Source organism: Trachypithecus francoisi, unplaced genomic scaffold (assembly GCF_009764315.1).
Source record: "Trachypithecus francoisi isolate TF-2019V2 unplaced genomic scaffold, Tfra_2.0 Lachesis_group12, whole genome shotgun sequence".
NCBI classification, from domain to species: Eukaryota; Metazoa; Chordata; class Mammalia; order Primates; family Cercopithecidae; genus Trachypithecus; species Trachypithecus francoisi.
Window position 1 is genome coordinate 98,402,268 of NW_022681457.1, and position 127,228 is coordinate 98,529,495.

The 127,228-nt window shown below is 46.9% G+C and overlaps 2 protein-coding genes and 1 pseudogene across 7 annotated transcripts; 1 reads left to right on the top strand and 2 right to left on the bottom strand.

The window, feature by feature from the left end:
• Positions 1–10,559: 10,559 nt before the first annotated feature.
• DHDDS (dehydrodolichyl diphosphate synthase subunit) lies at positions 10,560–59,780 on the bottom strand. Of its 6 annotated transcripts, none has more exons than XM_033227639.1 (13): positions 59,582–59,780; positions 59,074–59,191; positions 53,191–53,307; positions 47,868–48,010; positions 44,002–44,118; positions 42,782–42,883; positions 29,255–29,369; positions 27,009–27,116; positions 13,908–17,624; positions 13,010–13,054; positions 12,386–12,839; positions 11,855–11,950; positions 10,560–11,416 (listed from the first exon to the last, which is right to left on the bottom strand). In XM_033227639.1, the coding sequence occupies exons 2-9, from the start codon at positions 59,134–59,136 to the stop codon at positions 17,385–17,387; spliced, it is 1,005 nt and encodes a 334-aa protein (XP_033083530.1). In that variant the 5' UTR covers positions 59,137–59,191; positions 59,582–59,780; the 3' UTR covers positions 10,560–11,416; positions 11,855–11,950; positions 12,386–12,839; positions 13,010–13,054; positions 13,908–17,384. The 6 variants fall into 6 exon arrangements, with proteins under 6 accessions (XP_033083530.1, XP_033083532.1, XP_033083531.1 ...); XM_033227641.1 differs by having other exon boundaries at positions 12,386–12,436; positions 12,810–13,054; positions 59,565–59,780; XM_033227640.1 differs by having other exon boundaries at positions 59,564–59,780.
• LOC117091339 lies at positions 32,301–32,847 on the top strand (annotated as a pseudogene).
• A 2,435-nt stretch (positions 59,781–62,215) lies between the features above and the next one.
• On the bottom strand, positions 62,216–82,471 carry LIN28A (lin-28 homolog A). The gene is made up of 4 exons (XM_033227646.1): positions 82,282–82,471; positions 81,623–81,819; positions 66,374–66,558; positions 62,216–65,624 (listed from the first exon to the last, which is right to left on the bottom strand). The coding sequence occupies exons 1-4, from the start codon at positions 82,310–82,312 to the stop codon at positions 65,408–65,410; spliced, it is 630 nt and encodes a 209-aa protein (XP_033083537.1). The 5' UTR covers positions 82,313–82,471; the 3' UTR covers positions 62,216–65,407.
• Positions 82,472–127,228: the final 44,757 nt, after the last annotated feature.

Consider the following 127,228-nt stretch of genomic DNA (forward strand, 5'->3'; position numbering starts at 1 on the left):
CCTGTATCTTGTGCTGTCCTGTTATCTCATCCTGTGACTTAGAATGCCTTAACCATCTGGGAATGAAGTCCAGCAGGACTCAGCCTCATTTTACCTAGTTCCCATTTAAGATGGAGTTGCTCTGGTTCACATGCCCATAACAAAAGCACCACCACCCATTCCACCCCTCAAGCTAGAAACCTGAAAGTTATCCCAGATTCATCTCTCACTCCCCATCATCACATATTTCCAGTGAGTGTGTTCAGTCATGGTGACTTGACTTTGAAAAAAACGTCTTTTTTTTGTCCTGGAGAATTTTAAATATGTGCAAAAGTAAGATAATACAATGAGCCTCATGCTCCCACCACACAACTTCAACACTTATTAACTTTTTGCGGTTCTTGTTTATACCATTGTCCCCATTAATTTCTTAATATTACGAAATACTCAAATTTTAAAATTTCTTTTTTTTTTTGAGACGGAGTCTCGCTCTGTCGACCAGGCTGCAGTGCAGTGGCCGGATCTCAGCTCACTGCAAGCTCTGCCTCCCGGGTTTACGCCATTCTCCTGTCTCAGCCTCCTGAGTAGCTGGGACTACAGGCGCCCGCCATCTCGCCCGGCTAGTTTTTTGTATTTTTTTTTTTTAGTAGAGACGGGGTTTCACCGGATTAGCCAGGATGGTCTCGATCTCCTGACCTTGTGATCCGCCCATCTCAGCCTCCCAAAGTGCTGGGATTACAGGCTTGAGCCACCTCGCCCGGCCCAAATTTTAAAATTTCTAACTGTCCAAGTATCTTCTTTTGAAAATGCATTTGTTTGCCGGGTGCGGTGGCTCATGCCTATAATCCCAGCACTTTCGGAGGCCGAGGCAGGTGGATCACAAGGACAAGTTCAGGAGTTCCAGACCAGCCTGGCTAACATGGTGAAACCCCGTCTCTACTAAAAATACAAAAAAAATTATCCGGGCGTGGTGGCCTGTAGTCCCAGCTACTCAGGAGGCTGAGGCAGGAGAATGGCGTGAACCTGGGAGGCGGAGCTTGCAGTGAGCTGAGATCGTGCCACTGCACTCCAGCCTGGGTGACAGAGTGAGACTCTGTCTCAAAATAATAATAATAATAATAAAATAAAATAAGAATGCACTTGTTTGAATTAGAATCCAATCCAGGTCCTTGGCTGGGCACAGTGGCTCACAGCTATAATCCCAGCACTTCTGGAGGCCAAGGTGGGAGGATCATTTGAGGTCAGGAGTTCGAGACCAGCCTGGCCAATATGGTGAAACCGTCTCTACTAAAACTACAAAAACGCTCTGGGCATGGTAGTGCCCGCCTGGAGTCCCAGCTACCTGGGAGACTGAGGCAGAGAATTGCTTGGACCCAGGAGGTGGAGGTTGCAGTGAGCCAGAATGCACCATTGCAATCCAGCCTGGGTGACAAAGAGAGTCTCCGTCTCAAAAAAGAAAAAACAAACAAGAAAGTCCAATCCGGGTCCATACATTGCCTTTGGTTGGCATATCTCCTACATCTCTTTGAGCCTGTAGATTCTGTCTCCATCCCTGTTTCTCCCACTCTGGGCTTTACTGATTATCTCTCTATATGTAATTTCTAACCATTTTCTCTATTGTTTATATATCCTGTTAATTAGGAATGGATCTGGAGGTGTGATTGGATTCAGATTTCGTGGCAAGAAAACCTCACAAAAAGTGTGTGTTGTCATGATGTCTGGTTGGCTTTCTTTTTGTATGTTACAGCCATTAAAAACATCTGCCTTCATTAATTCATCAAGGGTTGTAAAATGGTGATGTTCTAATTATTCCTTATTTATGGTACCTGAAATACCTACAAAGATAAATGTTCACTCATCTGTTGTTTGGTTACCCAGAGTTACAGTTCGTATTGGAAAAAGAAAATAAATATCCAGATATTCTCTTTCTGCCATTTCCAAAATAAGAGTTGGTTTACTAGTAGCCTCCTTAGGTGACTAGTAAGTTGTCTAGTATTTTTAGTATCATGATCACTAAATTGAATATATTTCATGTGTTTCAGTTCACTGCAATTATTAAACTTACTGATGCTCAAATTGTCCTTATTTTTGGCCAGTGGGATCTGTGTAAGTTGGCTCCTGAGTCCTTTTGATACAACCTTAGTAGTATTTGACAACGTCCTTGCTATCTAATATGATAGAAGTTCCAGACTTATCTTGTATATTTCTTGCTCCAAACCTGGAATCAGCTATTTCTAGGAACAAACAAACCCTGGTTCCTTTTAGTGGTGATTGGCATTACAAGACCAAAATCTAACTTCTAGAATGCCTTGTTGCCACTGTGTTTTGGGGGACAGAGCATAAGGCACATGTTTTGTTTTTTTGTTTTGCTTTTTTGAGACCGAGTTTCACTCTTGTTGCCCAGGCTGGAGTGCCCAGGCGCGATCTCAGCTCACTGCAACCTCCGCCTCCCAGGTTTAAGCGATTCTCCTGCCTCAGCCTCATGAGTGGCTGGGATTACAGGCATGCGCCACCATGCCTGGCTAATTTTGTATTTTTAGAAGAGACAGGGTTTCTTCATGTTGGTCAGGCTGGTCTCGAACTCCTGACCTCAGGTGATCTGCCTACCTCAGCTTCCCAAAGTGCTGGGATTACAGGCATGAGCTATCATGCCCTGCCAAAGCCCCTTTTTTTTGAGATGGAGTCTTGCTCTGTCACCCAGGCTGGAGTGCAGTGGCGTGATCTCAGCTCACTGCCAGCTCTGCCTCCCGGGTTCATGCCATTCTCCTGCCTCAGTCTCCCAAGTAGCTGGGACTACAGGTGCCCACCACCGTGCCTGGGTAATTTTTTGTATTTTTAGTAGAGACGGGGTTTCACCGTGGTCTCGATCTCCTGACCTCATGATCTGCCCACCTCGGCCTCCCAAAGTGCTGGAATTACAGGCATGAGCCACCGTGCCCGGCCAAGGCACGTTTTAAGATAAAATACATCTTCTCCTCTACAGATATTTCCAATTCAAATCAAGACCTAAGAATTTATCTCACATCTGTATACCTTTTTTCAACACTCTGAGAATCCGTTTTCAGTGATACCCTGAATTATAAAATTAAGAGTATCATAATTCCTCAGTTCTTTTATCCCATATTACACAAGAGTATTAGAATAACAAAAGGCAGGCTGGCACAGTGGCTCACACCTGTAATCCTAGCACTTTGGGAAGCTGAGGTGGGCAGATCACCTGAGGCTGGGAGTTCAAGACCAGCCTGACTAACCTGGAGAAACCCCATCTCTACTAAAAATACAAAATTAGCCGGGTGTAGTGGCACATGCCTGTAATTCCAGCTACTCAGGAGGCTGAGGCAGGAGAATTGCTTGAACCCAGGAGGCAGAGGTTGCAGTGAGCCAAGATTGCGCCACTGCACTCCAGCCTGGGTGACAGAGCAAGACTCCGTCTCAAAAAAAAAAAAAAGTTTTATTTGTTTACTTTTTTTTTTTTTTTGAGAAGGAGTCTTGCTCTGTCGCCCAGGCTGGAGTGCAGTGGCGGGATCTCCGCTCACTGCAAGCCCTGCCTCCCAGGTTCACGCCATTGTCCTGGCTCAGCCTCTGGAGTAGCTGGGACTACAGGCGCCTGCCACCATGCCCGGCTAATTTTTTGTATTTTTTTAGTAGAGATGGGGTTTCACTGTGTTAGCCAGGATGGTCTCGATCTCCTGACCTCATGATCTGCCCGTCTTGGCCTCCCAAAGTGCTGGGATTACAGGCTTGAGCCACCACGCCCGGCCTGTTTACTTATTTTTTGAGACAAGGTCTCTCTCAGTCACCTAGTCTGAATTGCAGTGGCACAATCTTGGCTCACTTCAATCTCTGCCTCCCAGTCTCAAGCGATCCTCCCACCTCAGCCTCTGGAGTAGCTAGGACTACAGGCACACACCACCATGCCCAGCTAATTTTTTTTTTTTTTTTTTGAGATCGAGTCTTGCTCTATTGCCCAGGTTGGAGTGCAGTGGCACCATCTCAGCTCACTGCAAGCTCCGCCTCCCGGGTTCATGCCATTCTCCTGCCTCAGTCTCCCAAGTAGCTGGGACTACAGGCGCCCGTCACCACGCCTGGCTAATTTTTTATATTTTTAATAGAGACGGGTTTCACCGTGTTAGCCAGGATGGTCTCGATCTCCTGATCTTGTGATCCGCCCGCCTTGGCCTCCTAAAGTGCTGGGATTACAGGCGTGAGCCACCATGCCCAGCCATGACCTGCTAATTTTTAAAACAATTTTTGGTAGAGATGGGTTTTCGCCATGTTGTCCAAGCTGGTGTTGAACTCCTGGGCTCAGAAGATCCACTGGCCTTGGCCTCCCAAAGTGCTTGGATTACAAGCATGAGCCTTCGTGTTCAGCCCACTTAAAATATAGTTCTTTTCTTTTTTAAAAAAAATAGATGCTGGGCGCGGTGGCTCACGCCTGTAATCCCAGCACTTTGGGAGGCCGAGGCGGGCGGATCACAAGGTCAGGAGATCGAGACCACGGTGAAACCCCGTCTCTACTAAAAAAAAATACAAAAAATTAGCCGGGCATGGTGGCCGGTGCCTGTAGTCCCAGCTACTCGGGAGGCTGAGGCAGGAGAATGGCGGGAACTCGGGAGGCGGAGCTTGCAGTGAGCCGAGATTGCGCACTGCACTCCAGCCTGGGCGACAGAGCGAGACTCCGTCTCAAAATAAATAAATAAATAAATAAATAGAGACAGGACTGGGTGCGGTGGCTCACAGGGCAGATCACATGAGGTCAGGAGTTCGAGACCAGCCCGGCCAACGTGGCAAAACCTCCCCTCTACTGAAAATACAGAAATTCGCCAGGAGTGGTGCTGCGTGCCTGTAGTCCCAGCTACTCAGGAGTCTGAAGCAGGAGAATCACTTGAACCCAGGAGGCAGAGGTTGCAGTGAGCCGAGATCGTGCCACTGCACTCCAGCCTGGGTGACAGAGTGACACTCCGTCTCAAATAAATAAATAAGTAGAGACGGGGTCTCACTATCTTGCCCAGCCTGGTCTCTCACTTCTGTGCTTAAACAATCAATTCTGCCTCAGCTTCCAAAGTGCTGGAATTATAAGTGTGAACCACCACGCCTGGCCTATAGTTCTTCATATGTAGTCTTTTTCTTACTTAAAAAAATTTTTTTTGTTATTTAGGAATGTTTATGTTTTTAGGAAAGTTTTTGTTATTTAGGAAAATTTAATAAGATTATTAATATAAATATGTAATAATCTTAGTCTTTTCCAGCCTGAGACTTCTAATCCATTGACACATTTTTTTTTTTTTTAATAGAGACAGGGTCTCACTATGTTGGCCATACTGGTCTCGAACTCCTGGCCTCGGTGACCCTCTTGCCTTTGTTGATCCTCTTGCCTATGTTGGCCAGGCTGGTCTTGAACTCCTGGCCTCAGTCATCCTCTTGCCTTGGCCTCCTGAAGTCCAAGGATTACAGGCGTGAGCCACCACACCCAGCCCATTAACCTCTCACCTTTTCTTTTTTTTTTTTTTTTTTTTGAGACGGAGTCTTGCTCTGTCTCCCAGGCTGGAGTGCAGTGGCCGGATCTCAGCTCACTGCAAGCTCCGCCTCCCGGGTTTACACCATTCTCCTGCCTCAGCCTCCTGAGTAGCTGGGACTACAGGCGCCCGCCTCGTCGCCCGGCTAGTTTTTTGTATTTTTAGTAGAGATGGGGTTTCACCGTGTTAGCCAGGATGGTCTCGATCTCCTGACCTCGTGATCCGCCCGTCTCAGCCTCCCAAAGTGCTGGGATTACAGGCTTGAGCCACCGCTCCCGGCTAACCTCTCACCTTTTCTCCACCAGTCACCTCCTGTCTTCACATACCTTGTCAGCTTAGATTCTATGGTCCAGCAGGGAGTTAGACACTGAATTCCCTTCTCTATCACACTTAACCCAGTACTTAGCTGGCACCTGTACCCAAACAGCTGGATGTTGCATAAGAGTACTACAACATGGTGCGAACTAGACGCACCTCATAGTTACAACCGCAGATTTCAAATGGGCCCTCAACACTGCAAAACTCTCTAATTACACTTCCCTAATATAGGCACCTTTCCTGTCTTGGATAGACTATTTCACACCTTCACCTCATCTCCCATCTCCAACCTCCTGCTTTCTTCACCCTCATCAGCAATTTCCCTTCATACTTCATGGTGATAGAAGATGTGGTGAGAAAAGAGCGACCTCGTCTTCCCACCATCTCCTCTACTACCTACCTGCAGCACAGTGCACACGCCCCTTGGGTCCCCTCCTATTATGGGGGAAATCTCTAAAGCCGAACTTTCAACTTGTGATCAGGACCTATCCCTCTGCTCCTCTAAGATGAAGCCCACACAGGTACCTCCTCACTTGCCTTATCCATTTCTTCTATTGGATCATTCTTGCATCTCCCAAATAAAGTATCAGCTTTTAAATTGATTAAATATATTTTTAGGGGGCATACATGAAGTTGCATTACATGGATACTTTGGTTAGTGCTGAAGTCTGGGCTTTTAGTGCAACCATCACCTGAAGAGTGTGCATGTGTGCACTGTATCCATCAGGTAATTTCTTTTGTTTTCCCCCCTGAGATGGAGTTTTACTCCTGTTGCCCAGGCTAGAGTGCCCAGGCATAATCTCGGCTCCCTGCAACCTCTGCCTTGCAGGTTCAAGCGATTCTCCTGCCTCAGCCTCCCGAGTAGCTGGGATTAGACGCATGCACCACCACACTCGGCTAATTTTTTAATTTTAGTAGAGATGGGATTTCTCCATGTTGGTCAGGCTGGTCTCAAACTGCTGACCTTAGGTGATCCACCCACCTTGGCCTCCCAAAGTGCTGGGATTACAGGCATGAGCCACAACGCCCAGCCTACATCAGGTAATTTCTCATCCCTCACCACCCTCCCACCTTTCCAAGTCTAGTATTGGCATTTTAATCCTTTCCTCAGTCACCTCTTTCCCAACGGCCAAGGTTAACACCAGGATGAGACACAACCTAGTCCACACCACCATTCTCTTGGGGACCAGTGCATCAGCATACCTGTGAACTTAGCAATGCAGTTTTTGGGCCCTGCTTCAGAACCAGAGTCAGAATCCCTGGAGATGTGGCCTAGGACCATGGCTTTAAAAACTGTTTAGGGCCAGGCACGGCGGCTCACGCCTGTAATCCTAGCACTTTGGAGGCTGAGGCAGGTGGATCACAAGGTCAGGAGTTTGAGCCCAACCAGTTCGAGACCAGCCTGGCCAACATGGTGAAACCCCATCTCTACTAAAAATACAAAAATTAGCTGGGCATGGTGGCACACGTCTGTAATCTCAGCTACTTGGGAGGCTGAGGCAGGAGAATTGCTTGAACCCAGGAGCAGAGGTTGCAGTGAGCCGAGATCATGCTATTGCACTCCAGCCTGGACAACAGAGTGAGAGTCTTGTCTCAGAAAAACAAAAAACAAAAACTGTTTATGTGGCTGGGCATGGTGGCTCATGCCTATAATCCCAGCTCTTTGGGAGGCCGAGGCAGGAGGATCACTTGAGCTCAGGAGTTTTAGACCAGCCTGGGCAACATAGTGGGACCTTGTCTCTACGAAATTTTTATTTTTATTTATTTTTTTGAGACGGAGTCTCCCACAATGGAATGTTATTTAGTAGTACAAGTTATCAAATACATACAACATGGAAGAACCTCGAAAACATGCTAAGTGAAAGAAGTCAGTCGAGAAAAACCACAGACTGATTCCATTTAGATGAAATATCCAGAAAAGGTCTAGAGAGACAGAAATTTGTGATTGTCTAGGGATAGGGGGAGGAAGAAATGGGGAGTTAACTGCTAATGGGCATGGAGCTTTTTTAGGGTGATGAAAACATTCAGAGGCTGGGCAGGGTGGCTCATGCCTATAATCCCAGCACTTTGGGAGGCGAAGGCAGGCAGATTACTTGAGGTCAGGAGTTCAAAACTTGCCTGGGCAACACGGTGAAAGCCTGTCTCCACCAAAAACAGAAAAAATTAGCCAGGCATGGTTTGTGCCTGTGGTCCTAGCTATTTGGGAGGCTGAGGTGGGAGCTTGAGCCTGGGAGGCAGATGCTGCAGTGAGCAATGAGCTGAGATCATACCACTGCAATTCACCCTGGGTGACACAGTGAGACCACCTCATCTCAAAAAAAAAAAAAAAAATATATATATATATATATATATAAAATATATATACATTTATGTATGTATATATATACACTTGTATATACACACACATATATATTCCAGAATTAGTGGCAATAGTTATATACACACACACATACACACATATATATTCCAGAATTAGATAGTGGCAATAGTTGCACAATGTTGTGAATGTACTAAAACCACTGTAGTATATGCTTTAAAATGGCGAATTTTGGCTGGGTGTGGTGGCCAGCACTTTGGGAGGCCAGGGTGGGAGGACTGCTTTGTGCCCAGGAGTTGAATACCAGCCTGGGCAACACATCAAGACTCCATCTCTTGAAATAATAATAAAGTGGTGACTTTTAATGGTATATGATTATTTCTCAATTTCAAGAAGGGGAAGAGTAATTCTCAGCAGTGTTAAGTGCTGCAATCAATCAGGCCAGGCCTGAAGAGACCATGCAGCAGGCTGTCCACACAACAGCCATTTTCCTCTATCATGATCCCTCCTCTATTGAATTCCAACAATCCTGACTGGTCTAAGCAGATTCTGTGGTTTCACTCCTCTTGCTATGATTGGTCTAGGAGTGGAAAGGTAATCCAGATCTGCCCAATGAAACACAGGCTGCTGTGGTACTTGAAGGAAATATTTCATTATTCTTAAATACAGAGAAAAAAGCAGCAGTCCTCTAGCCTCTTGCCATTCGTATGGCAAGCTACGATGCCTGGAACAGCTGCCTTGAAGGTGAGGTGGCTGGAGAACATGTTGAGGGCAGCAGAGCAGAAAAATGGGAAGCCCACCTGGGTCCTCACAACTGCCTAACCTCGGGACTTGTATCAGATGAATCCTCTTGTTTGTGCCACTTATTTTACCTTTTTTTTTTATACTTAGAGCCCAAGCATCTGGTGACTTTTCCTGAGATCATAAGAATGGGCCTGGAGACAGGGCTGGCACTGAGCATGCTACTATGGCTATCTTAGTGAATGGTCCTTACCATATTTTGATGTCTGGAAAGCCCAGCTACTTTCATGGTCCAAAGCCAGTCAAATCAGTATTTTCCAGGAAGGGGGAAAAAAAAAAAACTCCAAAAAGTTCAAGCTCACCCTACTCATCATAATTATTTGGCAACAAGAAGAGGGCCAGAAAATAAGTAAAAACAGACTACCAAGTTTAACCTCAGCCAGTTGCTTCACATCTGAGCCTCACTCTCAACTACAAAATGGGGCTACACCTGTATCTCACAGGACTGACTCAAAGATTAAAGCGCATGAGGCAGAGATGCTAGCATAGCCCAGGGCTCAGCAGACTTGCTAACAACAAAGAACCCCAGCTATAGCTTTCTCAAATTCTGCAACCTCTGCTCAAATAGCAGCTTACTACCCCTGACCACTCTAAGACGTCTCTAAGTTTCCTATGGAAGAGGATACCACTTTTAGAGAGAAAATTACCCATCTACAACCTGGAATGACTTCAGCAACAATGAAAATATATGGCTAGTAATTGGCTACATGGACAAATGGTATTTTAACCTGAATGTCTGTCAGATGACTTTTTCTAGTTGAGGGTCTGAATCCTGATTCTGCTGCTCATGAGATGTACACATAATCTTCAACAAGTTTCTTCATCTGTGCCTGCTTCCTCATCTATGAGTGTGGTACTTATATTACACAAACATCTCAACACTTGAGAGATAATACACAAAAAACCTCATGAGCTTAACCGATACTTTTTTGACCAAGGGAATGGACAAGGCAATTGTAGTCTCCAACTTTCTTTATTCCTGTCCAATACAGCCAGGAGGTCTGTGAAAGCAAATTTAAGGTGCAAACATCAATTTGTTACAAGTTCCATATTCTAACAAATAACTTTTTGCCATTTCACTTAGAGAAACATGGGGTTCTCTGCATCTCCACACTCAAGAATCAGGCAAGACCCCATTCTGTCTTTGCCCGCAGGTCTACTTAAAGCGAAGTGTCATCTACCTTACAAATGGACAATTGTGTACAAGTTCACAGGGGCACAGGCCTCTCTGACATTAGTCTATTAATTTACTAATTTTATAGAGGTTGCAAATGCAGATGGAAGTAGAGAGGCTCCTGTCAGCTACCAAGACAAAACCTCAGATCTACCAAAAATCTGCATTTAATACATTTCATGTATTCAGAGTCATGCAAAAAACAAACACTGCAGGGAATGCTGCATAACCAAGTACAGAAATCACTCCATACTCCCAGCCTTTCACCACTAGCTAAATCTACTCCTGGAATCCTTCCTAACTCCACCTAGCACTGTGTGTTTTGGAAACTGACACTGTATCAGTGAAAGATCATTAGACTGTACACGGAATACCTCAAAACAGAATGCACCCTGTTCCAAGAGACTTGGATAAACCAGGTTACCCTACTTGTGGGAAAAGATCAGAGGCAGCATTCCAAGCCAAACTGTATCCAGCTTTATTAAAGATACTTTCCATAAACAATCATGGTATTTCAGGCAGGACATGGGCAGACAATCGTTAACAGTATACAACAACTTTCAAACTCCCTTCTTCAATGGACTACCAAAAATCAGAAAGCCACTATAAAACCCAATGAAGTCTTCATCTGATGCTCTGAACAGGGAAAGTTTAGAGTGAGGGTTGACATTTCACATTTAGCATGTTGTTTAACAACTTTTCACAAGCCGACCCTGACTTTCAGGAAGTGAAATGAAAATGGCAGAATTTATCTGAAGATCCACAATCTAGAAATGGAACCATGCTGTTTTGACAGGTGCCATCTCAGTGGCATCACTGGAAAGTCCAGATTGCCTGACACACTGGTAACCACTGACTAGGGGTCAGGTCCCAACAGATGTCTGGGCTTAAGGGAGTTAAGTCTATGCTGAAAGATGGAAAGGGAGAAGAGAACATAAAAACAAATTTGTTTTTCCATACCACAAGGCTTTTGTGCCAAGGTGGCCATGTGTGTCAAAGTAGGGAATCCCTCCTCCTGGGAACCAAGAGGAAGTCTCTCAAAACTAGAAGGGAAAGGTGTTTTCCCCACATCAATCCAGCTTTGGAGACATTCTATTAGTGACATATGCCCCTTCCCCCAAAAACAATGAAGTGTTCTGTGTGCTAACAACATAGCTTAAAAAAAAAAAAAAAAAAAAGTAAAACAAAATTCTGCATTTTTATAAAACTTGATAAAAAATAGTATTTCAAACTGTACAGTCACCAGAGTACACAGTTATCAAAAATGCACACACTTCACTTGGCGTCTCCAGCACCTTCAGCTTTCTGTGCCTAAAAGAAAACAGACAAATTAATGAATGTGTAGATTTCAAAACTATCTTTGTTCACATTCCACCTACAGCATCATTTTGCTCCCAGGCCAAAGTTCAGGTTTCAGGTTCTGAGACTCAGTATTTCTTCTGAGAATGACTTACTAGGTAACTGTGCTAAGTCACCTCTCCTCTGGGCCTTATATAACTGAAGTAGGAGGAACACCAGAATTAGAGACCTGAGGTTACTCCTAGCTTGAAAACTTTATGTAGTATAAAACACAGTGCCCTTCAGCTGACAGGAGAGATTTCAAGAATCCAGGACTTAACAGGAAAGCCACAAGCAGATTCTGGACCAAATGGTACATTTGGAGTGATATAAAAAAAGGGCAATTAAGTTTTTGAGATCCGCAACTAACCGAATGAGCAAACCTAACAAAGGGTGAAACAGCAGTTATACCTGGTCTGTTTTGGCATCTCCGTTTTCTGCAGGGTTATTCCCCTCCTTGCCAGCATCAGCTTTTCCCTTTTTCCCTTTGGGTACCTTCTCTCCCTTCTGAAAAAGGGGAAAAAAAAAAGTATTTCTCCCCATTTCATATTCCCAAGGTATGGTCTGCAAAGTTCTGCACAAGGTAGGATTGTTTACTGAAGATAAAACACAAACCCTTGATCAGTTAACAAGAACAACTGATCAAAACTAGGCTAAATTATATGTAATTTGCTATAATCTTTACTACTAAAAATTTCCTATCTAAGTAACAGAAGAATAAATCAGTTTAAACCCTGGGGTATTTAATATTTAAATACATATTTTCCTACAAACTAACGAAACAACTCTTGATCACGAAACCAACGGTATGAATGACAGGGATGAGGCAAACTATCCAGTTTATAACCTCCATTAATGGAGGCACCATTATGCTAATTAAGCTAAGGTACTAAGAACAGTCCTCATTCTGTGAAAATGATCAGTTCCAATGTTAGCACTTACCTTTGCAGGGGCCTTTTTAGGCTTGGGCTCTGGCTTTGGAGGAGCAGGTTTCTTTTTTTGGCAGGAAGAGAGGAAAAATGGAACATCAGTACAATGGACAGAAGAAAACCACCCACGACCGACCAACCAACCAACCAAAAGTACCAAAGGCAGAGAAGTTTCTCCTCCTCCTCAGAAAAGTTTTTGTGGCTGGTTTTCTTCTAGAATGCTGGATCTCCAGAAGCCCACTCAAATGTCCCACTTTGGCTACAGGCATCAGAATTTCAGAACCAGCAAAACCCAAAACCCAAAGGGGCAAGAGTCCCAAGTGGAGGCAATCATTCAAAACCAGGCACTAACCATAACTCATGGGAAGCAAAGGGAATTGCTTTTTGATGTTTTTTGGTTCAGGGACAAATACGAAAATTCAAAAGCATACACTTACAGCAGACAACCTCGCGGATCTTCTCTGTGGCTATTAAAGACAACGAGAAAGTTAGAAATAGGACAGGTAAGTCGCTTTAAAAAGTTTCGTATCAATTGGCTCTAGATTATAGGAGTGTAAATTCAGGACACAGGTTAATCACCGAGTCCAGTGGCCTCTGCTAGTCCAAAGCTTTGACCCTTGAAGAGAGAATGACTTACTTCGTCCTTCACCTTGGCTTTATCTCCTTTAGCATCCCCTTCAGCCTATAAGAAACAAGAACAAAAAACTGCAGCTTCTGAGGTGGTTCTTAGTTCTTTCCTAAACTTTAGAGTGCTAACAAAGAAAATTAAAGCAGTTGTCCACACAACTTTTTTAGGACATAAACAAATGAGTGAGCCCGACGTCCGTATAAGAACGAAGCGCGCGCAGGAGCCCCAACTCGCCGACCCAAAGAAGCCAGGGCTGAGCCGAAGCGCAGCCGGGAGGGCAGCCGAGCCCGCACCACCGCGCCAGGCAGGAGCAACAGCTGCAGATGGCGCAAACAAACCCCCTCCGGAGGCGGAGCCCAGCGCCGTTACCATGGCAGCCGTCGAGGGCGGGAGAGGGAGGCGCGCGCAGCCCGGGGAACTCGTGGGCGGCGGCAGCGCGCGTCTCGTGCGCGGGGAACGTGGGCGAGGGGGCGGGGCCATACCACACAAGCCCCGCCCCCTCACGGCGGCGGTTTTTTGGCGGCAGCGCGTTCCCCCGCCCGCCAACCCCGAGCGCCGCCTTCCCGCCCTTTCGGGTTTGAATTGCCCGCCCGCAGGGAGGGGAGGGAAGGGGCCCTGGCGATGGGGGAGGGGGCACGAGGCGGGGGCGGCGAGCCCGAGGAGAGCGGGATAAACAGCCGCCAACATGGCTCCTCCCGCCGCGGCCGCCGCTCCTCCAATATGGCCTCTGGCGCCCGCGGGCAGCCAAGCCACTCAGGGTTAGCCCCGAGACGCCCGAAACCGCCTCGAGCCCCCGCGCGGGGAGGCCACGCTAGCTCCTGCCCGGCGCCGATTCTCGCGCCCTGCACCAGGGAGGCGGCGACGGCGGTGGTGGCGGCCCAGCGCCTGCGGCCCTCGCGCCACGTACCTTTCTCTTGGGCATGGTGGCGACGGCGGCGGGACGTAGGTGCTGGACGCGGGATGCAGCGCGCGCGGGCTTTGGTCGGTCCGGGGGTCGTTCTCGCCTCTTCTTCTTCACACTGCTCGGGCTCCGGGGGGTTTATAAAGTTTTTATAGCGCTGGGAGCCCCGGACCGGTTAGAACCGGATTTCACCTCCCGCCGCCGTTCATTGGCCCAGCTGGGGTCACGTGGGCGGGGTTTAAACTCACCTCCTCTGGAGGGAGTGAGGAGGGGGGTGTGTGTGGGGGGGTAGTGCGCGCAAGACGGCGGCGCGCCGAGGGGGTGGGGGCGCAGTCGGGGAGGCGCGCGTCGAAGGCAGTAAATGAGGAGGGGTGCGCGAGTCGGCGGGCTCGGGGTTCCGGCTCCCGCCAAGAGCTGTCTTTTGCAAACTAGCAAGTTCCTTCCACCTTATGCAACCCAGCCACCCACTTCTCCAAGCCATGCGACACTCAGGGCGCATCTCAGCCGCTTTCCTTCCTGCTCCCGCTGGGGGCCCCAGAAGAGGGGTTTGCGAGGCCTGGCTGCACTGCCCTGCTCCACTGGAGGCAGAAGGAAGCGCGCGGCTGGAGGTACAGGCTGCAGTTCCCAGGGCCCAGGCTGACGCCGAAGTGGGAAAAAGGCGGGGAAGTCAGCTTGGCGCAGCCGGACGTTCATCCTTCCGAGCTGCCACTTCGGGAAAGCCTTTCGTGCACCTCACCTGAAAGACGGTCCCACTCGAGGTGGGCTAGGGGTTTCAGGGGGAGACTTTCCATGCAGAGGTGCCTTTTGGGTGCCGTGGGGCAGGTAGGAGCTGTCCTTTCAGCACCCGTTGCGCAGCCGCCTCCCCAAATACTATCGAAGCCCCCACCCCCAACGCCTGTCGGGTGGCTCCCTTAAGGCCCCTATATTCCCAAACCTCCAGACCCTGTCACAGTATGGTGGAGAGCGGCCGCCGAGGTCTACCAGCACTCCCCTCCCCCTACAACTCTACCCCCCTCGGAGATATCTAGCCCAGCTGCCCCCACCCGACACGGCCACCAAGCCTGGGCACTGCAGCCGCAGCTGGCGAAATCCTTCCTTCCACACTGTCAAGCTGGCTGCCTTTCACTTGCGCGAGGAAAAGGAGGGTGGAGGAAAGCGCCCGGGAATTAGGAAACAAGTAGAGGAACAGGTGGTGTGATGGCAAAAGGGCTCTTCCAGTGCCTCCTAGTCCAAAGCCAGGGTCTTGGAGCTAGCTAAGTGCACCTGAGGGAGGGTAGGCAATTGCAGCAGCAAAACAAGGTGTTCTTCCGTTGCAGTTAGCAAACAAATTTTACATCTAAGAATCTTTAAAAATTCTATTTGAAACCCAGAACACAATACGATAGATGTCCTCAAATGGGGGCTTGGCTTACAGGTGGAAGGACACTAAATTGGTCCCATCTGATTTCTTGAGGCAACGGTTGAACCTGGCTTGTACAAATCATATATGTCCAAAGCAACCAGGAGTTCAACTGTTTTGCAGCCCTTGCTGCTGGGCGACGACGATGACCTCTCTGCCTCTTCTTTCCAGCCCTACCACCGCCTCCTGGGGCAGCTTCTCCCTACTCCACCCTCTGTACCTTTCCCAGAATAGAGAACCTCAGGCCAAAGAGAGATGCCAGCCCCATTAATCACCTCTACTGTACCCCAATCATATTACGGAAAGTCAGACCCAGGAGACAGGATTCAACAGCCACGCTCATAGGGCAGATTCCGTTTGCTGCCTCCAGCTCCTCATTCCCGCCTTAATTGTAGGGCTCTGCATTATAGCCGCATAATTCATGCCTTCCTAATTATGGCTGTCAACAGCCCCACTGTAAAGCTGGAAAATGTACAGCACCTGCTCTCCAGGAACCCTGTGCCAGGGATTGGTAGAGGGGAGTGCCAGGTGTGGATGGGGGCTTGCCAAAGGGTGCATTGATTGGCTTCTCAATCGCCTTGTCTGGCATTTATGCTTGATTCTGGGAGCAAGGACAATAGCCAAGAGGTCTCTTGCCGCCAGGTATTCGGGGACAGAAAGGGGAAGAGAGGGTTGGGGTATAGGAAAGTTAGAGGTTTCCTGTGTGCTCTTGCTACTGCTTGCAAGATCTCACCTCTCCCCTAGAGGGAGCTGCTAGGGAAACAGCTTGCAGAAAGTAAAAATGGGAAGTCTGGCACAGTGGCTCATGCCTGTAATTCCAGCACTTTGGGAGGGTGAGGCCAGCGGATCACCTGAGGTCATGAGTTCGAGACCAGCCAGGATAGGGTGAGGCTCTGTCTCAAAAAAAGAAAGTAAAAGTAAAATGGACTTTACTAAAGAGAGTAGCATTTGGTTGGTGTTGCTGGCTGGTACTTGCCCGTGTGGGGCACCTGAAATGGAGTTGCTCAGGCAGACAGCTCTTCAAAGGCACTAATCCTCTCAGCAGCTCTGCAGCAAGTCCTGGCAGAGGGAGGTAAGGAAAAGGACACAGCTTTGACCCTCACAAGCAGAGGACCTAGAACAAGCTTTGCCATGCCAAGAATAAATCGGGAGCCAGATCAAAAAGCTGAGAGAAACCTCGAAGAGTGGAGTGGGAATCAGAGTTTGAGATGGTGAGGGCAGGGAGCAGAGTCAGCAGAGAAGTGTTTGGTTCTGCTCAGTCCTGTCGTCTTACAGGGGAGAAGGCCTGTGCTGGATTCGATTCACCAGGGCCTACAGGCCCTTGTTACCCTATACCATGGAAGGGGCCAGTCTCACTTGGGAGTGGAGCCTGGCCCCATGCCCTGCAAGAGGAGGAGAAAAGCTTGTGTGGGCTGAGTCGACAATAGGTAATTGGATTGTAATCGCCCGCCTGGCTTCCGCACACCATTGGGGGTGCTGAGTCTTTCAGTGAGCAATCAGTACTGCATGGTGGGAGGGGGGTAGAGATTCAATAGCAAATCCCAGGTGGAGAGCCAAGGGGGAGGAGCAGCAGATGGGCAAATTTTCTTTCTGTCTCTCCCGCCCCTTTTTTCCTTACCCAAATAACTGGCTGCCTATTAGTTATTTACTAGCAGATCCAAGGTAGAGCCAAATCTTTTGTGGAAGCTGGGTGGAAGGCTAAAATGGATGGGTAAAGAGCTAGGGTTTTGGGGAGAACTCTTCCCTGAAATTCTGTGTTGAAGGATGTGCTGGTGGAAAAGGAAAGTGCATCTAAGAGACAGGCAGCTGATGAGTTGGGGTCCTTTGTCTCCAAACCCTATTGGTGACCAGACCTGGGTTTAGTGTACTCGTGGGAGACTTTCACCCTCAATCCTCCCCAGGAGCCTGTCCCAGGCATCCCCAAGGTATCTATGGCCAGCAGACCTGGCCTGGGGGCGCTCCCCAGCCAAGCAAAGGGAACACAATTCATTATCAGGAAAGGAGATGCCTTTCACCAAGAAAAGGAAGGGGAGTGGGGCCCTGGAGGCAGAGGGCAGGGCAAAGTGGCAGGTGACCAGCCCCACTCAGGCTGATGCAGTGCCCAGACGGGCCAGCCAGTCAGCTCGCTTGAGTTCCAAGGCCTGCAGGAAGCCTTGGACTCGCTCTTCCCGTCTGGCCGAGAGTTTGTGCAAGCGTGTCCTTCGGAGCTGGGCGTCCCCACTGGCTTGGAGCCCCTCTCGCAGCAGCTGCTCTGTCACTGTAGCCTGGTCCCTCTCCAGCTGCTGCCTCTTCCGCTCCTCTGCATACATGTCTCGGGCCTTCTGCTAGAGAAAAGTGGGGATTGGGGTGGGGAGATCATTTTTAGGAGTGGGTGAAACTGGGATGGAGGAGGTAGGGGGTGGGGCATAGGGTGGGCCAAGTGAAGTGGAACAGAAAGTAGGTACCAGATTTGAAAAGGCTTGGGAGTAGGTATGCAGTGGGTGGTGCTCATGTTGTACAGGCAGGGCAGTGGTAGTTCTGAGTCCATCTTGGTTTGTTTTGTATGGAAGCATCTGTACTTCTTGAAGTTTTTTTCATGCACTTGGAAGGGAACCAAGCAAATGTGGGTCTGACTTCTGATTCCCCCATCAACTGGCTTTGTGGCTTTGGGCAAATCCTGTCCTAACCTCATTTCTTCATCTGTAAAGTGGAGGTTGTGCCTACCTTGAAGAGTGGTTTTAAGGATTAGAGATAATATATGCAAAATCCTCTCTAGGATATTAGCAGGCTCTTAGACAGAAACAGCGTTTTTACAAGTTGTTATTGCCTATTCTCTGCTGCAAGAAAGGTCCTATTCTTGTTGGGGACATGTCCATTGGGTCACTTCCTTTGATCTCCCCAGGTTTTCCTCTGAGGGCACCATCCTCCCAACTCCCTAGGCTATTTTTCAGAGCTCCACACTTGCCTCCTGTATGAAGACCAGCCTGATCCTTCCAGCAAATTACCCTCCTATGAACATTCTGAGAAGCAGGTTCAACTCTCTTAAGCCACTTATTGCATTCTGCATAGTAGAATAAGTGTTAGTGTTCATAGTCTACTCTTTCTCTTAGAAAATAAGCCCTTGGAGGTTTGAGAGCCTCCAGGCCTCTTGGAACCAGCTCTGACACCAGGTGATGATCATAATCCCTGGCAGTAGTTATCATCCCAAGTACTAGAGGGCAGAGACTGGGCTTCTTCCTCTCTAGCACTTGGGGTGCCCTGTACATGTGAAACACTCAGCTAACTGACCACGTGATCCCAGGAGAGCAGTGAGGATGCTCCTGATACAGGAGAGCGGAAAATCCCTTTGGAGCAGAACCAAGGCTTTCCTGTGCCTCACTGATCTTCTCTGTTCCTGCCAGTCTAACTGACCTGCAAAGCCTTTGCACCAGAGCTCCTCCTGCCAAACATATTCCATGTGTGAGAAACTCTTCTTTTCCTATGGTATCCTATACCCTGATGACCCTTCCCACATTCTACCTTGTATTACAGTAAACTTGTATACATGTTTTTGTCCTAATCAGCCTGTAAGCACCTTGACTGCTCTGTCTTCATAAAGAATATCTTACATGTGCACAACCACTTCATCTGTTGCCTCACTTGACCCTCACAATGGAGCTGTGAGGGAGGTACTTTCTGCTGGAGACAGACATGAAGCAGGGAACTGATTTGCTGTCTCTCAGCAATAAAGGTTTACTGCATGGATAAGGATGACAAATGAGAATTCTGGACTATCCCCCTCGGCTCCTGAATAATTCCAGGCATTCAAGGGTACTTCTCTTCTGCTATTATAATGAATTACATGTGAAGCTATGAAGACTTCGGGCTTGAACAGCTGCCGCTAGAGCTCTCCATCTTGCTGGAAGGGCTTCTTGCAGGCCTGGGTCAGGAGGCTCCCTGGGTGCTACATACAGGATTTTTTTGAGGATATGGAGATGCGCAAGACACAATCCCAGCAATCCAGGTGCTTACAGGCTGATTATACAGCCATGCACACAGAGTGCCATAATACAAAATAGGATGTGCTAAGGTTCATGCAAGTTCAGAGGGGAAAGCAAGTGTGGCTGATGAACATCAAGGAGCAGTGACCTTCATGGACAGAATTTGAGCTGGCCCTTTAACCAATGAGGAGGATTCAAACAGAGGTGAGGTGTATGGGGGGCAGGGAGAATATTCTGGCAGTGGGAGTAATGAGCAAAGATGCATGGAACTGAAGAGCCTGTTCAGGCCAGAGTAAGTCCACGTGGAGCAGTGGGGTTTGAGAATTTCCTGTCTAAGGCCTCCCTTATCTCTCTAAGGCTATTTCTTATTCTGCAAAACTGGGATAAGAGTACCCACCTCACTGGGTTGTTTGAGGAAAAATGAGATAATGAATTTCCAGCCTACTGCTTGGCTATTAACTGTTAGGTGTTCTATCACCACCACTTGTGCACTGGGTTAAGTAGTCTAAGTTCTGGCAGAACAGAAAGGATGGGGGGCACTCAGCAACAGAGGGAGGAAATACGGAGCTAGCTAAAGCCACTTCATGAGGCGCAAGCAAGGATGGGGGGCACTCAACAACAGAGGGAGGAAATACAGAGCTAGCTAAAGCCACTTCATGAGGCGCAAGCTTCTTCCAGATGGCGTCAGAGTGTGTGCCAGCAATGGGGGCTGTAGCCCAGGGGGCGGTAGCTAATTCCTGTCTGAGAGGAATTAGCAGTTCATTGTTCAGATAGCAGAGTTGGGAGGGTGCCTGCTCATCATTTTACAGAAAATGACAGCAAGGCTGAGATGGCTGAAGTTCCCTTGGCTTTTCCACTAAGGTAACTTCTTTTTTTTTTTTTTTTTTTTTTTTTTTTGAGACGGAGTCTCGCTGTGTTGCCCAGGCTGGAGTACAGTGGCCGGATCTCAGCTCACTGCAAGCTCCGCCTCCCGGGTTTATGCCATTCTCCTGCCTCAGCCTCCCGAGTAGCTGGGACTACAGGCGCCCGCCACCTCGCCCGGCTAGTTTTTTGTATTTTTTAGTAGAGACGGGGTTTCTCCGTGTTAGCCAGGATGGTCTCGATCTCCTGACCTCGTGATCCGCCCGTCTCGGCCTCCCAAAGTGCTGGGATTACAGGCTTGAGCCACCGCGCCCGGCCAGGTAACTTCTTGAGAGTACAGTGTGAAGTCTATCTTGTGCCTGTGTATAAGCTTTACTTTCTAGGGGTGGAAAAGCTGGTGACCTGTATCTGGATACCTGTCTATCCAGCTTCCACATGGTCTGGATCTACCCTTTCAATCTCAGAGATGTTTCCGGTTCTTCTCAAGTACTTACCCTTGGGAAATCCAAGCTAACAGAAGTCCTAGAGGTCAACTTTTCTCTCCTTGACCATTTGTCTACTCTCTTTGTATAATGACCAATCGGGGTAAGTGAGGGCATTAACTCTTTCCTTAGAGACTTTTTGTACAGACCTTATCCAGTCTTGATGCAAGGGCTCCAAGAAGCTCACTTTGAGAAATATGATTCTAACCTATGAATCTAAATTCCTCCTGGGCATTATCCCTCTCTGCTCTTATTCTCTCCTTGGTAGAATCAGAGACCAAGACGTAATAGTCCCTCCAGTACTTAAATCTAAAAGTCCTCCACCACTCTGCGGGCACCTGGAGAGAGGCTGCAGGTCCTTGGCTTCAAAACATTAGCCAGTGAAAAGTCCTTCCCCAAGCTGCAACCAGCTAGCCCAGGTCAGCAGCATGAGGAATACATTTCTGAGGGCTGCCCTCAGGCAGAGAAGGACACCTCCTACCAGAAACATGATGTTCTGAAGCACCCTCAGAGTCTCCTTGCCTGGGGAGTTGTACTGGGGACAGGATGCGCAGGGTGCTTCTTCAGAGACAGGAGTCTGAGGAAAGGCCCAGAGACACACATGTGGGGAACAATATTGGCCACTATTCTTGGAAAATGAACTCTGTTCTAGGCACTGCACTCAGCACTTGATATGTGTTAGCTTACTGAATCCCTATCATAAACCTCCAAGGTATGTATTACTGTAAACACTACTTCTCTCATTTTACAGGTGAGGAAAATGATGCACTGAGGGGTTAAGTAACTGTACAGTCACATAGCTATGTAGGCAGTGCCAATATTCAAAGTCATGAACATCTGAGACATTAACTCAAGCTTTTAGGCCAAGGCAGGAGGCTCGCTTGAGCCCAGGTGCTCAAGACCAGCCTGGGCAACATGGTGAGACCCCATTTCCACATACATGCATATATACATACATACATAACTCAAGCTTTTATCATGAGAAGACAGTGACAACCTGAAGAGCACAAGAACTATAATGTTCAGTCCAGCCTGTTTAAATTGTGACAAATGTACTACAGGATGCTTCATGGGAACATGTGTCTTTTCCCTCTCTAATATCATCCTTGGGGATGAGGTGAACAAACACTTTTTACTCATCTCCATCAATGACCTCTCAAGGACCTACCATCCATGCAACTTGTGATTGAGGATCAGCTGCTCTGCACTGCCACACACCCCCTCCCTGGCCTGATTCCCTATTTGTCCCTGCCTCCTTGCTGACAAGTCCTACTGCATCATAGTCAAGATCTCCCTTTGCCAGCCTTTAAGACTGGTTAGGTGGCCGGGCGTGGTGGCTCACACCTGTAATCCCAGCACTTTGGGAGGCTGAGGCGGGCAGATCACCTGAAGTCAGGAGTTTGAGACCAGACTGGCCAACATGGCAAAACCCCGTCTCTACTAAAAATATAAAAATTAGCCGGGAGTGGTGGCATGTGCCTGTAATCCCAGCTACTTGGGAGGCTGAGGCAGGAGAATTGCTTGAACCTGGGAGGTGGAGGTTGCAGTGAGCTGAGATCATGCTACTGCACTCCAGCCCCATTTCAAAAAAGAAAAAGAAAAAAAAAAGAAAAAAAAGACTGGCTAGGTGACCACCTGGAGACTGTCATGGTCCATTCAGATACCAAGGTCTGGCTCCCAACAACTTGTAGCCAAGTCCCTGCTTCCCTTAGGATCCACCAGCTGCCTTCCTCCTACTAAGCTACTCCAGGTCCAGAGCCTAGCCCCTTGCCCTAGCTTCCTGCAGAGAATAGGGACACATTGGGCAGGGCCTAGAGACAGAGCAGCTCAGATTTTGACAATGGGAATTTGGGTGATAGGGCAAGAGCACAGACGTACAGGTAGGAAACTGGAGGGCATGGAACAAGTAACTGGGAAGAGTCCAGTTTGGTCACAATACAGCATCTGTAAAAGGGAGACATGAGAAAAGCCTGGAAAGACCTTTCTGGTCTGAAAACAAACTGGTGAGGATGCCATTAGTCTGGATTCTCCCCTTAGTATGTCTGCCGAGATGATACAATTTCTAGAAACAGAGCTTTGAAGCCTCTGGGGTAGAGAAAGCCTAGCCAGGACATCCAAGGGCTCCTGCTGGAGAAGCCTTCAAGATAATCAATATCTCTATTATAACTTTGGTTTCCTTGCTCTAAAAACAGGGAATAATCATAGTATCTGCCTTAAAGCAGTTCATAGAATTTACTGAAAGGATGCCTGACGTGTAGTTAAGAGTTCAATAAAAGTGTGCAAATATAGGACAGGCGCAGTGGCTCATGCCTGTAATCCTAGTACTTTCGGAGGCCAAGGCGGGTGGATCACCTGAGGTCAGGATTTTGAGACCAGCCTGGCCAACATGGTGAAACCCTGTTTCTACTAAAAGTACAAAAATTAGCTGAGCGTGGCAGCATGTGCCTGTAGTCCCAGCTACATGGGAGGCAGAGGTTGCAGCGAGCCAAGATTGTGCCACTGTGCTCCAGCGACAGAGTGAGATTCCGTCTCAAAAAAAAAAGTTTGCAAATATGATCCATAGGTAAAAATGGAACACTTAATAGTTGACCTCAAACACCTCCCACCCCATGCCAGGAAACAGCAGAACTATACAACCAATCGCTATGGCCACAGCCTATGTGTCTTGGTTCCTAATAACATTATTATTTGTACTTATTTGTTTTAGCCTACAAGAAACAAGAGTTTCAGGCTGGGTGCGGTGGTTCACGCCTGTAATCCCAGCACTTTGGGAGGTCGAGGCTGGCGGATCACCTGAGGTCAGGGGTTTGAGACCAGCCTGACCAACATGGAGAAACCCCATCTCTACTAAAAATATAAAATTAGCCAGGTGTGGTGGCGCATGCCTGTAATCCCGGCCACTCGGGAGGCTGAGGCAGGAGAATCGCTTGAACCCGGGAGGCGGAGGTTGCAGTGAGCCGAGATCGCGCCATTGCATTCCAGCCTGGGCAACAAGAGCGAAACTCCGTTTCTAAAATAAAGAAAGAAACAAAAGTTTCATAATTACATTATCAACATTGCCACTAACAATAAACCTCTTAAGTAATGTTTAAGTTTGTGTTGCAGTTTGTATTATCCTGAGAAGAAATTCCACTAAAGATGAATAGCAGAGAACTGTGTTCAGGTAAGCTGAATTAATTCCTTTCTCTGGGGAGTTATGTTATCACCTTGATATAGTTAGTTTCACTTGTTTCTATTTCAACGTTTGTTTTTATCCCATCTTCACTCCTCCCCTTCCTTACTGCTACCACCCTACCTCGAGGCACATCCTCTCTCACCTGGACTACTGCAGGAGTTCTGTCTCTTGGCTTTAACTCCAGCCCGTTGAAAATTCTGAATGATTTTTACAAAATGCAACTCAGATGCTGTCATCCCCTGATTAAAGTCCTTCAGCTTTGTTACCATGACCTACAAGGCTCTGTATTAGCCAAGGTCTGACTCTAGCCTCATTTCATGCCCTTCTCCCTTGGCACACTGACCTCCTTTTTGTTCTTCCAAGACCCGAACTTTAACCTCAGTCTCTTTGCATTCTCTTCATTACTTTCTAGCACATCTCTCTGTATTCTTCACTGCCTTATTACAATCGGAACTTATATATTTGTTTACTTGTTTATTTCTGTCTCCTCAAGAATACAGGTTCCACAAAGGTAGAGATCTTGTCCGTCTGGCTAACTATTGACTCTCCTTGTGCCTAACACAGTGCCTGATTCATACTACTCAATAAATACTTATGGAATGAATGAAACTTGAGTTAACTCCTCTGACAACCATGTGCAAAGTATCTGAGAAATGTGAAATTACTATAAAAGACATCTGAGCAGCCCAAGTAGAGATAAAAACACAAAAACTCATGCACCAAGCTCCTCTGGGCTTCATGCAGAGCCAATTCACTCTCATTTTATATACAAAATTCCAACAAGCTTGACTAACTGGTTTCCTTGTCTATAGCCAATTTAAAACAGTAAATACTACGGAAGAGGAGAGATACTGTCAAAATTAACTGTTGACAGCAGTAGGAAATTAAAGAGGGAGGACACAGAAAAATATACATGAAATCTCAAACCCAGGTATTCTGGGACCATCTAACTTAGAGCAAACAGCCCTACCCCTCAAGGGTATTGTTGTACAGTGAAATATTTAAAGATAATTATTATTATCATAATCATTAGAATATGACAGCCAGGCATGGTGGCTCATGTCTATAATCCTAGCACTTGGGGAGGCCGAAGCAGGAGGATCACTTGAGCTTAAGTGTTCATGACCAGCCTGGGCAACACAGTGAGAACTCTACAAAAAATACAAAAATTAGCCAGGCATGGTGGTGTGTGCCCATAGTCCTAGCTACTCGGGAGGCTGCAGTAAACAAAAGTTGCACAACTGCACTCCAGCCTGGGCAAGAGAGTGACCCTGTTTCTAAAACAAAATAAAAAATAGAATGTGATTATCCTAATCATCATCATTATTAGCAAGTGCCTGGTATATAGATGTCAATGAATTATGTACAAGATACATTTTAGAAATTTTTCCATCAAAAAAGGAGAAAGTTTTAGTTTTTAGAGGGATCTTTGGTCATATGAAAAATCTGATATTCATTCCCCACTGGCAGTAGATAATTGTGCTTTTGCTCTTTTTCTTTTCACTAATTCTAAACTTCTTTCAATTTCCTCATATTCTGAGACTAAGTAATGAAATACATGATCAAGTCTCTGTGATTTGATTGACTTATACTAGGAGTTATGGACTTGGGATTCAGGGGCAGATTTCAGCAGTTGTGTGAACCCCTTTGTATTCTATGTGTGGCCAGGCATGGCGGCTCATGCCTGTAATCCCATCACTTTGGGAAGCCAAGGTAGGCAGAGCACCTGAGGTAAGGAGTTTGAGACCAGCGTGACTAACATGGAGAAACCCCATCTCTACTAAAAATACATCTCTACTAAAAATACGGGAGTGGTGGCACATGCCTGTAATCCCAGCTACTCGGGAAGCTGAGGCAGGAGAATCACTTGAACCTGGGAGGTGGAGGTTGCGTTGAGCCAAGACTGCACCACTGCACTCTAGCCTTGGCCACAAGAGTGAAATTCCATCTCAAAAAAAAAAAAAAAAGAAAAAGTATTCTATGTATTTCCATGATAAGTTTACAATTCTATACAAATTTCCACATTTGAGTGATCTGCAGTTTTTCTAAGGAGATGGTCTGTGGCTTTCATTAGACTCTCCAAAGGGACCCCAATCCCAAGGAGATTAAGAATCCCTGACTCACATCATTATTTCCTCCCGGCATTATCTCTCCAGACTCAAGAAGCAGCACCAGCTTTGATTTTAAAATTCAGTTCCTTAGAATGGACGCGGTGGCTCACGCCTGTAATCCCAGCACTTTGGGAGGCTGAGGTGGGCAGATCACCTTGAAGTCAGGAGTTTGAGACCAGCCTGGCCAACATGGTGAAACACTGTCTCTACTGAAAATACAAAAATTAGCCAGGCATGGTGACACGCGCCTGTAATACCAGCTAGTTGGGAGGCTGAGACAGGAGAATTGTTCGAGCCTGGGAGGGGGAGGTTGCAGTGAGCACAGATCACGCCACTATACTCCAGCCTGGGCAACAAGAGCAAAACTCCATCTCAAAATAAATAAATAAGATAAAATAAAATTCAGATTCCTTGGGACAGTTACTTAAGTCTCTCTGTCCCTCTGGTTCCATATATGAAAAATGAGGACACCAAACCTGCTGGGTTGTTAGGTTAAATAAGAAAACTTACACCTAAGTGCCCTTGTAGATCCTCAATATGTTAGCTACCACTACTATTATTATAAAGAGACCTAAGCATATACAGGTGACTCTACCTGCTAATAAAACCTGTTTCAACATTTGGTGATGAAAACTGAAAGTCAAACTTCAAGTCTTGACTCAACATAGTTTTACACAATGGAAAGACAATGCTATTTAGTTCTTAATCCCTACTGCTACAATCTTTTATTAGGGTAATACTTTAAAGGAATAATGGCCAATTTCTCTGAGAAGCCTTTTCCTCCTAAGTCTTTAAAAGATAAAAGACCTGTAGCTTAAATCCTATTCCAACCTCTTACTGATTATGTGTCCTTAACTAAATCATTTCTATTTGCTTACTTACATAAGGGAGGGGCTAATAAGACTTCTCTCATTGGGTTCTTGGGAACATTAAATGAGACGCAGCATGTAAAATGTTCACAGTGCCTGACAAGTAGTAGATATTAAGTAGGTGGTAGCTACTACCATCATTATCATCTTATTAGGAAGTACCTGGTATATAGTAAGGTGGTTGTCAATCAGTGCTAACTAATCTTTTCTTCCATCCCATCCCATCTGGCCAGCCCTGAACTCTTTCTTACCTGAAGCACGCTATGGTTCATCTGGAACTGCAGGATGGCCTCGAAGAGGTTCCAAAATGTATACTCTGGCCACAGAACAGGTTGGAACACCAGGCAGGAGTGAGAGGTCTGGGAAAGGAAGGGAGGAGAGTATGATTTAGTAACATGTTGCTGGGCCGCACCCCTGGTCAGTCCTCCAAGGAAAAAGCAGGCTAAGCAGGACCCAGAAGCCCTGAGATGAGAATGGTACAGGCATCCTGAGCTGTAGCTGCAGCTGCTGCTGGCCCTGATTCACTCACTAGTAGGGGGAGGAGTCACTTGAGGCAGCCAGATCACCTGCCTGTGGCAAAGCAGAACTAAAACGAGACTAGATCAACATTTCCACCAGGATTTTTCTAAGAGCCAATTTTAGGACTATGAAATAACATCTGGATTATGTTATTGGCTCTTGGCCCTTAGAGGGCATCTGGAAGACATACTGTCTGATAAAGGTCAGCAAGGAATAAATGGTAGCTGCCACTGTTATTTTTAAGTAGCAGCAGCAGGGCACAGTGGTTGAGAGCATAGGCTCTGGAGCCAGACTGCCTGGCTTTGAATTTTGGCTCCAACCATTTACCATTTATTTGAGCAGGGGTAATTTCACCTGGGCCTGAGATTCCTCAAATGTAAAACTGGATAATAGAAATACCTAATTTTTGGGTACTGTTTAGATTAAATGAGATAACATATGTATAGCAAAGAGCCAGGTGTACTTTAATAATAATCACTGATGAAGAATCCCTTTTGGAACACTCTTGACAGCCACTGCCTGCTATCTCTAGTGGTGAGGAATTCAGTACATCATGGGGGATTACTAGTTGTCAGATAGCCTGTTTGGCTTTTTATGCTAAACCAATGTCACCTTCCCTACAACTTCTACCAAGGTCCCAGGTATTTTTTCTGGAACAGGTTTGTTTCTTCTTCAAAGTGACATTCTTTCAAATATTTCAAGGCTAGATTAGAGCTGCCTGTTATCAGTTCCCAAGGTTGTAATGATTTGTTCAGAGTTTGTCTTTGCTAGCAAACGGTAAGTTTCAAGACAGTAGGGATCATTTCTGACTCGGTCACTGCTATATTTCCAGCATATAGAAGGAACTCAACATTTTTTTCCAAGGGAATACATTGTCACTTACTTCCCTTTTCCAGACCACTATCCTTTCCTCATTTTTTATAAGACATGAGATTCCTTGCTTTCCAGTTTGGCCTCTTCCAGTAAGTCCTCAAGTTTTTCAGTGTAACTAATCTGTACACTGAGTAACTGACTCTGTAGTCTCTTAAAATTCAGCCTATCTGTAAACTTCCCAAACGTGATCTGAGCAGCACAGTGGGCCACAGAACCAATAGGTCCACATTGCACTTTTTTTTTCCAGACAGAGTCTCACTGTGTTGCCCAGGCTGGAGTGCAGTGGCACGATCTCGCCTCACTGTAACCTCTGCCTCCTGGATTCAAGTGATTCTCCCACCTCAGTCACCTAAGTAGCTGGGACTACAGGCACCTACCACCATGCCAGGCTAATTTTTGTATTTTTAGTAGAGACAGGGGTGTTCACCATGTTGGCTGGACTGGTGTCAAACTCCTGACCTCAAGTGATCTGCCTGCCTCAGCCTCCCAAAGTGCTGGGATTACAGGCGTGAGCCACCATGCCCCGCGTTAGCTCATTTTTAAGATTGTGGTCCATCAAAATTTCTGGAGCTTTATCATGTGAGCTGCTTCCAAATGGAGTCTCTCCCTCCAACCTCTCCTAGAACAAGGACTTCCCCTAGTTATGTGCTATCCAGGGACCAAGTTAACAGGGGATGGAAACTTGAGTGTTTGCATATTGTTTATATCCCTCATGGACCATGTTTGCATAGCTATGGCCCTTTATCCTGAAGAGGAGGGACTAGTAACTGCAAGGCAAGCTTCTAACCCAGAGGGGCTAGGGTCCCTGGCAGGTTACCAAGGCAAGAGCTTATGCTCAGGGATGCAAGACAGAAGTCCCATTCCTTGAATAGGGGCACAATGAAGTTTTCACTACAGTTGGATTCGCAAAGCCAGTGACAGATGAGGAATGGACATCAAATATTATCAGACACAGCCTAGAGATGCTTCTCCAGATTTTAGCTTTCCCCTGAAGTACTCTGGCCCCAGCCTGTCTGGGAGTGGGGATGGACCACTCTAATCCATTCTGTGGATACAGCTGGTTTTCCCCATGACACAAACATAACAGTACTTGGAAATGACCAACCTGCCATAGCAAGAAGTCACTCAGCCGCACTTCTCCAGAAGTCCGTATCAAGATGTCAGGGTGAGGAGAGCGGTTGGTATAGAGGCACTTATCGAGCAGAGACTCAGAGACATCACTAAGGTAAGCAAGAGGAGACAAAGAGAGGCACACATCCTGTAGTATTCTTTCTGTAGTATTCTCATGGTGAACTTCCATACATAGGCTTCCCAGTTTATACAATACCACCAAACACACTAGCCAATACTATGTGATACACTGAAGGCCCTCAACAAATGTTTGCTAAATTAATGAATGAATTTAAATCTTTACAACTACATAAGGTATTTCATTTTTTTAAGAGAATACAATGTAAAATTCTTTCTTTTCTTTTTTTATTTTCTGCCTTTTTCCACCTGTTCTGATACATAAGGTATTTCTTTTTTCTTTTGAGACAGAATCTCACACTGTTCCCCAGACTGAAGTGCAGTGGCACGATCTTGGCTCACTGCAAGCTCCGCCTCCTGGGTTCATGCCATTATCCTGCCTCAGCCTCCCGAGTAGCTGGGACTATAGGCACCCAGTTAGTTTTTTTTTTTTTTTTTTTTTTGTATTTTTAGTAGAGACAAGGTTTCACCGTGTTAGCCAGGATGGTCTCGATCTCCTGACCTAGTGATCCGCCTGCCTCGGCCTCCAAAAGTGCTGGGATTACAGGCGTGAGCCACCACGCTCAGCAGATACATAAGGTATTTCTATCCTCATTTTATAGATAAGGAAACTGAGGCTCAAAGATGAATAATTTGCTGAAAGTCATTTAGCCTCAGGCCCAAAACCAGATGCACCCACAAGAATATCTGTTGTCTTTTGCTTAAAACATCTTGTTTTTTAAAATACATATATCCTATGACCCAGTATGTGATGAAATACTATGCAACTGCATTCTAAAAATAAAGATAATCGAAATGCACTGATTTGGAAAGATGTTCAAAATCTAATGTTAAATGTAAAAGGCAAGTTTCAGAAAATATATAGTATAAAACACACATACACACACATTCAAACATTCACACATGCATATAAGTACACATAAACAAAGTCTAAAAAGACACATCATACTATTAACAGTGGATTGGATAAGGAAGAAAAGACTCTCTTTTTACTTTATGCACTTCTGTTATTGTTTGAATTTGTGTAAATACCTTTTTTGGCCAGGCATGGTGACTCATGCCTGTAATCCCGGTACTTTGGGAGGCTGAGGCAGGCAGATCACCTGCAATCAGGAGTTCAAGACCAGCCTGGCCAACAAGGTGAAACCCCATCTCTACCAAAAGTACAAAAATTAGCCAGGTGTGGTGGCATATGCCTGTAGTCCCAGCTACTCGGGAGGCTGAAGCAGGAGAATCACTGGAACCCGGGAGGTGGAGGTTGCAGTAAGCCCAGATTACGCCACTGAACTCCAGTCTGAGTGACAGAGCAAGGCTCTGTCTCAAAACACAAAAACACAAAACATTTTTTTTTTCCAGACAGGGTCTCCCTCTGTTGCCCAGACTGGAGTGCAGTGGTGTGATCTCAGCTCACTGCTACCTCCACCTTCCATGCTCAAGCAATCCTCCCACCTCAGCTTCCCAGGTAGCTGGGACCACAGGTGTGCAACACCATGCTCAGCTAATTTTTTTTTTTTTTTTTTTTTTTGGGACGGAGTCTTGCTCTGCCACCCAGGCTGGAGTGCAGTGGCCGGATCTCAGCTCACTGCAAGCTCCGCCTCCCGGGTTTATGCCATTCTCCTGCCTCAGCCTCCCAAGTAGCTGGGACTACAGGCGCCCGCCTCGTCGCCCGGCTAGTTTTTTGTATTTTTAAGTAGAGACGGGGTTTCACCGTATTAGCCAGGATGGTCTCGATCTCCTGACCTCGTGATCCGCCCGTCTCGGCCTCCCAAAGTGCTGGGATTACAGGCTTGAGCCACCGCGCCGGCCTAGCTAATTTATTTTTAAAACCTTAGTTAAGTCATATGGACCCCAAAACATTGCAAAAATTCCACATTACTCAGGATTTTAAATAAATAGCAATATGATCAATTCTCCTGTGTTTGATAAGAGCTACTTTCCCAAGCACACAGATGGTCAGAAAGGAGACAGAATTGAAGAAAACTGGTTACTGGAAGCATTTATCTGAAGTAAAACTATCCTGTCCACAGAAAGTGTCTGTGGCTCCACGAATGCTGTTTACCTGTCCTACCAACTACCCAGAAGCAGAATTCAGAATGTCCAGGTAGTTAAGAGTTGCATCTTGGAAAGGGTCCAGAAGACAAAATTTCTTGGTGGGAACATGCTTCTGGATGCATGGTCAGGAAAGCAGAAAGATCTGGACTGAGTGTTCAAAACCAGACTCTACGCTTACTAGTTGTGTGTCTTTAGGCAAGTTATTCATCTCTTTTTTTTTTTTGGAGATAGAGTCTTGCTCTGTCACCCAGGCTGGAGTGCAGTGGCACAATCTCGACTCACTGCAACCTCCACCTCTCGGGTTCAAGCGATTCTCTTGCCTCAGCCTCCCAAGTAGCTGGGACTACAGGCAGCCACCACCATGTCCAGCTAATTTTTGTACTTTTAGTAAAGACAGGGTTTCACCATGTTGGCCAGGCTGGTCTTGAACTCCTGACCTCAAGTGATCTGCCTGCTTCGGCCTCCCAAAGTGCTGGGATTACAGGTGTGAGCCACTGCACCCGGCCAAGTTACTCGTCTCTCTCAGTCCTCTTAAGGCAAACCACAGAGAGAGCTTTATTTTCCTTATCATCATCACAGAGGAAACAGTATTCATTTATAATTGAACAGTAAGAAGGGCTCTGGTTCAGATTTCTCTGGTAATCTGAGAGTCTAGTCTTGTCTTGGCAGCATGGTCTTAATTCTCCAAGTTACGTGAGACCGTGTACAATCCATATAATTTCTCATTCTCTTATCTTTAAAATGGGCCCATTTGCTCTTTCCCTAAGCGGCCTGAGGTAATCTGTGAAAATGGTTCACTTAACCCGGAGAAACCCACGATATCATGCAAATCAAGAGGTTCCAATCTTCGTGTTCACTTTAAGAACACTTGTGAAACTGCAGGCCATCAAGGGTATGCATATACAAAAAGCCACAAAGTATCTCAAAGATGTCACTTTACAAAAACTGTGTGTACTATTCCGACGTTACAATGGTGGAGTTGGCAGGTGTGCCCAGACCAAGCAGTGGGGCTGGACACAAGGTCGGTGGCCCAAAAAGAGTGCTGACTTTTTGCTGCACATGCTTAAAAATGCAGAGAGTAATGCTGAACTTAAGGGTTTAGATGTAGATTCTCTGGTCAATGAGCATATCCAAGTGAACAAAGCACCTAAGATGTGCCGCTGGACCTACAGAGCTCATGGTTGGATTAACCAATAAGTGAGCTCTTGTTGCCACATTGAGATGATCCTTACTGAAAAGGAACAGATTGTTCCTAAACCAGAAGAGGTTGCCCAGAAGAAAAAGATATCCCAGAAGAAACTGAAGAAACAAAACTTATGGCAGGGGAGTAAATTCAGCATTAAAATAAATGTAATTAAAAGGAAAAAAAAGGGCCCATTTGTCCTATCCACCTTATAGGTTATCATGAGGGTCAAATCAAATGAAATAATAGATTTGAGCGCACTTTGGGAACTATAAAGTGCTATACAAATAATAATAATAATTAATTATTTTCAGTCCCACCAACCTGCAGTGTGACTTCAGAGACTCAGTATCTCTGAGTTTACAATTTATCTGCAAAGAGTTTCTTCTACCTAGTTTAGGCAGTGGGCAGAATTCTCATGGAAAAAGCTGAGATTGTGCCAGTGCATTCCAGCCTGGGTGATATAGTAGACTCTGTCTCAAAAAAAAAAAAGGGGGAAGCTCTAAGGTGGATGAAAAGATGAAACTGACAAAATCAAAATGGAACATCTGTAGACTTTGGCCAACAAAAATCCATCACTAAATGGAATGGCAAGTTAAAGTTGTCTATGTGAAGACTTTTCAGAAATGATTTACATTAAATAACGGTAAAATATCCATTTTTATCTATGAGAATAGGTTTTTTTGTTTGTTTTGTTTTTTGAGACAGGATCTGGCTGTTAGCCGGGCTGGAATGCAGTGATATGATCTTGGCTTACTGCAACCTCAGCCTCCTGGGCTCAAGCCATCCTTCCACCTCAGCCTCCCAAGTAGCTGTGACTACAGGTGCATACCACCACACCCAGCTAATTTTTGTACTTTTAGAGACGGGGGTTTCACCATTTTGCCCAGGCTGGTCTCGAACTCATGAACTCAAGCGATCCAACCCGCCTCAGCCACCCAAAGTGCTGGATTACAGGTGTGAGCCACTGCACCTGATCAAAACAGTTTACATTTAAAAAATCTTGGCAAGAATAAGGTGAAATGAGCACTTTCAAACTCAGATCCTGAAGAAACAATAAAAAATGTAGACAAGTTCAGTCAAATATTTAATTGTGGCATTATTTGTAATAATAAAATATTAGAAACTGCCTATATACCCAAGAAATAGAAGACTGATTAAATAAATTAATGCAAGATATAATTTACAGCCATTATAAATAATGATATGAAGAATTATTAAAAACATGGGTCAGGCCAGGTGCGGAGGCTCATGCCTGTAATCCCAGCACTTTGGGAGGCCGAGGCGGGCAGATCACGAGGTCAGGAGATCGAGACCATCCTGGCTAACACGGTGAAACCCCGTCTCTACTAAAAATACAAAAAATTAACCAGGCGTGGTGGTGCGTGCCTGTAGTCCCAACTTTGGAGGCTGAGGCAGGAGAATGGTGTGAACCCAGGAGGTGGAGCTTGCAGTGAGCCGAGATGGTGTCACTGCACTCCAGCCTGGTTGACAAATCAAGACTCCGTCTCAAAAAAAAAAACCAAAAACATGGGTCATGGAAAAGTACTCATAACACTGAATGAAAAAAGCATGAGTCAAAGTGTAAACTATTCATTATGTGACATCATGTGTTGTAAATACTTATGTCAAAAGTGAGTGTGTGTGTGTGTGAGACAGGGTTTCACTCTGTTGTACAGGCTAGAGAGCAATGGCGCAACCACAGCTCATTGCAACCTCGACCTGCTGGGCTCAAGTAATCCTCCTCACTCGGCCTCCCAAGTAGCTACAGGCGTGTGCCAGCACAGCCAGCTAACTGTTTTATTTTTGTAGAGACAGGGTCTTGCCGTGTTGCCAGGGCTGGTCTCAAACTCCAGGGCTCAAGCGATCTTCCTGCCTCAGCCTTCCAAAGTCCTGGGATAATAGGCATAAGCCACCATGCCCATCTAATTTTTTCTTTTTTACTGCCTTATTGTTCATTTCAACTTTCCTGTGAGGAAGTCATTATACCACAGTGAATGAGAACACAGGCTCTGAAGCCAGGTTGAAATCTTGGCCCCAAGGTTTGCCAACTATGTGAACTTGCACAAGTTACTTTTCCTCTCCGTGTCTCAGTATTCTCATCTTTAAAATGGGCATAAAAACAGTATATACCTTATAGGGTCTAAGGATAAATGTATGTGAAATACTTAATGCTTGGAACAGAGTAAATGCTCAGTAAGTGTTAGCAATTACTATTAACACTATTGTTTTATAAGAAAGACAGAGGCCTACAGGGAGTCAAGTAGCCCATTCAAGGTAACACGGTGGAATATAATTTATTAACTATCCTTCGGTCTCAATCTAGTTCCTTCTTCTATAATTTCCAGACTCACAAAACAATCTATTAATTTAACTGCTAAAAATATACATATATACCTGGGTCAGGTGCAGTGGTTCAAACCTGTAATCCCAGCACTTTGGGAAGCCAAAGCAGGAGGATCACTTGAGCCCAGGAGTTTGAGACCAGCCTGGACAACATGGCAAGATCCTGTCTCTACAAAGAAGTCAAAAAATTAGCCAGATGTGGTAGGAGGCATCTGTGGTCCCAAATACTCAGGAAGCTGAGGTGGAGGATCTCTTGAGCCCAGGAGGTCTAGGCTGCAGTGAGCCATGTTCATACCACTGCACTTCAGCCTTAGCAACAGAGTGAAACCCTGTCTCAAAAACAAAACAAAACAGGCCAGGTGCTATGGCTCATACCTGTAATCCCAGGACTTTTGGAGGCCAAGGTGGGCAGATCATTTGAGGTCAGGAGTTCGAGATCAGCCTGGTCAACATGGTGAAACCCCATCTCTACTAAATATAAAAAAAATAGCTGGGTGTGATCCCAGCACTTTGGGAGGCCGAGGAGGGCAGATCGCGAGGTCAGGAGATCGAGACCATCCTGGCTAACATGGTGAAACCCCGTTTCTACTAAAAATACAAAAAAATTAGCCGGGCGTGGTGGCAGACCCCTGTAGTCCCAGCTACTTAGGAGGCTGAGGCAGGAAAATGGCGTGAACCCAAGAGGCAGAGGTTGCAGTGAGCCGAGATCACGCCACTGCACCCCAGCCTGAGTGACAGAGCGAAACTCCATCTCAAAAAAAAAAAAAAAAAAAAAAAATCCAGGTGTGGTGGTGTGTGCCTGTAATCCTAGCTACTCAGGAGGCTGAGGCATGAGAATCACTTGAACCTGTAAGGTGGAGGTTGCAGTGAGCCGAGAGCACGCCACTGCATTTCACCCTGGGCAACAGAACAACACTCTCTTTTTTTTTTTTTTTTTTGAGACGGAGTCCTGCTCTGTCGCCCGGGCTGGAGTGCAGTGGCCTGATCTCAGCTCACTGCAAGCTCCGCCTCCCGGGTTTACGCCATTCTCCTGCCTCAGCCTTCGGAGTAGCTGGGACTACAGGCGCCCGCCACCTCACCCGGCTAGTTTTTTGTATTTTTAGTAGAGACGGGGTTTCACCGTGTTAGCCAGGATGGTTTCGATCTCCTGACCTCGTGATCCGCCCGTCTCAGCCTCCCAAAGTGCTGGGATTACAGGCTTGAGCCACTGCGCCCGGCTCACTCTATCTCAAAGAAACAAAAAACAAAAATATATACATACACACACACACACACACACACACACACACACACACCCCCTGGAAGAAATAAGAATGAGGAGTTGGATGGTGATAGTGAGAAATCAGGAAAATTCCAGCTATTCGAAGCATAGAACCTAATTGTAATTTTTTTTTTTTTTTTTTTGAGACGGAGCCTCGCTCTGTGGCCTGGGCTGGAGTGCAGTGGCTGGATCTCAGCTCACTGCAAGCTCCGCCTCCTGGGTTTACACCATTCTCCTGCCTCAGCCTCCCGAGTAGCTGGGACTACAGGCGCCCGTCACCTCGCCCGGCTAGTTTTTTGTATTTTTTAGTAGAGACGGGGTTTCACCATGTTAGCCAGGATGGTCTCGATCTTCTGACCTCGTGATCTGCCCGCCTCGGCCTCCCAAAGTGGTGGGATTACAGGCTTGAGCCACCGCGCCCAGCCTCCTAATTGTAATTAATGCACTGACTTTGTTATAAATGTAGGTTTGTCTAAATTTGAACAATATAAAGTATACCGCCTCAGGCCCTGATGAGCCCAGTCTGAGCACACCAAGTTTCAGGAGTTGGTTGGTTGAGATATTGGCCTCCTGACCCTGGTGATACTGCCCAGCCCACACCCTGTCTGCATAACTAACCGCATAGAGGCAAGTTACTAAGCCATGCAGGACAGAGAAAGATATGGAAAAACTTGCTGGACAAGAAGCAGGAGATAAGGTCAGTGGTTACTGCAATGTGGTATGAGGGTAGAGCATGCTGGACTAGGAGTCAAGATCAGAGTCCTAGGCATAATGCATATTAGATCTGCTTGTCAAATGGCTTTCTTTCACTCGAGTCAACACTTGTCCCTTAATATTTATTTCATACACACAAGAACATTTGAAACATATTCATTATAAAGCACAAAAATATAATGAACTATGAAACTACCTCCAAACTAAGAATTTTAAAATTATCAAAAACATGCTTCTATTTCTATACCCCTTTTCTGTCTCATCCTCCTGCCTGCTCCCCGTCAACTCCACCAGTCTCTTGTTTTACCAACAGCTAATTTTCACTCTACATCTTAATTGACCTCTCTACAGCATTTGACACCATTGTTTCCATGGGTGCCCTACCCCTTCCCAACCTACACCAACACATTCCCTCTTTTCTTGGCTTATGTAATGCTGGCTGCCCTGGTTTTCTTCCTGCTTTTCTGTGTGTGTGTTTTGTTTTGTTTTTTTGCTTATAAAGTTTATTCTCCTCTACCCAGCCAGTAAAGGGCAGAGTTCCTCAAAAACACCATCCTAAGCTCTCTCTTCTTCTCATTCACTCCTTTGCAGGCAGGGCAGAGTGGCTCACGCTTGTAATCTCAGCATTTTGGGAGGCCAGGGCAGGAAGACCACTTGAGGCCAGGAGTTCAAGACCATCCTGGGCAACAAAGTCAGACCCTGTTTTTACAAAAAATAAATATAAAAAGTTAGCTGGGCACGGTGGTGCACACCTGTAGTAGTAGGTACTTGAGAGGCTCCTTTGAGACCAGGAGTTCCAGGCTGCAGTGAGCTTTGATTGCCCCACTGCACTCCAGCCTAGGAGAGAGCATGAGACCACCTCTAAATAGATAAATAGACAGATAGACAGACTCTCCTTAGCTTTGTCATCCCCTCTTTGCTCAGGTTGCCTTACACACAGATGGCTTCCATACTGGTGACAGAGATAAACCCTGTCTGAACTGTTGACCTGACTATACCAACCCCTCTCTGAACTGTTGAACTGAAATCTCTGTTCAACATGTACGGGATATCCAAAACCAAACTCCTGGATTTTCTTTCAGGGTTACCTACCACGGTGAAGGGCACCACTGTTCATTGTAATATAAGTCTAAAACCCTGGAGACACCCTTAACACTTCTTTCCCCAGAGTCAGTCAATTAAATCCTATTGATTTTAGCTACTTCCCTTTTTTTTTTTTTTTTTTGAGACAGAGTCTCACTTTGTCATCCAGGCTGGAATGCAGTGGTGCAATCTTGGCTCTCTGCAACCTCTGCCTCCTGGGTTCAAGCAATTCTCCTGCCTCAGCCTCCCGAGTAGCTGAGACTACAGGTGCATGCCACCACACTGTTTTTTGTATTTTTAGTAGAGACAGAGGTTCACCATGTTGGCCAGGTTGGTCTTGAACTCCTGACCTCAGGTGATCCACCCACCTCGGCCTCCCAAAGTGCTGGGATTACCACCACGCCAGGCCACTACTTCGTAACTCTTCACATAGTCTATTACGTCAGCACCACTACCAGCACCACTTTACCACCACCACCATAATCCAAGCTGCCTTCCAGGTATTCTCTACTTAAATTGTTCCAATAACTTTTCAGCAATCAAGGAACTCCTCACTCTCCTGCCTCTTACCCTGGTTATTGCTTATTCTTCCTCCTTAGATCACTTATCATTTTCTCAGGGAGCCTTCCCTACTGGGTCCATTCTTTTTATTATAAATTTTTGTTTAGCTTGCAAGTCGGGTAAAAAAGCTAAAAAAAAAAAAAAAAAAGGGTCAGGCGAGGTGGCTCACGCCTGTAATCCCAGCATTATGGGAGACCAAGGTCGGTGGATCATTTGAGGTCAGGAGTTTGAGACCAGCCTGGCCAAGATGGTGAAACCTCATCTCAACTAAAAAATACAAAAATTAGCCGGGCATGGGGGTGGCTGCCTGTAATCCCAGCTATTTGGGAGGCTGAAGTAGGAGAATCACTTGAACCTGGGAGATGGAGGTTACAGTGAGCCAAGATCACGCCACTGCACCCTAGTCTGGGCGACAGAGAGAGGCACTGTCTCAAAACAAAAAAACAAAAACAAAACAAAACAAAAAAAGAAAATTCAGAAAGAAAAATTCTTGTTGTACCATGCACCACTGCCTTTATACCAGTTGTCACCATTATAATTTTATGCTAACTTGTATAATCTTCATTAATGTTTTTTTTCCTTTACCAGAGCTCCATGAGGCAGGAAATATGTATTTTTTTTTATTTTTTTATTTTTTTATTTTTTTTTGAGACGGAGTTTCGCTCTGTCGCCCAGGCTGGAGTGCAGTGGCCGGATCTCAGCTCACTGCAAGCTCCGCCTCCCGGGTTTACGCCATTCTCCTGCCTCAGCCTCCCGAGTAGCTGGGACTACAGGCACCCGCCACCTCGCCCGGCTACTTTTTTGTATTTTTTAGTAGAAACGGGGTTTCACCGTGTTAGCCAGGATGGTCTCGATCTCCTGATCTCGTGATCCACCCGTCTCGGCTTCCCAAAGTGCTGGGATTACAGGCTTGAGCCACCGCGCCCGGCCGGAAATATGTATTTTTATCCCCTATGTACAGCAATGTGCCTACCTATAGTGCACACTTAAAAAATATTTGAATTAAGAGGTCAGGCGCAGTGGCTCACGCCTGTAATCCCAGAACTTTGGGAGGCTGAGGCAGGTGGATCACTTGAAGTCAGGAGCTCAAGACTAGCCTGGCCAACATGGTGAAACCTCATCTCTACTAAACATACAAAAATTAACTTGGCAAGGTGGCGCATGCCTATAATCCCAGCTACTCAGGAGGCTGAGGCACAAGAATCACTTGAATCTGGGAGGCGGGTGTTGCAGTGTGCTTAGATCACCCCATTGCACTCTAGCCTGGGTAACAAAGCCAGTCTCAAAAAAAAAAAAAAAAAAATTGAATTAAAAAATTAGCCGAGTAGGGGCCGAGCGCGGTGGCTCACGCCTGTCATCCCAGCACTTTGGGAGGCCGAGGCGGGTGGATCACGAGGTCAGGAGATCGAAACCATCCTGGCTAACACGGTGAAACCCCGTCTCTACTAAAAATACAAAAAATTAGCCAGGCGTGGTGGTGGGCGCCTGTAGTCCCAGCTACTCGGGAGGCTGAGGCAGGAGAACGGCGTGAACCTGGGAGGCAGAGCTTGCAGTGAGCCAAGATCACACCACTGCACCCCAGCCTGGGCGACAGAGCAAGACTCTGTCTCAAAGAAAAAAAAAAAAAAAATTAGCCGACTGGCCAGGTATGGTGGTTCGTGCCTGTAGTCCCAGTAATTTGGGAGGCTGAGGTGGGTGGATTACCTGAGGTCAGGAGTTCGAGACCAGCCTGGTCAACATAGTGAAACCCCGTCTCTACTAAAATACAAAAATTAGCCAGACATGGTGACATGCCACTGTAATCACAGCTACTCGGAAGGCTAAAGCAGAAGAATCGCTTGAGCCCAGGATGTGAAGGTTGCAGTGAGCCAAGATTGCACCACTGCACTCCAGCCTGGGCAAGAGACTCTGTCTCCAAAAAAAGAATTAGCTGAGCATGGTGGCACACACCTGTAGTCTCAGCTACTTGGAAGGTTGAAGTGGGAGGGTTGCTTGAGCCTGGGAGGCACAGATTACAGTGGGCTGAGATCACACCACTGCACTCCAACCTGGGTGATAGAGCGAGTCCCTGTCTCAAAATAAAAACAAAAATAGGCCAGGAGTGATGGCTCACGCCTGGAATCCCAGCACTTTGGGAGGCTGAGGCAGACAGATCACTTGAGGTCGGGAGTTTGAGACCAGCCTGGCCAAAATGGTGAAACCCCATCTCTGCTAAAAAGTACAAAAAATTAGCTGGGCGTGGTGGTGTGCGCCTACAATCCCAGCTACTTGGGAAGCTGAGGTGGAGGAACTGCTGGAACCCAGGAGGCCGAGGCTGCAGTGAGCCAAGATCATGCCATTGTACTCTAGCCTGGAGACAGAGTGAGACTCCGTCTCAAAATAAATAAATAAATAATAAATAAATAAAAATAAAATATTTGTTGAATGAATGAACTATGTGACAGAGAAATGTCACCCAGCTGTTAGGAAGGAGAGGCATTCATAAAATAGCCTCAAAAACTGTCTCCTTTCCTTTTTATCTAATTCTATTCTCACCAAGTAAACTTTTTGATTTTTAATCTAGTTTCCTAGGTCAATCAAATTGGGAAGGGAACCAGAAAACGTACTGGTTCCCAAGATCCCACATAATAGAGGTAAAGGATAAGAATCCTAAAATCGAACAGCTTTAGATATGAGTCCCAGCTCTGGCACTTACTAGTAGCGTAACACTGGGCAAGTCACTTCAATGCTGAACTCAATTTTCTCATCTACAACATGGATAACAGCCTTGAATCTGTCACACATAAGGTTAATGACTTAACGAAATACAGAACACACAACACATCTCCTGGGTTATGTTTTACTACTGTTATTATATTATTGCTATTAGTTTACAAATATTGAAAGTTATATAAATAATAACATGAGAGGGACCAAATATTTAAATGGCTTCAAAAGTTCCTCCAGCTCTAATAATTAGGATTCCACTATGTTGACAACACTTAATAATTTTCTTTTTGAAAAATACCTGAGGCCGGGCGCGGTGGCTCAAGCCTGTAATCCCAGCACTTTGGGAAGCCGAGACGGGTGGATCACGAGGTCAGAAGATCGAGACCATCCTGGCTAACACGGTGAAACCCCGTCTCTACTAAAAAATACAAAAAAGTAGCCGGGCGAGGTGGCGGGTGCCTGTAGTCCCAGCTACTCGGGAGGCTGAGGCAGGAGAATGGCGTGAACCCGGGAGGTGGAGCTTGCAGTGAGCCGAGATCCGGCCACTGCACTCCAGCCCGGGCGACAGAGCAAAACTCCATCTCAAAAAAAAAAAAAAAAAAAAAAAAGAAAAATACCTGAATTGGCCGGGCGTGGTGGCTCCCCCTGTAATCTCAACACTTTGGGAGGTTGAGGCGGACGGATCATGAGGTCAGGAGTTCGAGACCAGCCTGGCCAATATGGTGAGACCTGTCTCGACTAAAAATACAAAAATCAGCCGTGCATGGTGGCGCACGCCTGTAGCCCCAGCTACTTGGGAGGCTGAGGTAGAAGAATTGCTTGAACCTGGGAGGTGGAGGTTGCAGTGACCCGAGATCACATCACTGGACTCCAGCCTGGGCGACAAAGTGAGACTTTGTCTCACCAAAAAAAAAAAAAAAAAGAAAAGAAAGAAAAGAAAAGAAAAGAAAAACACCTAAATCTTGTGTGAAACTAGAACATGAGAGACGTAAAGAACTCTAGCCCCAACAAACTGCATTCACGAAAAGTCATTCTTGGAAGAACACTACCAAAGGGCCAGGAGGGTGTAATTTGTAAAGGAATAATAACATGGCTTTGTCATCTGCTTTGCTCTTTCTCTGGGGTTTCTTGGTGTGTGGTGAACTCTAGTTCTGAAGCAGGTTGTAATAAGCCAATCCTAATCTCTAAATTTGGGAGATCCCCTTAAATCTTTCCACATACTCCCCTAATTATACCTCTGGCCAAGTACGTGGCACAGAGGGGTTTTATGATTTGGTACAGGCCTGGTTTTTTTGTTGTTGTTGTTTAAGAGATGGAGTTTTGCCATGTTGGCCAGGCTGGTCTTGAACTCCTGGCCTGCCTCAAGTGGACTGCCCACCTAGGCCTCCTAATGTGCTGGGATTACAGGCATGAGCTGCCATGCTAGCCCAGGCTTGTTTTCCTTAGCAATTACCATGCAAAACAACTTGGGATACCTGGGATCCAACAGGCCTTGCTCCACCCCCCACGCCATCTCTCTCACAGCATTGCTGATCTCATGACGGGATGTGTATGCAAAACAGACATTCAGGAAACACCTGAGGAGGGAAGAAGAGAATAATTTACCAAAGGGGGACAGGGACTGATGACTGAAGTCACTGATTACAGAGCAGCCCTTCCAGCCTTTCCCTAGAAAAACAAATACACACCAAATGTTAACCGTGGATACCTCTGAAAGGTAAAATTATGAATTTTTTGTGGTTTCCAAGTTTTCTTGGAATAAACATGTAACTAGTTTTATAATAAGACAAATACTAAATGGCTCCTTTTTTTTTTTTGAGACAGAGTTTTGCTCTTGTTGCCCAGGCTGGAGCGCAGTGGCGTGATCTCAACTCACTGCAACCTCTGCCTCCTGGGTTCAAGCGATTCTTCTGCCTCAGCCTCCCGAGTAGCTGGGATTACAGGCGCACACCACTATGCCCAGCTAATTTTTGTATTTTTAGTAGAGACAGGGTTTCACCATGTTGGCCAGGCTAGTCTTGAACTCTTGACCTCAGGTGATCCACCCGCCTAGGATTACAGGTGTGAGACCCTGTGCCTAGCCACTAAATAGCTCTTATTGCCCTCCTAACCCTCACCCCTTCTACTGTACACCAGCTTTCAGAGGAAGACCCTACTGTGACATTGGCACAAACAAAGGAAAATAGGAAGGAGGTTTGATGTAAAACAAGTCCACTGCCAAAATACATGTTATGTTTCAAACATCACGGAGTTTGGATTATTGAATTCTATTCCCTTGTAGGTCTCTATGACCTCCCAAAGTCCATAGGTTAAAGGAGTGGAACAGAAAAAGAATTTCTTGAAGGATCTGTCTTCAAAGACAGGGATAAGAACTGCTGTATTCTGACCTCATCCCCTGTCAAGTAAAAACATATATACATATATACACATACACATTTACTTGGTGGGGGGTATGCACAGAAAGGAGGAAAGAGAAACTATGCGTATGTGCCAGTATACACACATATAACATGTTATTGCAGAATCATGTCTGGTGTGCCCTGCAGTCAGAAGGAGAAAGTCTCTAAGCTGCTCAGCCTACTCTCTCATTGCCCGTTGCACCAATCTAGACCAAGAAAAGCCCAGGATGTCTCCCTAAAGCCAGCAGGGAATCAAATATTAAAACAGCTCCCTACAGGGAAATCTGAGAACTTACTTGTTGTAGTTCTTTGTGGCCTGTACAGCTTGTGCAATCAGCTCCTGGAGATCCAAGGGTAACAAGTGCAGATCGCCCAGGACCCGGATACACACCCCATGCTTCTGCAGTTTCTCCCTGATCAGGGAAAAGAGGCAGCATTGGGATAGGGCCCCTGCTGAGCTGGAGAGAGCAAGGTGCTCAGGTAATAACTGACAACCAGTTTTTTGAGGGCTTTCCAGTGTGTCAGACACTGTTCTACATGCTTGCATCCCCTCAACAACTCTGAAAGCTTACTTCAGTGCCGAGGCTCAGACAGGACAGTCAGATGGGGACTGCCCAAGGTCATATAGCCATCAAGTGCTCTGTTAGGATTGAAACTCTGTCTGACTTGAGAACCGAAATTATTTTTCTCGAGACGGAGTCTTGCTCTGTCACCCAGGCTAGAGTGCAGTGGTGTGATCTCGGCTCACTGCAACCTCCGCCTTCCAGGTTCAAGCGATCCTCCCACCTCAGCCTCCCAAGTAGCTGGGATTACAGGCACCCGCCACCATGCCTGGCTAATTTTTGTATTTTTAGTAGAGACAGGGTTTCACCATGTTGGCCAGGCTGGTCTCGAACTCTAGACCTCAAGTGATCTGCCTGCTTCAGTCTCCCAAAGAACTGAGATTACATGCATGAGCCACAGCGCTCAGTCCCAAACTCTTTTTTGTTTGTTTGTTTGTTTGTTTCCTTTTTTGGAGTCAGGGTCTTACCCTCACCCAGGCTGGAGTGCAGCGGTATACTCATGGTTCAATGTAACTTCCAAATCCTGGGCTCAAGCGATCCTCCTGCCTCAGCTTCCCAAGTAGCTGGGACTAAAGGTGTACACCACCATGCCCGGCTAATTTTTGTATTTTTTGTAAAGATGAGGTCTCACTATGTTGCCCAAGGTGGTCTCAAACTCCTGGCCTCAAGTGATCCTCCTGCCTGAGCCTCCCACAGTGCTAGGATTACAGGCGTGAGCCACCATGTCCAGCAAGAACCCAAACTCTTTTTTTTTTTTTTTTTTGAGACAGAGTCTCGCTCTGTCGCCCGGGCTGGAGTGCAGTGGCCGGATCTCAGCTCACTGCAAGCTCCGCCTCCCGGGTTCACGCCATTCTCCTGCCTCAGCCTCCCGAGTAGCTGGGACTACAGGCGTCCGCCACCTCGCCCGGCTAGCTTTTTGTATTTTTTAGTAGAGATGGGGTTTCACTGTGTTAGCCAGGATGGTCTCGAACTCCTGACCTCGTGATCCGCCCGTCTCGGCCTCCCAAAGTGCTGGGATTACAGGCTTGAGCCACCGCGCCCGGCTCCAAACTCTTTACTATATATTACACAACGTCATGTGTCCTTTTTGGGAAGTTGTATTTTATGTATCTGTGAAGTCCCATTTGAGAAGTGAGTAAACTCCTCAAGGGAAGGAGCTGTATTATTGGTTACTTTTGTTACATTCTAGTGAAATATGATGATAATGGTGACAGCTAACATTCTATGTTTACTAAATGCCAGATATTGGTCTAAGTGCTTTACATGTACCAACACATTCCATTCTTACACCAACCTCTGAGTTATATACCATTATTATTCCCCTTTTACAGATGAGGAAACTGAGGCACAGGGACATTAGGTAATTTGTTCGGACAGTTGATGAATGGAGAACCAGGATTTGCACATAGGGAGTCAGCCTCCAGAGCTTGTCTTCTTAATTATGACATTATATTGCTTCCATACAATAACTCCCAAACTCTGCATATGGTGAGAATGAATTCAACCAGTTTCTCTCATCTGGAAATGCTATGAAGAAACCAAATGCTTCACGTTTGGAAAATGGGAGCTTGATAGAAGGAAGTATACTAGAAGACCTCGATTCAGCTCTTCCTGCTAGCTTGTGGTATAGTTCTGCCACTAGCTTGATGTGTGACCGTGCGTAAGCCCTCGTCTAATGTTTTTAAATTTTTAATTTACTTATTTTTATTTTAATTAATTAATTTTTTGAGACAGCGTCTCACTCTGTTGCCCAGGATGGAAGATAGTGGTTCAATCACAGCTCATTGAAGCCTCAACCTCCCCAGACTCAAGTGAGCCTCTCTCTTCAGCCTCCCGTGTAGCTGGGATTACAGGCATGTGACACCCTCCTCAGTTAATTTTTTTGTATTTTTTTGTAGAGATGGGGTTTTGCCATGTTGGCTAGGCTGGACTCAAGCAAATTCCTGGACTAAAGCAATCCGTCCTCCTTGGCCTCCCAAAGTGCTGGGATTACAGGTGCAAGCCACCCTGCTCAACTTCTTCTCTTTACTAGGGTTTTGTTTCCCAACTGATGAAATAGAATCAGGCCAGTGGTTTTCCCACTTTCTTTCAGCCAAAGAACCCTTTCTTCAAATCAAATTCTACACAGAAGCCTAATACATTAAATAGGTAAATGCAACTCAGCACCCTCTACCCCACTCTCACTGGGTTCTTTCTACACCTCCTCAGACCTTGGGGTTCTGTGGCACATTAATGGTAAAGCACCTCTGAGGTTTCTTCTTGCTTTTGCCAGGACTTCGTGATAAACGAAGACCATTTTCTCTACTATTAACTGATCAGAGCAATGTCATTAGCATCTCTTCTGCCGTGCATTTTGATCTTGCAGGAATTGTAAGACGCCCTGTCTCTCAGAGCACAGTGTAGATGATAGCTCAGCTCTGGAGTCAGAAAGACCCAGGTGTGCACCTTGGCTCTGCCTGATAGCTGTGTGACCCAGGATATATGCCTTAACTTCTTTGGTTTCTACTTTCCTTCTCTCTAAAAATGGGCTAATAATATCTTTGTCATGGTATAATGTGATTACAGGATGAGTAAGAATATATTTGAGGCTCAAAGCCTGGCATATAGTAAGCACTTTAAAAAGGTAAGATTAGTGGGATGTGCCCCCCGTGCCTCCATCCTTGGCTCCTTAGGTGTAAACTCTGAGCCACACAGGCTCTGCTGGGGACCGGAGGGCAATGTCTGTAGCCCAGAATCTCACCATCCTCATATAGACAGAAGGAAGCCTGGCTACTCTCCCTACCACCCATTGTTCTAGGCTTACCTTCACTGGAGTTCTAGGCTCACTGTTCTCTCATCTTCCTGGTATAGGTAGGAGCTGGGCACACAACAGTTGTAACTAAGATTTTTGGGCAATTCTGGCTGGTAAGGGCTCCATACTTTGAAGCAAGCAATCTCCACTGAACTTCGTCTTTTCCCCTCTCTGGCTTTATTCCCTAAGTTAAGCCTAAACTTACTGACAGCTAAGAATGGTACTGACGCTTCCCCATAAATGTCTCTTATGCATCATCCCATCCCTCCAAAAAGACTATGCAGGGGGAGTACAGTAACTTTTTAGGGTTCACTGTGCAGCAGAAAATGACTTCCTTAATGTTTTCTTTAACTCTACTTCCTTGGCCATAGTTTATTGGCTCTGGGGTAGAAATCTGATAGAATTTAGGGATCCCAATTAAGGGATTTTATTGATTCTGGGTTGCTCTTTTGAAGCAGAGAAAACTGGTCTGCAGAGAGAGGTGGAAATAAATGAATACAGAGGTTCTACCTAGTGGGTTTAATTCCTGGTTTCAGTTTTGCTTGAGGTTGGCTGTACTTGTTCTTAAATCATGTGACACACCTCAATATCCTCAAATAAATGCCCCCTTTTTAATTTAAAAAAAAAACGGAAGAAATAAAGAATGAAAGACTATCTTGTATTTCTGATATTTGCCATCCAAGATGTCTAACTAACATTAAAAAGAGTTAGGAGTCCCTTAAGTAAGCCTCAGATAACAGAATTTCAAGGGTTAGGATAAGGCTGGGGGTGGTGGAAGAACATACTCTCCCCTCTGATAGCATCTTACTGTTCTTCCATCAAGCGGCTGAACTTCTGCCGGGCCAGATCCATAAGCCCGTCTACCTCACTCTTGGAGCGTTTGAAGTTCTCAATGCTGAATGCGTAGACCGTCACCTCTAGGATGCCCAGGTTCAAACACCACCGCAGAGTCTGAGAGGGGAGAAGGCAAGGAGCTAGGATACAAGGAAGAGTGGGAAGGGAAACAAGAGGTACTTTTTGGTCCTGACTCAGAGTTGGAGATGGGAGGCAGACTTTTCTCCTCCCAAAGCTGGGTGAAGCTAGGATAACATCAGTGTTTATGTCAGAATTAATGAATAAAACAAGGAGAAAACCACCATTGAAGAAACTGAAAAATGTGATCTTAGTGAATGCTGATGGCATTGTGAATTACAAGAAAGAACTCTGCACTGAGAGTGTAAAGACCTAGGTTCTAGTCCCTGACTCCATCATGCACTTACGTGACTAGAATCAAATCACTTAATCTCTCTAGGTTTAAGTCTCCTTACCTGTAATAGGAATCACAATCCATCCCTTACAAGGTGGTTAACGAACAATATAAAAACACAAGGTGTTATTATTCACAGCATAACTTCATTATTCTGGTAGGTTGAGAGGCTGATGAGTCAAAAGAAAAAAGCAATAACTGGACAGCTGTGTAACATTTAATAGCCTGCAAAGAGTTTTCACATAATTTCATTTGATTCTTTGAACAACCACTTTAAAATGACACTGCTGTTTTCATGCCTACTTTACAGATGATAAAACAGGCTCAGAGTTGAAGAATATGTCAAAAATCCTCAACTCAACTGTCTGATTCCATTATATAGAGTTCTAGAACAGGAAAAACAAATTTATAGTTACAGAAATCAGAACAGTAGTTGCCTAGAGAAGAAAAGGAGGAGGTGGAACAGAAGTTGATTGAGAAGGGGCACCAGGGAACTGTTTGGAGAGATAGAAATGTCTACATCTTTTTTTTTTTTTTGCTGGAATCTCATTCTGTCACTCAGGCTGGAGTGCAGTGCTACAATCTTGGCTCACTACAACCTCCACCTCCTACGTTCAAGTGATTCTCCTGCCTCAGCCTCCCGAGTAGGTGGCCTACAGGCATGTGCCACCACACCCGGCTAACTTTTTGTATTTTTAGTAGAGACAGGTTTCGCCATGCTGGCCAGGCTGGTCTCAAACTCCTAACCTCAGGTGATCTGCCTGCCTCGGCCTCCCAAAGTGCTAGGATTACAGGTATGAGCCACGGAGCCCAGCAGGAAATGTCCTATATCTCAACAGGGGTATGGGTTAAATGAATGCATTGTCAAAACCTAAAATCTGTGCATTTCACCATATGAAATTATAATTCAAAAAGAAATGAAACTGGCTGGGTGTGGTGGGTCACACCTGTAACCCTAGCACTTTGGGAGGCCAAGGTGAGCGGATTACCTGAGGTTGGGAGTTCAAGACCAGCCTGGCCAACATGGTAAAACCCCATCTCTACTAAAAATACAAAAACTTAGCCAGGTGCAGTGGCACATGCCTGTAATCCCAGCTACTTGGGAGGTTGAAGCAGGAGAATTGCTTGAACCTGGGAGGCAGAGGCTGTGATGAGTGGAGATCTCACCACTGCACTCCAGCCTGGACTACAGAGCGAGACTTTGACTCAAAAAAAACAGGCCAGGCATGGTGGCTCATGCCTATAATCCCAGCACTTTGGGAGGCCGAGGTGGGAGGATCATGAGGTCAGGAGTTCGAGACCAGCCTGACCAACATGGTGAAACCCCATCTCTACTAAAAATGCAAAAATTAGCTGGGTGTGGTGACGCGGGCCTGTAATCCCAGCTAGTCAGGAGGCTGAGGCAGGAGAATCCCTCGAACCTGGGAGGCAGAGGTTGCAGTGAGCCAAGATCACGCCACTGCACTCCAATCTGGGCGACAGAGAGAGTGAGACTCTGTCTCAAAAAAAAGAAGAAATGGGCCGGGCGTGGTGGCTCAAGCCTGTAATCCCAGCACTTTGGGAGGCCGAGACGGGCGGATCACGAGGTCAGGAGATCGAGACCATCCTGGCTAATACGGTGAAACCCTGTCTCTACTTAAAAATACAAAAAACTAGCCGGGCGACGAGGCGGGCGCCTGTAGTCCCAGCTACTCGGGAGGCTGAGGCAGGAGAATGGCATAAACCCGGGAGGCGGAGCTTGCAGTGAGCTGAGATCCGGCCACTGCACTCCAGCCTGGGTGGCAGAGCAAGACTCCGTCTCAAAAAAAAGAAGAAATGAAACTCACACTTAAACTTAGTCCTGGCTGGGCGCGGTGGCTCACACCTGTAATCCCAGCACTTAGGCCACGGGGGTGCAGATCACGAGGTCAGGAGTTTGTGACCAGCCTGGCTAACATGTACCACTAAAGGTGGAGAACAATGCTGAGAGGTGAGGAACAATGCTGAGAGATGGAGAGCTGGAGAAATGTTGAGAGATGGAGAGCTGGAGAAATGTTGAGAGATGGAGAACAGAAGAAACAAAGCTAAAGAGCTACCTCTCTAACCCCTTAACAAACATACAAGCCAACAAATCTATTGTCATCTTAGGAAAATTACCAGTGAGAATCTGACACTTGAACAGCCTCAGGCTCTAAAGACCTTGCAAGGCAGCCACTGTGGATGGCACATCTGGGTTGGAACCCACCACTGACATCAGTCAATATAGTTGCTAATAACAAGTTGATTTTTGAGCACTTCCTTTATGTCAGGGCCTGTGCTACATGCTTTTCATTGTGCCATCTTATTTATCTTCAAATAATCTACTGAGAGAGATTGCTAACCCTGTTTTATAGATGAAGAAACTGAGGCAAAAGGAAGCTACATAACTCACTGCAGGTCGCAAAGCCAGACAGTGACAGAGCAGGCATGCCAATGAGTTCTGAGTGACTCCAGAGCTTAAGCTCCTAAGCATTAGGCAAAACTGCCTCTCAGTTACAAAACAGAAGCCAGAGTCAACAAACTCTATAAAGTAAAGACTTCTACAAGGTGTTAGTGAGAACCCCACTGCCACTCATTCAAGAAAAAAACATCACAGCCCTGGCATCACGCTGTGCCCCTGTGCCAGGATACTGGGACCTGTGAACGACAGACCATATTTCCATTCTTTTTTTTTTTTTGAGACAGAGTCTCGCTCTGTTGCCCAGGCTGGAGTGCAGTGGTATAATCTCAGCTCACTGCAAGCTCCGCCTCTTGGGTTCACACCATTCTCCTGCCTCAGCCTCCTGAGTAGCTGGGACTACAGGCGCCTGCCACCATGCCCAGCTAATTTTTTGTAATTTTAGTAGAGACGGGGTTTCACCGTGTTAGCCAGGATGGTCTTGATCTTCTGACCTCATGATCTGCGTGCCTCGGCCTCCCAAAGTGCTGGGATTACAGGCGTGAGCCACCACTCCCGGCCCTCTATTCTTCTTAAAAGTTTCACCAAGATTGTCATATTCCATTCTTTTGTTAAACTTAATGTTTTCCAATTTATAACATGTATTATACCACAAAATGTTCATGACCTCTGTGTAGAGTGATGTCCTGGTTTGCCGGGGACTTTCACCAGTTTTAGCACTGAAAGACCTGCGTCCTGAGAAACCTGTCAGCCTTGCCAAAGCAGAATGAATAGTCACCCAATGTTCGTCCAGAAATGTCACTTCTAAGAATTTATCCAAAAAGAGTACTTTCTTTTTCAGACAAGGTCTTGCTCTGTCACCAGGCTGGAGTGTGGTGACATGAACATAGCTCACTGCAGCCTTAACCTCCAGGGTTCAAGTGATCCTTCCACCTCAGTCCCGTAAGTAGCTGGGACCACAGGCATGTACCACCGTGCTTGGCTAATTTTTTTTTTTTTTTTTTTTTGGTAGAGACAGGATCTCACCATGTTGCCCAGGGTGAAACAGTACTATTTATAATGTTTATTGTAATGTCAAGTAATAGTGGAGCAGTTAAATTGTATCAGATCCTCTTGATAAAATATTGTACAGTCATTGAAACATACAGTTAGAAAGCTTATATATACACCTTAAAAAATGCTTCCCCAAATGTTGGCCGGGCACAGTGGCTCATGACTGTAACCCCAGCACTTTGGGAGGCTGATGGGGGTGGATCACTTGAGGTCAGGAGTTCGAGAACAGCCTGGCCAACATGATGAAACCCCATCTCTACTCAAAATACAAAAGAATTAGTTGGATGTGGTGACAGGTGTTCAATCTCAACTACTCAGGAGGCTGAGGAAGAAAATCACTTGAACCTGGGAGGTGGAGGTTGCAGTGAGCAGAGATCATGCCACTGCACTCCAGCCTGGGCAACAGAGCGAGACTCTGTCTCAAACAAACAAAACCAAAATGTTAACAAATAAGGTTACTGAAGCTACAGATGCAATTTTATTAATTTTATTTTATTTATTTTATTTATTTATTTATTTTTTTTTTGAGACAGAGTCTCGCTCAGTTGCCCAGGCTGGAGTGCAGTGGCGCGATCTCTGCTCACTGCAAGCTCCGCCTCCCGGGTTCACGCCCTTCTCCTGCCTCAGCCTCCCAAGTACTGGGACTACAAGCGCTCGCCGACACGCCCGGCTAATTTTTTTGCATTTTTAGTAGAGATGGGGTTTCACCGTGTTAGCCAGGATGGTCTCAATCTCCTGACCTCGTGATCCGCCCGTCTCGGCCTCCCAAAGTGCTGAGATTACAGGCTTGAGCCACTGTGCCTGGCCAATTTTATTAATTTTAAGTCATGTAGAGCATACAATAAGGATTGGATGAGGCATAGAATATAAACTGTTGATTTATTAAAATAAGAAGAGGCAATTTTGTTCCTATTTCTAATATTTTATGGTCATTCACTGGATGATTACTTCTTTGTTAATGTCATTTTTTTTTTTCTTGAGATGGTGTCACTCTGTCACCCAGGCTAGAGTACAGTGGCACAATCTCTGTTCACTGCAGCCTCAAGCTTCCTGGGCTCAGATACTCCTCCCACCTTAGCCTCCTGAGTAGCTGGAGGCACAGATGTGCACCACCAAGTCTGGCTAATTTTTAAATTTTTTTGTAAAGACAGGTTCGATTATGTTGCCCGGGCTGGTCCTGAAACCCTGGGCTCAAGCAATCCTCCTGCCTCGGCCTCCCAAAGTGTGGGATTACAGGCATAAGCAACCACATCTGGCCAACGTCAAGATGAGACCTATAGCTAGCAAGCAAACAGTAAAACACAGAGACAGATACACAAAACACTCTCCAACCACAGCAAACTCAGAGCCTGGTTTTCTAGCTATAATCCACCTCTCCACAGACTGTTCACTTTGGGCTCTGCCATACACACCCACCTCAGCTAGCTTGTTGAAGCCCTGTGAGTGGCCTTCCTGCCGCTCCACCTGGCACTTCTTGGCATAGCGACGGTTCCCGTCCATTATGAATGCAATGTGTTTCGGCATTGGGCCTGCCTGTGGAATAGGAAGACAAATCATGAACAGGTTTCATATTCTTCAGGAATAAAGGAAGACACTACACCCCAAGGTGATAAGTTTGCGCTATGTGATGAAAACCCCAACAAAGGGAATTGGGTACTTTGTGCTTTTAACTCAGTAAAAAGACATTAAAGTTTACTTACTTAGTTACTTAATTTTGAGGCAGGATCTCACTCAGTCACCCAGACTGGAATGCAATGGTGTGATCACAGCTGACTGCAGCCTTGGCCTCCTGGGCTCAAGTGATCCTCCCACCTCTGCCTCCCACTGAGTAGCCAGGGCTACCAGCACATGCCATCACACCTACCTGGCCTTTTTTCTTTTCTTTTTTTTTTTTTTAAGAGATGGAGTTGGCCAGGCATGGTGGCTTACGTCTATAATCCCAGCACTTTGGGAGGCTGAGGTGGGTGAATCACTTGAGGTCAGGCGTTCGAGACCAGCCTGGCCAATATGGTGAAACTTGGTCTCTACTAAAAATACAAAAATTAGCCAGGCATGGTGGCACGAGGCTGTAGTCTCAGCTACTCTACTCTGGAGGCTGAGGCAGGAGAATCGCTTGAACCCAGGAGGTGGAGGTTGCAGTGAGTCGAGATCATGCCACTGCACTCCAGCCTGGGCGACACAGTGAGACTGTCTCAAAAAAAAAAAAAAAAAAAAAGAGACGGGTGGGGTGTTTCCGCATGTTGCCCAGGTCTCGAACTCCTGGGGTCAAGCAATCCTCCTTCATCAGCCTCCCAAACTGCTGGGATTAAAAAAAGTATGAGCCACCATAGCTGGCCTACTTATTTTTTTTTTTTGAGACAGAGTCTCGCTCTGTTGCCCAGGCTGGAGTGCAGTGGCGCTATCTCGGCTCACTGCAAGTTCCACCTCCCGGGTTCACACCATTCTCCTGCCTCAGCCTCCCGAGTTGCTGGGACTACAGGTGCCTGCCACCACGCCCGGCTAATTTTTTTGTGTGTTTTTAGTAGTGACGGGGTTTCACCGTGTTAGCCAGGATGGTCTCAATCTCCTGACCTCGTGATCTGCCCGCCTTGGCCTCCCAAAGTGCTGGGATTACAGGCGTGAACCACTGCGCCCGGCCTACTTATTTTTATTTACATATTTACTGAGCACTTACTCCATGGCAAATACTATGCTAAGCTTCTTATACTTCATCTTATCATACAAGTCTATAAAGTAAATAGTATTATCTTCATTTTACAGGTAGAAAAACAAGCTCAGAGACTTCTAGTGACTTGCATAAGTCACACAGTTAAGAAGAGACAAATGGGGATTCAAACTGATGTCCCTCTGCTTCCAGAGTTAATGTTTCTTTCTTTTTTTTTTTGAGACAGAGTCTCGCTCTGTCGCCCAGGCTGGAGTGCAGTGGCCGGATCTCAGCTCACTGCAAGCTCTGCCTCTCCGGTTTACGCCATTCTCCTGCCTCAGCCTCCGGAGTAGCTGGGACTACAGGTGCCCGCCACCTCACCCGGCTAGTTTTTTGTATTTTTTTTTAGTAGAGACGGGGTTTCACCATGTTAGCCAGGATGGTCTCCATCTCCTGACCTCGTGATCCGCCCATCTCGGCCTCCCAAAGTGCTGGGATTACAGGCTTGAGCCACCGCGCCCAGCCCAGAGTTAATCTTTCAACCATATGCTCTTAAGTACAGGCTTGGTTTAGTTGGTCTCCAACTAGAGAGCAAAGGGAAAAAAATTTTTTTTTTTCCTTGAAAAAGGGTCTTACTCAGGCCAGGCGAGGTGGCTCACACCTGTAATCCCACCAGCACTTTGGGAGGCCGAGGCGGGCGGATCACGAGGTCAGGAGATCGAGACCATCCTGGCTAACACGGTGAAACCCCATCTCTACTAAAAATACAAAAAGTTAGGCGGGCGAGGTGGCGGGCACCTGTAGTCCCAGCTACTCGGGGAGGCTGAGGCAGGAGAATGGTGTGAACCTGGGAGGTGGAGCTTGCAATGAGCTGAGATGGCGCCACTGCACTCCAGCCTGGCCAAAGTGAGACTCCATCTCAAAAAAAAAAAAGAAACAGGGTCTTACTCTGTTACCCAAGCTGGATGGAGTATGGTGGTGTTATCTTAGCTCATTTGCAACCTCCACCTTTTGGGAGGAGAAAGGTTCTCCCACTTCAATTTCCCAAGTAGCTGGGACTACAGGAATACACTACCACACCCAGCTAATTTTTTAATTTTTTGTAGAGATGGGGGTCTCACCATAATGGCCAGGCTGCTATCGAACTTCTGGGATCAAGAGATCCACTCGACTTGGCCTCCCAAAGTGCTGGGATTACAGGTTTGAGCCATTGTGCCTGGCTAGGAAAAATTTTGATGGGTATAGTCAAACGAAGATGGTACCTTCTACAGAAAAAAGGAACTCATACGGCCAGGTGCAGTGGCTCACGCCTGTAATTCCAGCACTTTGGGAGGCCAAAATGGGTGGATGACTTGAGGTCAGGAGTTAAAGACCAGTTTGGCCAACATGTTGAAACCCCCTCTCTACTAAAAATGCAAAAATTAGGGCTGGGTGCAGTGGCTCACGCCTGTAATCTCAGCACTTTGGGAGGCAAAGGAGGGCAGATCACGAGGTCAGAAGTTCAAGACCAGGCTGGCCAATATGGTGAAACCCCATCTCTACTAAAAATACAAAAATTAGCCAGGCGTGGTGGCAGATGCCTGTAATCCTAGCTACTTGGGAGGCTGAGGCAGGAGAACTGCTTGAACCTGGGAGGCGGAGGTTGTAGTGAACCAAGATCATGCCACTGTACTCCAGCCTGGGCAACAGAACAAGACTCCACCTCGGAAAAAAAAAACCAAAAAATACAAAAAATTAGCCAAGTATGGTGGTGGGAGCCTGTAATCCCAGCTACTCAGGAGGCTGAAGCGGGAGAATGGCTTGAACCCGGGAGGCAGAGGTTGCAGTGAGCCGAGATGGCACCACTGCACTCCAGCCTGGGTGACAGAGTGAGACTCTGTCTCAAAAAAAAAAAAAAAAAAAAAAAAAGGGCACTAATTCCTGACCTCTAGCCAACTGCTGACACACAGGAACTGGGGCGCAATATTGCTGGATCTGTTGATCTTGCAAGAAAACCAAACATCAGGATTTTTATAAAAATTTTGCTTTTCGGCCGGGCGCAGTGGCTCACGCCTATAATCCCAGAACTTTGGGCGGCCGAGGCAGGTGGATCACAAGGTCAGGAGTTTAAGACCAGCCTGGCAGGCCGGGCGCAGTGGCTCAAGCCTGTAATCCCAGCACTTTGGGAGGCTGAGACGGGCGGATCACGAGGTCAGGAGATCAAGACCATCCTGGCTAACAAGGTGAAACCCCGTCTCTACTAAAAATACAAAAAAAAAAACTAGCCGGGCGAGGTGGCGGGCGCCTGTAGTCCTAGCTACTCCGGAGGCTGAGGCAGGAGAATGGCGTAAACCTGGGAGGCGGAGCTTGCAGTGAGCTGAGATCCGGCCACTGCACTCCAGACTGGGCGACAGAGCAAGACTCCGTCTCAAAAAAAAAAAAAAAAAAAGGCCAGCCTGGCCAACATGGTGAAACCGTCTCTACTAAAAATAAAGAAAAATTAACTGGGTGTGGTGGCGGGCGCCTGTAATCCCAGCTACTCGGGAGGCTGAGGCAGGAGAATTGCTTGAACCCAGGAGGCAGAGGGTGCAGTGAGCCGAGATCATGCCACCGCACTCCAGCCTGGGTGACAGAGTGAGACTCTGTCTCAAAAAAAAAAAAAAAAAATTGTTTTTCAAAGCAAACCAAAAAGACTTTTTTTGAGCCAAACAACTTACTTGGAGCCGGACATGGTGGCTCAAGCCTGTAATCCCAGCACTTTAGGACGCTGAGGTGGGCAGATCACTTGAGGCCAGGAGTTCAAGACCAGCCTGGCCAACATGGTGAAACCCCAACTCTACTAAAAATACAAAAAAAAAAAAAAATTACCAGGCATGGTGGCGGGTGCCTATAATCCCAGCTACTTCAGGAGGCTGAGGTGGGAGAATCGCTTGAACCCAGGAGGCAGAGGTTGCAGTGAGCCAAGATTGCACCAGTGCACTCCAGCCTGGGCAACAGAATAAGACTCCATCTCAAAAAAGAAATCACAAAAAACAAAACCCTTATCTGGCTTGGAGCAGCTTTGAGTTGTCTCCCATAACACAAGTGGACTCCTTAGCCTATTTTTCCTCACCTGGGAGGGCTCTTCCCTGACTGCTTCCTCAACAACACTTCTCCTTTTTCTACTTCTGTCTCCCACATACAGCCTTTCCATCCCCCAAAATCCATTCAAGTTATGCAGCTTGTTCTTCCAAACATACCACTGCAGTGGTTCCCCAAGGAGATACTTCCCATTTCCTGGACTGCTTGAGATCACTCGGCATTTGTTTGTGAGCATGTGTGGGGCTTGTATAAAGGTTACTGACTCATGAATTCATTACTGCCTGCTGCTTGACAGCCTGTGGCTGAAAAACAAAACCAAGCTGACTGGTCCCAATCTCAAACCTGTCTTAGGCAGATATAATATTGCTGTGATTCCTAGAGAAAAAGTTGAGGGAAGATTTGGGGAAGATGGGAGACAATAGTCTTCAAATGGCTGAAAGACAACCCTAATAATAATTAAGAACTGCTAGACATTATGCTAACTGCTTTATATTAATGTCTCATTTAATTCTCATAACAATTCTACAGTTGTTAAAGTCACATGATTACTAAATGATAGAACAGGACTTTCAGACCAGGTGCGTTGGCTCAGGCCTATAATCCCAGCACTGTGAGAGGCTGAGGTAGGTGGATCACCTGAGGTCAAGAGTTCGAGACCAGCCTGGCCAATATGGTAAAATCCCATCTCTACTAAAAATATAAAAATTAGTCATGTGTGGTAGCACATGCCTGTAACCCCAGCTACTTGGGAGGCTAAGGCAAGAGAATTGCTTGAACTTGGGAGACGAAGGCTGCAGTGAGCCAAGACTGCACCATTGCACTCCAGCCTGGGTGACAGAGCGAGACTCCGTCTCAAAATAAAAAAAAGAACAGGAATTTCAGCCATGTTTGTCTGCCTCTAGAGCCCAAACTCTTTTTGTTTTTTTTGAGACAGAGTCTCGTTCTGAACTTTTTTTTTTTTTTTGAGACAGTCTCATTCTGTCACCCAGGCTGGAGTGCAGTGGCGCAATCATGACTCACTGCAGCTTTGACCAGGCTCAAGAAATTCTCCCACTTCAGCCTTCTAAGTAGCTGGGACTACAGGTGAACACCACCAAGCCTGGCTAATTTTTGCATTTTTTTGTAGAATCAGGGTTTTGCCATGTTGCCCAGCCTGGTCTCAACTCCTGAGCTCAAACAGTCTGCCCACCTCGGCCTCCCAAATTGCTGGGATTACAGGCCTGAGGGACCAGGCCCAGCCCCCAAGCTCTACTGCCAGATCAAAGAATATATCAAAGATTAACCTATTTAAATCCAGAGGACAGTACAAGGAACAGTGATCAACATTCCAGGGAAACAAATTTCAGTTCTCTATAAGGAATACTTAGCAGTCTAGCTGGCCCAATGATATTGAGAGGCCTCGGCTTCCTGAAAATGTCAGAGTTAGGACAAAAGTCTACCAGAAATGTAGACCTGGAAGTTACCACTCTAAGACTCTTTGGTTTCCTTGCTAAATTCCACTTAATATCATGAATTGCTCAACTTTAATAAGAGGTTTTGATATAAGATTATCCAACTGACTAGAAGGCCAACTGGTGCTCTGGGCCATTGCTCACCTTTATGATGTTGGCACAGAACCGCTCCCAAAGTGACAGCTCTCCTTCCTTGATCCATGACATAGTTCTTTTCCAGTTAGAAGATCACCCCAGAACAACCAAACACCAGCCAGGTAATCTTGGATAAACAAGAAAGAAAATAAGAAGTCACCAAGGTTTGCAAAGAGCTATAACTGACTTCTGGGGAATCAGATGGACTGTGGAGAGCAGCCAGCATTAGAATCCAAAGACACTGGTCTAAGCCTATAATCTTTTACCACCCAGAGTTTTATAAGGCAATGAGACCTCTGGAGGGCAAAAGCCTTTCCTCGGTTCTCATGGCTTTGCAGACTTGTTTCCATTCCCATTTCCTCAGTATCTGCACTGACTTCTTCTGAACATCTAAGTCAGCTTCCTGCCACATCATGGTGCCCACATCTTGATCATTCCCCGTTTCTTCCTTCTCCATCTTCCCCCAAGCTGTTTCCCAGTCTGCGCTCCCAGTTACTAACCCCTTCAGTTATCGCACCCCCGGTACTTCACGCCTCAGTGGTCTCCTGATTATCCCCTCAGTCGTCCTTTTGCTTCTCCCGCAGCTGCTCCCCGCCCAGTCACCCTCTTCTCCTCTAGTTCACCCCTTCAGTTCAGTGGCATCTGATTCGCTCCGCTGGGCGCGTCCCCACAGCTTCAGTGGGCCGGCACTTCCTCACGACGTGGCGCTAGAAGAACACGTCATCTTTGGGCGCTGCGACACGCCCCCTCCGTCACCCAAGTTGGGGGGCCCTGCCCTGCGCCTGCGCCTGCAGGCTAGGGGGAGGGCAGTTCTCAGTCCCTTGGGGTGTGGAAGCGGGCCAGGATGAGAGCCAGGCTCACGTGACCCAGCGGCGCGGGAGGCTGGGCTCCAGGCCACGTGCTGGGGGACCAGCTGGGGAAGACGGGGTGGAGCCCAGCGTGGGGAGCGGAAGGGTCAGTAGACTCACAGATTGGGAGGCCTTTGGAAAACGCGCCAGTGAAATGAGCCAGGGGCAAGAATCGAGGCGCTTCTCGGCCTTCGAAGGCAGCTTAGGACTGCTGAGAAATGGGGTAAGGCAGCGTCCTAACCTGGGAATGCCGCAGAACCGGGCTTCATTAGAGCACTGGTACATACTCTTAAAAATTATCTCGTTACGTTTCGTGTTTTATTTAGTGGATTTAATCGTCTGGGAAGAAGTTTCTAGCCGGAGCCAATCTTACAGACGCGCAGAATATTAATCTATTTTGTGCCGATTTAAGGCACACATATTTTAGGATTTGTGGATTCCCAAGACCTGTCCCAACGAACTCAGGAGAAGCGGTAAGGCCAGAAAGATCTCTGCCGTAAGAATGACTTCTAGGCCAGAGGCGGTGACCCACGCCTGTAATCCCAGCACTTTGGGAAGCGGAGGCGAACGGATCACCTGAGGTTAGGAGTTCGAGACCAGCCTGGCCAACATCGTGAAACCCCCGTCTCTACTAAAAATACAAAAAATGAGCCAGGCGTGGTGGCGGGCGCCTGCAGTCCCAGTTACTCGGGAGGCTGAGGCAGGAGAACCGCTTGAATCCTGGAGGCGGTGGTTGCGGTGAGCCAAGATCACGCCACTGCACTCCAGCCTGGGCGACAGAGCGATACTCCGTCTCAAAAAAAAAAAAAAAATCGTAGTTCAATTTTCTCAAAATTGAAAAAGGAGGAAAAAAATTCTTTACAGATTCTTATACAACCAGTATTATTTTTATTTATTTATGTATTTTGAGACGGAGTCTGGCTCTGTCACCGAGGCTGGAGTGCAATGGCGCGATCTGGACTCACTGCAACCTCCGCCTCCCGAGTTCAATCGTTTCTCCTGCCTCATCCTCCCGAGTAGCTGGGACTACAGGCACGTGCCACCACGCCTGGCTAATTTTTGTACTTTTAGTAGAGACAGGGTTTCACCATTTTGGCCAGGATGGTTTCGATCTCTTGACCTCATGATCTGCCTGCCTAGGCCTCTCAAAGTGCTGGAATTACAGGCATGAGCCACCTGGCCCAGCCACAACCAGTATTTCTTGCAAAGCATAATACAATTCTATGATGTATTATGTTTTGAGTGGAATAAAAATTCACAATTGTCAAAGAACTTTTGTGGCATTTCACTTTACAATATTATTAAAGAAATGAGGCAAGGTAGAGATTTTTTATTGGCAATTTCTAATTGATTATGTCTTCCACTCTTTCTAATTAAAGGGGTTATTTTAACACAGCAACATGATCAGAGAAAGCCCTAGAGATGAGTAGAAATGAATAGTATTGAACTTTTCCATCCTTCCTGCTTTGCAACTTGGGGAGTAAATTTCAGTCCAACTTACTTCATTTTGCAGCAAGACAATTTAACTAAGTCCACTAGTAGTTTGCTGCTTTGTTGCTCTGCTGTCAGCTTTGACTTTTGGTACAATTAGGGAGCCACAAAGTCCCTGGAGTAGATGTATGAAACTTCTTTCCCTTGCTCTGATAATGTCAGGCTTGAGGATTTAAACTGGTTTCCCTGTTTCCTTGCACGTTATGTTAATATACTTGGTTTGCCTCCAATCAAGTTTTTTTTCCTTTTTAAAATCCTTCCCTTAGTGGGAATAGATGTTTAAAATTCACTGTTCTTGCTTGATGACTTGTGATATATAAAAAAAATTCAATGCTCATAAAAAGCAAACTTTGGCTCAAAGAAAATGTTACATTTATAGTTAGTCAGTGAATCTCCTCTGGCCTCAATTTCCCCAGTTCCACAACACATTTCTCTCCTTGGGGTGCTGCAAGGGGTTAATTAATTAAGATTTGTAAAGGACTTTGAGGAGTAGGGGACAAAGTATTATTAGGGTCTCATGCCCCAAGCCATGGCCCCATCCTTTCATCCCAGCCAGTGGCACAGGCAACCCCATTCTTATGCATGCCAAGCCCCTAATCCCCTCTTGAATGTGGAAGCTTCCAAGGAAAGGACAAGAGGCCTTAACTAGAAACAAAAATCCACTGTAATGAGGTGCTAAGAGGACTGAACTTTCAAGATTCATTCCTAACAAAGTGGCTGAACAGAAAAATGTAATGGTTCTTCTGTGACTTGTGAGTCCCAATTCAAGAAAGTGGGAGTTATGGGAAGGGCAAAAACATCTGACAAGGGGATGACAGTTTGAGTACCAATAAGTCTTTATTTATTCATTGTATTTTCCCAGGGAAAGGAGAAGGGAAGAGTCAGCATGTGTTAAAAAATGATTAAAAAATGGGAAAGGAAGTACCCAGTACAGCAAAATCAACCATCAAATAAACACACCCCTGTGATGGGGTCACCAGTGCCCAAAGGGGCTCAGTCTCCTGCAGTTCAGGAATGAGGGAAAGGGATCAGGAAAAAGACAGACAGGTACAGGCTTTCCTACCCTCCCTCCCCATAAATTCAGGATTTTACACAAAGCTTTGGTTTCTAGCAGTAAACATGGAGTTACATTCGTTCGTCTCCTATTAAACAATCTTGTGGCCACTTTGACATAAGTTTCTAGCACCTGCATAAAAGTTCCTGAGTGACTTGGATATACATTCATATTCCCTTTCTTGGCCTCCTGACCCCACTTTCTACATGGAAGAAGGCCCCCAATTGCATCTCTCTACTTTAGGATTAAAAATTAAGTAGGTTTGATCCATCCAAAATACAGCAGTGTCTTTTTTTTTTTTTTTTTTTGAGACGGAGTTTTGCTCTAGCCAGGCTGGAGTGCAGTGGTGCGATCTCGGCTCACTGCAGCCTCTACCTTGCGAGTAGCTGGGACTACAGGTATGCACCACCACACCCCGGCTAATTTTTTTGTATTTTAGTAGAGACAGCGTTTCACCGTGTTGGCCAGGATGGTTTTGAACTCCTGGCCTCGTGATCCGCCCGCCTCAGCCTCCCAACGTGCTGAGATTACAGGCGTGAGCCACTGTGCCCGGGCTACAGTGTTTGGCATGAATACATCAAGAAATGGTCGGCCCGGCGTGGTGGCTCATGCCTGTAATCCCATCACTTTGGAAGGCCGAGGTGGGCAGATCACCTGAGGTCAGGAGTTCCAGACCAGCTTGGACAACATGGTGAAACCCTGTCTCTACTAAAAATATGAAAATTAGCTGGGTGTGGTGGGCACCTGTAATCCCAGCTACTCAGGAGGCTGAGGCAGAATTGCTTGAACCCAAGAGGCAGAGGCTGCAGTGAGCCAATCATGCCACTCCACTCCAGCCTGGGTGACAGAGTGAGACTCCATCTTAAAAAAAAAAAAAGAATTGGTAATGGTCTTGACTTAGGTGGTTGGGAACAAGGGATGGAGGGTTTTCCTAGCTTCAGGATTTTTGCATACATCGTTTAAGAGTTGTGGAGACACTCCGAGTGTTAAATGTGTATGAGTGTGGGTGTGTAAGTTTTCTTTTGGGAGTGAACAGAAAAGAGGACAGGGTAGAAGACAAGTTTTTAGGACAGAAGATCTGGTCTAATAGGTAATAGGGGAAGGGGAATACAAAAGAAAGGATGGTTCAAGATCCCCACTTTAAGAAGAGGGCCCCCCAAACTAATGTTTCAGATCTTTTTGCCTGGTGCAGAACCTTCTGTCAAAGATGCTTTGGCTATTTTTCTCTCAATACAAAAAGAAGTTTGTAAACAAAACCCCCAAAGAACACGGAGAAAGGCCAATACATTATATTTACACAAACTAGACCACCTAGCAATCAACTTAGTGAAGTCCTACAAAGCCCAGACAAATACAATAACTAAAGAGGGGGCAGCGTTTAGGGGAGACAAGAACCCAGGATCAGACACACACCACCCAATGCGTTCTATTGCATTTGTCCCGTTTCAACACAGTGAGGTAGGTTTGCGGTGATCTCACAGCATGTAAACGAAACCCCCTTTTTCTCCTTTAGCTATCATGACACTATTAATCACTACTGCAGCAGGGCAGGACACAGGCCCCAGGCACCACAAAGCCGTCACTTGTGTGTCTCCCTGGAACCTGAGAATTTTGAAAGGTTAAGGATCTTAGACCTTACTTCATATATCCATCCCTCGACAGCACAGGATTAAGTACAGGGGTGTTAAAACTTGTCCTTGGCAACTCCAGTTTTACAAACACACACACCCTGTGGTGCATGGTAGGCCTAGCCTTATCTGGTGAAGAATGGATCTGGAGATGTAAAACACGTCCTGTGCCCTAGGATTAGACAACCCTCACCTAATCTTGGCTTGCTCTCTGGGCCTTTCACTTGGCCCAGCCTCTCCTAGCCTCTGTACCACCATTTCCTGTTTAGACTAATTCCCAATCTTCCAGTAGGAGGCAATCAAGTCATGGGGCAACCCAGTTAAAACCTAGTCTCCCATAAAACATTTTCAGGACAGAGGGGTTTCAAGAGGACACTATGACAGAAAAGCCAGCTCTTATTGGCAAAAATGAGGTAGTTCAATAGGCTGTGCACTCCAAATAGTTGCTCTCCATGGTGGCAAAAACAACAAAAAGTATTCCTGCTGCGCAGACCTGGAGCTGCTGCCGGCTTATCCCTGAGATTGCTCATGTACCTGAGAACACAGTGCAGGAAATGAGGGCCTTAGATTAAAATATACAAAAATACAAAACCAGAATATTTATATTAAGGAAAAAAAGGTTAAAATGCACAAGATACGTCATTCGCACACAGCTAGTGCAGTTGGCATCCTGGAGAAAGTGGGATCCAAGGTGCAGTATCCAAGGGAGCAAATAAATAAAATCACATTGGCTCAGAATGGGGCGGGAGTGAGCACAGGAGCAGCAGATCTGCAACTGTTCCCCCAAACACCCTTTTTGCCATCATCATTACCCATTGCTTGGGACAGTTGCCAGCACCCTGTCCCAAAAGTGGGTATGAGGATGTAAGATGTGAAAAAAAAAACACTACTTACTCCTGAGAGATTCCCTTCCACAGAATGTAGTGGCTTGGCTCCATGAATCTGGTCTTAATCATTTCACTCTGGCATGGGAATTATTATATATCCTTCTTTAAAAGGAAAACAACTTCCCTATCCAGGCCACTTTCAAAAGCTGGAAATTCTGGGAATGGAGCCTCAGATAAAGTATGCAGGTTGCAGGGTGATTCCCCCATCCTGGTTGCCCCCAGAACCCTCACTTGCATTTGGACAGAGCATGGTTGGAGTTCCTTTGACTCACCCTTTCCCCCCACCTAGAGGAAAGAAAGAGTGATGGTGTGAACCCCAGCCTGAGATACATGGCAGTGCCAACTAGCCCCAATGCACCCTATTCCCACTTTCTCCACTCTGCCTGCTCCTCAAAACTTCCTGATAGCAAAAGAATAGCCCCCACCCATTGTGGCTCAATTCTGCGCCTCCGGGAGCAGGGCAGGGCTGTGGATTTCTTCTTCTTCCTCCCGAAAGCAAGTTGGCTTTCCCTGTGCACCAGGGCCCTGCTGGGCCTTCAGCGGACATGAGGCTACCATATGGCTGATGCTCTGGCAGAAGTGGCACTTCTTGGGCTGGGGTGGCAGCTTGCATTCCTTGGCATGATGGTCTAGACCTCCACAGTTGTAGCACCTAGTACAAAGCAAGATGGTAAAAGTAAGAGAAAGGAGCAAGAAGAGGCCAGATGATTCCCATGAATGAGGACACCTGGGCTGTGGTACAGGTTTGTCACTTACTTCCCAGAGACCAAACTTCCCACTTACAAAAGGAGAACTATTACTAAATGATCTCTTAAGTCCTTTCCACATCTAATTGTCTAGGTGATCTCTTCAGATTCATGTCAACTTGAAAATACCAAGACACCAGAAATAGAAGTTACTGACCCCAACTGGGAACTGCAACTTGGAGGATAGGAGAGATTCTTCCATACCCTTAATATAAGAGAAATTAAAGAAGCCAAATTATAGTATCTGTTCAGAGCTAAGGGGCTTTAAGACCAAGCAAGATTAAGGAAACCCGCCATTTGCAGACCTGGTAAAGCAGCAACAGATATAGATAATACTATCTTGTCCCATCGTTTGCAAATCCGTGATCTCCTTTAATTCTAAAACCATCCTAGGATGTTAGTATCACTGCCCTCACTTAACAATTGAGGCTAGAGCCCACAGAGCAAACTTACTTGTCCCAAGTAGAAGCACTAAGTCACCCCCAGTGCCCTCCTCACCTACTGCCCTTGCCCACACCTATTGCAGGTGCTCAGCCTTCCAGATGCTGCCAGGGACCACAGGCTTCCCTTCGTGTTTTGCTCTGTGACCCAAAAGTGACAGGATTGGGAGACTGGGGATGCCCCAGCAACCTATAAGCTGCCTTCCAGTCCATACCTGTCTCCTTTTGATCTGCGCTTCTGCATGTTCTTCCCTTTTGGCCTCCTCTCACTCCCAATACAGAACACCCCACCAGGTCCGGTGACACGGATGGATTCCAGACCCTTGGCTGACTTCTTAAAGGTGAACTCCACTGCCTCACCCTCCTTCAAGCTCCGGAACCCCTCCATGTGCAGTTTACTCTGGTGAAGGGAAATAGCATTAGTTTCCATTATTATACCAAAAGACCAGGAGCATTTATTCCTGTAGGGTAGGAATCAAATGTGATGGTACTCCTATTTTACTGGTAAGGAAACTGACTCAAAGAGTCACTACAATTACGAACAACAAAAGTCTACCAGTATGTTAACAAAAATCATAATTATATAAGCAGATGCCATGATATTTTATAGCTATTAAATTAAGAATTTAAAGTTCTTAATAAAATAGAACAGAGGGCCGGGCACGGTGGCTCACACCTATAATCCCAGCACTTTAAGAGGCCGAGACGGGTGGATCCCCTTTGATCAGGACACCATCTCTACTAAAAATAAAAAAAATTAGCTGGGTGTGGTGGTAGGCACCTGTAATCCCAGCTACTTGGGAGGCTGAGGCAGGAGAATTGCTTGAACCCAGGAAGCGGAGGTTGCAGTGAGCCAAGATCATGCTATTGCACTCCAGCCTGGACAACAGAGTGAGACTTTGTCTCAAAAAACAAAACAAAGACAGAAAAATTTCTAAATATAAGCATTTGGAAGAAATCAACAAATACAAAATTATGAAATTTAAAGTGTCAAGCTATAGAGGTTGCAGTGAGCCGAGATGGCACCTTTGCACTCCAGCCTGGGCAACACAGCAAGACTTCGTCTCAAAAATAAATAAATAAATAAATAAAATACAATAAAAATAACTGGGCATGGTGGCTCAGCTGCATGCAGTGGCTTACGCCTGTAATCCCAGCACTTTGGGAGGCTGAAGCAGGTGGATCACGAGGTCAGGAGTTCAAGACTAGCCTGGCCAACATGTGAAACTGTGTCTCTATTAAAAATACAAAAATTAGGCCGGGCGCGGTGGCTCAAGCCTGTAATCCCAGCACTTTGGGAGGCCGAGACGGGCGGATCACGAGGTCAGGAGATCGAGACCATCCTGGCTAACACGGTGAAACCCCGTCTCTACTAAAAAATACAAAAAACTAGCTGGGCGAGGTGGCGGGCGCCTGTAGTCCCAGCTGCTCGGGAGGCTGAGGCAGGAGAATGGCGTGAACCCGGGAGGCGGAGCTTGCAGTGAGCTGAGATCTGGCCACTGCACTCCAGTCCGGGCGACAGAGCGAGACATCGCCTCAAAAAAAAAAAAAAAATACAAAAATTAGTCGGGTGTGGTGGCAGGTGCCTGTAATCCCAGCTACTTGGGAGGCTGAGGCAGGAGAATTGCTTGAACCCTGGAGGTGGAGGTTGCAGTTAGCCAAGATCACACCACTGTACTCTAGTCTGGTCGACAGAGCAAGACTCCATCTCAAACAAATAAATAAATAAAATAAAAATAAACTGTCACGCTATGAAGTACTGAAACATTCATTTTTCACATAATGCCTCACTTAGTATTTATACCATCATCAAAAGACCAAATAAATAGAATACTGGAAAAAATACAAAATCAAGTGGTATTTTTATAGCAAGGCAATATCATATGCCTTATTTAGAAAAAAAAAAAAAAAAAACCTCAAAATGCTCAATGATTTAAGAAACAATAATAATGGGCCAGGCGTGGCTGGCTCATGCCTGGTAATCCCAGCACTTTGGGAGGCCGAGGCAGGTGGATCACCTAAGATCAAGAGTTTGAGACCAGCCTAACCAACATGGAGAAACCCTGTCTCTACTACTAAAAATACAAAATTAGCCAAGCGTGGTGATGGGCACCTGTAATCCCAGCTACTTGGGAGGCTGAGGTAGGAGAATCACTTGAACCTGGGAGGAGGGGGTTGCAGCGAGCCGAGATTGTGCCATTGCACTCTAGCCCGGGCAACAAGAATGAAACTTTGTCAAAAAAAAAAAAAAAAAAAGAAAAGAAATCATAATAATAGCTGCAAAACATGTTAAACAAACAAATAAATAAACAGAATAGTCCAGGCATCACCATGACTCATGTCTGTCTGTTATCCCAGCACTTGGGGGAGGCAGAGGTGAGCAGATCACATGAATCCAGGAATTCAACACCAGCCTGGCCTAAGTGGCGAAATACCATCTCTACAAAAAATACAAAAATTAGCTGGGCATGGTACACAGACCTGTAATCTCAGCTACTCAAGAAGCTGAGGCAATCATTTGAACCCGGGAGGCAGAAGTTGCAGAGATGGCACCACTGCACTCCAGCCTGGGTGACAGAGCGAGACGCTGTCTGGCTCACCCCTGTAATCCCAGCAGAGATGGGAGCATTGCTTGAGCCCATGGGGTGGAGTGAGCCGAGATTATGCTACTGCATTCCAGCCTGGGCAACAGAGTGAGACCCTGTCTCAGAAACAAACAAAAACACCAAAACCCTCAGAATACATTTAACAAGGTAAAAAGCCTGTATGAGGAAAAAACTCAAATTATATTAAAGGAAAAAATGAAAAAACATACCACGATCTTGGATTGGAAGATTCAGTGATTCTAAAGGCTATGGGAAAATATAAATTGCCAAGAATACCAGTTATTACAATTTAAATTGGATATCATCAGCAGCGTAGCAACTACAAAGCGAAAAACAGCAAATTTACAGTGGAGAAAACTGGCAGATAATACCCTAGTCAAGTTCTTTGCGTTTTGCTTTGCCTACAGTGGGATACACGTATCTCCTGATATGATGCACTAAGGACTTACGACTTTAAAAATGCACACCCTGAATCTAACCTTGAGGGAACATCGGACAAACTCAAACTGAGGGACATTCCTATAAAACAGGACTTCAAAAATGTCAAGGTCATAAAAAGACAAAGCCTGAAGAACTGAACAGTTCAATGCAATCCAGGATTCCAGATTGAATCTTGAAACAGAAAAAAAAAAATAGGACAATTGACAAAATTTGCATATGGCATATAGATAAATGTATCAGTGTTTAATTTCCTGATTATGATTAGTGTACTGAAATGATGTCGCCGGGCGCGGTGGCTCAAGCCTGTAATCCCAGCACTTTGGGAGGCCGAGACGGCGGATCACGAGGTCAGGAGATCGAGACCATCCTGGCTAACCCGGTGAAACTCTGTCTCTACTAAAAAATACAAAAAAACTAGCCGGGCGAGGTGGCGGGCACCTGCAGTACCAGCTACTCGGGAGGCTGAGGCGGGAGAATGGCATAAACCCGGGAGGCGGAGCTTGCAGTGAGCTGAGATCCGGCCACTGCACTCCAGCCTGGGTGGCAGAGTGAGACTACGTCTCAAAAAAAAAAAAAAAAAAATATATATATATATATATATATATATGATGTAAGATTGATATTCTCAGTCAGGCACAGTGGCTGATGCCTGTAATCCCCAGCACATTGGGAGGCCAAGATGGGTGAATTGCTTGAGCCCAGTAATTCGAGACCAGCTTGGGCAATATGGCAAAAACCCGTCTCTACAAAATAATACAAAAATGGGCCAGGCATAGTGGTGCATGCCTGTAGTCCCAGCTACTGGGGAGGCTGAGGTGGGAGGATCTCTTGAGCCCTGGAGGCGTAGGTTGCAGTGAAAAGAGATCGCACGACTGTGCTCCAGGCTGGGTGACAGAGTGAGACCCTATCTCAAAAAAAAAAGATCACTATTCCCATTCTTGGGAAATACGCACTGAAATATTTAGAGATAAAAGTGCTTACTGTCTCCAACTTACAGTTTTAAAAAATAAAATAAAACTATCTGTACCAAGAGAAAGAATGATAAAGCAAAGGGGGAAAATGTTAAGAGTTGATGAATCTGGGTAAAGGTTATGTGGGAGCATTGGGCATTGTTCTTGCAGCCTTTTTAAAGTTTGAAATTATATCAAAATAATGTTACCAAAAGACAGTATAACCCAAGCAGATGGATCAGAGGATTAAAATGGAAAATCACAGAGAGATCTGAGAATACATGGAGAAATCAATAAGCAAGCAAAATAATTCAATAAATGCTGCTATAAAAATTAATAATCCATTTGGAAAGGAAGCCATATTCCTACACTTTGTATGATACACATGCAAAATACATTTCAGAGGATTTAAACACCTCATTGTTAAGAAAAATACTGAAAAGTTAAGACAGATAATCAGACTGGTAAAACTACAAAAATATACCATAGATCACTAAGAAAAAAGAATTATACAACATAATATAAGTAGATATCAGTAGGAAGTCTTAGCATGACACATATATTCAGTATCTCATTACTGGTTTACAAAAATTGGAAATAACCTACCGGTTTATTTGTAGTTGCTACGCTGCTGACGATATCCAATTTAAATGGCAATACCTGGTATTCTTGGCAATTTATATTTTCCCATAGCCTTTAGAATCACTGAATCTTCCAATCCAAGATCGTGGTATGTTTTTTCATTTTTTCCTTTAATATAATTTGAGTTTTTTCCTCATATAGGCTTTTTACCTTGTTAAATGTACCGGTTGAATAAATATGGTACATCTATAATAATGAATACCATGCAGCCATTAAAAACAAAATGTGGTTTGTTCACAGTCACATTTTGGTACCTGAAATAATGCCTAGCACATTTTTGAAAGAATTAATGAACCAGGAGGCAGATTTTTAATCATTCAGCTGAGAAAGATAACCACAGTATTGTTAAAGAAAAAACAAAAAGCAAGATTTAGAACAATATGTATGGAATAATCCCATTAGAACACTGCATATTTGCACCAAAATTTAAGGACACTGATATTTATAAAACAGTTAGCAAACAGCCAGCAGCCACCAAGAAAAAAAAAAAAAAAAGTAGTTATTCATACAGCTAGTTCTGTAGCAAAGCCAGAGTCAGATGACCCAGACTTCCTGATTTAAAGCTCAGAGCTCATTCTATCATGCCACTTACTGCACCACCAACTTGACATTAGTGGAAGTGATAGCATCTCAGGCCCTACCCGGAATAGACTTCATTACAGCTTCATCTATTTTAGTAAAACAACAGTGTCAAATATGTCAACAAGGAGTAGTCGTCATAGAAAATGGAGAAGCAAAAGGGATCGCTGTGCACCTACCTAGTCCTGGCTCAAGGGAACATGAGTAAGTAGCATTAGTATTTTATGCTGGTGACTGGGTGTGGGGGAAATATTCCAAACTGGAACTTAGATGAAGCATGCTCTTCATCAAGATGGGAACTACAGATTCCTCATCACTTCATTTTTTTTTTTTTCTTTTGAGACAGAGTCTCGCTCTATTGCCCAGGCTGAAGTGCAGTGACGTGATCTCAGCTCACTGCAACCTCCACCTCCTGGGTTTAAGCGATTCTTCTGCCTCGCCTCTGGAGCAGATAGAACTACAGGCACACGCCACCACACCCTGCTAATTTTTGTATTTCTAGTAGAGACACGGTTTCACCTTATTGGCCAGGCTGGTCTCAAACTCCTGACCTCATGATCCGCCCACCTCGGCTTCCCAAAGTGCTGGGATTATAGGCATAGCCACCGTGCCTGGCCAAATTTTTGTTTTAAGATGATATTGCGGGCCAGGTGCAATATCTCTCTTGCTGTTGCACAGTAACCACCCTGACTTTAAAGTTAAATTTGTAAGGTTGAGCATGGTGGCTCACAACTGTAATCCCAGCAATGTGGATGGCTGAGGCAGGTGGATCCTGAGCTTGAGGCTCAGGAGTTGGAGACCAGCCTGGGCAACATGGCAAAACCCTGTTCTCTACAAAATAATACAAAAATTAGCTGAACATGGTGAGATGTGCCTGTGGTACCAGCTACTTGGGAGGCTGAGGTAGAAGGATCGCTTGAATCCGGGAGGCAGAGGTTGCAGTGAGCTGAGATCGCGCCACTGCACTCCTGCCTGGGTGACAGAGCAAAAATCCATCTCAAAAAATAAAAATTATATTAGATTTGACTTATTTTTTATTGAGCTAGGTAGGATAAGAGATGCAATTAGTGGGTGAGTTGGGAGGTCTTAGAGGAGCCAGACCAAGAGCCTTCTGGACCCAGGCAATTCCAGCTTCACTCACTTGCCCAGCTTGTCTTAGGCTGGGACACTCTTAGTTCTAGCTGTGATTCAGGAGGTAAATGGTTAAGAACAAGGGTTGGCCGGGCGCGGTGGCTCAAGCCTGTAATCCCAGCACTTTGGGAGGCCGAGATGGGCGGATCACGAGGTCAGGAGATCGAGACCATCCTGGCTAACACGGTGAAACCTCGTCTCTACTAAAAATGCAAAAAACTAGCCGGGCGAGGTGGCGGGCGCCTGTAGTCCCAGCTACTCCTGAGGCTGAGGCAGGAGAATGGCATAAACCCAGGAGGCGGAGCTTGCAGTGAGCTGAGATCCGGCCACTGCACCCCAGCCCGGGAGACAGAGCAAGACTCCGTCTCAAAAAAAAAAAAAAAAAAAAAAGAACAAGGGTTGATTGAGTCTGAGGGCCTGTTCCCTCCTTTCTTTAATCATCTATAAAATGGAGTAAATACTAATTTTATGGTAGTGCTGTGAGGTTTTATGCATGAAAAGTAGTTAGCACTTTGCCTGCCACACATAAATCCTCAGGGAGTGGCAATTATCAACCTCTTCAGACTGGATGGGGTGGGTTAACAGAGAGAACTAAGTGCCAAGCATCTGGTTTTATCCTAACTAGCTGTAGAAACTCAGAAGAATGGCCGGGCGCGGTGGCTCAAGCCTGTAATCCCAGCACTTTGGGAGGCCGAGACGGGCGGATCACGAGGTCAGGAGATCGAGACCATCCTGGCTAACATGGTGAAACCCCGTCTCTACTAAAAAGTACAAAAAACTAGCCGGGCGAGGTGGCGGGCGCCTGTAGTCCCAGCTACTCGGGAGGCTGAGGCAGGAGAATGGTGTGAACCCGGGAGGCGGAGCTTGCAGTGAGCTGAGATCCGGCCACTGCACTCCAGCCCGAGCGATAGAGCGAGACTGCGTCTCAAAAAAAAAAAGAAACTCAGAAGAATATCCCCTCTCTGAGCCCCAGTTTACTGGAGAGTAACACCTTCCTATATGGACACCTCATAGGCTTATTTTAAAAGGATCATATAAATGGGGACATGCAACAAGAAATTGACTAGTCCTTTCAGGTCACTCACTGCATCACTGGAGGATCTGAGGTCTAAGACTTTTACAGAGTGAACCCCCACCCCTGCAGGCATCTCAGTGTAACCGGCTGGCCAAGATTTAAACCGGTGGTCTCCAGGGTTGGCTCCCTGCCCTCCTCCCCCGCCCCTTTCTAAAACATAGTTTGAATTCCTCTCTTATCAGATAGGTAATCAGCGTGCAGCCCCACAGAGCCAGCCTCCCAGGGCCTGCATCTGAAAAGCGCCTGAAATTCTTGTACCACCCCCATTCCACCCCCAACCACACACAAAGCAGGGCCCTGCCCCTTTCCCCATCCCCTCCAAAAAGAAAAGACCTTTGGGGGAGGGGCATGGCCTGAGCTCCCCCAATAGAGCCCAGCCCCAGGAAACAAAGAGTTGACACTGGCTGGTTCTGGTGGTCAGATTCCTGGAGTTCCAAGGCGCAGATCCCTCTTGCATCCCCCTCTCCCTCCTCCCCACATTCAACAGTTTCTTCTTTCCTCTCCAAGTTGGGGTTATGGTCACGGTAAGAGAACTAGATGTAGAAAGTCCTTCCTTCCCCAAGCAGTCTTGCCAAAGTCACCATCAGCAGCCATCTTCCCTTCTCTGGCTTGCCCACTGCCCACTTCATGGATAGAACCAAACAGGACCACCTCCCCTTGGGTCTCTTCAGTCCAATCCTCAATTATTGATTCAGATAAATTGTTTTAAAGGGGAGGGGAAGAGGAGGCATAACTCACATCATCCTTTCCCAATTTCTTCAAGTTAGGACAGTGGGGAGCCCACATGGGCCTACTGTGTTGGGGAATGTGGCATCAGACAACAGAAAGTATTTTTTTCTTTTTTTGATGGCAGGGAAGGAAGCTCTCCAGTTAAAGTACTTAGGCCTTCTGATCCCTTCTTAATACCTCAGTAATTGCCTGCCTTACCCTATACAGCCCACACCAAGTACCTCATCTCAGCATCAATTTATGCCTTTACAAGTTTAGAGATAGAATGAGCCTTAGGGGTTACTTAGGAAATGTGGAGTTAAAAACAAAACAAAACATTATAAAAGAAAAAAAAGTATGAACAAAAAAAAAAAAGAAAGAAAAAAAAACCACACAGAAACCTAAGTGTCCCTCTTTCTACATAAGTGGCAACAGAATTTCAGCAGTTGTAGCACAACTGCTACAGTTGTGCAGATTAAAGCTGGGGTTCTTGGCTCTTCTGCAAGAGGCTATTCCAGCTCTTCTTCCAGGGCCCTTCCAGCCGAAGATTCCATAGTGCAGGTCTCTACCTCAGTTCTCGGTTCCTAGCTTACACAAGCATTTGTTGAATGTCTATGTACTATGCAAAATAACTGTTACTAATTGATGCTTACTGTAGGCTAAGTGGCATTCTAACCACTTTACATGTTGCAACTCACTTAACCCTTGTATCAAACTGGTGCAGTGGGGTGTTATGAAGACCCTCATGTTACAACATGAGGACATGGAGTCAGAAGGGTTAATAAGCACCTTGGTTAAAGCTGCAGTAAGAGGCAAGAGCTGAGCTGAATGCAGCTGGCCTAACTCTCGCCAATGCAATTCAATATGATGCAAGTCACATATATAATTGAAAACTTTCTAGTAGCTACGTTTAAAAAAGGGTCTGATGAAAGTAATTATAGTGACTCAGTCCTGTGGTGTCACATCCCTATCTTGCTTCATTCCTGGAGGTAAGATATGGTAAGTAGGAAACCAACCGGTTCTCCCAGAAGCAGTTATTTGATGGTGTGTGTGTGTTAAGGAGGGTGGTGAAAGGGGTGTCTGGAACCTAAGGCTTCAGGCAGCCAATCCTTCTGATCCCCTCTGCTCAGCCACAGCCAGGCCCTGTAGTGCCTGCCTGGAGTTCTCCACCAGATGGCGCTGCTCAGCCTGTCTGGCCAAAGGTAAGCCCCAGGGCGCCTATGTCAGAAGGTACTGAGTAGCTACCTGGTCTGGGCTGTGAACAAGTGTTCAGGTAGATTTATCTCCACAGCTCCTTAGGGCAGTCATCTTGTCCTCCACGTCCCACCCTGGCCCCACCCAACCACCTGCTCTATCGGGGATAAGAATGAAAGGTTCCTAGACTTTTAGGCCAGAAACTTAATTCTTACAGTCTACTGCTTAGAAAAGTCAAGTCTTGTCTAAATTAAATAACTCCATGCTGGGCCAGTCGCGGTGGCTCACGCCTGTAAACCCAGCACTTTGGGAAGCCTAGACGGGCGGATCATCACGAGGTCAGGTGTTCGAGACCAGCCTGGCTAACATGGTGAAACTTTGTCTCTACTAAAAATACAAAAAATTAGCCGGGCATGGTGGCAGGTGCCTGTAATCCTAGCTACTTGGGAAGCTGAGGCAGGAGAATCGCTTCAACCCGGGAGGCAGAGGTTGCAGTGAGCCGGGGCTGTGCAACTGCACTCCAGCCTGGGTAACAGAGATTCCGACTCAAAAACAAAACAAAACAGAAAAAACCTCCACACTGAGATCATGTTAAATAAGTCTCTATCAACTGTGTATTCTCCCCCAACTCCTTTGACCTCCCACTCTGACTATGTGGCCAGTGGTTGATACTCATGCCTGCAGGAAGAGGGGAGAGGTAGTTTTACCTAGGGCAGTTACTCCAAAAAACAATAATTCCAGTAGAATGTGATTAGCAATGTTAAAGAAACTAAATGGCCATGGTGAATGTTACTGAAAACCACTTGTAAGGCAGGCAGCAGTGTCAACAACCACAGGGTAGAAACTTCCCATATTTGAAGCTTTGTTCAGGACGGTGTCACAGCCTTTACTTTACACTATCACTGGGCACAGTGGCTCATGCCACCCAGCACTTTGCAAGTCCCAGGCAGGTGGATCACTCGAGGTCAGAAGTTTGAGACCAGCCTGGACAACATGGTGAAACCCTGTCTCTACTAAAAATACTAAAATTAGCTGGGCATAGTGGTGTATGTCTGTAATCTCAGCTACTTGGGAGGCTGAGGCAGGAGAACTGCTTGAACCCAAAAAGTCGGAAGTTGCAGTGAGCCAAGTTAGTGCCACTGCACTCCAGCCTGGGTGACAGAGCAAGACTCCATCTCAAAAAATAAAAATAAAAATAAAAGACATTGTCTAGAAGCATGTCTCAGAAAGAAGAGGACCCCAGAAGATTCCACAACGTGTTCAGGAAACTTCCTACCTCTCTACCAACTTTCTGAAAAATCAAGTTAATTTATTTTTAAGCTGCCTTTTCCTATTAGGAGAGAAATAAATCATGGATGGCCACTAAATCTGTGACTCCCACTCTATCAACAAAAACGAGAGGAACATCTCTGGGCTCAGAGTTGTGATCTACTGACATTCACTCCACAAACTTTCACAGTGCTATATTGTGCCCAGGCCATATAGCCAGCCCAGAAAGCGAAAGATCTCTGCCGACATGGACCCCAGACTGCTAAGTGTACTTCTGATTCACCAAGGTCCTCAAGATGCCCCTTTTCTTATTCATTCCTCAGCCCACCGAGTGCATACTAGAAAATTAACCAAGCAGCTAAGTTCCTCCCTTCAAAGAGCCTATGGGTTACATAGAGAAGGGTATAAGAGCAGTACATCAATAACTAGATACGAGGTGAGCAATCAGAGGTGCAGTGTTGCAAACCAGGAGGAAAGATCTTGTATATTTCCCCACTCGCCCCCACAACCCTGCCAGCAAACCCAGCTGTTCTAACCTAGACCCTGAATAAGATTGCTCTTACCACCTCCTCACTCATGGCTTCCAGAAAAGCAGGCCACGTGGCTTCAGGGCAATTTCAGCAGTTTGTCTAGGTATTAAAAACTTTTTCTCCTAAACCAACTTGGTCCCTTGGTCAAATATGGGCTTTTCTTTTGACTCCAAGTCTTCTAATATAGCATTTTAGCCAGAAAGTCAATTTAAACATATTTGAGATTTAAACATATCTGGGTCCTGAGGAACTATGGGAAAGCAGGGAATTTTTCTTTTTTCCAAATTTTTATTAATCTTGAGAGTTTGCAAATTGAACCACAGGAAACATGAGTTACACCAAAACTCTTAAAATGGCCCAAAATGAGGATTTTTGAATTCTTTTTTTTTTTTTTTTTTGAGACGGAGTCTTGCTCTGTCGCCCAGGCTGGAGTGCAGTGGCCGGATCTCAGCTCACTGCAAGCTCCGCCTCCCGGGTTTACGCCATTCTCCGGCCTCAGCCTCCCGAGTAGCTGGGACTACAGGCGCCACCACCTCGCCCGGCTAGTTTTTTGTATTTTTAGTAGAGACGGGGTTTCACCGTGTAGCCAGGATGGTCTCGATCTCCTGACCTCGTGATCCGCCCGTCTCGGCCTCCCAAAGTGCTGGGATTACAGGCTTGAGCCACCGCGCCCGGCCCGATTTTTGAATTCTTGATTAATCTCAGGGAAATAGTTGACAGTTTAGCTTTCTTGCTCCAGCTTTCCTGTATAGCTGTTTCTCAAGCAGGGGATGAGACTTTGACTCCAAGGGGACATTTGAAAATGTATGGAGATGTTTTTGATTGTCACACCTGAGATGCAACTGGCCTCTAGTGGGTAGAGACCAGCAATACTGCAGTACATCCTGTAATGCATAGAACAGACTCCCCAGAACAAATTATCCTGCTCAAAACATGTCAATAGAGCTGAGATCGAGAAACTAATTTAAGGGCTTGCTATCTATTTCCCTAACTCTAGAGACAGGCAGATTTCTAAATCTAAAGATGTGTACCTAAAGAGTTGTTATAGAAATCTCTTTGCTTTGTGTTTTGTTATTGTTTTGTTTAGTTTTTGGCTAGGGGATGGGCTTTTTCCCCCACTCATCTACTCTTGAAGAGGATATTACAGCATTTGGGAGAGAGCATAAGAACATTAGTTAACAGGGCATTGGGATCCTAATAACCCCAACTTTGGAAGGGAAAAGAAAATGTTTTTAAATTGCCTTTCCCCCTTCCTTTTCACTTGCAAAAGGGCTTCCTGACGCCCTCCCTCTGGTAGATGCTATCTTAGGACAATTACCTTCCCACCAGCCCACCCTAACCCCAGGGTGCCCAACCCCAGCAGCCGAAGAATGGGAAGTTTTGTTAAAGATTTCTTACCCTCTGCTTCGGGAACACTTTCCTCCCCCAGTAAACAATTTATCCTGTGTTTACTAAATTCCTTTACCATTAGATTTCCAGAGAGTCATTTCTTTTTTTTTTTTTTCTTTTGAGGTGGAGTCTCGCTCTGTCGCCCAGGCTGGAGTGCAGTGGCCAGATCTCAGCTCACTGCAAGCTCCGCCTCCCGGGTTCACGCCATTCTCCTGCCTCAGCCTCCCGAGTACCTGGGACTACAGGCCCCCGCCACCTCGCCCGGCTAATTTTTTGTATTTTTTAGTAGAGACGGGGTTTCACCATGTTAGCCAGGATGGTCTCGATCTCCTGACCTCGTGATCCGCCCGTCTCGGCCTCCCAAAGTGCTGGGATTACAGGCTTGATCCACCGCGCCCGGCCTCCAGAGAGTCATTTCTAACCACAAGTTCAGAAGAGCCAGGCGCAGTAGCTCACGCCTGTAATCCCAGCATTTTTGGAGGCTGAGATGGGCAGATCACCTGAGGTCGGAAGTTCAAGACCAGCCTGACCAACATGCAGAAACCCCATCTCTACTAAAAATACAAAAAATTAGCCGGGCATGGTGGCACATGCCTGTAATCCCAGCTACTCGGGAGGCTGGGGCAGGAGAATCGCTTGACCTGGGAGGTGGAGGTTGCTCTGAGCAGAGATCATGCCATTGCACACCAGCCTGGGCAACAAGAGCCAAACTCCGTCTCAAAAAAGGCAAAAACCAGAAAACAAAAAACAAGTGCAAAGACTGGAATCACTAATCTAACTTACCGCTAAGGTGGGGTTGGAGGACCCCTGACCCAAGCCCTGCCGGCATGCTACCATTGTCAGAGCTAACAGGTAAAGGTTCAGGGAATCTCCACCCATCTTTGTGCTTTCTGAGTAGAATGGGAAGAGCTGGGGATTAGAGAGACAAATTCTTAGTTCTCTTCCAGCTCAGCTCCCTCTTGACAGCTTACTCAACTGTGGGTTCCTGGATGTTCCAAGAGCCTAAAATCCAGAGTATTTCCAAGCCAGTACATCTGACCCAGCAGTGTAGACTCAATGCATGCTCTATGCCATCCAATAGTTTCCCAATTGCTCTAGATCCTAAGGTGAAGCCTGCTAGGCCCAAGTCCCCATTTGCTCAAAAAACAAAACCAAACAAAAAAACACCTTCCTTGGGGTATGTATATCACCAAGGAACCCAAAAGATGAGGGGATACATTCCCCTCAGCCCCTCCCTATCTGGCAGCCTTTGGATGGGAGATGAGAAAACGTTGGGTCTGACTCTTTTATTCCAGCCTCCCAAAGTTGGGGGAGCTGTCCAGTCCCCAGACCAGGAAAGATTTTAATCTCTTTGTGATCAGATAAATGGGAGAGTGGGGGAGGCTTGCTACCCTGCTGAGGAGGGCCATTCAAAGCTGGTTCCTGTAATAAAGTGATTTAATAGATCTAAAGAGGCCAATTCCCTTCTTTCTCCCACAATTACTTCCTGTGGGTTATCATTCACATATGTAAATGAGACAGAGAAGGGAGAAAAGCCACCAGTGGGAAACTAGCTGTCTAATGGGGGGTTGGGGGGATCAGGATGCTGCAAGGGGTCAGCTCAGTATCCTGCTACAGGTCCTCTTGGCAGATGTTCAAGTAGCCCACTGACCCCATGGCCCCAACACTAAGTGGTGGCTCCCCATCTCTCTGCATCTATTCCCCTCGTTTGTTCCTCACTGAAGGCTGTGCTCAAAGACGTCCCTGCTGCCTCCAACTAGTCCATCCAGCATCTCCCTTCCCCACCCCTCCCCCCAAGAATGCCATCCCTCAGGCTCCAACCCTTAATCCCCACATCCTCCTTTCCCCTCCCCCACACCTCCTAAAGCCAACCTCCCTTAAGTAACCCCTCCCTGCCCGGCCTGGGTGTCAACCTACACGATCTGGGATTAGCAATTTCTTCTTTCCAGAACCAGCCGCAAACCTCCAAAGATGGAAGGGCCACAGGCAGCAAGCAACTTCCTTTCCATGGTCTTTATGGGTAGCTGGTGGCCCAGGACCACCAGAATGCCTCTAGGATATTCAGGAAGGGGAAGCCTGGGAGGAGGGAGACCTGAAGTCTCTGGCTCCTTGTTTGAGGCCAGGAATGTTGAGACAGCAATCAATGGCTGTCTGGGGCCATAAATGCCAAGCGGAGAATAGGTCCAGAGGCCAGCCTCCCTCCACCCCCTGCCCTGCGACACTGAATTTCACCCCATACTGTGCTGCCCTGCTTTAACTGAGAACTTGGGGTTGTGACCTATCCACTTCCCTCCCAGCCTGGCCCAGGAATGTAAGGAAGGCCAGGGCTCCTTGGGTTTTCCTTCTTCACGGGAACTGGACAGCAAAGACCCCAGTCCTGAGCTTATAAGCTCCCACGTGGATCCTTCAGGGATCTGCCAAACCCAGTTTTTAGTGACCAGCCAGGTGAGATCTGCATTAAAAAGGGGATGAGGCTGACTTCTTGGCTTTATACCCCTTGGGTCCAGTAGCCAGTTGCCCTCACTCTCTCCCGCCTTCTGAGCTCCATTCAGACGTTGGAAGCGCTGGGCGCCCGGCTCAGGCCCCGCATGTGCTTCCCTGGCCGGCCTGCTCGCCCTCCCCCCACCGGCAAGCACAATACAACCTTAGTTTCTGCCACATGGGGTCACCTCCCTGCCCCCTGCCCCTTCCCAGGGGAAAGAGGTAATAGACACGTGGTGAGCCGGAGGGGTTCCCGGAAGGGGGCGGGGGTGCTGATAATTGGTGCTGCCTCCAACTACTCCCCCAGAGATAGTTAACAGGGATTCAGAATTGGGGTGCCGAAGCAAAGACAGGGACGCATAATGAGGGCTCCCGAAGGCCCTCAATTCAACAGCGAGCCCGGAGCCCACCCGTGGATCTGTGCGCCTAGACACCCTTCCCTGGACAAAGTTACCGGAATCAGTCTCACCTGGTGCACAAAGACGTCCACGGGGGGGTCGAGCGCGACCCCGGCGCGGGCGGTCATGGACAGGAAGCCGAACCCCATGCGCACGTTGAACCACTTACAGATGCCCGCACCGTGCAGCAGCTGAGGCTCGTCAGCCGCCTGGGCCGCGTCCTCCGGCGCCTCCTCGGGTGCCTCTTCTGCCGCCTTGGCGCAGCCACCTAGAGAGAGGGAGGGCCGGGCACTCAGCTGGGGGGCACGGAATCGGAAGGCCGTCTCGCGCTCCAGGCAGGGAGACCCGAGTGTCCAACCCCACAAGTGGACAGTCAGGAGGGGGCAGCTGCCAAGGAACAGAGAGAAGAAACCTATCCCGGTCGCCTCCCGTGCTCCCCTAGCGTACACCGGGACAGTGGTGCCCCGAAAGTTTTGCTCCTCTTCCCACAGTGCGTTTCCCGGAGACTCATGGCGGGACAAACCTCTCCCCTCCATCTACCCACGTAGTCTGGCGCGCACGCCACTGGAACACCAAGGTTCCTTGCTCCAGAGACGGCCCTATGAAGCAGGAGGCCGCACCGTCTTGGGGTCCTTTGGGCAGCCTTGGAGTCAGTTCTCCACCTTTCTTCTACGTGGCTCCTGGCCGCCCCTGCATCCTAAGGTGTCCCCGCTAAGTCCCGAGCTCGAACCTGCAAACTGCTGGTTGGACACGGAGCCCATGGTCGTCGGCTGAGCCCGTGGCCCCGGGCCCCTGGTCGGGCGGCTGCTGGCCCCGGAGAAGTCCGAAGGCAAAGGGGTGGTTCGGAGAAGAGGCTGCTACATCTTCCCCCGCACAATAGCGGTGGGAGGGCCCACGGCTTTTCAAAGGCTCCCAAATTCTAAAAGACAATGACCCAACCCCCCGCGGGCAGCCCCCTCCCCTCCCCTCCCTCTCCTTTCCCCTCCCTTTCCCTCCAGCTCCAGCTCCGGCCCTCCCCCACTGCTCCGGTCTCTGACACCTCTGGGGTGTCCCTTCTCAGAACCTTGAGGTTTGACACCCCCTCCCCACACACACATCTGGAGATGGGGCTGTCTGCTCTAGAAGGCTTGAGTACCCCGGAATTTGGGATCCTGCATTTTGGACTCAATAGGGGTCCCCGAAGCAGATACAGGTGGGGGACCTGGTTGGGGGGTAGTTTTAAAACCACGTGACTGCTCCCACACACACACCACCCCCACCCCCCGCGCAGATAATTATACATTCCAGAGAGTTGGGGGAGGGAGGTGTGAGGCTGGTGGCGCTGGCCAATCAGAAACACAAACCACCTGTCAAGGGAGAAATGAATGGGCCCTCCCCCTCCCCCAGCTCTTGAGCGCCCCTCCCCCTCTCTTCCCCCTCAGGCCTCTGAGCTGACCCGGCTGCTTGGCGCTGACCCGCTCTCACCCCCCACCCCCGTGTGCTTAGATAGACCTGGAGTTCTGGACACTAGGAAGCCCGGGATGGGGGAGCAGGGGAGAGGCTGGGGACACACAGGCCTGGTCTGTCCTGACCAAAGTGCTGCCTTCCAAAGTCTGTCTGCCTCTGACTACATCTGAATGTCTGCCTCCCAGAGTTTCTGATACAGTTTTTCTGGGCCTCCCCCAGTTAGAAAAAAGAAAGTGCTCTTAATTGATTCGTTGTAAATAATTCTTCCTTCTTTCCTCCCTCTAAACCTGTGTGTCTAAAGTTAGCCCCAGGTAAGCTCCCTGAAGAGCAGGAGGAACCCAAAGAGTCTTGAAGCTGTTTCTCCGCCAGCTGCCTTCTCGTCCGACCCCCACCGCATCCCCATCCACTGCTGAGAGAGGGACTGGGTGGGCTGGTGGGTAGAGGTACTTCCTCTGTACTCCTCACACTCTTAGATTCCCAGGCCCACCTCATGCGCTCCCATCCCCATAGTGGGGTTAGTGGAGGAACTGGACTGGGGGGCCTCCTCATTTGAAGAGGTAGCCTCCCCTTCTAGGAGATAAAGAGGGCTGGCTAGTGGGGGTGGCTACTGCCCTGGTCGGAGATGGACAATGGCCCGGGGCTCAGTGCACGGCCCTGGCCCTGCCCCTTCACTTCCGGTGCTCAGTTCAAACTGGACAATGCCAGCTCCGGCCAGTTCCCCTCCCCCACCACTACAACCCATTTAAAGGGACAGAGCCTGCTTTCGGGGGCATCCGCTTGCTCTGAATTCAATCTTCTCCACCTAGTGTGCAGAACCTTTTGGGCTTCTCACGCTGTGGCTCTGTGTGTGTGTGTTTGTGTGTGTGTGTGTGCACGTGCGGATGTGGGCACATGTGTATTTCAGAGAGACCGGATGAGTGGGGGTAGGGAAGGGGAAGATGGGAAGGAAAGCAAGAGACTGCAGAAATTATCTCCTACGGGGTGCTCTCCAAGAAACGAAAACTTGAGCATGAGGAATGGGAGGTGGGACTTCGTGGGATAAAAAGGACAACTGTGGCCCTTTGCTACTCCGCCTAAAAAAATACATATTGTTAACAAATGTTATTAGCAGTGCCCCACTCCCAACTGAGGACTCTAATTAGAATTTTCAAGAGTTCTCCTAGTACATCAGCCAAAGCCATTTTTATTTACATAATCCTCCCCTCCCAAAAGTCTTATCTTCCGCTGTTAGTAGCGCCCTTAAAATATATTCGCTCCCTGTACCTCTGTTCCTAAGACTCAGGAGCAGGTGGCTGAGGTCTGGGAGAAGAAAAGGGAGGGAAAGGGGAGTTGAACGCTCTGGTTTCGCTTGGTGGGTTCTCAAGTGATGCGAATTCGGTTAGCCGGGATTGCGCTTCCTGTTTCTCTGTCCAGGGTCCTGAGGGCTTCGGTAGCTCTGTCCACGGTGCTGAATTGAGTCACGCTGTCTTGGTTCCCAGCTCACAGTTTTGAGAATACCTTCTTGAGTTCCCACCTCCAAGTCTTTCCCAGAAAACCTGATTTTCCTCAATGCCAGTTCCCGCTCTGGTAACACCGACACACTTCAGATGAATGAAGACTTTTTTATTTTTTGAGACGGAGTCTTGTGTTGCCCAGGCTGGAGTGCAGTGGTGCGATATCTGCTCACGGCAAGTCCGCCTCCCAGGTTCCAGCAATTCTCCTGCCTCAGCCTCCCGAGTAACTGGGATTACAGGCATGTGCTACCACGCCTGGCTAATTTTTGTATTTTTATAGAGATGGGGTTTTACCATGTTAGCCAGGCTGGTCTTGAACTCCTGACCTCAAGTGATCCGCCCACCTCGGCCTCCCAAAGTACTAGGATTATAGGCGTGAGTCAGTGCACCCGGTCTAAGAGACTTTTTTTTTTTTTTTTTGAGACGGAGTCTCGCTCTGTAGCCCGGGCTGGAGTGCAGTGGCGGGATCTCAGCTCACTGCAAGCTCCGCCTCCCGGGTTTACGCCATTCTCCTGCCTCAGCCTCCCGAGTAACTGGGACTACAGGCGCCCGCCACATCGCCCGGCTAGTTTTTTTGTATTTTTTTAGTAGAGACAGGGTTTCACCGTGTTAGCCAAGATGGTCTCGATCTCCTGACCTCGTGATCCACCCGTCTCGGCCTACCAAAGTGCTGGGATTACAGGTTTGAGCCACCGCGCCCGGCCTGTTTTTTGTTTTTTGTTTTTTTTGAGATGGAGTCTTGTCCGTGGCCCAGGCTAGAGTGCAGTGGCGCTATCTCGGCTCACTGCAAACTCCGCCTCCCAGATTCACGCCACTCTCCTACCTCAGCCTTCGGAGTAGCTGGGACTACAGGTGCCCACCACCGGGCCCGGCTAGTTTTTTGTATTTTTTAGTAAAGACGGGGTTTCACCGTGTTAGCCAAGATAGTCTCGATCTCCTGACCTCGTGATCCGCCTGCCTCGGCCTCCCAAAGTGCTGGGATTACAGGTGTGAGCCACCACGCCCAGCCAAGAGATTTTTAGAATGCTAAAGAGATGGCATTTTCGACTGGGCGTGGTGGCTCACGCCTATAATCCCAGCACTTCGGGGGGCCAAGGTGGGAGGATTGCTTGAGGCCAGGAGTTAGAGACCAGTCTAGGCAACATGATGAAACCCCATTTCTACAAAAAATACAAAAATTTACCGAATGTGGTGGCGCATGCCAGCTACTTGGGAGGCTGAGATGGGAGGATCGCTTGAGCCCAGACTCATCCAGGCCTTGTCTCAGAGAGAGAGAGAGAGAGAGAGAGACAGAGAGAGAGAGAGAGACACAGAGAGAGAGAGATTTCCAGTAGTATATGATTTTGTGAGAGTGATGCAGGTATCTCAAACTCCTGTTCAGAAAAATGGGAAACCTACTTCCTCATATTATGACTGTAAAGGGTTAGGAAAGAAGAGATAATATTTTTTGAGTCAAAGAACATCAAAGTAGAAGAAAAACTTATCTCTGTCTTTAAGTTATTTTATTTTTTTGAGACAGAGCCTCACTCTACTGTACTATTTACAGCTCTTCCTTAACCTCTATATTCCTCTGTTTCTTCCTCTGTCCTATGGGAATAATGAGAATACTGATGTCTCAGATATATTGTGAGGATGAAGTTAGATCATGTAGGTAAAGCTTTTGAAACAGTTCCTGACATGTAGTTAGTTGGTTTTGTTTGTTTGTTTGTTTGTTTTTTGAGACGGAGTCTTACTCTGTCACCCGGGCTAGAGTGCAATGGTGTGATCTCAGCTCACTGCAACCTCTGTCTCCTGGGTTCAAGCGATTCTCCTGCCTCAGCCTCCCAAGTATCTGGGATTACAGGTGCCTGCCACCATGCCCAGCTAATTTTTGTATTTTTAGTAGAGACAAGATTTCACCACATTGGCCAGGCTGGTGTCGAACTTCTGACCTCGTGATCCACCCACCTCGGCCTCCCAAAGTGCTGGGATTACAGGTGTGAGCCACCGTGCTCAGCCAACATACAAAATGTAGTACACACTAAGTAGCATGAGGATATACAAAAGTAAAAAAGGAAAGAAAAAATATTCCCTGGCTTCTGAGAAGTTATAGTCTAGTAAGGAAGACTGAAATAGCTAAGTGTTGTAGGTTTCTTGGGTACTGGTTTCTGAGAGTAATAATATCTAGGTAAAAGGAGGGTAAATGTACTCTTTAGAGAAGACAAGGGTGTCCAGTATCAACACAAAGAACATCCCTTTCTTTAAGGCATTTTGCTAAGTTCCTTTTGTGTAGGTTCATAACTTCATAAAAGAGCTGCAAGAGGTCTTAGTAATAATAACAATTCATCCAACAATTGACAAATATTTGTTGAGCACTTCTTCCTTGACAGACATTGTTCTAATTGTTAAGAATACATCAAAGTGCAATACAAACAAAAATTCCTGCCTCTGTGGAATGGGCATTCTGCTAGATAATAATAATAACAACAGACCGGGCATGGTGGCTCACGCCTGTAATCCCAGAACTTTGGGAGGCCGAGACGGGTGGATCACGAGGTCAGGAGATCGAGACCATCCTGGCTAACATGGTGAAACCCCATCTCTACTAAAAAAATACAAAAATTAGCTGGGCGTGGTGGCAGGCGCCTGTAGTCCCAGCTATTCGGGAGGCTGAGGCAGGAGAATAGCGGGAACCCAGGAGGCGGAGCTTGCAGTGAGCTGAGATTGCGCCACTGCACTCCAGCCTGGGCGACAGAGCGAGACTCTGTCTCAAAAAAATAATAATAATAATAATAACAACATCCAGCATTTATCAGGAATACAGGCACATTTTAAAAATCTCATTCAAGACTCTCAATAATGCTGAAGTATTAAATTTGTACTTTACAGGAGAGGAAACTAAAGCTTAATTGAATCAATGTATTAATAGCTTGACTAATGTTGCTCAACTAATACATGGCAGAGGCAGATCTGAACTCACACATGTTTAACTGCAAAGCCCACATTATTCCCACAGTTCTAGTATGTGGTTATCATGACTAGTGCCGTCACCATTTTACCAATAGTGAAAAAAGATACAGACAGACAAAAACATTGGAGGGAGACTATATGGAGACTATATATTCCACCTGGTTGATAAATGTAGGATCCAAGTTTGTGATTTCTTTTCCGTGGGCCACAGCTCTAGCCTGTCCTTTTTTTTTTTTTTTTTTTAGACAGAGTCTCACTCTAGTTGTCCAGATTGGAGTACAATGGCACGATCTCAGCTCACTGCAACCTCCGCCTCCTGGGTTCAAGCAATTCTCCTGCCTCAGACTCCCAAGTAGCTGGGATTATAGGTGCCTGCCACCATCCCTGGCTAAATTTTTTTTTTTTTTTTTAGTAGAGACAGAGTTTCACCATGTTTGCCAGCTGGTCTTGAACTCTTGACCTCAGGTGATCCGCCTGCCCTGGCCTCCCAGAATGCTTGTATTACAGGCGTGAGCCACTATGCCTGGCCTAGCCTGTCATTTCTATTGATCATTCTCCCATAGCTCCTTGGCTTTCTAAGTCAAAGAACTGGCCAGAGTCAAAGCAAGTCCTCTTCTGGATAATCATCCACACTCAGTTCCCATTTCTGAAGTACGCTGAGAATTCTGTGGTAGAGTCCAGAGTGGTGTTTGGATTGAAATATCCTGACCATCTTCTAACATGAATGATGGTATGCATTTGACAGAAATATTTCCTGTAGTGTGTCCCTCCAGATAGTAATTCCATGGGATGAATAATACGTATTATCACTTTCAAAACATTTAAAAGTGACATCATTTGGAAATGGTCTGGTTTTTTTTTTTTTTTTTTTTTTGAGACGGAGTCTGACTCTGTCCCCCAGGCTGGAGTGCGGTGGCCGGATCTTAGCTCACTGCAAGCTCCGCCTCCTGGGTTCCCGCTATTCTCCTGCCTCAGCCTCCCGAGTAGCTGGGACTACAGGCGTCCGCCACCTCGCCCGGCTAGTTTTTTGTATTTTTTAGTAGAGATGGGGTTTCACCGGGTTAGCGGGGGTGGTCTCGATCTCCTGACCTCATGATCTACCCGTCTCGGCCTCCCAAAGTGCTGGGATTACAGGCTTGAGCCACCGCGCCCGGCGGGAAATGGTATGTTAACTATGTTTCCTATGCAGAGGTTTTCAAAGTATGGCAGTATACTCTGTAATTCACCATGAAGGGAATACAGTACATATTTCTATTTATTCATCTATTCATTCACTCACATACCTAACAGATATAAATACAAATACAACTACTCACATACCTAACAAATATTTATTAAACATATATTGTGTATCAGGTAGCACCATTGTAAATACATTGAAGCATTGTAAATATATTAGTGAACAATACAGATGAAATTTCTGACTCATAGTGCTAACATTCTAGAAGAGAGAGACAGACAATAAACAAATACTTAAGTAAAATGTATTTATACATATAGTTTCAGCCTGATTTTTGTGTTCCAGCCTAATTTTTCTGTTTGTTTTTGAGACAGAGTCTGGCTCTGTTGCCCAGGTTGGAGTAAGTGTCATGATCATGCTCACTGCAGCCTTGATCTCCCAGGCTCAAGCAATCCTCCCGCCTCAGCCTCCTGAGTTGCTGGGGCTACAGGTGTGCACCACTATGCCCAGCTAAATTAAAAAAAAAAAAAAAAAAAAAAAAAAAAACTTTGTAGAAAGAAGGTCTCACTATGTTGCCCAAGCTGATCTTGAACTCCTCGGCTCAAGCAGTCCTTCTGTCTTGGCCTCCCAAAGTGCTGAGATAACAGGTTTGAACCACTAGACCCGGCCCCAGCCTGCTAATTTGCTCTGTGATCTCAAGAAAAGCACCCAGTTGTACCTTTGAGAGTAAAATGAGAGAGTTGGATTTGTTTTTAGACAAATGTTTCTTCCAGTTCTGACATTGACATTTTTAGATGATATGATTTGTATAAGTGTGTGTGTGTGTGTGTGTGTGTGTGTGTGAGAGAGAGAGAGAGAGAGATCTCCCATTCCCCCATTCATATTACACAGAGAAACAATCTGTTTTTGCCCCATGCTGTCATCCTCATCCCACTCAGGGACTAGGGCTTCCTGCATTGAGCAGGATCGTGTGCCTCTTGCTTCTCAGGCCTATTGAGTTGGCAGTGGCAGGAGAACAAGCCAAGGGGGTCCCACCCTTCTTTCAGTGTGCTCCCCATGCTGGCCCTGCTTCACAGAGCAGGATGCCAGGCACTTGCTTTCATCAATAATGGCTTCATTAGATTGAAAGGAGAGGAGAGTGACCTCAGTGAAATAGACTTCCTGACCCCAGCTGACCTCCGACCCTCACCCTGACAGCCTCTAAATCTTTTTCTTCTGACACATCCCCCACAAGGAATAGGCAGGAAGAGAAAATGATGATCCTGCTATAGCTCACTGTCCAGGAACTGTAACTCTCCAGGCGTCCTCTTGCAGTGGAACTCCTGATACCCAGCTGTGATTTCCTCATGGCTGCTGATCCTTCCAGCAATCCCCGTCCTCTTGCAGTGGAACTCCTGATACCCAGCTGTGATTTCCTCATGGCTGCTGATCCTTCCAGCAATCCCCAAGTCTGGTTTGTGGGTCACAGCCCACACAACTGTCATTCACCTGGTGCCCATTTGTTTGTATCCAATGGCTGTCATGTGCTGTGGAGGCAGGAGGCAGGTGTAGCCAAATACTTTCATTTCTCAATGCTACTTTAGTCTGAGCCTTGAACCTACTCTTCCCTGATTCTGCAGTTACTGTTTATTGTGTGCTGACTATACACCAGGCATGCATCATGCATCAAGTGCTTTGTGTGCATTTTCCTTTTCAGTTCTCAAACATCCTAATATGCTCCCCAGTTTCCTGGAGAGGAAACCAAGACTTATTGAAGTTAAGTGACTTGTCTCAACTTACAGAACATAAGGGGTGGATCCCAGGTCGAGCTCACTCCAACATTCTTCTTCTTTACTTTTTAAGAAATACTAGGCCGGGCGCGGTGGCTCAAGCCTGTAATCCCAGCACTTTGGGAGGCCGAGACGGGCGGATCACAATGTCAGGAGATCGAGACCATCCTGGCTAACCCGGTGAAACCCCGTCTCTACTAAAAAATACAAAAAACTAGCCGGGCGAGGTGGCGGGCGCTTGTAGTCCCAGCTACTCGGGAGGCTGAGGCAGGAGAATGGCGTAAACCCGGGAGGCGGAGCTTGCAGTGAGCTGAGATCCGGCCACTGCACTCCAGCCTGGGCGACAGAGCAAGACTCCATCTCAAAAAAAAAAAAAAAAAAAAAAAGAAATACTGTAGTTCCTCATAAATATGTATGCCTAGTATGTACCCACAAAAATTAAAAATTAAAAATACTATAAAGTAATTAATGCATGCAGTTCAATTAATACTGAAAGAATTATAATAAAAGTCCTCTGGCCACTCCACCCCCTCAACACCCACGAAGCAACCACTCTTTCAGCCATTTCTTCTGGAGAACATTTCTATATCTCTAAATAATATGCATGCATGTCTGTTCCTTGATTTATTGATTTTAGATATTATCTATTGATTTCCTGTTATGGTAGATGAGGACTTACCTCTCTTACAGGGCCCATCTCCCCTGTCCCCTTCCTCCCAATGTAGTTAAATAACCACCTTCAACTAAATTGATAACCAATGTTTATACTGTCACGATCATGGAAATGTACATTGCATTGCCAAGTAGTATACTAGGTGAAAATGTTCTTTTTTTATTTCTTTTGTTTTTAGAGATGAGGTCTGGCTATGTTTTCCATGCTGGACTCAAACAACTGGGCTCAAGCAATCTTCTCACCTCGGCCTCCCGAGTAGCTGGGACTACAGGAAAATTTCCTTTCTTCCACGACTTTCTATTTTCCCTGGACTCTCTAACTGCCTTTCTCCCTTTACTGTCTTGCTTGTCATTAAAATATCCTCAGTTGTTTTCTTGTTTTTTTTTGAGACAGAGTTTTTGCTCTTGTCGCCCAGGCTGGAGTGCAATGGCGCGATCTCGGCTCACTGCCTTCCAGGTTCAAGCCATTCTACTGCCTCAGCCTCCCAAGTAGCTGGGAATACAGGTGCCCACCACCACGCCCGGCTAATTTTTGTATTTTTAGTAAAGACGGTTTCACCATGTTGGCCAGGCTGATCTTGAACTCCTGACCTCAGGTGATCCACCTGCCTCAGCCTCCCAAATGCTGAGATTACAGGCATGAGCCATCACATCTGGCCTCCCTCTGTTGTTTTGAAAGCCTCCATCATATTATGTTTTCCATTAAGTCCTTTTTCCCAGAGCCCCCTCCATTTTGGATGCTCTCTGGGCCTGCTTGCCAACAGTCACCTTAGCGCTTCCTTCTCACTGTTTTCCAGGTTGGAGACAGTGTTTTCTGGAACTCATGTCAACATATTTCTTTTTTTCACACTTGAGAAGTACATCTTCAAGTAATTGCTCAGGAAAGGGTGAATGGGAGTGCAATTTCTGTATCCCACATGTCTGAGCAGGTTGTTATTTTGCCACTACTTTTGGATGGTTTCAGATCCATGCTCTTCATCACTCTGCTCCGCAGACCTCTCCTAGAATGAAGCCGGACTCTCACCTTGCTTTGAGGACATTAAAGTTGGAGATGTCTTTTCTAGATTCTGAAGCTGTGAACCCAGAGTTAGTAGAATAAAAATGATAAAAAATAATGAGAGCTTACTCTTTTCAAATGCTCACCATGGGCACCAGATACTCTGATAAGTGCTTTGTATATAAATTATCTGTTCGAATCCTCACACTCTTATGAGACAGGAATGGTTATTATTCTCATTTTACAGGTAAAGGTGAGGCATAGAGGGGTTAAGTAGCTTACTCAAAGTCACAGAGTAAGTGATAGTCAGGATTCAAAGTCTAGTAGGTTGACTCTAGAATGAGCATTCAGAGTCAATAATCTATACTTCCATTAGAAGAGGCTTAAGTGGCCAGGTTCGGTGACTCACACCTGTAATCCCAGCACTTTGGGAGTCCAAGGCAGGTGGATCACCTGAAGTCAGGAGTTCGAGACCAGCCTGGCCAACATGGTGAAACCCTGTCTCTACTACAAATACAAAAATTAGCCGGGTGTGGTTGTGCACACCTGTAGTCCCAGCTATTCAGGAGGCTGAGGCAGGAGAATCGCTTGAACTTGGGAGGCAGAGGTTGCAGTGAGCCGAGATTGTACCACTGCACGACGCCAGCCTGGGTGACAGAGTAAGACCCTGTCTCAAAAAAAAATAAAAAAGAGGCTTAAGTAGGCCACGTGGGTGACTCATGCCTGTAATCACAGCACTTTGGGGACCAAGGTGGGAGTGGGAGGATCCCTTGAGGCCAGGAGTTCAAGGTTACAGTGAGGTGTGATGCATTCCAGCCTAGGCAACAGAGTGAGACCTTATCCCTCAAAAAAAAAAAAAAAAAAACAGAGAGAGAGAGAAAGAATAAGAGGCTTGGCTGGGCGCGGTGGCTCACGCCTGTAATCCCAGCACTTTGGGAGGCCGAGGCGGGTGGATCAGGAGGTCAGGAGATCGAGACCATCCTGGCTAACATGGTGAACTCCCATCTCTACTAAAATACAAAAGAATTAGCTGGGCGTGGTGGCGGGCGCCTGTAGTCCCAGCTACTCAGGAGGTTGAGGTAGGAGAATGGCGTGAACCCGGGAGGCGGAGCTTGCAGTGAGCCGAGATCCGGCCACTGCACTCCAGCCTGGGCAACTGAGACTCCGCCTCAAAAAAAAAAAAAGATTGGCCAGGCGCGGTGGCTCAAGCCTGTAACCCCAGCACTTTGGGAGGCCGAGACGGGCAGATCACGAGGTCAGGAGATCGAGACCATCCTGGCTAACACGGTGAAACCTCATCTCTACTAAAATACAAAAACTAGCCGGGCGAGGTGGCGGGCGCCTGTAGTCCCAGCTACTCGGAGGCTGAGGCAGGAGAATGGCGTAAATCCGGGAGGCAGAGCTTGCAGTGAGCTGAGATCCAGCCACTGCACTCCAGCCCGGGCGACAGAGCGAGACTCTGCCTCAAAAAAAAAAAAAAAAAAAAAAAAAGATTTAAGAGGATTAGGAGTTAGTATTTGCAGACCTTGTCTTTCATCCATTTTGTAAATGTGAAAACAAGATCTAAAATACAAGTAATTTGTTCAAGGTCCCACAGATAGTAAATAACAAGAACTAGGTTTCTGGTCTCCTTGTATACTCCTTTCAATCAGAGAATGTAGGTTCGAATTGACGTTTCTGGCGGGGCATGGTGGCTCATGCCTGTAATCCTAGCATTTTGGGAGGATGAGGCAGGAGGATCCCTTGAGCCCAGGAGTTCGAGAGCAGCATGGGCAACACAGGGAGACCCTGTCTCTATAAAATAATAATAGTAATAAAATCAAAAATTAAAAAATTCACATCTCTGCCCTGTCTGTTTGGTTGGGAGAAAGCTAGTGGAGAGACAGATATGTAACTAGACAAATGCATCAGATTGTGGTTGGGACATAACAGCGTACTATGGAACCAATGAAAGCTAACACATGAGATATGTTATGGGAGGCTTCATAGAGGAGGTGGCATTGGGTTAGACCTTGTATACGATTTTAAAAGCCAGAGTGGGCGGGGCATTCCAGAGTAAAGGAACATTTGAAACCAAAGCAGGGAGGCTTAAAAGAACAGCTTGCCAGGCGCGGTGGCTCAAGCCTGTAATCCCAGCACTTTGGGAGGCCGAGACGGGCGGATCACAAGGTCAGGAGATCGAGACCATCCTGGCTAACACGGTGAAAACCATCTCTACTACTAAAAATACAAAAAACTAGCGGGCGAGGTGGCGGGCACCTGTAGTCCCAGTTACTCGGGAGGCTGAGGCAGGAGAATGGCGTAAACCCGGGAGGCGGAGCTTGCAGTGAGCTGAGATCCGGCCACTGCACTCCAGTCCGGTCGACAGAGCGAGACTCCGCCTCAAAAAAAAAAAATAAAAAAAAAAAATAAAAAAATAATAAAAGAACAGCTTGTGGCCGGGCGTGGTGGCTCACACCTGTAATCCTAGCAATTTGGGAGGCTGAGACAGGCGGATCACTTGAGCCCAGGAATTCCAGATCAGCCTGGGCAACATGGCAAAATCCCATCTCTACAAAAAACACAAAAATTAGCTGGGCATGGTGGCATGTGCTTGTAGTCCCAGCTACTCAGGAGGCTAAGGTGGGAGGGTCACATGAGTCCAGGAGTTCTAGTATACGGTGAGTAGTGATTGCACCAGAACAGCTTGTCTGAGGAACAACTGCTGCAAAGTTTGGTCCCCACATCAGCAAATCCTCCACGTCCCTGGGAACATATATAGAGACCTTCATTCCATTCATTCAATCTTCAATGATACATTCATTCAACATTTTGTCAATAATAGAGATAGAATGGCATGGAATGGTAAGAAAGTTCTGGTTTCCAATCCCAGCTTTGTCATTAACTCACTGTGTGGGGCCTTGAGCAAATCTCTTCCTCTCTGGGCGTCAGTTTCCCATCTGTCAAACGGAAGAATGAATTTATGATCTTTACACTCTCTTGGTGCTCACTGTGTTTGTGACATTTACAGATGGAGAACAGGACAAAAGGTGTCAAAGTACCCCTGACTCCCATCCTTTTTTCTTCTTATTTTTTTTTTTATTATACTTTAAGTTCTAGGGTACATGTGCACAATGTGCAGGTTTGTTACATAGGTATACATGTGCCATGTTGGTTTGCTGCACCCATCAACTCGACATTTACATTAGGTATTTCTCCTAATGCTATCCCTCCCCCAGTCCCCCATCCCCTGCCATCCTTTCTTCTTTTAGAGTAAGGATTGAAAATAACATCTGTGGCCGGGTGCGGTGGCTTAAGCCTGTAATCCCAGCACTTTGGGAGGCCGAGACGGGCAGATCACGAGGTCAGGAGATCGAGACCATCCTGGCTAACACGGTGAAACCCCGTCTCTACTAAAAAGTGCAAAAAACTAGCCGGGCAAGGTGGCGGACGCCTGTAGTCCCAGCTACTCAGGAGGCTGAGGCAGGAGAATGGCGTAAACCTGGGAGGCGGAGCTTGCAGTGAGCCGAGATCCGGCCACTGCACTCCAGCCTGGGCGACAGAGCAAGACTCCGTCTCAAAAAAAAAAAAAAAAAAAAAGAGAGAAAATAAGATTTGTGGGCTGGGTGCAGTGGCTCACGCCTATAATCACAACACTTTGGGAGGCCCAGGAAGGCAGATCACTTGAGCCCAGGAGTTTGAGACCAGCCCTGGCAAGATGGGGAAACCTTGTCTCTACAAAAAATTAAAAATTAACCAGGTGTGGTGGCACATGCCTATAGTTCCTGCTACTCAGAAGGCTGAGGTGGGAGGATCTCTGAACCGGGGGGAGTGGAGGTTGTAGTAAGCCGAGACGGCGCCACTGCACCCCAGCCTGGGTGACAAAGTGAGACCCTGTCTCAAATAAATAGCATAGAAAATAACATCTGTCAACTTCTGCTATGTGCTGGACACAGCTTCCTCCAACTATCCTGTGAGTTAGGTGTTACTCTTCCCATTTAACAGAAGAGAAAACTGAAGTTCAGTGTTTGAATAACTTCTTCAAATTTCCCCAGCAAGTGACAACAATAAAATACAGATAGTCCCTGACTTATGATGGTTTAATCTACCATTTTTTGGCTTTATGATGGAGCAAAAATGATACATATTCAGTAGAAACTGTACTTTGAGTACCCCATACAATCATTCCATTTTTCACTTTCAGTACTGTATTCAATAACTTATGTGAGATAGTCAACACTTTATTATAAAATGGGCACCATGTTCGATGATTGTGCCCAGCTGTAGGCTAATGTAAATGTTTTCAGCATGTTAACAGCTAAAATGTATGACTGCCTACTATGTGACAGACATTGAACCTAGGCCCTACCTTAGCTCATGTAATCCCCCCGCAAAACTTCCCAATGTGGGAATTATTGTCTCCATTTTTATTTTACTTTATTTTATCTTATCTTATATGGAGATGGAGTTTCACTCTTGTTGCCCAGGCTGGAGTGCAATGGGCTGGAGTTCAATGGCATGATCTCGGCTCACTGCAACCTCTGCCTCCTGGGTTCAAGCAATTCTCCTGCCTCAGCCTACAGAGTAGCTGGGATTACCAGCTTGCGCCACCACGCCTGGCTAATTTTGTGTTTTAGTAGAAACAAGAGTTCTCCATGTTGGTCAGGCTGGTCTCAAACTCCCAACCTCAGGTGATCCGCCTGCCTCAGCCTCCCATAGTGTTGGGAATACAGGCGTGAGCCACCCCACCCGGCTTATTGTCTCCATTTTTTTTTTTTTTTTTTTTTTTGAGACGGAGTCTCGCTTGTGGCCCAGGCTGGAGTGCAGTTGCCGGATCTCAGCTCACTGCAAGTTCCGCGTCCTGGGTTTACGCCATTCTCCTGCCTCAGCCTCCCCAGTAGCTGGGACTACAGGCACCCGCCACCTCGCCCGGCTAGTTTTTTGTATTTTTTAGTAGAGATGGGGTTTCACTGGGTTAACCAGGATGGTCTCGATCTCCTGACCTCGTGATCCAACCGTCTCGGCCTCCCAAAATCCTGGGATTACAGGCTTGAGCCACCGCGCCCGGCTATTGTCTCCATTTTTAAAATGAGAAAGCAGAGGCTCAGAGATTAAACAATTTGCTCATGGTAACTGACAGGAAGTGGCCCATGCAGGTCAGTCCCATGCTGCAGTTCATGCTCCTAACCACTAGGGCACACTGCATTGCAGCAATAGCATCTGAGATGACACCAAACTCTATATAAGCCATGCCAGACTCAAGGCCTCCAAATGATAGGAGTCTGTCCCTTTCCTCTCTTTCCTCTCCTTACCACTGGGTCCCTGCCATGATGGAGGAAGGATGACAGAAAGGCAGATGCATGGAGCTGTCCATTTTCCATTCCAGCCTCTCCTGAATGCAAGCAGCACCGTGAGGTTCTGAAAAGAGCCTCCACTCCTGTTCTATTAAAGGAGAGGGAATGGAACAAAGGGAATGGACATTCCAAGATCCTTGATTCTAAGACTCCCAAAGTCAAAGAGACCTTGCAAATCAGCCGACCCTCTCCCATACTCCAAGCTTGACACCAACCATTGTCCAGATCAGGTTGCAAACTTCCAGCAACAGGGAACTTACTGCTGTGAATGCCTTGCCCATCCACAGATAGTTGGGATGGTTGGAAAGTTCTTTCTTCTGGCTGGGCACAGTGGCTCACACCTGTAATCCCAGCACTTTGAGAGGCCGAGGTGGGAGGATCCCCTGAGGTCAGGAATTCGAGACCAGCCTGGGCAACATGGTGAAACCTCATATCTACTAAAAATAAAAAATTAAATTAAATTAAAAAATTAGGCTGGGCGCGGTGGCTCAAGCCTGTAATTCCAGCACTTTGGGAGACCAAGACAGGTGGATCACGAGGTCAGGAGATCAAGACCATCCTGGCTAACACGGTGAAACCCTGTCTCTACTAAAAAAAAAAATACAAAAAGCTAGCCGGACGAGGTGGCGGGCGCCTGTAGTCCCAGCTACTCCGGAGGCTGAGGCAGGAGAATGGCGTGAACCCGGGAGGCGGAGCTTGCAGTGAGCTGAGATCTGGCCACTGCACTCCAGCCTGGGCGATAGAGCGAGACTTCGTCTCAAAAAACAAACAAACAAAAAATTAGCCAGGCGTGGTGGCACATGCTTGTAATTCCAGCTACTGGGGAGGCTGAGGCAGGAGAATTGCTTGAACCCAGGAGGCGGAGGTTGCAGTGAGCCCCAATCGTGCTACTGCCCTCCAGCCTGGACAACAGAGCAAGACTCCACCGCAAATAAATAAATAAATAAATAAATAAATAAAAGAAGTTATTTCTTCCATTGAATTCAACCTACTCTCTATAGCTTCTATCCACTGGGGTCCTTAGAACAAGTCCCCTTCCTGTTTTGCAAAGACTCTGTGGTCATGTTTTCTGTTCAAACTCCATCTTCTCTAGTTTTGTGACCTAAGTTTTTTAAAGGCTCAATGTCTCAATTTTGGTTAATTTTCCACTGTTTTTCCAACAGTTAGCCCAAAGCCAGATTTACTCAGCTTGATCCTCAGTGATCCACAGCTCTTTTTCTTTTTCTTTTTTTCTTCTTCTTCTTCTTTTTTTTTTTGAGATAGAGTCTTGCTCTGTCGCCCAGGCTGGAGTGCAGTGGCGCGATCTCAGCTCACTGCAAGCTCCGCCTCCCGGGTTCACGCCATTCTCCTGCCTCAGCCTCCCGAGTAGCTGGGACTACAGGGGCCTGCGACCACGCCCGGCTAATTTTTTTGTGTGTTTTTAGTAGAGATGGGGTTTCACAGTGTTAGCCAGGATGGTCTCGATCTCCTGACCTCGTGATCTGCCCGCCTTGGCCTCCCAAAGTGCTGGGATTACAGGTGTGAGCCACCGCACCCAGCCCGATCCACAGCTCCTTTTTAGTGTCTGTGTACTACTTTGTACAGTGCTTTTCAGATCACAAAGTATTTTCCCATTCATTATATCACTAGACCCTGGAAAACAAGGCAGCCAGAAAAAGAGGGAGATGAGGTGGGCACATTGTTATCGAATTTTTGCAGATGAGGCAGATCTCTGCCCCTAGTACCAGCCTTACTGCCGACTATACTCCTTGTCCTTCCCCTTCTCACTTCTGTCACAATGCACATTCTAGGGCCTCCAGTAGTTTGACTCTCTTTCTCTTTAGGGTTTCCCCATGATTACCCCTCTGCCTGAAGCACCATTTCCCTTATTTTCACTTTGCTGATCACTATTAATTCTCTTTTCTTTTTATTTTTGAGACACAGTCTTGCTCTGTCTCCCAGGCTGGAGGGCAGTGGCACAATCACGGCTCACTGCAGCCTCTGCCTCCTGGGTTCAAGCAATCCTCCCATCTCAGCCTCCTGAGTAGCTGGCATTGCAGGCATGTGCCACCATGACTGGCTAATTTTTGTATTTTTAGTAGAGATGGGGTTTCACCATGTTGGCAAGGCTGGTCTCGAACTCCTGGCCTCAAGTGATCTGCCTGCCTCAACCTCCCAAAGTGCTGGGATTACAGGCATAGGCCGCCGCACCAGGTCTCATTTTCTTTACTATTATTATTATTATTATTATTAATATTCTGAGACAGGGCCTTACTCTGTCACCCAGACTGGAGTGCACTGGTGTGATCTTGGCTCACCACAACCTCTGCTTCCCAGGATCAAGCCATTCTCTTGCTTTAGCCTCCTGATTAGCTGGGATTACAGGTGCGTGCCACTGCCGCCCGGCTAATTTTTCTATTTTTAGCAGAGAAGGGGTTTCACCACGTTGGCCAGGCTGGTCTCAAACTCCTGACCTCAGGTGATCTGCCCGCTTCAGTCTCCCAAAGTGCTGGGATTACAGGCATAAACTACCACGCCCAGCCACCTCATTTTCTTTTCTTTTCTTTTTTTTTTTTCCAGATGGAGTCTTGCTCTGTCGCCCAGGCTGGAGTGCAGCGGTGGGATCTCAGCTCACTGCAACCTCCATCTCCCATGTTCAAACAATTCTCCTACCTCAACCTCCCAAGTAGCTGGCATTACAGGCACGTACCACCACACCCAACTAATTTTTGTATTTTTAGTAGGCATGGGGTTTCACCATGTTTGCCAGGCTGGTCTCAAACTCTTGACCTCGGAATCTGCCTGCCTCGGCCTCCCAAAGTGCTGGGACTACAGGCGTGAGCCACCGTGCCTCACACCATTCTCTCTCTCTCTCTTTTTTTTTTTTTTTTGAGATGGAGTCTCACTCTGTCACCTAGGCTGGAGTGCAGTGACACAATCTCGGCTCACTGCAAGCTCCACCTCCCGGGTTCACGCTGTTCTCCTGCCTCAGCCTCCCGAGTAGCTGGGACTATCGGCGCCCGCCACCATGCCCGGCTAATTTTTTGTATTTTTAGTAGAGTCGGGGTTTCACTGTAGCCAGGATGGTCTCGATCTCTTGACCTCGTGATCTGTATGCCTTGGTCTCCCAAAGTGCTGGGATTACAGGCATGAGCCGCCGCGTCTGGGCCCATTCACTTTTTGTAAATTAAAAACATATTTTTATAAAGATGAGGTCTTCTTATGTTGTCCAGGTTGGCCTTGAATGACTGGCCTCAACCAATCCTCCTGACTCCCAAAACACTGGGATTACAAGTGTGAGCCACAGCTCCCAGCCCCTTTCCCTTTTTTTTTTAATTTTTTTTTTTTTTTTTTTTTTGAGACGGAATCTTGCTCTGTTGCCCGGGCTGGAGTTCAGTGGCCGGATCTCAGCTCACTGCAAGCTCCGCCTCCCGGGTTTACGCCATTCTCCTGCCTCAGCCTCCTGAGTAGCTGGGACTACAGGCGCACGCCACCTCGCCCGGCTAGTTTTTTGTATTTTTTAGTAGAGACGGGGTTTCACAGTGTTAGCCAGGATGGTCTCGATCTCCTGACTTCGTGATCCGCTCGTCTCGGCCTCCCAAAGTGCTGGGATTACAGGCTTGAGCCATCGCGCCCGGCCTCAATTTTTTTCGAGATAGAGTCTAGCTCTGTCACCTAGGCTGGAGTGGGGTGGTGTGTTACCAGCTCACTGCAACCTCTGCCTCCTGGGTTCAAGCAATTTTCCTGCCTCAGCCTCCAAAGTAGCTGGGATTATAGGCGCCTGCCACCATGCCTGGATAATTTTTGTATTTTTAGTAGAGATGGGGTTTCACCATGTTGGTCAGGCTGGTCTTGAACCCCTGACCTCAGGTGATCCACCTGCCTTGGCCTTCCAAAACTGCTGGGATTACAAGTGTGAGCCACAGCCCCTGGCCCCCTTTCCCATTTTTTATAGTACTCTACACATCTATGACACAGCATTTGTCCCACCGTATTACATATATTTGCTTATTTGTCTTTCCCACTGACCACTAGAATGTAAACCCTGTAAGCCAGGGACTATGTCTGTTTTGTTCATTGTGTCAGTACACAGTGCAGAGCTTGGCATAACATAATTGCTTATTTAATATTTGTTGAATGAATAAATGCATGACTTGCCCCTGTTTCCACAGTTAATAATGGCCAAAATTAGAATGCAGATTTTATTTCTAAGTGCAAGAATTTGTTTTTACCATCTCCTTAACCCAACCTAGTTCCTACTCCTAACCCCTACTATCAGCCCTGTCCCCACTAATTCCTTAGAATCTTAGATCACTTATCCGAAAGGGAACTTAGAGCTCATCTGATTCAATCCCTTCATTTATAGATAAGAGAACTAAGCCGGGCGCGGTGGCTCAAGCCTGTAATCCCAGCACTTTGGGAGGCCGAGACGGGCGGATCACGAGGTCAGGAGATTGAGACCATCCTGGCTACACGGGGAAACCCCGTCTCTACAAAAAAAATACAAAAAACTAGCCGGGCGAGGTGGCGGACGTCTGTAGTCCCAGCTACTCGGGAGGCTGAGGCAGGAGAATGGCGTAAACCCGGGAGGCGGAGCTTGCAGTGAGCTGAGATCCGGCCACTGCATTGCAGCCTGGGCGACAGCGCGAGACTCCGTCTCAAAAAAAAAAAAAACAGCAGATAAGAGAACTAAGACTCATAGAAGGTAAATGCTTTGTCAAGGCAACACAGCAAAAATTTTGGCCATCCTTTCTTCCTGACAACCAGATTGGTGTTTTTTTTTAAATGGCATTCACCAATGAGTTCATAGACTCCCAGGGCTTTGTCTTGGGGATGGGGGTAGAGTAGTAAATAAATAATTCCATCTAAGGCTCTCCTTTTATACTCCCTAGACACCCCAAAGGCTGGACACCCAAGAGTCTATTCTGAGACATCCCATCAGGCAGAAATTTCAAGCAAGACAGGATGGAGGGCTGTGTGTGTGTGTGTGTGTGTGTGTAGGATCATGGGGCACCAAGGATGCAGACGTGAAAACTGGACTGCAGCACAGCCCCTCTGTTGTGGGGTCCCTCGAGGCTCCCACCATGGCAACACCACTCCCTCTGCCCCTGAAGCTGACCTTTGGGGCCAGAGATCAATAACTTGGACTTTGGCTTCAGTCCCCTTTGGCCCCCCAGTGACCATAGGCTGCCAGAAGAGCTAGTGGGACTGAGGGTCATTAAGTAACTGTCACTCTTCTCCAGTCCCACTTTGGGGCATGGCTGGGGGAGGGGCCAGGGATGGGAGCCATATGGAGAGTCACAGGTGTGGTCTGGTTCTTCCCATCCTCACTGGAAGAGAAGTGACCTCTATCTCTCCTTGACCCCCACCCACTTCCCCTTTTTACCCTCAGCCAAGAAGGCTTCCTCCTGCTCTATCTACTCCCTCCATGTCCTTAGCACTGAGCCCTGACTCCCCTCACGGAAACCCTGTGCTCCTCACTATGTTCCTTTTAGTCCAATCTTTTATGAACCCCCACTCCTCCCACTGTGCTCACACTTTATGTAAACTGGAGGTATTTTACCCTTTTGTCAACCAAGACAGTAGTCAGAAGCCAGCTGCGGTGGCTAACTCCTATAATCCCAGCATTTTGGGAGGCCGAGGTGGGTGGATCACCAGAGGTCAGGAGTTCAAGACCAACCTGGCCAACATGGTGAAACCCTGTCTCTACTAAAAATACAAAAAATTAGCCAGGCGTGCTGGCCGGCACCTGTAATCCCAGTTATTTAGGAGACTGACGCAGGAGAATCACTTGAGCCCGGGAGGCGGAGGTGGCAGTGAGCCAAGATCGCGCCATTGCACTCTAGCCTCGGCAGCAAGAGCAAGACTCGTCTCAAAAAAAAAAAAAAAAAAAAAGACAATAGTCAGGAATTCCTCATTCACCTTTTTCTTTTTTTTCTTTTTTTTTTTTTTGAGACGGAGTCTGGCTCTGTCACCCAGGCTGGATGGAGTGCAGTGGCCGGATCTCAGCTCACTGCGAGCTCCGCCTCCCGGGTTCACGCCATTCTCCTGCCTCAGCCTCCCGAGTAGCTGGGACTACAGGCGCCCGCCACCTCGCCCGGCTAGTTTTTTGTATTTTTTAGTAGAGACGGGGTTTCACCATGTTAGCCCGGATGGTCTCGATCTCCTGACCTCGTGATCCGCCCGTCTCGGCCTCCCAAAGTGCTGGGATTACAGGCTTGAGCCACCGCGCCCGGCCCCTCATTCACCTTTTTCTAAATACCTCATCCCAGGTGTCGTCTCATCAACTACTCCCCTCCAGAGGAATCCACTGTTCTGCTATACTTTTAGCAGGACCCCGTTTCAGAACCACACTCACCTACCCCACCCCCACCCCACCAACTTTCTGTGCTCTACACCCACCATTCCCTGTCCACCTCCACCCCAGTGCCCCAGCCAATCACTACTGATTGATTGATTTGGGAGCAGGGGGGAAAGAGGATCGATGGAGGACTCTGGGTCTATTCTTATTCAAAGCAAAAGGTTTAAGAGGGGGTGGATATTCATTGTGAAGAGAATGCAGAAGTCACTGTGGCGCTCCACAGCTTAGCTGACATGGTCTGCAGCGTGGGGGAGGATGGGTCAGGCCACTGGGGGTGGGGATGGATGCTCTCTAAAGGCTGGGAGGAGAGTGGTGTGAGGGCTGATAAGGTAAGAAGAAGGCACGCATCAGGAGTCTGGGCATAAGGTGAGGTTCCCCAACGCTGCCCCTCAGGGAGGAAAATTATCACCCGAAGTCATTCTTCCCAGCTCAGAGAGGATGTACTGGGTCCCCAGTACTCTCAATGTCCAGCAGGGGACACCCTCATCCCACATGACCCCTTTCCTCATCCACCATCACTAAGTTCCTTTGTTCATTCATTCATTCATACATTGAAATGTTTGAGTGCCACTATGTGCCAGACACTGTGCCACAGACTGGAAAAATACAGGCATGAACAAGATAGACACACAGACAAATGAGGTTCCAGGCCTTTGGCACGAGTAGGGCAGGATTACAGTGAACAAATAGTTATAGTGATTTAATTTAAGGGAAAGGAAATCAGAAAAAAGCTTTCCTCAGAAACTGACTTTGAAACAAAGACTTAACAGATGCCTAAATCTTGGCCAAAGAAAATGTGGAAAAGATTTAAAGAGGGGGAGTGTGTATGTGTGTGTATGTGTTAAGGGTGTGTTTCAGGCAGAGGGAACAATCTGTGCAGACCTTGAAGCAGAAAAGATCAAGGCCCCTTTAGAGGGTTGAACAGAGAAACCTGTGCACGGCTGGATTCAGGTTTGGTTGGAGGTTTAACCCTTTAAACTGTAGAATGCACACGTGTGGACACACACACGTGTTCACACAGACGGCTGGGGCCTCCATTTCCCAAGGCGCAATTTTCTTGGTAATCACTTTTTTTTTTTTTTTTTGAGATGGTGTCTCACTCTGTCACCCAGGCTGGAGTGCAGTGGCACAATCTTGGCTCACTGCAAGCTCTGCCTCCCGGGTTCACACCCTTCTCCTGCCTCAACCTCCCGAGTATCTGACAGGCACCCGCCACCACGCCTGGCTAATTTTTTTTTTTTTTTTTTTTTTTTTTTTTTGAGGCGGAGTCTCGCTCTGTCGCCTGGACTGGAGTGCAGTGGCGGATCTCAGCTCACTGCAAGCTCCATCTCCCAGGTTACGCCATTTCTGCCTCAGCCTCCCGAGTAGCTGGGACTACAGGCGCCGCCACCTCGCCGGCTAGTTTTTTGTATTTTTAGTAGAGGCGGGGTTTCACCGTGTTAGCCAGGATGGTCTTGATCTCCTGACCTCGTGATCCGCCCGTCTCGGCCTCCCAAAGTGCTGGGATTACAGGCTTGAGCCACGCGCCCGGCCACCTGGCTAATTTTTTGTATTTTTAGTAGAGACGGGGTTTCACTGTGTCAGCCAGGATGGTCTGATCTCCTGACCTCGTGATCCGCCTGCCTTGGCCTCCCAAAGTGCTGGATTGCAGGCGTGAGCTACCACGTCCAGACCTTTTTTTTTTTTTTTTTTAAAGGAGAAGGTGAGGACAGAGAGCCAGCAGACCTCTGAGGCCTTTCCAAAGTAGTCAAACTCAAAATTGTCTTCCAGAAATGAGTGGAACAGAGGTAGATTTAGCTTAAGCTTCAGGGTTTCTCCTTGGGAGGAGTTAAGTAATGAGTGCAAATGAGATTTTTTTTTTTTTTTTTTTTTCTTTGAGATGGAGTCTCACTCTGTTGCCCAGGCTGGAGTGCAGTGGCCGGATCTCAGCTCACTGCAAGCTCCGCCTCTCGGGTTCACGCCATTCTCCTACCTCAGCCTCCCGAGTAGCTGGGACTACAGGCGCCCGCCACCTCGCCTGGCTAGTTTTTTGTATTTTTTAGTAGAGACGGGGTTTCACCGTGTTAGCCAGGATGGTCTCGATCTCCTGACCTCGTGATCCGCCCGTCTTGGCCTCCCAAAATGCTGGGATTACAGGCTTGATCCTCCGTGCCTGGTCTTTTTTTTTTTTTTTTTGAGACAGAGTGTGACTCTGTTACCCAGGCTGGAGTGCAGTGGCGTGATCTCGCTCACTGCAACCTCCACCTCCCGGATTCACAACATTCTCCTGCCTCAGCCTCGCGAGTAGCTGGGACTACAGGCGCCCACCACCACGCCCGGCTAATTTTCTGTATTTTTAGTAGAGACGGGATTTCACTGTGTTAGCCAGGATGGTGTCAGTCTCCCGACCTCATGATCCGCCTGCCTTGGCCTCCCAAAGTGGTGGGATTACAGGCATGAGCCACTGCACCCAGCCTTTCTTTCTTTTTTTTCTTTTTTTGATATGGAGTTTATCTCTTTTGCCCAGACTGGAGTGAAGTGGCACAATCTTGGCTCACTACAACCTCTGTCCCCAGGTTCAAGCAATTCTGCCTCAGCCTCCCAAGTAGCTGGGATTATAGGCACCTGCTACCACACCAGGCTAATTTTTGTATTTTCAGTAGAGACAGGGTTTCACCATGTTAACCAGGATGGTCTTGAACTCTTGATCTTAAGTGATCCGCCTGCCTTAGCCTCCCAAAGTGCTGGGGTTACAGGCATGAGCCACAATGCCCAGTCAATCTAATATTAATAGAAGGCACAGAGCCCACCCTGTGGGGGCCTCTTCATCTCAAGGTCAGACCAGGACTCAACCATGGGGGAACCCCTGGTCAGATGGGGAAGACAGAACCTGCTGAGAATCTGATCCCCTGACCGTCTCAAAACTAACCTTGGCTGGGAGTGGTGGTACGTACCTGCAGCCCCAGCTATGCAGGAGGCTGAGGTGGGAGGATTGCTTGAGCCTGGGAGGTTGAGGTTGCAGTATGCTGTGATTGCACCACTGCCCTCCAACCTGGATAACAGAGCAAGACCCTGTCTCAAAACAAAACAATACAAAACAAAACAAAACACAGAATCACTAACCCTGCCCCCTCCTCCTCATTCTGCTCCCAGATCCCCCTCCAAACCTGGCTGGCCCTTCAGGCCCTCAGGCTGTCCTCGTCTGTGCAGGAGGCCTTGTACCAGGCTGTTTCTTCAAAGCCCCTCCTTCCTCAACCTTTGGGGGTTTCCTGGAAACAGAGTGGTGGTGGTGAGAGTCTGCTTCAAAGTGGCCACCAGTCTCCCCCTCAGAGGTTATTTTGGAAGGTGACACCTTCCCCTTGCCTGCCACGCTCTCAAAGCCTGACCCCTCACTGGCACACACAGCTGCTGTGACAGCTAGCTCGAGGGAAACTGCAAGACCAGAGGCTGAGCCTCCCAACTGCTCAGGGAAAGCCAGGGATAGAGGGTGGTGGGGAACAAGGTCCCTGCTTGGCAAACGCAAGTGGGCACAAGGTAAGGTGCAGGAGCAGGAGGCTCTGGTGTTACAAAAGCAGCCTCAGGCCCATAGAATCCTCTGCCCAGGAGTCTGTCTCTGAGGGGACATTGAACAGCAAGCAGGTGCCCCTCTTCCTGGCACTCATTTTAAGATGTGGAAACTAAAGAAGTGACTTGAAGACACTTCTAGAGCAAGCTGGTGACAGAACAAGGCTAGAATCCAGATCTCCCAGTTCTGTCCGGTGTCCTCTTTCTGCAATCCCAATGGTCCCTTCACCAGGAATCTAGGATTTTCCAAACCCATGGCCCAGTCATGGCACTGGACTGTAATGCCTGACTGACTTGTCTCTTTCATCACAGCTTCGGGGCCCCTTGGGGGCAGGGACCCTGTTTCCCTCTCCTTTATATCCTTTGCCCCCCAGCATGGGGCCTGGCACCTGTTTGAGACTTAGGACACATTTGTTCAACATACAAATCGACAAAATGAATGGAGTGATTTCGGCTGTGGGCTTCTGGTTGTTGACTTGTTCATTGCACATGTTTTGTCAGACAGCACCTATGTATGTCAGACTGTGCGGAGGTGTGAATGTGGGTAAAAAAATGCTCAGGCTTTTTTTCTGCCCTGTAGGATGCTATAATCTGGAAGGAAATGCCAGGAAAGGGGACAGGAGAGGGAAATAGCCATCTGTTGAATAGTAGTTAGGCCCTCAGTAAATTCGTTATGTAGGTGACCTCTCCAACAAGGTGGGTATTAGCAACCCTATTTCACAGGTGCAGAAAGAGGTTCACAGAAGCTCAATAACTTGCCCAAGGTAGGCTGTGGCTGGTGGGCCTTAGAAGTCAGCCAGGCCTCATACCCTTTCTACTGTCATCATGACATAGAGTAGGATAGACTTGAGGAGGTGTCTGTCTGTACTGAGGGCTGGTGACCCTCAGAGGTAGGATAGCTTGCTGAATTGGGATCTTAGAGGCTTTTAGAGGGAGGAAGTTGCCCAGTGAACCTTAAAGTTGAGGTCATTGGTGAGATGGGGATTGGGGATCCTCTCCAAGGGTATGAAAACCCTGGGACCCTGGGAGAGTGTCCTTGGAGTGCTCTGCAGCTGGCTAATGGACAGGAGAGGGTGGATTCATGGTCCTGACTTCTTGTTAGATCATGTGCTTCCTTTTTTTTTTTTTTTTGAGACAGAGTTTCACTCTTGTTGCCCAGGCTGGAGTGCAATCTCAGCTCACTGCAACCTCCGCCTCGTGGGTTCCAGCGATTCTCCTGCCTCAACCTCCTGAGTAGCTGAGATTAGAGGCGTGTGCCACCATGCCCGCTAAGTTTTTGTATTTTTAATAGAGACGGGGTTTCACCATGTTGGCCAGGTTCATCTCGAACTCCTGATCTCGGGTGATCCCCTGGCCTTGGCCTCCCAAAGTGCTGGGATTACAGGTGTGAGCCACCATGCCCCGCCGTTGATCACATGCTTCTTTAAGAAGGCTCTGGGCCCAGTTCCTCCTGCAGCCCCATGGCACCCACCATACCTCTTATTTTTGGTCAATGTGAGTTGAATAAACAGATCTTTCTCTCCTGACTCCTTGGGTGAGCAATCAAGATTGGCAGATAGGCCGGGCGCGGTGGCTCAAGCCTGTAATCCCAGCACTTTGGGAGGCCGAGACGGGCGGATCACGAGGTCAGGAGATCGAGACCATCCTGGCTAACACGGTGAAACCCCATCTCTACTAAAAATACAAAAACTAGCCGGGCGAAGTGGCGGGCGCCTGTAGTCTGAGGCAGGAGAATGGTGTAAACCCGGGAGGCGGAGTTTGCAGTGAGCTGAGATCCGGCCACTGCACTCCAGTCCGGGCGACAGAGCGGGACTCCGTCTCAAAAAAAAAAAAAAAAAAAAAAAGATTGGCAGATCTTGGTCCCATCCTGGCAAAGGACCTGCTGCCTTCCAAGCCCTCCTTTTGGTACCCAAATTGCTCCCGTTTTCTGGGGTGGTAGCCCATCCAATCCAGGGGCTTGCTCACTGAGATGCTTTCTCATTGAAATGAGGATGCCAACTCTTTTCCCAAGCTGAAAGGGAAAAGAATCGTGGGCTAAAATTAACAAGCTCAATACAGAGCACTGATAAAAGGGCTCACACTCTGGAATCAGACCAATGTGGCTTCGAATCCATTCTGTCTGGCGCAGTGGCTCACACCTGTAATCTTAGCACTGTGGGAGGCTGAAGTGGGAGGATCGATTTGAGTCCAGGGGGTTGAGGTTACAGTGAGTTATGATTGCATCACTGCACTTCAACCTGGGCAACAGGGTGAGACCCTGTGTCTTAGAAAAAATGTTCACTCTCTGCCTTCATGGCTTACTGATCTTAAACAAGTCCTTTATCTTCTCTAAGCCTCAGTTTTCTTTTCTGTGAAAGAGGACTAATGATACCTAGATTGTCTAAATCCTAATCTGATCATCTTTCCCCTGCCCCAGTCTCTCTTGGCTGATATGAATCAGTACAATTAGACATTGACAGCTTGGCTCTGAGTCAAGGAAAGATCAGGAAAGAGATAGGAAAGATCAGGACAGCCGGGCGGGGCCGCTCATGCCTGTAATCCCAGAACTTTGGGAGGCCGAGGCAGGTGGGACACAAGGTCAGGAGATTGAGACCATCCTGGCTAACACAATGAAACCCTGTCTCTACTAAAAATACAAAAAAATTAGCCGGGTGTGTGGTGGGTGCCTGTAGTCCCAGCTACTCGGGAGGCTGAGACAGGAGAATGGCGTGAACCTGGGAGGTGGAGGTTGCAGTGAGCTGAGATCGCGCCACTGCACTCCAGCCTGGGTGACAGAGTCAGACTCTGTCTCAAAAAATAAATAAATAAATAAATAAATAAAGGAAAGATCAGGACAGTCTCTGGAAAAAAAGAAAATACAGGCTGTCTGTTTGGTGCTCACAATGGATGAGCTGTGGCGACTCCAGATACAATATTAATAAAACATAACTTCAGGCCAGGCGTTACAGGTGGCTCATGCCTATAATCTCAGCACTTTGGGAGACCTAGGCAGGCAGATCACCCAAGGACAGGAGTTTGAGACCAGCCTGACCAACGCGGAGAAACCTTGTCTCTACTAAAAATACAAACATTAGCTGGGCATTGTGGCGCATGCCTGTAATCCCAGCTACTCGGGAGGCTGAGGCAGGAGAATCACTTGAACCTCGGAAGTGGAGGTTGTGGTGAGCCGAGATGGCACCATTGCACTCCAGCCTGGGCAGCAAGGGTGAAATTCTGTCTCAAAAAAAAAAAAAATACTAAAACATAACTTCAGTTCACAAAACTATTGTCAAGTAGTGTGTTAGGCACTTAACATACTTCTTAACATACTTCATTTTTTTTTTTTTTTTTTTTTTTGAGATGGAGTGTCACTCTGTTGCTCACCCTGGAGTGCAGTAGTGCGATCTTGGCTCGCTGCAACCTCTACCTTCTGGGTTCAAGCGATTCTCATGCCTCAACCTCTCAAGTAGCTGGGATTATAGGCATGCACCATCGCACTTTGCTAATTTTTGTATTATTATTATTATTACTATTATTTTTGAGACAGACTCTCGCTGTGTTGCCCAGGCTGGAGTGCAGTGATACGATCTCATCTCACTGCAACCTCTGACTCCCCGGTTCAAGCGACTTTCCTGCCTCAGTCCCCCTAGTAGCTGGGATTACAGGCATGTGACACTATGACCAGCTAATTTTTGTATTTTTAGTAGAGATGGGGTTTTGCCATGTTGGCCAGGCTGGTCTGGAACTCTGGACCTCAGGTGATCCACCTGCCTCGGCCTCCCAAAGTGCTAGGATTACAGGTGTGAGCCACCGTGCCCAGCAAAGTTTTGTATTTTTAGTAGAGATGGTGTTTCACCACGTTGGCTAGGCTGGTCTTTTTTTTTTTTTTTTTTTTTTTGAGATGGAGTTTCAATGTTGTTGCCCAGGCTGGAATGCAATGGCGCAATCTTAGCTCACTACAACCTCTGCCTCCTGGGTTCAAGCGATTCTCCTGCCTCAGCCTCCATAGTATCTGGGATTACAGGCACCCGCCACCACGTCCAGCTAATTTTTTGTATTTTTAGTAGAGATAGGGTTTCACTATGTTGGCCAGGCTGATCTTGAACTCCTGACCTCAGGCGATCCACCTACCTCAGCCTCTCAAAGTGCTGGGATTATAGGTGTTAGCCACCGAGGCTGGCAGCCAGGCTGGTCTTAAACTCCTGACCTCAAGTGATCTGCCTGCCTCAGCCTCCCAAAGTGTTAGAATTATAAGCATAAGCCACCACTCCCAACCTTAACATATTTCATAGCTAATCTTCAGAGAGGTATTCTTACTCCCATTCTAAAGATGAGGAAATAGAGGTCTCAGAGTGATTGTCTTCATGCAAGATCACTTGGGTGAAGCATGTGTATCTATCAGGACTCAGCTGCAGATAACATAAATTCTATTGCCAAGAAGAAACGGATGTCATACAGGGCATTAAGTGCTTCCAAAATAATTGAAAGGGCTCTACTTCTAGACTACGCTTGCAGGAATAACTTTAGAACTCAGCAGAATTGAGCAGCCAGGAGAGCTGTTTCCTTTGCTACATTCAAAGATGGTGAGGATCAGGGAGTTCACACTGCAATGTTGGCTCCAGACCTGTGCTAGATCCATGCCAGCAAAAAACAAAAACAAAAAAGATTCCAAGTTTTAGCTATGCAGCATGAATAAGTTCTAGAGTTCTGCTGTACACTGTGTCTATAATAAACAATACTGTATTTTGCATTTAAAATTTTTTAGATCCCAGCACTTTGGGAGGCCAAGGCAGGCAGATTGCTTGAGACCAGCCTGGGCAATATGACAGAACCCCGTCTCTACAAAAAATACAAAAAAATGACTGGATGCGGTGACTCCTGCCTATAATCCCAGCACTCGGGAGGCCGAGACGGGTCAATCACCTGAGGTCAGAAGTTCGAGACCAGCCTGGCGAACATGGTGAAACCCCATCTCTACTAAAAATACCAAAATTAGCTGGGTGTGGTGGCAGGTGCCTATAATCCCAGCTATTTGGGAGGCTGAGACAGGAGAATTGCTTGAACCCGGGAGGCAGAGGTGGCAGGTTGCAGTGAGCCTAGATTGCACCATTGCACTCCAGCCTGGGTGACAAGAGTGAAACTCCCTCTCAAAAAAGAAAAAAAAAAAATCCACTGGGCATGGTGACACACACCTGTAGTCCCAGCTACTAGGGAGGCTGAAGTGGGAGGATCGCTTGAGCCCAAGAGGTCGAGGCTCCAGTGAGCCATGATCGTGCCACTGCACTCCAGCCTGGGAGACAGAGTGAGATTCTGTCTCAAAAATAAATTTTTTTTTGTTAGGAGGCTAAGATCTTTTTTTTTTTTTTTTTTTGAGACAGAGTCTTGCTCTGTCACCCAGGCTAGAGTGCAGCGGCGCAATCTTGGCTCACTGCAAACTCCACCTCCTGGGTTCACACTATTCCCCTGCCTCAGCCTCCCAAGTAGCTGGGACTACAGGCGCCCGGCTAATTTTTTGTATTTTTTTTTAGTGGAGATAGGTTTCACTGTGTTAGCCAGGATGGTCTCAATCTCCTCACCTCATGATCCGCCTGCCTTGGCCTCCCAAAGTACTGAGATTACAGACGTGAGCCACCGCATCCGGCCAGGAGGCTAGATCTTATGTGTTCTTACCACAAACAACAACAATAACAACAGCACAAGGAAACCTTTGGAGGTGACGGATATGTTTATTACCTTGACTGTAGTGATGGTTTTGCAAGTATATTCATATATCCATACCCATCAAGCTGTACACATTAAATATGAGCAGTTTTTGTGTATCTATTTTACTCCATTAAAGTTGTTTTTTTTGTTTTGTTTTGTTTTGTTTGAGATGGAATCTCGCTCTTGTCACCCAGGCTGAGTGCAGTGGTGTGATCTCTGCTCGCTGCAACCTCCGCCTCCCAGGTTCAAGCGATTCTCCTGCCTCAGCCTCCCGAGTAACTGGGATTACAGGCGCCCTGCAACACGCCCAGCTAATTTTTGTATTTTTAGTAGAGATGGGGTTTCGCCATGTTGGCCAGGCTGATCTCAAACTCCTGACCTCAGGTGATCCGCCAGCCTCAGCCTCCCAAAGTGCTGGGATTACAGGCATGAGCCACCGCACCCAGGATAAAGCAGCTTTTAAAAACAACTTTATTAGCCGGATGTAGAGGTGGGTGCCTGTAATCCCAGCTACTCGGGAGGCTGAGGCAGGAGAATCGCTTGAACTCGGGAGGGGGAGGTTGCCATGAGTCAAGATCGTGCCATTGCACTCCAGCCTGGGTGACAGAGTGAGACTCCATCTCAAAAAAATGAAAAAAAAGTTGCTTCAAATCCTAACCCAAAGACTTCTCCTGGCACTGCTGCAGAAATGGCTTTGATTCAAAGCCTCTAACCTCTTTTCTTCCCCCTTCCAAATCTCACCCAAATGTATCTAGATTAGCAGATCCACATTCACATCTAGAGCCCTAGCTGTAAGGGAGTCTGGGAAATGTAGTTTTTCACTTTCCATCTGTGCAGTCCAGGAAGCCACACTAGGAGGGAGGAAGGAATGTTGAATGCCAAACCACCATTTCTGCCACTGCAAAACCTGTGCCTTTTCATCGAATTACCTGGCCCAGGTCCTGCTTTTGGTGTGGGGAATGCTGACGTATAGGTTTTAGTGGAAACTTCAGCTGGTCCCTCATTTCTTAGAGCTCCCATTCGAGCAGGAGGCATTCATGGGAAACTCTAGGAAGGCAGTTTAAGTGTCAGGAGAGCAGGAATATTCCTCTATTTCTCTCTTTCTCTCTCTACCTTTCTTTAACAGCTTTATTAAAATATAATAACATATTATACAATTCATTTATTTAAAGTGTACAATTCAATAGATTTTAGTCTAGTCACAGAATTGTGCAACTATCACCACAATTTATTTTAGAACATCTTCATCATGCTAAATAATGCAGTCTCCATACCCCGTCCCCAACCCACATCCTCTGGCAACCACCAGTGCACTTTCTGTCTCTATGGATTTCCCTACTGTGTACATTTCATATAAATAGAACTACAGGCCGGGCGCAGTGGCTCAAGCCTGTAATCCCAGCACTTTAGGAGGCCGAGATGGGCGGATCACGAGGTCAGGAGATCGAGATCATCCTGGCTAACACGGTGAAACCCCATCTCTACTAAAAAAATACAAAAAAACTAGCCGGGCGAGGTGGCGGGCGCCTGTAGTCCCAGTTACTCAGGAGGCTGAGGCAGGAGAATGCCGTGAATCCGGGAGGCGGAGCTTGCAGTGAGCTGAGATCCGGCCACTGCACTCCAGCCTGGGCGACAGAGCCAGACTCCATCTCAAAAATAAATAAATAAAAATAAATAAATAAATAAATAAATAAATAGAACTACATAATATGTTGCCTTTGTGTCTGGCTTCTTTCACTTAACATAAAGGTTTTCACTGTTGATTCATGTTGTAACATGTATCAATACTTTTTTTTTTTTGAGACAGGGTCTCTGTTGCCCAGGCTGGAGTGCAGTGGCATGATCATAGCTCACTGCAGCCTCAACCTCCTGGGCTCCAGCCATCCTCCCACCTCATCCTCCCAAGTAGCTGGGACAGCAGGTGTGTGCCACCACACTCGGCTAATTTTAAAATTTGGTCATAGAGACAGGGTCTCACTATGTTGCCTAGGCTTATCTGAAACTTGTGGGTGCAGCAATCCTCGTGCTTCGGCACAGGCATGAGCCATCGCTCCCAAGTATTTAACTTTTTTTTTTTTTTTTTTTTTACCCAGAGACAGAGTCTTGCTCTGTCACCCAGGCCAGAGTGCAGTGGCACAGTCATAGCTCACTGCATCCTCAAACTCCTGTGGCTTAAGTGATCCTCCCACCTCTGTCTCCTGAGTAGGTGGGACTACAGGCACATGACACCACACTCTGCTAATTTTTAAATTTTTCTGTAGCCATGAAGTCTCACTTTGTTGCCTAGGCAGGTTTCAAACTTCTGACTTCAAGTAATTCTCTTGCCTTGACCTTCTGAAGTGCTGGGATTACAGGTACTCGGCCTCTGTTTAGTTTTTTAAGGAACTGCCCATCTGTTTTCCACAGTCACTGTACCATCTTATATTTCTACCAGGAATGTATAAGGGCTCCAATTTCTCTGCAATCTTGCTAACATTTGTGTTTTTTTTCTGTTTTGGTTTATTTTGTGTAATTGTAGTCATCTTAGTAGGTGTGAAATGGTATCTCATTGTGGTTGCCACTTGCATTTTCCTGATGGTTAATGATGGTGAGCATCTTCTTACGTACTATTTGACCAATTGTACATCTTCAGAGAAATGTCTGTTCAGATTCTTTGTCCATTTTTAAATTTGGTTGTCTTTTATTATTGAGTTGCAATAGTTATTTTTATGTTCTGAATACAAGTTTCTTTTCAGATATGATTTGAAAATATTTTATCTCGTTCTGTGGGTTGTCTTTTCACATTCCTTTTCAAAAAATAATTTATTTAGGTGAAATTAATGTAATTTAAAAGCAACCATTTTAGGGCTGGGCAAGGTGGTTCATGCCTGCAATCCCAGTTGGAGACCAAGGCAGGAGGATTGCTTGAGCTCAGGAATTTAAGACCAGCCTGGGTAACATAGCAAGACCTTGTTTCTACTAAAAAAAAAAAAAAAAAATTACCCTGGTGTGGTGGTTCATGCCTACAGTCTCAGCTACTCAGGAGGCTGAGGTGGGATAATTGCTTGAGCCCAGGAGGTTGAGGCTGCAGGTAGCCATGATTGTGCCACTGCACTCCAACCTGGGTGACAAAGGGAGACCCTGTCTCAAAACAAAACAAAACAAAAACAAAAACAAAATTAGCCGGGCATGGTGGCTCAAGCCTGTAACCCCAGCACTTTAGGAGGCTGAGGCAGGCAGATCACCTGAGGTTAGGAGTTCAAGACCAGCCTGACCAACATGGAGAAACCCTGTCTTTACTAAAAATACAAAATTAGCTGGTGTGGTGGCACATGCCTGTAATCCCAGCTACTCGGGAGGCTGAGGCAGGAGAATCGCTTGAACCTAGGAGGCGGAGGTTCCAGTCAGCCGAGATCGCACCATTGCACTCCAGCCAGGGCAACAAGAGTGAAACTGTCTCAAAAAAAAAAAAAAAAAAAGAATCATACAATTGCATGCAGTTGTAACTTTTTGTGTCTGGTTTATTTGCTTTAGCATAATGTTTTGGAGTTTCTCCACGTTGCAGAATGAATATTCCATTATATTTATGCACTACAATTTATCCATTCATCTGTTGATGGACATGTGGGCTATTTCTACCTTTTGGGCTATTTCTTTCTTTCTTTTTTTTTGAGGCGGAGTCTTGCTGTGTTGCCCAGGCTGGAGTGCAGTGGCACGATCACAGCTCACTGCAACCTCTGCCTCCCAGGTTCAAGCAATTCTCTGCCTCAGCCTCCCAAGTAGCTGAGATTACAGGTGCCTGTCACCACACCTGGCTAATTTTTTTTTGTATTTCTTGTAGAGATGGAGTTTCACCATGTTGGTCAGGCTGGTCTTGAACTCCTGACCTCGTGATCCACCCACCTCAGCCTCCCAAAGTGCTGGGATTACAGGCGTGAGCCACCGTGTCCGGCTGGGCTGTTTCAGATAATGTTGCTATGAATATGAATGCATACGTGCTTGTTTGAGTATCTGTTTCCAATTTGGGGTATATACTAGAAGTGGAATATGCTAATTCTTTACCTTTGAGGAACCACCAAACTGTTTTGCCATAGCACCTGGACCATTTTGCATTTCCACCAACAATGTATGAGAGTTCCAATTTCTCTACATCCTTGCCAACAACACTTGCTTTTATTTTTTCAAGACAGAGTCTCTGTTGCTCAGTGCAATGACGCAATCTCGGCTCACTACAACCTCCGCCTCCTGGGTTCAAGTAATTCTCCTGCCTCAGCCTCCCAAGTAGCTGGGATTATAGGTGCATGCCACCACACCCAGCTAATTTCTTGTATGTTTAGCAGAGACGGGGTTTCACCATATTGGCCAGGCTGGTCTTGAACTCCTGACCTCATGATCTGCCTGCCTTGGCCTCCCAAAGTGCTAGGATTATAGGCGTGAGGCACCACACCTGGCCACCAACAACACTTATTTTCCTTTATTTTATTATTTATTTATTTTTGAGACGGAGTCTCGCTCAGTGAGCCACCATGCTTGACTTATTTTCTTTTATTTTTATTTAAAAAAATATATATAGGCTGGGCGGGGTGGCTCAAGCCTGTGATCCCAGCACTTTGGGAGGCCGAGACGGGCGGATCACGAGGTCAGGAGATCGAGACCATCCTGGCTAACACAGTGAAACCTCGTCTCTACTAAAAATACAAAAACTAGCCAGGCGAGGTGGCGGGCGCCTGTAGTCCCAGCTACTCGGGAGGCTGAGGCAGGAGAATGGCGTAAATCCGGGAGGCGGAGCTTGCAGTGAGCTGAGATCCGGCCACTGCACTCCAGCCTGGGTGACAGAGCGAGACTCCGCCTCAAAAAAAAAAAAAAAATATATATATATATATATACACACACACACACACACACAGAGCTATCCTATACTTCCTTTGATGGAATCTTATGAAGCACAAAAATTTTTAATTTTGGTGAAATCCAATTTTCCTACTTTATTTTTTGTTGCTTGTGCTTTTTGTGTGGTATCTAAGAAAGTTTTGTGTAACTCAAGGTCAGAAAGGTTTGCTCCCATATTTTCTCCTAAGAGTTTTGGAGTTTTAGCTCTTACATTTAGGTCTATGATGCATTTTGAGTTTAGTTTTGTATATGATAAAAGAAACCGATACAACTTTTTTTTTTTTTTTGAGATAGGGTCTTGCTTTGTTGCCCAGGCTGGGGTGCAGTGGCCCAACCACAGATCACTGCAGCCTTGACCTCCCAGGCCCAAGTGATCCTCCCATCTCAGCTTCCCAAGCAGCTGGGAGTACAGACGTACACCATGCACCACCACGCCCAGCTAATTTTTGTATTTTTTTTGTAGAGAAGAGGTTTTGCCATGTTGTCCAGGCTGGTCTCAAACTCCTGACCTCAAGCCATCCTCCTGCCTCAGCCTTCCAAAGTGTTGGAATTACAGGCATAAGCCACTGCACCCAACCAGGGACACAACTCTTTTTGTATGTAGGTATTCTGTTTTCTCAGCACCATTTGTCGTTTTTTTTGTTTTGTTTTGTTTTGAGACGGAGTGTTGCTGTGTCAACCAGGCTGGAGTGCAGTGGTGTGATCTCGGCTCACTGCAAGCTCCGCTTCTCGGGTTCACGCCATTCTCCTGCCTCAGCTTCCCCAGTAGCTGGGACTATAGGCGCCTGCCACCACGTCCGGCTAATTTTTTGTATTTTTAGTAGAGACAGGGTTTCCCTGTGTTAGCCAGGATGGTCTCTGTCTCCTGACCTTGTGATCCGCCCACCTCGGCCTCCCAGAGTGCTGGGATTACAGGCGTGAGCCACCGTGTCCGGCCTATTTGTTGGTTTTGTATCCTAAAACCTTGCTGAACTCATTAGTTCCAATAGGCTTTTGTGGATTCCTCAGGATTTTCTTTTCTTTTTCTTTTTCTTTTTCTTTTTTTTTTTGAGATGGAGTTTCACTCTTGTTACTCAGGCTGGAGTGTAATGGCACAATCTTGGCTCACTGCAACCTCTGCCTCCCGGGTTTAAGTGATTCTTCTGCCTCAGCCTCCCAAGTAGTTGGGATTATAGGCGCCCGCCACCATGCCCGGGTAATTTTTGTATTTTTAGTAGAGACAGGGCTTTGCCATGTTGACTAGGCTGGTCTTGAACTCCTGACCTCAGGTGATCCACCCGCCTCGGCCTCCCAAAGTGCTGGGATTATAGGCATGAGCCACTGAGCCCAGCCTCCTCAGGATTTTCTATGTACAAGATTATGTCCTCTTTGTATATACAAACAGTTTTACCTCTTAATTTCTAATCTGGGTACCTGTTTTTCTTTTCCTTTTTTTATTTTATTTTATTTTATTTTTATTTTATTTTATTTTTTTGGCCTAGTAGCCCTGGCTAAAACCTTTAGGACAGTGTTGAATAGAAGCAGTAAGGGTGGATATGATCTCATTCCTGATCTGAAGAGGAAAACAACTCACTTTTCATCCTAAATTCAATCTTAGCTGTGTGCTTTTTGTAGAAGCCTTTTATCAGGGTGAGGAAGTTCCCTATTCCTAGTTTGGTGAGTGTTTTTTTGTTTGTTTGTTTGTTTGTTTTCAACAGAGTTTCGCTCTTGTTGTCCTGGCTGGAGGGCAATGGCTTGATCTCAGCTCACTCCGCAACTTCTGCCTCCCGGGTTCAAGCGATTCTCCTGCCTGAGCCTCCCGAGTAGCTAGGATTACAGCATGCACCACCACGCCCAGCTAATTTTGTATTTTTTGTAGTGACAGGGTTTCTCCATGTTGGTCAGGCTGGTCTTGAACTCCTGATCTCAGGTAATCTACCCACCTCAGCCTCCCAAAGTGCTGGGATTACAGGCATGAGCCACTGCACCTGGCCTGGTGAGTGTATTGTATCCCAAAAAAGAATGGTAGATTTCGTCAAATCATTTTCCTGCACCTATTGAGATGATCATGTCCTTGATTCCACTGCCATAGTGTATTATAGTAATTGATTTTTGCATGTTAAACTATTTCTGGGATAAAACTCACTCACTCATGATGTATAACCCTTTTTTTTTTTTTCTTTTGAGACGGAGTCTTGCTCTGTCACCCAGGCGGGAGTGCAGTGGCACAATCTCGGCTCACTGCAAGCTCCGCCTCCTGGTATAACCCTTTTTATATGTTGTTGAGTGTTGATTCTGCCTGCTCATATTTTGTTGTGGATTTTTGTATTTGTACTCACAAGAGATAATAGTCTGTGGTTTTCTTATGATCTTTGTTTTTTGTTTGTTTGTTTTGTTTGTTTTTTAAATTGTTTTGTAGAGATGGGGTTTCACCATGTTGCCCAGGCTGGTCTTGAATTCCTGGGCTCAAGCGATCTTCCTGCCTTGGCCTCCCAAAGTGCTGGGATTATAGGTATGATCCACTGCAGCAAGCCTGTCATTGCTTTTTGATATCAGGGTAACATCGGTCTCACAGGATAAGTTGGGAAATGTTCTCTCCCCTTCTATTTTTTGGAAGAGTTTGTGAAGATTTGACATTAATTATTTAAGTGTTTAGTGAAAACAATAGAGGTCATAGCTTTTGGAGACAGCTAGAAAAGAAAGGCCTTGGGCTCTGGGACCCTGGGCAGAGGCTGCTGAATCTGACAGACCTATTCTGATTGGCATACACATCATTTTTTTTTTTTTTTTTTGAGACGGAGTCTCGCTCTGCCGCCCAGGCTGGAGTGCAGTGGCCGGATCTCAGCTCACTGCAAGCTCCGCCTCCTGGGTTTACGCCATTCTCCTGCCTCAGCCTCCCAAGCAGCTGGGACTACAGGCGCCCGCCACGTCGCCCGGCTAGTTTTTTGTATTTTTTAGTAGAGACGGGGTTTCATCATATTAGCCAGGATGGTCTCGATCTCCTGACCTCGTGATCCGCCCGTCTCGGCCTCCCAAAGTGCTGGGATTACAGGCTTGAGCCACCGCGCCCGGCCGGCATACACATCATTTTAAGACATTGGAGGGCGAGGCACGGTGGTTCACGCCTGTAATCCCAGCGCTTTGGGAAGCCAAGGCGGGTGGATCATCTGAGGTCAGGAGTTCGAGACCAGCCTGGCCAACAGGGCAAAACCCCGTCTTTACTAAAAATACAAAAATTAGCTGGGTGTGGTGGCACATGCCTGTATTCCCAGCTACTCAGGAGGCTGAGGCAGAAGGATCGCTTGAACCCGGGAGGCAGAGGCTGCAGTAAGCTGAGATCATGCCACTTCACTCCAGCCTGGGTGACAGAGCAAGACTCTGTGTCAAAAAAAAAAAAAAGACAAAAAAAATTGGAGCCATTCTTTTAAAAAATATGGAGATTTCACATACAACTCCTGATTTTCAGATTCTCTGGAAAAGCTGGAACCCTGGCAACACTGGCCCCTGATTATTCTGTGTAATGGCTGATCTTTAAGAATGGACTATGCTGCCGGGCGCAGTGGCTCAAGCCTGTAATCCCAGCACTTTGGGAGGCTGAGATGGGCGGATCACGAGGTCAGGAGATCAAGACCGTCCTGGCTAATACGGTGAAACCCCGTCTCTACTAAAAATACAAAAAACTAGCTGGGTGAGGTGGCGGGCGCCTATAGTCCCAGCTACTTGGGAGGCTGAGGCAGGAGAATGGCGTAAACCCAGGAGGCGGAGCTTGCAGTGAGCTGAGATCTGGCCACTGTACTCCAGCCTGGGCAACAGAGCAAGACTCCGTCTCAAAAAAAAAAAAAAAAGAATGGACTATGCTCTCCGGTTTGCCTCAGTCCCAACCCTTCCCTGTTGGATCCTTGAAACCAAGACCCAGTGTCAGGAAACAATTGTATTATGCTTATTCTTGGATCACTTTATGTTAACTGCATGGCCACTATAGACATTTGAGTTGATACTACCTGGTATACCCTTGCTGAGTCTTGTCTGCTCATCCATAAAATGGAGACATTAAAAATTCCTGGCCGGGCGCGGTGGTTCACGCCTGTAATCCCAGCACTTTGGGAGGCTGAGGTGGGTAGACTTCCTGAGATCGGGAGTTCGAGACCAGCCTGACCAACATGGAGAAACCCTGTCACTACTAAAAATACAAAATTAGCTGGGCGTGGTGATGCATGCCTGTAATCCCAGCTACTCGGGAGGCTGAGGCAGGAGAATCACTTGAACCTCGGAAGCAGAGGTTTCACTCTGTTGCCCAGGCTGGAGTGCAGTGGCACAATCATGGCTCACTGCAGCCTTGACCTCCAGGGCTCAAGCAATTCTCCTGCCTCAGCCTCTCAGGTAGCTGGAACTACAGGCCCACACCATCATGCCTAGTTATTTTTAAAATTTTTTGTAGGGAAGGGGTCTTGCTATGTTGCCCGGACTGGTCTCAAACTCCTGGGCTCAAGTTATCCTCCCACCTTGGCCTCTCAAAGTGTTGGAATTACAGGTGTGAGCCACCATGCCTGGCCACCTTGGAGAATTTTGAGGAAGATTAAATAAGATGATCATAAAGAGATTTGGTCTATAGGAGGCATTGAGTAAATTTACCTCCTGCTTTTCCCTGGCTGCATAGGATTCTGATGCATGGATGTACATAATATGTAGCTTTCCTCTAATGGTGGATATATAGGTGGACTTTAATTTTGCCCTGTTCCACGCCAGGCTGGAAAGGACATCCATGTACGTGGTAGGCAGTTTTGCATAGTGGCTCAGAGTACATTAGCTCTGCTGGATTTGAATCCAAGCAAGGTGACCTTTTCTTGTCTCCTATTCTCTTGGAATGGTTGAGATGAGAGGATAAGTAGCATGACCTTGGATATCATTTGAAGACACATCTGCAGTTTTACCCACAGAAGGACTGGAAGGTCACAGATGGGTGCAGGGGAAGATGCAACAGTGTCTGCAGGCCCCTTCTGCAAATGTAAGAGCAGGCACACCTTAACTCAAGATCTCTTCCCCACCTTGGGGTGTGAAGCCAAGGGCCAACTCAAATGCGTCTGACAGACTGACAGCTGGGCTGTCTGGGGAGATAAGCAAGTGGGTGTCAGGCAGAGGGAGAGAGGTGTCAACCACAGAGAAGAGCCAGGCAAGAGCACTGTCAGCCCCACCCTCAGCTCTGCCCGTGGAGGCACACCCCACACAGCTGCTTAATCTCTAAGCCAGTGATGTCCCAGATCCCTTCCTGACCTGGAGTCCTTACCTGGTGCCCCTCAAAAGTGTCCATGTGACAGAGGTCCTGGACCCATAAGCTGAGCTATCTGGGAAGTCAGCTGGCTGGCCTCAAGGTTGGAGGTGGCAATGGATATGGGTTGAAGAAGTTTTTGAGGTTTTCAGGGAGGAAGTGGGGCTCCTGGCTGTGGTTCCATTATCTCCCTTTCTTAGTGCATGAAGTCAGCCAACCCCATCCCCAGTTCTACTTTGCTCCCCCAGCCCCTACCCTCCTAATAATAAGCTCAGGTGTACATTACTTTCCATTTCACAACATCCAATAAGCTTCTTGATAGCTGGACTGTAATTCCAAGGTCTGAGTCATATTTCTATGGGCTGTATTCCCAGAAAATAGTCCAATGCCTGACACATAGCTGGAAATTAATACATATATGAATTACTTTGGGAGGCTGAGGTGGGAATATTGCTTGAGGGCAGGAGTTTGAGACCACTTGGTCAGCATAGCCAGACCTTGTCTCTACCAAAAAACAAGAAAGAAAGAAAGAAAGAAAGAAAGAAAGAAAGAAAGAAAGAAAGAAAGAAAGAAAGAAAGAAGGAAGGAAGGAAGGAAGGAAGGAAGGAAGGAAGGAAGGAAGGAAGGAAGGAAGGAAGGAAGGAAGGGAGGGAAGGAAGGGAGAGAAAGAGAGAGAGAGAAAGAGAAAAAGAAAGAAAAGCAAATAAATATGTGAATGAATGATGTTCTTGCCGGGTACCAAACGCTAATTCTGCAGCTCATTTCAAGATGGCCTCTGTTTGTCTTAATTTTTCTGGAAGCCCCCTCTACCAAACGTATTTGTGGCCCTTTTCACTTCTTCGAAGGCCTGGAAAGTCTTCCCTAAGCTCTCCCTTGCTTCTGAGACTTGCAACCTCAATTTGGGTCGTGTGATTCTTTTAAAACTGTATATATTTAAGATCTACAACATGATGTTTTGATACACATACGTACAGTAAAGTGATTACTACAGTCAAGCAATTTAACACATCCATCACCTCACAGTTACCTTTTGTGTGTGTGTGTGTGTGTGTGTGTGTGAAAAGTACCTAAAATTACTCTTGTAGCAAATATCTAGTATATAATATTACTAACTACAATCCTCATGCTGTATGTTATACCTCTAGACTTATTCATTCTAAGTAACTACAACTTTGTACCCTTTGACGTTCATCTCCTATTTCCCTTACACCCCAGGTCCCTGTCCCTGGTAAAGACCTTTCTACTCTCTGTTTCTATGCTTTCTACTTTGGAGTCATGTGGGCTTTTTTTTTTTTTTTGAGACTGAGTTTTGCTCTTGTCTCCCAGGCTGAACTGCAATGGCATGATCTCAGCTCACTGCAACCTCTGCCTCCTAAGTTCAAGCGATTCTCCTGTCTCAACCTCTTAAGTAGCTGGGATTACAGGCACCTACCACCATGCCCGGCTAATTTTTGTATTTTTAGCAGAGACAAGGTTTCACCATGTTGGCCAGGCTGCTCTTGAACTCTTGACCTCAGGTGATCCACCCGCCTCCGCCTCCCAAAGTGCTGGGATTATAGGCGTGAGCCATGCCCGGCCAGGTCATCTGATCTTGAGTGAGTCATTTTCCTTAGCTGAGTGTCAGTTTTCTTGCCTCTAAAATGGGAATAATGGTATTCATCTCCCAGAGTCACTTTGCTGAGACAAAGCATGTGGAATGGCTTTGCGTGGTTCCTGGCATATGATGAGCGCTCACATGCCAAGAGCTATTATCATTGTGGTGTGTGGATGGGGTAGGGGAAAACTGCATTGAATGAGAACAATGATCCTCAACCAGGGAAGGGTCAATAAATAAAGCAAGAAAACTAAATGTAGTTAATCTCTCCAAGTATGCTGCCCAAATTCTGATCTTCCAAAGTGGGTCAGGAATAACCATCACAATTTTAACACTTTTAGGAAGCTGACTTGCAGGCGCTTGCCTAACTAGGTAAAGGGTAATGTACGATATCAATAGTCACCCACATTTGTCTCGTGCTTGCTTTGGGCCAGGCACCATCCTAAGGGCTTTACGTGGATTATCTTGAGGAAACCTGGAAAGAATTCCGTGAGGCAAGTATTATTATCCCCATTTGACAGATGAGGAAAAATGCACAGAGAGGTTAAGTGATTTGCCATAAGGTTACCCAGTTGGGATTAAATCCAGTAGAGCTCTTATTCTTAACCACCCCGCATATTGACTCTGTCTGGAGGTCTTTTCCAGCTCTGTGTGGAAAGGGGAAAATGGGATCCCAGCCATATGTCCACCAATAGGAGAATGCTACATATTAAGCACAACCCTGCAATGGAACATTATACAGTTAGGAAAAAGCAGGAGGCAGATAGGTATGTTCATGGCATGAAATGATGCCCACAATGGATTATTAGAAAACCCAGAAGAGACTAGGCATGATGGCTCACACCTGTAATCCAGCACTTTGGGAAGCCAAGGTTGGTGGATCACTTGAGGTCAGGAGTTCGAGCCCAGCCTGCCAGCGTGGTGAAACCCTGTCTCTACTAAAAATACAAAAAAATTAGCTGGGCTTGGTGGTGCGTGCCTGTAGTCCCAGCTTGAACAGGATAATTGCTTGAACCCAGGAGATGGAGGTTGCCAGTGAGCCAAGATCGCACCACTGCACTCCAGCCTGGGAGGCAGAGTGAGATTCCATCTCAAAAAAAGAAAAGAAAAGAAAAGAAAAGAAAAGAAAATCCGAAAGAGCAATGTGTATCAACAATTTAGCCTTTGAGCCCCTATGCTCAGGCCCACTCCAACACTGTGGAGTGTACTTTATTTTCAATAAATCCCTTCATTTCTTCCTTGCCTTGTTTCTGCTTTTTGTCCGGTTCTTTGTTCAAGATGCCAAGAACCTGGACACTCCCCACCAGTGACATATTTTGGCGAGCCAGCCCAGAAGAAGAGTCAAGCAGGATCCCTGGGGCTGCTCAGGGAGAGAGAACCCAGAAACCTGGCATGCCAGCAAAAAAAGACCATCAAGCTTCAGATGATCATGCAACAAAGGATCCAGGTGAAGACACCACCCCTGGCCATCAAGAAGCTACCCTGCCTCCACTAGACAGAACAGGGTGAGAGTTTCACGATTCCCAACAGGGAGGGACTACGCCCAGGCCAGCATGAAGCAGTTGCAGGAAAAAGACCATCGGTCCCTCCGCCTCCCATGAAGATTTATGGAGATCACGATCACATCTCTTAGCGGGGAGATGAGGCAGGGAAATAGGGTCTGGAGGCAGGAAACATAAGGCCAATTCACACTTCAGCTCTGACAGGAAATATCTTCTCCACAGGAGATACCCTGAGTAAATGACTTTGTAACTTTACTTCATCCTCTTCATTTACATAGGGTGTACCACATGTAGAAGGTATTTAAACTCTCAAAAACTCTGTAACAGGGCCTTTGAACCCCTATACTCAGGCCTGCTCCAACACTGCGGAGTGGACTTTCATTTTCAATAAATCTCTTCATTCCTTTAAAAAAAAAAAGCAATCAAAAAAATCAATTTACCTGTTTGTTGGTTCACAGAAAAATGTCTGGAAGGGTAAACACTGAACAGTTCACATTGACCACTGGGAAATTGTGAAGGAGGAGGAGCTTCCTTTTTTTTGTTTTTACATTTTCTGTTGTTTGAAATGTTTACCACTAGTATGCATTATTTTGCAACTAACGAAAGGAAGAAGAAAGTGTGCAGTGAGCACCAAGAGCCCGAGGACCCAGCCCCTCCAGCTCTTGTCCCCTACTGTGGAGGCACTTCCTCTTCAGAGGCCTCCCGATGCCCCTGCACCTGGAATCAGCTCCCTACTTCCCCTCTATCCGCACTTCGCCTGCTCACGTGCTCCGTGACCACGGCCTTTCCTTGGTTTGGGTCTCTGGTCTCGTCAAGGCATCTGCTCACGTTCCCCAGTTAGAAGACCATGTTCCTCCCTTTGTGCTACCTCCCCAGGGGATGTGGGGAAAGCTGACGTCACAGTTAGGCCTGTGACATCACAGGGCGTGGAGGCTGACAAGAGAGATGATCTGGGAGATGAGAGCAAGGAAGGGCTTGGCAGGCAGAGGTTGCTCCACGTGGGAACCTGAGGGAGTCTGTCCTAAGCCCACCTCCTGGGACATTTCCTAGCCAAGCCGGGGAG

Excerpts from the sequence above, each read along its gene's own strand:
- DHDDS (XM_033227639.1), bottom strand. The coding sequence starts at position 59,136 with ATGTCATGGATCAAGGAAGGAGAGCTGTCACTTTGGGAGCGGTTCTGT. Across the intron at positions 48,011-53,190 it reads GCTTCAACAAGCTAGCTGAG|ACTCTGCGGTGGTGTTTGAA; the intron begins GTGGGTGTGTAT and ends CTCCCCTCTCAG. Across the intron at positions 42,884-44,001 it reads GCCACAAAGAACTACAACAA|GTGTTTCCTGAATGTCTGTT; the intron begins GTAAGTTCTCAG and ends TTCCCTCCTCAG.
- LIN28A (XM_033227646.1), bottom strand. The coding sequence starts at position 82,312 with ATGGGCTCCGTGTCCAACCAGCAGTTTGCAG. Across the intron at positions 66,559-81,622 it reads TGGACGTCTTTGTGCACCAG|AGTAAACTGCACATGGAGGG; the intron begins GTGAGACTGATT and ends TCCCTTCACCAG. Across the intron at positions 65,625-66,373 it reads CGCAGATCAAAAGGAGACAG|GTGCTACAACTGTGGAGGTC; the intron begins GTATGGACTGGA and ends GCTTTGTACTAG.